This window comes from Sycon ciliatum, chromosome 2 (assembly GCF_964019385.1).
Source record: "Sycon ciliatum chromosome 2, ocSycCili1.1, whole genome shotgun sequence".
In the NCBI taxonomy this organism is placed as follows: Eukaryota; Metazoa; Porifera; class Calcarea; order Leucosolenida; family Sycettidae; genus Sycon; species Sycon ciliatum.
In genome coordinates, this window is record NC_088644.1 from 13,703,905 (window position 1) to 13,818,079 (window position 114,175).

Below are 114,175 nucleotides of genomic sequence, written 5' to 3' on the forward strand. Positions count from 1 at the left end.
TTGGCAAACCTGTCGTAGCATTTGGGCACATTCTGTACTACTTTGTAGTAGATTTGGTACTCGAACCGTATGCGCAACGGATCGGGAGCTGGCTCACCGCCGATGTCTTGCGGCGCCGATTTTGCTTATATGAACCAACCCTACAAGGCCGTCCTTGTATACAACGCCTTCCTCGTATACAAGGCCGGGGCAGGGGCGATTGAAAAAATAAAAGACCGTCTCCGATTAGAAGACCGGGCCTACTAAATGAGTCTCAAACATGTGTTAAAAATAGAAGACCGTGCTCAAACTGTGGGTAAAAGTGGAAGACCGTGCTCAAACTGTGTAGAAGAAAATGGAAGAATGGGGGTAAAACTGTGTGGCGAAAAATAGAAGACCGGGGTCAAACTGCGTTGAAAGCAGGGAGTAGTACAATACTCCCTGGTTGAAAGAATAAAAGACCGTCCTCGAATACAAGACCGTCCTCGATTATAAGGCCGGGTTCGGACGAGGTTGAAAAAATAATAGACCGGGCCTAGTATTAATTTTGTGGAAATACGGTATGTGTACGAATGTATATTCCCCGGAAATAACGGCTGCTGATTGGCTGAATCCATGGTTTACTAGTACGAGTACGAGTTCGAGTACACTGTACGCGATAGGTCTGCGCGAGCTAGCTGCATGCTAGTGCACAAAATGAAAACTACAAAAAATGATGACGTCTTTTGAATGCTTTTTGTTTTGTTTGAATGTGAACATACGTATACATGCATATTCTTGCGCCAGTGGTTAGCATTAATTTTGCATTTGACAAGCCTCGGCTTGCCTGAGCCAAAATACAAAAAGCCAAACACAGAACTCTGTAGTTACTTTTACTTGCCTGTGCAGCTGCGCTGATTCTGACGATTGCTATGTTTCTGAGTGTCTATATTTTGTAGCTCTCTAATCTCGGAGTTATGGAGCAAAGCAGATCCCCGAGACAGAATCTGTGCAGCTGGTTCTGCGCGTACTTATAAGTAGTCTGTTTTGTAGATTCTTAGTCCGAAGTCAGCGAACGAAATTGTTGCTGGCAGAACTTGAAGACAAAAGTAATTATTCCACTCGTTATCTACAATACACGTATTGTTGAATGATCTGATTAGTAGCAATGGCGGATGCGTGGGGACGTATACAGTGCTGTGTAGGACGTTTTACTGCCAACAGTACTGAGAACGAAGCTGTGGAATGCAGCTCCGAGACGTTCACCATCGGACGATCCAAGGACTGCTCTCTGCGCATCACCTGGTCCAAGTGTGTATCAAGCAGGCACTGCGTTCTCACGCGCAAATCATCGTCTGGTCGCGTTGAAGTGAAGGATGTATCCACCAATGGCACACTGCTCAACGGCACCAAGCTAGTAAAAAATAATCCTGTGCAAATCGACTCTGGGGATACAGTGGCATTGGTACAGAAACGTGAGGACCCCAGTCAAAATCTCTCCTTTCAGTTCTTTCTGCTGAACAATGACGATTCAGATGCCACACAAGACTTCGCCATTGAAAGTTGCAACAGTCCTGTCGCCGTTGATGCTGCTGCTTCCAGTGAGCCCCTTGTTGTTACCGGCCAGAAGCGTAAGGCAGGCGATGACAGTGAGCAGGATGGTGGAGTAGCAAAGCGCGCTTTCACAGGCGGTCATATGGCTGACTCTGTCCACTCAAATTCGTCTGCAGGGTCAGGTGCGTTGAACACTGCTCCAGTTGACACTTCCAATCCACCTACGACCGCGTCTTCCACGGCCAAGTCTAGCTCGCCGGCTGGTGATAACGCCTCGAGTTCTGCGACTGCTGCTGCCGATGCAATGTTGGAAAACATGATGTGCGGCATTTGCCAGGACGTTCTCCATGACTGTGTGTCGCTGCAACCGTGTTTGCATGCGTTTTGCGGCGGCTGCTACTCGCCATGGATGCAAAGGGCCAAGAACTGCCCGCAGTGCCGGCAGCGTGTGGTGGCGGTGCGCAAGAACAACATTGTGAACAACCTGGTGCAGCTGTTCCTCCAGCAGAACCCCAGTCGGCGCCGCGACGCAGCCGAGCTAGCCGAGTTAGACAAGGCGAACACGATTAAAGACGAGACAGTGCAGGTGAGCGAGGCCCGAAACAAGAGGGATCGGCACGACGACGACGATGGTGATGATTACGGGGAAGACAGTGACGATGAATATGACTATGATGGCTATTCAGATGACTACGGCTATTCAGATTATGAAGACGATGACGATCCTATGAACCAGCTACCACCAGCAGCAAGAGCAACAGCAGCACTAGAAAACCTTTTCAACCGTGCCAATCCTGTGGGCAATCCATTTGGCCGTGCCGCTGCCGTCTTGCCACACAGTGTGTGTCGCCAGTGTCCTGGCTACATCGGGCCTTTTCGCATGCCTGTGACAAATGCACTGGCTGCTGTCACTGCTCCTACCTCTACAGGCACTGCAGCTAGCAGCGTATCTGGCACCACGACGACTGCAGCAACTACAGCAGGAGCAGCAGCAAGTGGAGCTGAAGATGCGGATTCTCGGAAAGCTAGTGCATCAAGCACACCCACCACAGCTAATCCAGCAGTGGGGAGCACGGCAGCAGCAGCTGTAGGCGCCACGGCAGCAGCAGCTGTAGGCAGTGCTAGCAATGACGGTCCAGGCACAAGCCTACCTGGCATAGTCACCTCGTTCCAGTGCAGCACGTACACACGCCATCTCCTGTGCCAGTGCTGCTTTCAGAGCATGCCGGATCGACGAAACGAGCGCAGTGCTGAGCCAATCCCACCACAGGAGTGTGCTCTGTGCAAGCAGTTTTATTGTCATCAATACTGGACGTGCAAGCGCGTTGGCTGTGCTGGCTGTCTCAACCAATTCCAGCAGATGAAGTTCCCAGATAACGTTCTTTCACAGCTTGTCAACAAGAATGCTGTTGAGTCCAAGGTTTTGACCGATCACCTCAAGGCAGAGGGGAAGACCACGTCCAATCTGCTTCAGGAGTGCGTCAAGAAGCTCGGTGATGGTGTGTATTCAACGCAGGATTCGCAGACCGGCAGGCTGACCGCGGAGGCGGTCCTGTGTTTCCGTTGTGCAGTGCGCAATCTTGGCGAGCTGGCTTTCCAGTATCGGCGAGACATTCCGGCCGCGTCGCTCCCGGAGGCGACTCGCCGTCGTCCTGATTGCCACTGGGGACGCGAGTGCCGCACGCAATGGAACAAACCGCACCATGCGGAGCGCTTCAATCACGTCTGCCTCCGCACTCGCTTTGATTAGCTCTGGTATCGGTGGTAGCAGCAGTGGTGGTATCAGATGGTATTAGCAATGTGTAGTACCCGACACTGTTGCGTGGGCTGCTGGTACTGCTTGGCTGGACTTGTGGAGCAGCACAATTCATTCACTGTGTCATCCGTGCACAATCGCTGGACGATGGTGCATTCTGCTGTTGCTACATTGCTTTTGTTCATGGGTCACGTTTCCTATTATTTGGTAAGTTTTGCAAACGTATGAAAACTGTGCAAGTGTTATTCGTAGTGTTGTTTGTGCTTTACATTGATTTTAACTTTACACTGGTCTTGTTGCGGCTCTCACTGTTGTTGTCATCGTCGTCTTCCACATTGTCGTTGTTCTTCTTGCTGTTGATGCTGTGATTGTGGTGGTGTGGGTCGTACCATGCTAATGGTGGTAGAGGTCGTAGCCATGGTGATGCTTGTATTATAGTTTCCACTTTCTGATGATCTCCTGAAGAAGAAATGATATTACGATGGTCATGGTCATGGTCAATAGTTTCCTTCGTTATTCTTACCACAAGTGTAACTGGGAGAGAGCAGGCCTGCTCGTACATCATGTCAAGTATAACTTATGGTTTAATTACTTTTGTAGCGCATTTGTGCTTGTGCTTGTGTTTCTTGCTAAAGTTACGTGATTGACGGTTTGAGTCTAGTCGAATTTCGCTACAAGGAAGAGAAGTCGGAACATTGAATACCACCAGTGACCTGCAATGTGTTGTGCACATGTGCTTATTCAAGTGTAGACTCCCTGCTCTACAGCTGACCCGGGCGGGCCCCTGCCTGCCACCGTCATCACCATGTTCGTGACTGTGTGCTGAGTGACTGCTCCCAGGTCGTATAGCGCCTGGCACTGACACTAATGATATTCTTGTGCTCTGAAAGGACTCAACACTGTTGTAAGTAAACTACAGTAGAGCTCAGTAAAATCTGCAGGAGGGGTATTGCCTGGTTAGTTCAAGTAGAATCTGGCTCCAAGCATAGGGCAAGGAGCTCTGTGCTGGCCCTTTCGGAGCTGCTTCCAAGTGCATCTCCAGTACTGGGGGGGGGGGGGCTTTGGCTCTCGATGTACATTGTATATGCTGTAGGTGCCGCTGAGTGTGGAGATACTAGTAGGACTAGCACACGTGAGTTGAGTTTAGCGACCCGTATGATTGACGATGTACTGGTAGTGGTACATGTTGTGTTTGTGTTACACCAGTGACTACAAAATGATGATTGTAGTAGTATGGTATTGGTGCCATGCCATGGGGCAGTTTGTGAATAGAAAGTCAGGAAGTACAACTACATGTAGTCTACTTGTAGTACGTTTTGGGCAATGATGTGGAATCATGATGTACATGTATGATTGCTGTGTGTGTGTGGGGGGGGGGGGGGAGGGTGCATGGGTGTTTGTAAACGTGTGCAGGCATGTGTGTGTACTAGCTCTCTATTGGTTTGCCGGGCCAACAGTGCAGCAGCTGTTGGGTCTCGACTCAGAGTGTTATGTGCTCACTTAAACCTGTGAGTTGTGGCTTACTCAGTGGACCAACACATGGCCACTTGACTCACCAAGTGGACCAGTCAGCTGCCAATGCCAGCCCTTGCACACATCCTCCCGGCTACTAGTATGTCAGCCTGTGTCATGTGCACTGCTAGACTATACTCCACTGTAATACATACTAAAAAAGTATGCGATAATCATTATTATTATTGAATCAACATAATCAGTATACAGTAGCCATATGACCCTGTCAGGTGCACTGAAAACAGACAGTCAGTGCTGTTCAATACTGCTGTTGCTGCTGTTGCGGCATACACTGCTCTACCAAACTGGACAGCAGCCTGTACTGTGTCTGTGTACATGTGTGTCTGGCCGCACAGAGACAGCAGGATATCAGGCTTGTCCGTGCATATTGAAAACTAATACTCTGACAGGCACCACACTAGAACACTGCCTTTTCGGGACTATACGAGTACTAGTACATCATTTTTTAGATGATGTCAGTGTTTACTGCAAACTGCCTAATATTCGCGGCGGATTAATGTTCGATATTGTCGCGAGAAGAGCGTAACGCGAATATTAACCAGCGTGAAAATCCAACTTGAACAATGAGCGTATGTAGGTGGCCCCAGTGCTTCGCAAACTTTTGCCATCGCAAACTCGCTGGTTCTAAGTAATCGCGACGCGAAAATTGATTGCGCGAATATTGGGCGGTTTACAGTATCCATAACTTGTGTTATAGATAAGCACTGCCGTTCTAGCTTTACAGTACTGTCGGGCGCCGAAGAACTACGGGGTCAGGGTTCTAGCCTAGCCCGTTCTTATTTTTCGTGAACACAGCTGTTTCGTGCTTATTCGATGATACAGTCAGTCATACACGTACACGTACATGTCATTCTATTTCGACAGCATGTTACAAGGCGAGGACGCACAGACTCAGTGCTCCTGACTACAACCATAACCCGGTTGGCAGAGTCCCGGTCTTCGACTATTTGAGCCGTATGGGGAACAAACCCCAATTCTGTGTAGCTTTACAGCACTATAATTATACTTCAGTAATCATTACCGCAACATAACTCTACAGTTTATATTTGTTACTAACATTTATGTATAGACATTGGTCAAAGGGGCAGCGTCAAAGGAGAGCTGCATATCAAAAGCAGTAGCCGACATGGGGAAATATTCGGCCTTTGGTCTTTACATACATTTGGGCAAATGTTTCCAGATTTCAGCAACATTTGCATTTCCAACAAATCTTATGATGAAAAGAAACAATGTAGACCGGGCCGCAGGAAGAAAGTGACAGTGCCCCCCCCCCCCCTCGACCACATACATACCGTATTTTCCGGAGTATAAACCGCACTTTTTTAAAACACTCGTAATGTACCCAAAAATAGTCAGTGATGCGGCTTTTACTTCGATGGCCCAATGAACCATGGAATACAGGGTAGATGTCTGTGTTTCGTGACAACATCAGGGTCCGGCTTACCGGCGTGACCATTTTTTCTGTCGACGTCAGACCTCGCTTATCCGGTCCTCTTTTATCCGGATCCCTCGCCATCCGGAAGAATATCGTTGGTTACCGATTTACAGCATATGCCTTGCATACATACAGTATGTGTGTTCGATTATCCGGTTCCCTCGCCTATCCGGATATTTATGAAGAAAACGGATGTGTGCGGTTATGCGAGGTCTGACCGTATACGCCAGTGCTGGCATACTCCCGGCCGGCGTGTACTCCGGAGAATACGGTACTTATACAAACACAAAGCAGAGGCATGCTCAGGGAGAACAGTCATATGGGTGGTGAATACACAGCACAAAAACTTGACCCGGTGGCAAAAGGTCCTAACCTGCATGGCACACAGGGTATCTTGCGCAATCGCAGTGGCACTGGTGGGCTGTGGGTGTTGCACATCATCTGCATAGCAAAGCATTGACAACGCATTGGCACAGCACAACGCCGTTGTAGGTGATCTACTGACATCCAGAGCTGTTAGAAATGCAGGAGTGGAGCAATATGACGAAATGGATCTCTTACGTGCCCAAATTAATGATTTTTTTCAATGTTCAGTTGAAAGCAACCTATCGATCGTAACTTGTATTCAGATTTGCAGGGGTTGGCTTAGTAGTCAGACCTACTCAAATTATGAGCACTTCAGAAATACTCGCTCGGCACACACTTGCGTTTGTCAACGTCACATGATAAGATTGCTCCCCCCCCCCCCCACCTCTCTCCCTCTCTTTCGGTCCATGCCACGAGGACACAATCATGTAAGCAACACACAGACACACACACGCACACACACACACCCGGCAAAAGCCAACAACAAACGAATTTAGATTTCCAAAGTTCTCACAGAAGCCCAACAAGCTGTGTAGACCACTCACTCGCACACTGATATCAGGGGAAGCATGAAGACAGTCAGGCTCTGAAAAAAAAAGCAGCGCCAATGAAAGTCACCGACGATGCTTTGCTTCTCCTCCGTTAGTACACTAAGTACCACGTGATCCAGCAATATATGGTAACTGTCAGCCACAAGATATTATAAGAAAGAAATTTATGATCTTTTGGCATGGAGTAAAGGATACAATGCACATGCAGGATGAGACATGCACCATAAAGTAACAAGGCTCCGAGCAAGAACAAACTGCTAGCAGCGATAATGGGTCAAGACAAGTCATGCACTTTTGCAAGGCTTTCAAAAGAACGAAAAAAGGCTCGATATACGCACACAAGACAACGAATAAGCGGATGTGGAACTGCACCGCCGAAAACAAAAATAAAAACAGCAGTAACGAAAATAGGAAATATACACCGTAGCCAAATACGGGACCATGATATAAGGGAGTAGAGTTGATGTACAGTCTGGAGTGGCATGGCCATTCAGCGAAGAGCGAGGAGAACCGCCAGGCAAAGCTTCTTGCAGCCTCTTTATCAAACAGCGCCCACAAACAAAAGATATACGGGAAAATGCAAAGGCCAGAATCAACAAATCTTTGGTCTAAATTTGCAGTGTGCTACTATTTGCACAATGGGCACACAGTGCCGAAGAAGACAGACAAGCATGAGAAGCGGGTGTAATGCATGGCAAAATGGGGAGCGTCAGCCACAAGACGATTCTCTGCCACAACCGCAGGGAGGTGGCAACGGCTAACACATCCACCAGCACCATGAGAAGCGGAAATAGGCACGCACACACAGACACACACATAAACACAATCCGACATACAAACAGACACAGAGACATGACAGGGGGAAAGAAAGTTCAGTGCGGCACATCAAGGACCTGACTGGTTAGGTGCTCGCTGCTAGCTGGCCATCGACGGCATACGAGAAGTCCTCAAAGTGGACGTCCTCGCCTTGTGCACTCTCCGGTGGTGTAAGTCGTGCTGGCTCGTTGGTGAAGTCCTCGTCGAACCACGAGGTGTCCGTTGACGACTTAACCGTGGGCTTGAACGGCGCTTCAATCTTCTTTGCCATCAGGTCGTCCCAGTTGATGCAGCTGGCGAAGAACGCGTGCTCCATGATGTCTTCGGCGTCTCGTTTACCGCCGCCGAGGCGATGCGTTGGGTCCTTGATGAGCAGACCACCCAGCAGACTGCGGGCCAGCTCCGTGATACGCGTTGGGAACTTCACCTCCTCCATCAGAATCAGCTCAAAGAGCACCTCGTGATCGCGGTTGTAGAACGGCAGACGGCCACACATCATCTCGTACATGACCACGCCGAGGCCCCACCAGTCCACCGCCCTGCCATAGTCATTGTCCTCGAGTACTTCAGGCGCTAGATACTCCGGCGTGCCGCAGAACGTCTTGGTTGTAGCGCCGTACGTGATCTCCTCTTTGCACAGGCCAAAGTCAGTGATCTTAATGTGTCCTTCCTTGTCCAGCAGTAGATTTTCCAGCTTCAAATCCCGATAGACAATACCAAGTTCGTGCAGGTACTTGATAGCCAGACTGATCTCAGCACCATAGAAACGGGTACGATCCTCCGTGAACACACGTTCCCTTGACAAGTGAAAGAACAGTTCGCCACCATTTACATATTCCATGACGAAGCACAGGCGCTCCTTGGTTTGGAACGAGTACCGCAGCGACGTTAGGAACGGGTGACGGGCCGACTGTAACACTCGGTTCTCCGTCATCGTATGCTCTACTTCATCTTTGGCAACAATCACCTCCTTCTTCAGGATTTTGATCGCGAACACTTCACCTGTTGCCTTGTCACGGCCCAGCATCACCTTACCGAATGTTCCCTTGCCAAGCACCTTGAGCATTTCGAAATCTTCCAGAACTTTATCCTTCTTGTCATCTTTGCCATCGAGACCGCCACTCTCCGGCAATCCGCCTGCTTGGCCGTTGGGTGCGGGTTCCCTCTTCTCCTTGTCGCTGTCCACGTTCGCTGCGACTTCTTTGATACATTTCATCCATGCATCGCGCTCGTCCGCACTGTCAACGCAGAATGTTCGCTCAACAAACGTGGTCCACTGCAAGCAGCGAATGATGAACGCATTCTTTTTGATCTTGTCTGCTTTCATTAGCTGGCACTTCTCCACAGTGAAGTTGTTCAGCGGATCTGCTCCACTACCAGCACTTGGCTTGTCTTTGTAGCCCAGAAACGAGCCATCGCTCTTCAGCTGAAACCAACGCGCACGCCAATTTTTGATGTATTCTCCGCGCTTATTTAGCCAGCCCTCGCGCACAACGGTCGATGTCATGGCGGACGATAGCGACTAACGCCGGAGCAGCACCACACTAAACAAGGAACGAATAGACCACGATATCCGAACACGTTATTGACAAACGCGACCCCACAGACTGCGAACACAGTTTGCTTCTCGAATGTTTGGGGGAGTCGATGAGGGCAAAACAAAACTCGCTTTCCTGCAGCACTCAGTCAGCATGCATGCATGCTCACAGTCACAGTCGAACCATGCAGTTTTTCTAGCTCCGCACACGATGTACGTGTATGATGTAGACCTACATACTAGTACTTGTACATGATTCGTAGACATACAATGATGTACAGTCATGTACATATCCGTGTACGAAGATCTACGGTCAACACTACATACATGTATGGGTCAGTCACGTCTACATGCGAAAACAGTCATGCACCATCGCAAGTCACTAGCACTTTTTCTTTGTGGTGCAGTGTAAGACTTTACTAAAAAGACTTTAGTTTGAGCATGAGGTGCCATCGACGCATCAATGATCATGGTGCCGCGAAGCAGAAGGCTCCACAAAATAATACCGCTCGTACAGCTAGCTAGTACAGTGGCGCAGTGCAACATGTGTCGGCCTGTTTACTCAAAATTAATAATTACTGTCCTTCGTTGAAACATCTCATCATAAAGTTATCCAGACTTTTCGAGAGGTTGCTGGATCCCACACAAAATCAGCGTGGGTACCGCTAGTCACCTGGTCACTGTTCCAGTTGTTCGGCTGCTTCTGCACACACTTCAAAGGCCAACGCGGCGCAGTGAACCAGTCAATGCAGTGTCATAACTGGCACGGTGAGTGACGCGAAGGACTAAAGGGACCGTCACTTAATTTTTGCCGACTACCCGCCAAAAAAATCTTTTCGTTTCACGTGTCAGACACGTCCGCGAGCGCGCGTACGACTCTCGCGGGCCCGCGCGCGCTACCTTTCACGTCAGGCAATCCAGAATCTGTTCACGCCACATGGCTGGATAGCGCGTACATGCAAACATGATTGAAGACTTGCAAAATCAATTTTTTTCCAAGTCCAGGTGCTAGGCCTAGGCAGTACTAATGCCTAATGCCAAGGCAGCTGACTTTATTTTCGGAGAGACACTACACTACTCATTGAAGTAAAAAGTAACAATGAATAGCGATATCATCTAGGAAGGATCGCTACCCTAACGCGAAGGAAAGGCCTTGCGCGGCTGCTCTACGAAGTGTTGAAGAAAGACTCATCAAAGTTAGTTGGTGGACGAACAACTAATTACTTGCTGGCGCCGGAAAACTTGGCCCCCAACGATGGTGTTTGGTGAATCATCAAGCATAATGTCTTGTAGCAGTGTTCACCGAGGAAGGAGAACGCTCTAGCCGCTGCTGTTGTCCGTTTCATCCACGTTGGGCGTTAGCTGCACCGCGCCTATTGTGTTTTAGTATTCCATGGACACACATTAGCATTCAGAGCGATTGTGGAGCCACAATTTACTTCACACAGCGTTGTATTGTCCACGAGCGCAAACTTCATTATCAGCAGTAACTGTTACTCTTCATCCTACATGTAGATTTGGAGTATACACGGCCTTGTCACGACAGCGACAGCTCTACAGAGTGTTCAAGTGAGAAACATTAATTTCTATTGTTGGTGGACGAATAAATGGCTGGTTCCGAAAAAACACGGCCTGCACCGATGGTGTTTGGTGGATCATCAAACAGGGTGACCAGCAGTGTTCACCGAGGAAGGAGAATGCACTCGCCACCACTGCGATTCATCCAAGTGGGCGTTAGCTGCGCCGCGCCTATTGTGTTTTAGTATTCCATGGATGCACACTAGCGTTCTCAGCGATTGTGGAGCCACAACATATCTTCATGCGGCTTTGCACTGTCCAAGAGCAGAAACGTCAGCAGTGACCCTTCATCATACATGTAGATTTGGAGTATACACACCATGCGCCAATGGGCCTTGGCACAACAGCGGCAGCTCTACGGAGTGTTCAAGTGAGAAACATTTGTTTCGACTTTTGGTGGACGAACAAATCGTCGGTGCCGAAAAACGTGGCCTGCGCCGATGGTGTTTGAACCATCGAGGGCTCCGGAAGCAGCAGCTGAGCCAGATCAGCCAGTCTTTTCCAACTCTCAGTTGCCGGACTCCGTGCTGCAGCTAGCAGCACTGGCACCAGCCGGAAATATTTTTCCGCCGATACCCGTTACTTCCAGTTCTGTCAAGGGCATAACTGGAATCCATTGCCAGGTGATGACTTTTTACTTTATGTGCTATTTTGCTGCCGAGTTGTTCAGAACTTTTCAGCCCCGATCTGTCCATGTCTACATGTCAGCCATCCGCAAACTTCATGTGGAAGTTGGCTTTACCTACCCGTCAGGCCCAATGACTCTCCTCGCAAGGTTCCTGTCGGGCATCAACAGGTCATCATCGACACAGCGTCATCGCCTGCTGATAACCACTCAACTTCTCAGGGAGATTAGCCGGCATGTTGCCTTTCCACGGATGTGGCACCGTCATGACAAGGCCATGCTAAGGGCAAACTGACTGCTTTATTTTAGCTTTACATTACCGCAGTCAGTCCAGCACAATACGCCAATCGTATTTCACTATTACTCGCGTGTCATAATTGGGGATATGGGCTGCTCCGCCCTATATCCCTGATATTCCAACTAGACGAAAAGTGTGTTCTGAGCCTGTATCGCGTATAATAGGCTCATCGTAAAACAAATAATAAGTCTTAAAAATCAGGGTTCACGTGACACTCGGGTTCCAGCCAAGTTTTCCGCATCCGCAGGAACGCTACCCCCCTCTTGAATCATAGCATAGTGGACTCTGCAATGAACAGATTATGAAACTCCCTGCAGATTTACTACGATCATTTCTGGTGACTGGTCTTGGGGCACCGTGGAAGCTGTGACTGGTTGCCAAGTTTTGTTTTGTGACTGAACATGGGGCATTTGTGACTACTTCGAAGCACAGCTCTGATTGATCACAGAGTCTTACTGTTGTGAATATTTATATCGATTGAGAAGTCAAGCAGCCACGGGGCGCTGGCCTTGCAGCTGTGAGTATGCATACGGTACATATTCACATGACTCTATTGTATGCTGGACACTGCTGGTCCATTGTTGCAGTGTGTAAGTGAACTGCAGAACCTATTCCGTGATGAAACACCTACTCTTGAAAGCCTGAATGTTTGAGCTAATAGTCTTTTACTTCACTCTCATGCTGCTCATATAACTATACCATACGCCAGAAGACCCTAAGTTAGTTCTAAGATTTTGTGGACCATGTGACCATGTGGTACTTTCACTCTACAGCCAAGTCAACCTCTTCGTCAACACACAGGGTTTTCCTCAGACACAAGCGAATGGTTTACTCCACTCTGGAGAAGAACACAGTTTGCTTTCTCGAACACCAACCGCAGATAACTACGGAATGTACTTCAGAAGTAGGAAGTGCAACAACTGCTAGAATATTGAACTGTCGTCCACACAAAACAACTTGATAAAGACAACTGAAAACCAAAACACATGCAACTGCCAACATGCATGTAACAGCAACTGCAAGCCAGAACTACAGACTCCGCGCAGGGAGGAACAGGGGAAACAGAGGTAACGCTTCCGACTCCGAGAGCTTCGAATAGCAGCGGACAAAACAATCCATCAACCTTGCGTGTCACCTTGCGCTACCGCAAACGAACACCTATGGATGCACAGTGCAGCACAGACTCAGTGCATGCACGGTGTAATAACTGGAGTACATGTAAACCGACAACGGTCACCTTGCACCCTATGCAGTAAGTTACATAGGCGGTGCCAACAAAAGAGCAGGGTTCCGTGTATCGTGCACACTCCAATGGCACAGCAGAACATTTTCTCACCAATAGCCACTGCTAGCTGTTTTGTCATCTTGCTGTGCCAAATGATGCTGTATAGACGCGCCAAGCAGTGCTGTTCTGAAGTCATTCAGTTTCCATTGTGTCCCTGCATCTGAAAAGCCTCGCGATTCGTCCAGTTGAATCAGCGTTCGGCATGATCCGTATCTTGGTCACAGCACCGTGTGACGATCTGGTGACATCAGACGGATATAATACACAAGAGACAATTGTGATATTTCTACGTTGTGTTAACTTCAGATACATAATCTAAATAAAAGGGGGGTTGTCAACCGACAACCGCTCTATTTAGTTGCTTTTCACTCTTTAGATGAAAATTCTTTTATTAATTATGTCTAAAAATTATGCGGTTGTCAGTTGACAACCACCCTTTAATTTACACTGCAGTTGCGTGATGTCCACCACTTTCTGTACATAATCTAAGAGTACTAAAACAGCCACTGACTTCCAACTACCAAGGGAAAGCAAGCCCAAGCGCAGGAGAACCGTGCGCGCGGGTACGTGACATATAATATCGTAGTAGAGCTGGCAGGCAAGGCATGATCAGGGGTTCAGGCCCTGCCTGTAAACGCTCTGATTGGCTCAAACCCTGGCAACAATCACGTGACATGTCTGAAAATACAAGTAGTTGCGATTTATGCTGAAGTTCAAACTGACGGAACACGTGCAGCGCTACACCATGAACCGTGTGGAAACAAAAATAAGTAGAGGAGACACGGGATAACAGACATGAACTCAGGGTCAAACTGATAACTGTGAAACGTGAATGCATGCAGTATATGGAGCCAAAACAAAGTCACAGAATTCAGTACGTAACAAGTACTACACACTAACCTCGTACATGAGAATGTCACGACACCATTTGAATTAGCTCTTACACCCCACTTATGTTTCAGTCAGTAAGAGTACACATGCGTACTTACGTTGACTCTATTTTATCTGACTTGTCCAACACCATCGTTGTGAGCCTTCGGCACTTGGGAATACACAGGACAGATAAGATAGCAGCAAGAGCATCTCCCCGCTCTGTGAACACAGCTCAGACGCCATGCTTCATGATTGTGTGCCCATGGAATACAAGGACACAATAGGCTTGGTGCAGCTAACGAAATGGATGAACGGTCGACGGCCTGAGTGTTCTCCTTCCTCGATCAACACTGACAGTCACCACATACCATGCTTGATGTTTCAAGCACCATCGGCGCAGGCCACGTTTTTCGGCACCGACGATTTGTTCGTCCACCAAAAGTCGAAACAAATGTTTCTCACTTGAACACTCCGTAGAGCTGCCGCTGTTGTGCCGAGGCCCATTGGCGCATGGTGTGTATACTCCAAATCTACATGTATGATGATGGGTCACTGCTGACGTTTCTGCTCTTGGACAGTGCAACGCCGCATGAAGATATGTTGTGGCTCCACAATCGCTGAGAACGCTAGTGTGCGTCCATGGAATACTAAAACACAATAGGCGCGGCGCAGCTAACGCCCACTTGGATGAATCGGAGTGGTGGCGAGTGCATTCTCCTTCCTCGGTGAACACTGCTGGTCACCCTGTTTGATGATCCACCAAACACCATCGGTGCAGGCCGCGTTTTTTCGGAACCAGCCATTTATTCGTCCACCAACAATAGAAATTAATGTTTCTCACTTGAACACTCTGCATGATCTGTAGAGCTGTCGCTGTCGTGACAAGGCCGTGTATACTCCAAGTCTACATGTAGGATGAAGAGTAACAGTTACTGCTGATAATTAAGTTTGCGCTCGTGGACAATACAACGCTGTGTGAAGTAAAGTGTGGCTCCACAATCGCTCTGAATGCTAATGTGTGTCCATGGAATACTAAAACACAATAGGCGCGGTGCAGCTAACGCCCAACGTGGATGAAACGGACAACAGCAGCGACTAGTCTAGAGCGTTCTCCTTCCTCGGTGAACACTGCTACAAGACATTATGCTTGATGATTCACCAAACACCATCGTTGGGGGCCAAGTTTTCCGGCGCCAGCGAGTTGTTCGTCCACCAACTAAATTTGATGAGTCTTTCTTCAACACTTCGTAGAGCAGCCGCGCAAGGCCTTTCCTTCGCGTTAGGGTAGCGATCCTTCCTAGATGATATCGCTATTCATTGTTACTTTTTACTACAAGGAGTAGTGTTTCTCCGAAAATAAAGTCAGCTGCCTGGGCATTGATTAGGCATTAGTACTGCCTATACTAGGCCTAGCGCCTGGACTTGGAAAAAAATTGATTTTGCAAGTCTTCAATCATGTTTACGCGCTATCCAGCCATGTGGCGTGAACAGATTGCTTGACGTGAAAGGTAGCGCGAGTACGAGTCGTACCTGATCGTACGCGCTCGCAGTCCGCGGACGTACGTGTCAGTGACACGTGAAACGAAAAGATTTTTTTGGCGGGTAGTCGGCAAAAATTAAGTGACGGTCCCTTTAGTCCTTCGCGTGAGTGACAGGACTGCAGGGGTCACCATGGTCACCATGGCCACAATCTGTGACATGTGCCACATCTGAACCAGCCACTGATCTATGCCTGGTAGACTATGCTCCTCTCCACTGTACTCCACTCCAGTCTCCAGTGCAGTCTAGACTAGTAATATTCATTCATTTCACATTTTCAGTAGCATTTCAGTATCTCAATCCCACATTATAATACAATGTAAATACCGGTAGTACCAGGTCAGAAGAGCTCAGACCTTTTGTTAGTGTTTACGCTTGTTACGGTACTTGCGCTGTTCTTACATGACTCAGTGAGGTCGCTGAGAGCTGGGATCCCAGTCCTACATGTACTGTATATAGGCATAATGCATAGGGAGTAAGGTCGTCCTGGGGTAAGGGAGGTGTGGTGCCCGGGGAAAGACTGAACAACTAGCAACTTTTGCAAGTGCGGCAATAGTGCTGGGGGCGCAGCCAAGACTGGTCGTGTACTAGTTAGCTACATAACGTCATAAGGCATAGAATGATACAATGTGTCATGTAGATACTCATACTATAGAACAGGTCAACTCTTTACACCATCATGTACAGACGAAGATTTATGTACAGACGAAGCATGTCTACAGCGCACTGGCGACGTAAATGCAGACAGTTCCAGCTCGTAGACGTCGACGTAGTCGTTTCATGCAACTCCACGGATAGGTGCTAGCAGTAAGACACACTGGATCGACTGAACGACGTCGCCGACGGAGGCGTGCTGCGCATGCGTGGCTGGGTTGTTGACGTAAAAGAATAGGTGGCACGATACGATGGACGTCTGGAGAGCCGGAGTGTTGGAGAGGTCTGTCATCGATATGTCATCGTGGTCACTATCATCAAGGGCGCATAACTCCACCATGGTGCCACTAGTACTAGTACTGAGGCACTAGTGCTGTCAACGCCTGTCCACAGTCATGTACATGTACATGACTGTACATGCAACAGCGTGAGATGGCTAGGACTGTACAAGCCATGTAGCCATGTAGGAGTCCATCACTGGCCATGATGTAGGAGTCCATCACTGGCCATGGTGTATTTTTAAAACGGTATGGCTTTGTTGTGAACTACGGAAGGGATCACGAGTAAGAGGCACGATCGTACAAAGACTGTCAATGAGCAGAGACATGTTTCATATTGCATGGCAAAAGCAACAGTTACTGGCTACACAACTAATACTTGGCTACAAGTACAACATGTTGATTATCTATGTACAACATGTTGTTTATCTACATCTATGTACAACATGTTGTTTATCTACATCTATGTACAACATGTTGTTTATCTACATGTACATGTATGTACAACATGTAACGTTACAAAAGACTAGTTTAAAAGTCATGTACATGTACATGTACGTAATGTCGTTGCATTTCTTTGTTTGATTCTTTGACGCTTCACTGACCAACCAGCATAAGACTTAGGCATTGGCGGATAATGCTGGAAAAGGTGGCAGATTCTGCTCGAAAAGCAGTGAAATTGGCAGAACCATACAAACCTTATGGCGGGCAATTCCTCGAATTATGCTCCATTTCTTTATCCACATACCAAACATGCATGAAACTTACCAGAAAAAGTACCGAATTCTGCCGGCATTATCCGCAAAGGCCTAATAAGACTACGTGCAGCCACACTTTGCACGAAGTGCAGTAGCTGAGGTCTCTGTTGACTGTTGTGCTACTCAATAGCGGCGAGAGCACACAGGACCAGTCTCTGTCAGGAACAGGAAGACTGTCTTTGCTGACCTAATGGATAGAGTCGCTCTGCTGTAAATTACTGTACTAGTTTTAGGCTTTATAGCAGTTGGAATCCATTCACGAAACGTATCCATTTACTTCTCAAGATCGTATACCTGTACATGTCCCGGTATATGATTGTACTTGTTAGATTTTAACCAGTGTTAGGTTATTATCATGATTGTACTTCTGGCTAACAGGTCCCTTGACAACAGGTCAGAGTGTTCATTGTGGGTGCTGACTGGTCAGCACTTCAAAGCTTTCATACATACATGTACATGTACACAAGGTTCAGCGGAAGAATTTTTGTAAAGAGAAACAGTCTTTAATCCGAGTTCCTTGCTCAGTCTACGCAATCATCAGGAGACAGTCTCCTGATGATTGCGTAGAGCAAGGAACTCGGATTAAAGACTGTTTCTCTTCCACTGATCCGTGTGTGTGTGTTCTCATGGCGTATGCAAGACGGTCCCAGTTCGCCATGATTGCTAAGTACATCCTCGGAGAGCTAACTCTAACATACCCTCAGCCAGAGTCAGGTTCGAATTCAACTACAGAATATAATAATTATATCCTGGCTCTCTCTCTCTCTCTCTCTCTCTCTCTCTCTCTCTCTCTCTCTCTCTCTCTCTCTCTCTCTCTCTCTCTCTCTCTCTCTCTCTCTCTCTCTCTCTCTCTCTCTCTCTCTCTCTCTCTCTCTCTCTCTCTCTCTCTCTCTCTCTCTCTCTCTCTCTCTCTCTCTCTCTCTCTCTCTCTCTCTCTCTCTCTCTCTCTCTCTCTGTGTGTGTGTGTGTGTGTGTGTGTGTGTGTGTGTGTGTGTCTCTCTCTCTCTCTCTCTGTCGCTCTGTGTGTGTCTCTCTCTCTGTCTCTCTCTCTGGCTCTCTCTCTCTCTCTCTCTCTCTCTCTCTCTCTCTCTCTCTCTCTCTCTCTCTCTCTCTCTGTCTCTGTCTGTCTGTCTCTGTCTGTCTGTCTGTCTCTGTCTGTTTGTCTGTCTCTGTCTGTCTGTCTGTCCCTCTCTCTCTCTCTCTCTCTCTCTCTCTCTCTCTCTCTCTCTCTCTCTCTCTCTCTCTCTCTCTTTCTCCCGCTGTCGTTGATATGTAACAACAACGACGACAACAACAACAACAACAACAACAACAGCAACAACAACAACAACAACAACAACAACAGGCAGGAGTGCCTCAGGGCTCAGTCCTTGGACCACTGCTGTTTCTGGTGTACACCATCGACTTGCCTGCCAGCACCAGGTGCGGCCAGTTTGCCGACAACACAGCCCTGGTAGTCCTCACCTTCTACAACGGAAATCGCACCTCCCCCTACCCCTCATCATCTCACACGCATAGAGCTACTAGTAAACAATGCATACTCTCAGAAATGTCCTGCAACATCGCCACCTCGGCATCATCTTTCAGCATGACCTAAGATGGACAGCCCAACTTGACTTTGTGCTGCAGAAAGCTGTAAAATCATTAATTTTACAAGTAACACCCCGCTCTCAATCCCAGCCCTTGACCGCCTTGAGCCAATCCAGCACAAGGCGGCCAGAATTTGCCTCCGTCTCCCCCTCTTCACTCCTCTCGATCATTCAGCACTGCTCCATCGGCTCAAATGGCCGACAATGTTCTCTCGCCGAAAGTAAAGCTCGCCCTTCTTGCACATTCCATAAAATACCAATATGCAACATAACACATATGCATACATGTACTAGTACTATGATGTAGATATAATTATGCCTACCGCAATCAGGCAGGTAACTGGTTATTTTCGTTGTGTAACTACCAACAATGAACACAAATTGTATTATATATTCGTAGTGCGTCTCTTCTGAGCTCTCTACAATGGTCCACGCATTGAACCTTCCGACCAGCTGTGGAGTATGCTCTAACTGCGCACGCCAACATGGGGAACGGAACAAGCGATGGAGCACGCCACATTGAAAACCTATTGCGGGCTACAATACACATGAAAATAACACGTAAGATTCCGAACTTCGGAAGATAGAACGCCACAAAGGACTTAGGTGTGGAATGGACCCCATGCCAGCCATAGACCAACACTGTCACAGGCATTCCAGTCATGACTTCTTGCATGGACGGTTTGAACGACTTCCTCAGTCAGACTCAGAGCAACACCAAACCCTTGCAGTCGCGAGCAGGCATTGGACGCTGGGGCACACCTCCACGGATGCTGCGCGAGAAACACCTGTTTGCATCGGACAGGGAATGGTGTCGATCATGTCCGGACAGGACTGCTGCTTTCCAAGAGCCCCATACTACTGTATAGACCCTAGGCATAGGGTTAGGTTGTTATTACGAGTCCATTCAGTGTCCGTCTCTATCAGTGAATCAGTCACGACAGTGTGGCCGGGTGTTCTGCCTCCTGGTAATCATACGTCAACAGTTGTGTCTGCAAACACCCTCACTTCGCTGACTGTGGGTTTCCATCAGATCCGGGAGGTTTAGTATTGTTACGTAGCTAAGGACTCGGAGCACAGTACAGCAGTAGTGTTGATACAGTTACCTAACCAGGTACAGGTACACCCAATACAACTCCTTGGCTTGTATGCGACTGAGCAACAGCGTTACTAGTATTCACCAGTCGGTACTGCATGCCTGCTGCTTTCTACTTCGCGGTGTCTGGGGACGGGTGTGGCGGTGGTGTCCATGACTGCAGACCAGGGGGTCGGCTTGCATCACACTTCACAGAAATAAGCAATATTGCCAAAGAGAAGCACAGTCCACGGAAGTGTCTACATAAACATACCGTTTTGTGCAACAGAATCTTGATCCAACTATTACTTTAATACTAGTACCTGGTATCAAGTTATGTGTACATCACAATAACAATCATTACGAAATACGTGTACAGTACCAGTAGATCGTGCGACATTGACGATGAATTGTGTGTTATTGCCTACAAAGGAGGCTGGGAGCTCACGCTTTTCCTGTTGACTTAATTAAAACTTGACTGACTCACGACCGCCATCCAGAGCACACGAGAAGTCCATCGAACCTTCCACTCGGCAAACCTGCAAGAAAGCATCACTACCTGCTCACGAAGGTTCGGTCGGAGAATTCCCTCATCAGTTGAGGCTGAGTAGGCTGATGAAATTGTGCTGCAGGAGCACGTGCACGCACTTATAGTATCATGGTATTATAAGTTGTATTGCTCCAGCAGCCCCAATACATATGTATCACTAGGGAGTACGATGTCGCTTCGTTTCCGACGCGACTAACACCATGAACACCTCGCGAACTCCAGACAGTAGCGTGATATACATATATGAGTCAGTGTCGCACATTAAGATAAAGGTGCAGAACAGAACAAACGCTGAGCCGCTTGATAATGAGGAGGACCGTTGGGGCGTTGACCATTCACAATACTGTTGCTTCCAAACCAGCTACACCATGTAAGTCTGTAAGTCGCAAGCCCGCGCTAGCGCTGTGGGGACAACATACTCCAAACAGGTTACTGGTAGTGACTTGAGCGATATGTTGCTACCGACGTGGGAATTCGTGCCTTTCCCGCCGACTTTACACTTGTGACTTGACTGACTCACGACCGGACCGCCGTCCAGATCAACAGAACACACAAAAGTCATGTACATTGTACTAGTACAGTATAATATGTCCACGGCACGAGATGATATCCCTCGCGCGAGAAATTAGTATCAGTTGGTAATACGTATCCTTGGGGACCATGCCATTCAGACCATGGTGATGTTTGGGGCTGCTAGAGGCGTGGAGTCCACTCTTGCAGCACATTGGCCAACGCTCGATGAGTGTGTGTGTGTGTGTTATTGGAGGCAGGAAGTGGTGGTGCTACCTCGCAGCTTTGCCGACTGGAAGATTCGATGGTGTTCTGAACGGCAGCCGTGAAGCTAGTGCAAGTGTCCAGTCAAGTCAGCAGGGAAAGCGCGAGCTTTCACGTAGGGAGCAACACACAATCCATAACATTTACGATGATGTAGTCTATATGCTTCATGTTGATTTCAATACTACTGTAGTAGTCTCACCAGGCAAAGCTAGGAGAAAAACGAAGCGAGGGAGAGTGATGAGAAATGGCAATCTTCATTATTGAATGAAGTGTCTGCAACACATTTATTGAATACTCGTAGCAGAACAATGGCTGTTTGAGCAATGGCTTTGGAGGCGAAACGTTGTACATGTAGTTTCTAAAGACGGTGTTAGTGTGCAGCAGACATGTGGCTGTACACTCTGTCATCATTCTGGTTATGTCTTGGTGCAATTTCTCAGCCTTTATCCTAGTACTGAGCGACAAGAAGAGATCTCCATGGATACAAGTAAGCGTTAGAATGCCACACCTACAACGTGCATGTACAATACTAGTACAATACTACATGACGGATTTTGGTCAAGTTCTTTGGGTACCCTGATGCGTCCCGCCAAATCCAGCATAACCAAGGCTGGACTATACAGGCATGTAGTAGAAACGGTGTCACCAAGAGTATAAGGAGCACCCTTGGTGTCACTAATTCTTCCAAAAAGTAAGCTTTGGTGAGCGAAGGAACAAGGAAATGGTGGGGTAGGGGTGGAGCCCGCAGGCAGGCAAGGCTATACATGTACGTAGTAGATGTGGCCTTATCGCCAAGTTGTTTGTACTGAGTTGCGTTTTCCTGCAGCACTCACGCGTGTTTAGCTAAACAATGTAATTTCCGGCTACATGTATCTCACTTAATTGGCTGAGCTTTGTTTTCCTCCCTGTTCCTTTCTTGGCTGAGCTTTGTTTTCCTCCCTGTTCCTTTCTTGGCTGAGCTTTGTTTTCCTCCCTGTTCCTTTCTTGGCTGAGCTTTGTTTTCCTCCCTGTTCCTTTCTTGGCTGAGCTTTGTTTTCCTCCCTGTTCCTTTCTTGGCTGAGCTTTGGTTTCCTCCCTGTTCCTTTCTTGGCTGAGCTTTGTTTTCCTCCCTGTTCCTTTCTTGGCTGAGCTTTGTTTTCCTCCCTGTTCCTTTCTTGGCTGAGCTTTGTTTTCCTCCCTGTTCCTTTCTTGGCTGAGCTTTGTTTTCCTCCCTGTTCCTTTCTTTCCACTGTTTTCTTGTTTTCTTTTGTACTTTTACCATGGCTGGTTATCGCCCTCATCTCTGGGGTTGCTCCCCACATTCGAGCAATGCGTGCACATGCTACGAGATTGAGTTTAATAATAATAATAGCCATTCTTGTAGGATGCATCACGCAGGATCGAGTTTCCATGGGAGGAAACTGTAGTAATCTTCATTACGATGGATGCACTATGCTGCAGGATCAGCCCGGCTTGGGGCGGTCACGAATGCAGCGGCCGTCAAGGACGCCGCATTTGCCTTGGGTTGTGGAAGTGACACAGCTGGCATGCTAGACGCGTCTCTCGTATCCCCGGGCCAGGGAGGCTTTTGGGGTTCGGGTGGCCCGCAAGTATACCAAAATATGTGCACATCTGCTTCACTGCAGGGCAAGATGGGGTGGGGAGGTTTGCCGGGGGCCCGCTCTTATCTGGCTAACCTCGTGGTTGTAGTGAGTGGTCTCTGACTCAGACAACCATCATTTGCCAGTTTGTAGATTGCAAAGACGCCAGGTTTTTCTCCCTGACCTTTGTTTCCGTCCTACCGGCATGCACGGATTCATGCTAGAGCAGGAAGTACAGTGTACTTGTGCTAAGATAGTAGTTAGGGACTCAGCAGACTCAGCAGAGTCTAGCAAGACACAACACGTCTGGGTTGAAGTTCAGCCATATACAAGAAGCATGTGCACGCTAAACAGTTTGGTGGTTGTTGTGTGAGTGGACATGTGAGTGGCCACGATCATGTGGTGGTGGTGGGGCAATTGTGGTAACCACCACGAAACCTGACCAAATAGGGTTGTTGCACATCAATCACAGATTCACAATACCTTACCAGGGCAATAGCCAGAACAAAAGTGAAGGAGGGCGGGGATCAACGGACCCAATATTTTGCGATTTTACCGCCATTTTTGTGACGCCATGTTATGCTGTGCTACTACATGATATGTACATATAAAAAGGTGTTTGCTAGCACTCTGAAGGGTGGTGCATTCGTTTTGAAAGGGGGCGGTCAAAAAGTGAAGGAGGGTGCAGCGCCCCGCCATGTCGCTTTGGCGAGAACCCTGCTTACATAGCAGCCACGTTCCAACCCCACTCAACCCCTGAAAGTACATGAAGTTGGTTTCTCCCACGTGTACATGTGTACGTGGAACACATGCCTCCTGCTGAACTTGACACTTAACTGACTGACTCGCGACCGCCGAAGTCGCTACTTCTAAGGAAGTACATTGTGCACGGCCATAATTATACTTCAGTAATGTGTTTATGGATTTACTTCAGTAATGTGTTTATGGATTTACTTCAGTAATGTTATACCTGTACAAATGTATGGGCAGCACTATCAAGTGAGGAGCAGCCGGGTGGTGTCAAGAAAACTCTCGCCAAGAAAACCTTAGTCCGAAATTTGCGAGAAGAGCTTCAGTCTACTGACCATAATGGCGACAATCAGAGTTGTCTGCTAGTTAAATGGCTGATACAAACCGTAACCACCTGTAATATGGTCCTGGTTGGAAATGTTAGTGATCCAGAACATGTAACATAAGAAAGGACGCATGGGTTACGAGTTAGGAGTAACTACCCACTACTGTAGCAAGATAATAAGCAGTCAGAACGTGCGATAACTACGCACAACACTGACAGACTACTGAGACATTCAACGACCTGCCACCTAGTTCTAACACTGTGACATCATCACAGTAGAGTAGTGTTTCGCACTGGATACGTGCTAGAGCTAGGTGTCAGGTTGTTGAATGTCTCAGTAGCCTGTCAGTGTTGTGCTTAGCTATCGCACTTTCTGACTGCTTATTATCTTGCTACAGTACTGGGCAGTTTAATACTCATAACTCGTAACCCATGTGTCCTTTCTTATTCTTACATTCTACTTTTGGCTCAGTACCCAAGTTCGATCCAGAACACGGCATCAATTTGGGCCCGGGAGCTATTTCGGATAAGTGAAATCACTGACTTATTTTCATATCATGCCGTACTACTACATATTGTGTGTGTGTGTGTGTGTATAAGGCTAGCACAGTGTACAGTGCACACTAACTTACAGTAGAGTGCCAATTGTCCGCACCCCTCCAGGCGCGGGGCTGTCGCCAAGAGGCAAGGTGTTTGGATGAGGAGTATGTTTGGATAAGGGAGTGGGCACACATCAATCTAAACCATGCACATTCCCTCATATCATTTCTCATCATCATCATAGTCTCTTCGGCAGTTCCACAGGAATTGGACATACTCCAGCTCCTCAAAATTACATCATGGGGACTAAATTTGACGCCAACCTGTTGCTATACATCCTGTGCACCATTTTCAATGGTAATTTGGGTGGGGGAATCAGTAACTTGAACTCATTTTTGCCCTTTACTTTCAGTGCAAACAGGCATTTCAGATAATCGACTGCTCGGATGGTTGACATTCGGATAATCGGCATTACTGTCATGATACTACGGTATTGTACATGCACATGGAGCTGAGCGTGTACTGCACTGTGTGCTGGGACCGTGCTTTCTCCCATGGGCGTTTACACGAAAGTGGGCTAGAAGAGTGTTGACACCGCGTAGGGTGTTACATGTAAACTGGGTGGGCTCTGATACGCCGGGCTTTCACGGCTTTTACGGTCGCTATGGTGTACTAGCTCAGTCTAGCGGCACCTGGGACTGGCGTGGAGTGAACTGATTATGTGATCATGCACCATGCGGCATGGTCACTCTCTGCCACCACACTGTCAAGAACAGGATTGTGCCAGGCATCAAAAAACAAAATTCACGGTTCGCGTTGAGACGCGGCCAGAGGCCAAGTTTTCCGCACCCGCAGGAACGCCACCACCCTCTTGGATCAAGGCGCAGATGCAGCTCCTAAAGCAGTGGGAGGTGAGTAGATCAGACCTACCACAAAAGGCTCAAAGTGGTCAAAGACCAAAAATCCCATTCACTGCATCCATGTTTCTCTCGTGCCAGGCCACGAGTTCTCAATAATTATTAACTGTGGGTCACAGCACGGCTGGAAAAATCCTTCCGCTTCCAAACAGGACCTGAACCTGGTACCCTCTGTTTCTCAATCATGGTCTTACTCTTAGACCATCCCACTATGCCTGCCTGCCTGCCAGGCATCAAGGGAGTTTTAGAAAGAAGTGTAACTATTATTACTAATACTAAGTAATAGTACTTCAGTAATAGTAATATTAGTATGAGTTTCAGTATGACTGTGACTGAGTATGAGTATGAGCAGTCCATAAAAGTCGACTTTAGTGTGGTGGGACCAGGGTATGACTAGGACTAGGGGGTAGTAGTCCTACATGTACAAAAATCCTCGACTTGAGATAAGACCGCATGCCAACTAGCACGTTGTTGACATGACATATGTACATAGGCATGCTAGCTAGCTACACCGTCTTATCTACACAGACTACAGTCGAGTCATCATCGTCAGTACTGAGACTGTATTACAACTAGTGCTTCCGATGAGTACTCAAACTGAGTCAAAGCTTGAACAAACAGAATACTGGTACTGTAGATCTACCATTCATTCAAATCAGCGAAAGTGCTTCAGTTTTCATGTTCGTCTTTCCACTTCCAGGCGTGTTGCAACGAAGCTCAGCATTTTCCGCCTCCCTCTACACGACTATCAACGTAAAATAAACTGTTGAGAAGCTGTTCTGTCAACGGGAAATATTGAATCGATCTGCTACTACCAGTACTGGCGTGCTTTATCGACTAGTAGTAGTATAATAACACTAGCCCAAGCTGCGTTAGAAAGATAGGAGTTCCCAATGAATGGTTGGGGTAGTACTAGTACGACAGTACTTACGCCAACAAGAAGATCCTGTGCCCCTTGCAAACTGACTTGCCCTTGCATCAGATCGTCGCAGCACTGACTACCAGCAGGAAATAGCGGTATCAGTTGTGTTCCTGTAATGTAAGGCTAAGCGGGAAGGACAAGAGCGAGGCACAGTACGAGTCAGTGATGGAGGTTGAGCCCTGTTTGGCCACCAGCAGGCAGGACAGCGATAGCCTCAGCCGCGGCGACTCACCCTTTTCCATGCTGTCGGTGGAGGGCGCTAGCGGCGACTTCAGGGATAGTGGCGTACTGGTGAGCCACGACGGCCAGTCCCTCGGCAACCTACTACGACGTCGCAGCAAGGACAGCCACGAAGACGCAGAGCAGGCGTTCCTGGAACGAGGATCCCCGCTGCCTCCAGATGCGGACATGGCTACAACCCTGGATTGGCTGCGGAAGGAAATGGTATTGCTAAACAATAAAACTGTATTTTTAGACCGACCATTCTGCTGGTACGTAGACCGTACCAGTCTACCTGAGTAAAATGTCATTTGCACAGTCAGAAGTGTAAAAGAAAGTAGGGGTTTCCCATGTAGGATCGAGTTTGCGTAGTGTACTGGTATCCAAACTGATCATGGCCTTTGCGTTGCTGGCGCAGAGGACTTCATTGAGAAGGAAAGCAAAATCAACAGGCTACGTTTTTAGAGGAAATGTTTCCTTGGTGGGAGGAGGAGGTTGACTAGTGTCATGTTGAAATATTACAGCACTGACCGTGTAAAACGGACATGACAAGCCCAGGAGTGTGATTCTTGTTACATGTACTTGATATCAACCAGCAGTAGTACAACAGTCAATACGTTTTGTGTTTATAATTATAGATGAAGAAGAGGGCATGTATGGAGTACGATGTTGCCTGCTAAAGTGCTAATTTTTACTTATACTAGATGGCGACTTGGATAATAGCCACACCGGCATTACGAGAACATGCCTACTGGGTTCAACACTCATGCAGGGTCAAGGTCATTGTTTTGACGGGGTTCAGCATCGGGAGCACAGTGGCAGGTGGACAAGGGACAGAGACAGGAAACTACTTGTGGTTGTAGTTTCGAATCTCTCCAGTATGTTTTCTTTACAAAACTCCCAGAATTTGCTGGTAAACACACTGCAATGTTTACGATGAACTGGGATGTCACCGAGGAGTGACAAATAATGTTATACGGTATTTGACTGCTATGTTGTGGAATATTGCCGGCTGAGGAAAGGCACCGATTGTCTGTAGACCTAGCAACAGTCAGGTGTCGTGTAAAATATCTTGCGGTGTCTCCGATCAAACAGCATTCTATGTACAGTAATCATGTTAGAAGCAGAGTCACTACAGGTTTCTGTATTTGCTAGAGCACAGTGCACACTGGAGCACATGGCCAGTGGCCGTGCGGAGATCATGTGGAGTGCGAGTGACGTCGCGGTGCTCCAGCCGTATGTTTGAGTATTACTGTACATAATCATAATAATAACACAGATACGCGTACAACATGCACAGCAGTGCTATACATGCTTCCGCTGCTGTTCTCTAGCTCTGTCCAATATATGTATGCCAATATCCGGCAGTTGTGGCGACTCCTTCAGATTATCTGCCGCCATCCATTGCGAAGATTACTGTACATGGCTGCTGTTAATGGTTCGTGACCTGCTTCTGCCGTCTTGGTTGTTTGTTTACAGGCTACCATGCGCAGTCAAGACCAGCAGCTGCTTCGAGAGTTCATGCGCATACGTGCCGGCATACAGCATCTGAAGCAGCAGCAGGACGCACTGTCCCCAGCGTGGTCACGATCCTCTACGCCGGACAGCACCATGCTACCGGAGATGGAGCGTGACTTGTCACCGGCGCCGAAGCCCAAACGAACAGTGGCGTTCCGCGTACGTAGCACAACCCTGCCTGGAAGCGTTCTCCAGAACTTGACCAAGGCGGACAAGCTACGCAGCCCAATGCTAAGCCCAATTCAACGACTGCACTCTGGCTCATTCTCAGCAGCAGATAGTTCTAGCAGCTACAAGAAACCCACAGCGGCGCGCAATCCAAGCACGTCCAGTTCGGCGTCAGTAAACGACTGGGAGTTTATCTCATCCAGCACCAGGAGGGATGCGGATAGCTTCATGAGCGAGTTGAACCGCAGCTTAGGTAGCATTAGTAAGCAGAAGGGAAGAATGGATGGCACTGTCACACTGCCTCCTCAGCAGTCGCCAACCAAGCAGAGCACGCCGAAACACAATGTAACTTTCTACTCAGCACCTCCTGCTAAAGGCCAGGATATTGATCAACAACAGCAGCAGCAGCAGCAGGCAGCACCGCGTGAAGACCCGGACAAGATCCCAGCAGTTACTGTGATTGTTGATGCCAACGAAGAGAGCAGTGAATGTTAACGCTAGCTACAGCGACAGCAGTAGCATCACCACTCAGTCTCGGTATGCATGTATTACTGTGACTGCTGTTACACTGAACCGTGACTAGACTAATGTGTAGGGCATACTAGTAAACGTGCCCGGTGATGGTTATAATACCTTGCCCAATAATCATCACTGATGCATCCAGCAATATTCCTTGATCACACAGCTCTATTAAATCAAGACACACATTTTAACAAGAGGGACTCCGGCAGACCGTTTATTTCAATTCGCTTCCAGCAGCAGGTTTAACAGTCGTATTTCCATTTGATCTTGTCTTTGACTTGACTCGTGACAAAGGCATTGTAATATTAGACAAGTGAACAATGAATATGCATGGCTGTGGTGCTTGCACCAGGGAGTAATTTATGACTCGCTGGCTAGCGCCTTAGCGTGTAAACTGCCAATTTTTTCAATCCTCTTCCTACTATGCTCTATTCTTTGAATCACTTTTTCAACCAAAAAAGATGTTGGTAGCTGTATGATGTAGGTATGCGCTTCTTGTCGTCCCTGGGAGTGGGTACACACACAGGCGAAGAATAATGTGCAATTGAAAAATCCCATCGATTGATGTAATTCTACATTATAGTCGGAGACAAGAAGTCAATTATTGAAATGAAGCACAACCAACAGACACTTGCAGAAACGATTTTCTCCTGAATTCATCAGTGACTACAGTCAACTTCGCCAATAACGACATTCGGCGGGGCATCAGAAAAGTGTCCTTATTCGCGAAGTGTCCTTATAACCGAAGTCCCATTTGAATGTATGTCAACCCATATTTTGTATAGTATGATATGCATATCAAAATCAAGCTCTTGTCTTGCTCTATGTCAATGTGTACTTTATTTTCATATTGCAGTTGCAAGGAACTAAAAATTCAATATGCAAGGGAAATGAATTGAAAAATATGCCTTTTTGAGCCATCTACAGGGCCAGAGACATGTACATGTACATGTATGATGATTACTGTCAATCATGTACAACTACATGTACATTGTATACATAATATAGGTGTGCTGGTAAATCCAACAATTTTGAAGCCAACATTATAAAAGGAAAAAAAGCCCCCCCCCCCCTTGGCTGCATTTTCTTGCATGTGTGCCTTTTATCACCATAGGTTCTCTCTTTGTTTATTAAAAAATAAAAAATCCGATCTGAAGGGCAATGTCAATAAAGCCGCTCATAACGCTAAAAATCAAATCAATTCAGGAAAATTCAATTCAATTCAAAGTCGTGACACATCCGGTAAAAAACAGCAAGAAATAATATCTCGGTGCAAAAGAAGAAAAAAGGAAATAAAAAGCCGCTTCATTTTAAAGGACCAAATGATGAAAAGCAAAGAAATACCCACATCAGCGCTAAATTGCACCTTAAATTATAAACAAAAACATGACGCGTCCATTAGCATTGAGGACACTGCCATTACTTTGCATTAGCGAGGTTATACACACCACTGTTACATCCGTCCCTCAGCCATGGCTAGTGGGCGCAATGCATTTACCGGTCGATGGTATGCAGAGCGAGCCCCTCTGATGCACATAACTGCAGCTCGGAGGAGTGCAAACGACAGACGGCATCTGACATACATGTACAGTGTTGGCCAGAAGTTTGGGCCTACCTATAAATTTTTGGGGTTTGGCACAATACAGTGGTGCTGCCAAGTTGTGTATCTTCAAACCTGCTGCAAGCCCGATGAAAACGCGTGAGATAAGTTTTCTACAGCGCACGTGCGCTTCAAAACAAATTTTCAGGTGAAAATCATGAAAAAGCTAGGCCCAAATTTTTGGCCAAAATATTTGAATTTGTACAGTACCATACGGTACAAAAATGTGTGATGCAAAACCAGCGGGAAATTCAACTGCACAACACGTGGTGGTCCTCACGACACGAACAACAAATTTTAGTTGCTGTTTTTGACATTTTTCCTTCACCATGGGTCGATCCAAGCACCTTTGGCTCTGACGTGAGGGAGTTGACAGTGAAGATGAATAATGATGGCCTCTCTTCGAATGATATCGCCAATTTGACCCGCGTTTGTGCGCGCACGGTGAGAAAACTGTCACCAGGTTCGCAGTGATGCAAAGCTGCAAGAATTAGGCTCGTTCTGGTCATCCAAGGCTGACGTCTGCTCGTGACGACAGGTACCTCAAGGTGATAACTCTGGCTAGCAGAAGGACTTTGTCGTGGGAGCTCAAGACAGACTGGTGCAAAACCGTGGCAAACATGTCCCGAGCCGTACGGAACGTCCCAGACTGCTGAAAGCTGGCCTGAGAGGCTGCAGGACCACAAAAAACCCGTATATCAACCAGAAAATTGAAGAAACAACTGGTCTTTGCCAGGGCCCACCAAGGATGTACTGTGGACCAGTGGAGCAACGTACTGTGGCCCCACGAGTTTAAATTTAATATGAGAGCATCAGATTGTGTGGTGTATTTCAGTTGTTGACCTGGTGAACAACTTACTTGTGCCAGAGTGTACTGTTGGCACAGTCAAGCACAGTGGTGGCTGCATCATGATACGGGACCGCGTCGCCGGCAACGGGGTCGGGCGGCTCTACAACATTAACGGAGCGATGAAAGCAGACCAATACCAAGGAATACTGCAGAACAGTATGCAGCCGTCCATGGTGGATGTGTTGCGCGGTCTGGATGATGTATTTGCGCGCGCACACGCGATAAAGGCGTAATCGGCGGACCGCCCATATCGCGCACTGGGGCGGCCGACGCAGTCGCCGGACCTATATCCGACTGAGGATTTGTGGGAAATGCTGAATTGTCTCTGCCATGATGTTCCCCAAGTCCCATCAACAGAAACACAGCCTGGGGAAGTGTGCAAGACAGCATGGCGGAAGATCAGCAGGGACAAGTACGCGAAACCCGTCTCGACCATCCCGGCGCGCATGGAGGCTGTCGTCAAGGCAAAGAGAGGACCTACTAAGTGGTAAAATTGGGCAAACAGTTCACTGATAGGTTCTTAGCATGGAAACAAATCATTTCGATTAGATTTAGTTGATATCTATTAGCTAGTCACCTGGATTTTGCTGTTTTTTAATTTTGGCCGTAAGTTTGGGCCTACGCTTTTTCGATTAAATTGACTTTATTTTATTTTACAACTATCTAGCCTTCGAAAGATGGATCAGAGTATGATCTCTTCGGTAGATAGCCAACTTCAGTAGTTTTGTTCGTTCATTATACAAAGATTCTCTCTAGAAACCTGTTTTCTCTTGGGTAGGCCCAAACATTTGGCCAACACTGTAGGCCATAACCTCGCCGTAGGGCTTGCCATCATGCTGTGCCAGCATAGCGCATAATCGCTTCAAAAACCGCAAGCATTCTGGGGATGCACTGCCAGCCGTGGTGAAGACAAGCGCACCATAGGTTCTGGTACTTCTGCATGAGAGGTACATGTACTTGACTGACAGGTACTTGAAATAGCTGTCAAAAGCCCAGAAAGTCGTTATTCAAGCAGTGAATATGACCACGGGGCACTAAAAGCATGTCGCTATACGCGAATTGTCGTTATTCAGATAGTCGTTATATCCGAAGTTAAATGTATACAGTTAGATGGGACTTTGCTCTGGGCATGGAAATTCGGTCGTTATTCGCGAATTGTCGTTATATCCGCAGTCGTTATTAGCGAAGTTGACTGTATGTGTACTTCTGATGGACAAGTAGAGCAAGAGAGATAACGGTAGCAGAAGATACAGCTATTACTATATGTGTCAAAACAGCTGATGATTGCTTCGCCATTGTGTCACGTGGTTGTTCTGAGCATCATTAAATTTTGACAGGGTTAGAGGCGGTGTACATGTATGTTCACACTCACCAGCCTATTATATAATTAAAAAAATAGTGGCTGGGATCTGCTATAACACTACCTTACTGCGAGTGGCGCGGGGCTCTAGACACCTCACTGGTGGTGTGAGACTGGAACTGGGCTGTTATCACTGCTGTAGCGCAGTATCTACTTTCCTCGCCGTTTGTGCTTGTGTTGTCATGTATATGTAGTAATGCACACCCGCCATGACGTGCTTTGCACTTCTCTACGCGCGCTGTCACTATGTACCGCGCTTTGCTTGCTTGCCTCCTTCTTTTATACTGCTGTTCTTTCCATGTCCACTTCATTCCTGATGATGGTCATAAAGACCGAAACGTTGTAACGATACCAATGGATTTGTGTGAAATGCAGTGCTCTCTTGAGTGTAGGCAGGTTGCCTGCAAACAATTCAAGTATAAAAAAATATAATAATTCTAACTTCTGCAGGAAGTTGCAGAACATTGCCCGCCTTGCTGTGCTGCTGCTTCGACACCTGGTCCGTTGGTTGTGGATTGATTGGGACTTGTGTTCCTTTCATTCAACAACTGATGTAGTATTGTAATACGCAGTTTTGGGCTTTGGCCCATACGGTGTACTGCTGAGTCAGCGCTCAGCTTCCCTGGTGCTCAGTCGGGCACCTTTGACACTGCTGTCCCAGAACAAGGGTGAACAGCTGGAACATCTGGAGAAGCCCGAGCAGGGCAAGTAACAACGTTAGTTGAACGAAGGTGACCACTCGGAACGTTAACATCACACGGCTTATACACTGCAATACACCATCCTATTTCAAGTACTATTTTTTAATATACCAGTGGCAAGGGCTGCTGGTCTTCACACTGATCTCACAATCAAAAGAACTGTACAACTTGCAAAAATCCTGTATGAGAACAGCTGGTCAAAATGGCACAGGATTCAAGATAATAATTATGTCAAATTTCATACTACATGTACTGCAAATAGATATTGTTCAGCGGGGAGTTGGCAAAAATATGTACAAACAGCGGAGTCGTCTTGACAAGCAGATGGCCCGCATCAGCACATCGGACTCAAATGGCCAAGCTTGACGCGCAGGGTTACGTGTTTTCGTTGCACCTCGCGGAGCGCATGTTCGTGCTTCGTGTCTCTGTCGTAGAGAGTACTGCCATCGAGGATACGGTCCTCCAACTGCAAACGCCAGCCACACACAGGGAAAACACACAAGAACAGGGTCTCCACAAGAGAAACAGAAAGAAAAAATGAAATGCAGGAGTGAGGCGAACATGCAGCTCTCAATGAATTATGTGACTAGTACTGTCAGGTCAATTCTGCTGCCGACACGACAACACCCAAGATTGTCATATTCAGTACGGGCAGACGTATTCACTTACCAAAATACCGTTAGAAATCGATTTGCGACACTTCATTCGGAATTGTATTTCGCTAGGCTAAGAAACGATAAGAATTTGTAGCACTTCTCACCTACTCCTACTGGTATAGTATAATATAATACGAACTCTTGTGTAGGTACACAGGTTTTGACGTTGTTTTTGACAGGCACTACATGTAGAGAGCGCCGCAGTCACTTTCTGGTTTGGCCACGCAACCAATGCACACCCGGGGAAATGCTGCAAAGAGGCCGAGTTGCCAACAAACCTAGTATTCGGAGTCCCACGCTATCTGGGTTTGCAACCAAAGTCGCATCATCTAGTTACCAGTCGTAAGCTTGCACCCTACCTGAGTGGGAATTATGACACACACAGAAGTATGCACACCTGAACCTTTGATCATAAGGGTTTTTGAATCTCAGTCTACCACCAATAGACTGAGAAAGCGAAAGTCCTGAATGACCAGGTCTAGCCATCTTCTCATCCAACCTCTCCCCTCAAGAAACAAAAAATCTTTCTTTTTTTTGACATTTTCTGTTTACCAGAGAGCACATGGATCACAACCAAACAGCACATAGTTGTACAAGAGCGACATTGCTGACTCATGGAGTGGTGTGGATGCAAATAAAGTAGATGTAGCTACTTCCACTAACTGGAGTATGTGTGTCACAGCTCTTTCCTTGTGTTTCTTATTTCTTATATCTAACTTTCCACACTCACTTTGCGTACTTTCTCTCTTCTTCTTTACTATGTTTAAATAGGCCAAGTGAAAATAATTGATTGTTGATCGTCAGCGCCCGCCCCGATTTTTCAGTCCGTCCCGGGATTTATTTTATTTTTTTATTTTCGTGATCAACGGTAGAAAACTCGTGTGTTTAGCGAAATCCGAACTTTTTTTTAGCAGTACAAGCGTATGCGAGCTCTCATGTACAACTTCAACGTGCTTTTACCGTAGCGACATCACGCAGTGCAGTGTGATTCCAGTGTACTTGTGTGAAATCTGGCAACTACAATACATGGCACTGTAGTCTGTACAGTGTACCACCTGATATCTACGCCTGCATCCATGGAAACTGCGCAGCCACCGCGTATCACAGAGTCATCTGCACATGTTCAAAGTGTGCCCAGGCAGACTGGTAGCAGTCACAACCAACAATGGTAGTACACCCATATCCCCATAGATATATGTAATACATGTACAGCCTAAGATTTCAAGATGTCCGGTCGATGTCGATATAAAAAAAGTTATAAAATAAAAATAAAACCCTCCCGTCCGCCCCGATTTTTGGAAAATTCTGACGATCAACAATCTTTCACTTGGCCTTTACTAGTACATACACAAATAGGAGATCCCCCGGATAGGAATTAGCCTTTGGGTAATCCTGAAATAATGATTATTACTAGTAACACCTGTTGCTACAGGTCACCCTCAAACCATACGACCGGACGCCAAAGTCATGGAAGTTGGAGCACAGAGGCCTATATTGGATTCTTGAAGTGGTTTCAGTAAAGCATATGCCCTACCACTGACTGACTGACTGATGGGTTATGGCATGCTTACCGCTGTCAGGAATGTGGGCCGCTCTAAAAGCGCCAGTGAGTTAGCCTCAATCTGCTTCCTTCCTTCCCAGTTCCTCCATTGCTGAATGCTGATTGAGCGTTGCCGCTTATCAGGCCTATATATCAGAGCAACCAGAAAACACACACACACACACATACACGCACGCACACGCACACACACACACAGACATACAAACACACACACATACACACCACACCACACAGACACACACATACACAGACACACACATACAAACACACACATACAAACACACACACATACACACCACACAGACACACACACAAAAGAGCACCAGGGAATTGGACACATGCATGCACAGGTGTAGAAGAACTACAGGTGGTAGAATTAAACACCCTCAGTATGCAGGAAATGCACTGTACAGGACTACAACTGCTAAACTCCATGGAACGTAGAATCAGTACTTTATACGGCCTGACACCTAGCTCCAACACATCTCCAATGCACAAACCAACAGCTTTCCAACTTGGAAGGTTCATGGGCAAGGCAAGAGCAAAGAGGGAAATATAAGCCCAACGAAGACCAATACAAGCTTTGTCTCACAGCACGAAAGAATGCCGACTGTTACTGGATGATGAGACCAGAAATACACTGTACTTGACAATACGATCTAACTACAACTCATAGCAGCGAAGCAGAACGCCACCCAACTTACTTGGGTGGCTCAGAATTATTGAAGATAAATAACTCGTATCCATGTGCCCCTTTCCTCTCTATAATTAGTATATGACCCTATTTTTTTTCACTACCCGATGTCACCTTTCTCTTTTTCTCACTGAAGATTTTCTTTTATCTAACAATGCTGCTTGCAGACTCATCAACTCCATTGTCTACTTGTTGTTTCTGTCACATTTACTTGTCTTCTATGTTCATTTTCGCTTGGCTATATATTTTTAAGCATTTTCCCTTCTTTGCTGCATTGCGCTAGCCATAATCCACATAGGAGCCATGTTAGCGTCATGACATCAAGGATCCGCTGACCAAGCATTCTGTCCCCACAGGATACCGCGGACGCGCAATTTCCCGCGTTATTGGCTGTCATCTGCGTTTCGAGAGATATTGCATAAAACCCGCGTTATTCATGGAAATGTACAAGAAAATAGCACATGATGTTGAAAATGTACTACAAAGTCGTACCGTTGCATGAGTTTGTACGACCAAGTAGTATACTTGCATGAAACTGCATGCTAAACGTGTACAAATAACAGAGAACTCGTGCATAATGACCGCATTATACCGCATATTTGCTGCATAATGGCCTGTTTTCGCCCGCATGATTATGCGCATAATTTTAGGATTTCGTCCGTATTATTCTGTGGGGACAGAGCATTCTCTGCGCAGCTCCACGAAACGGGATGCGTGCATGCCGTGATTTATTCACTTGCGCTCCTTCAATACGCTGGCACTGCTTGCACACCCCGGTGTACGCACATTGGAATTTTCAGAGTTCTCTTTGAACGTCTTGTGCTACGCTTTCATTTTTCTATTTCAGAATGGACGGTGTCAAATTCATTGAATTGACGACGGTGGATTGTTGACTGCAGTGCGTGCATACGGTGGGGACAGTTGTAGCTAGTCGTATCAAAGACACCAAGACTCTTAACTGAGTAAAATAAATAAAACAAGCTTAGGAAGGTTCGCTTGTGCCAGCAGCCCCCACCATGCCTGCAGGACTCGCACCCTATTATACACGTACATGTACCATCCTGAATCCCAGTCAATTTAATATATCTTCAAATCCATAGAAACCAAACTGAACAAGGCTCTCATCATTAATACTGAATATTATTGTTTCGTGTCCCATCAGCCCGGCTCTATCCATAAGCCATCATTTACATAACAGTCATATCACAAAAAAGGAGCGTGCACCCATTGGGCTGAAGCATATTTCTTCACGAATACTATGAAGATATGTGCGTGTTACTGTAAGGCCCTTGCACCATGGACTGAATGCAAACACTCACCCAATCCAGTTTCGCCCTTTCACACCGATCGATGTGGGTCCGCGAGCTTTTCGCCTCGCCAACAGAGCTAAAGTCAAACGCATCGCAATATATCTACTGAATACTCCCAGTGAGTGAGTAAAGTAACAAGTAAGGTAAGCCCAACATGGACGTTGGAGAAGAAAGTTCGTCAGTAAACAATAATGCACGGCTGGTCACACTCATGGATTCCTCTTCAAAAAATCACCTTTTTCGTCAAGATCATAATAATGTAGCTTTCCCTTCTTTTCACAAAAAAAATGTATGTCATGTCAGATCAGCAGAGCGTACACGTGCCACTATACTAGTGCACTGCGCTGCACGCGGCCGCGCGCCGTCGACCGATCGTCGACGTCGGCGCGATAACGAGTCCGCGATCCGCGGCCTGGCCTAGCGCGAGCTATAGCGCCTGCCGGCCGGCTGCGCTGCCGCGCCATCTGCGCCCCCTAGCGGCGTAGCGCAGTGACGTGACCAAAGTAGGCTTGTCCACATAATAATTATAGCAATAAAAACTGCTTTTATGGCAGTTTTCTAAAAAAAGTTATTGTGTTCTACAGTACAGTAGAGTCGCGCGCTGAAGAACGCGGAGCCCAAGAACGTCCAGCCTGAAATTCTAAGAACACCACAGCCTACAGTCCATTCATAAAAAGATGGGTCCTGGCTCTGGCGAGCTCCCGTATTTTGGCGATTTTTCGTGATTTCATCGTACACAGTGGCAGTGCTGCGAACTTTGAAATTTGAAAAAGGGTCCAAAAAGGGTGCCTGAACTGGGGTTCGAACCGCAGAATGCACTGTTGCAGGCGGGGTCAAACGGCCTGGATTTTGATGGTTTTTCCCAATTCAGTGCTTTTGGGGCAAAACCTGGCCGAAATCCTATTCTTCCTATGGCTTGCTTTTTGGACAAAAAAACTTCAATAACATAATTGGAAGAGGATTCCATATGGGATTGCAGAAAAAATTCTAAAAAAACTCAATGTTTGACCCATTTATGGCCAAAAGCTAGAAGTTCATTTTTTTCTGAATGGACTGTAAAGCTAAGAACGGCGGTGTTGGTTTTCTGGCAGCTTGTGGAATACATATGATCCAGTACGGATTGTTTCTAAGAACGTGCTATAAGAACGCAGCCAGATTGCAGAAAAATAAAAACGTCCCAGGCTAACCCCTTGGAAACAACGTTCTTGGGCGCGCGACTCCACTGTAGTCCATGGTCATATGGACCGGACCCCGTCTAAAAAGTAAGAAATTAACGAAATGTGATAGCCGAAAATTAAAATTTCACACAAAACCTCACAGTAATCACAACACTTGAAATGCTGCTTTCAACACTAAACTTGTACTGCACCAACAATTGGCAACATGCATGCATAGGAAAGAGGATCACGAGGGGAAAAGGTCTTCTACGAGTACATGTAGCTTTTCATTCTGTGTGTGATTATTGTGAGGTTTTGTGTGAAATTATAATTTTCGGCTATCACATTTCGTTAATTTCTTACTTTTTAGACGGGGTCCATGGACTAGAACACAATAACTTTTTTTAGAAAACTGCCATAAAGCAGTTTTTATTGCTATAATTTCTTTTGTTTTTTTCTGCCACCAATCAATGGAATGCCCTATTGTCAATATGTAAATGATGGCCTTCACATCATATCAATACCGTATTATGCATTGATGTGCAAGCCTTTTCTTGCAGAAAAAGGCACTAGCATGTTCTTCTGCGGGGAAACATGTGAGTAGTGGTGGACCGTGGTGATACTTTTTTTTATACGGAGGTCATTCTGTGCATGTTGCTGTAGCAGAATTTCATGACTCTGTCATAAAATTGTCTTGCCTTTCAGATATTTCAGATTTCCCCACCCTCGATCAGATTTACTGAAGTAGTTGAGATATGTAACCAGGTGCGTGTCGCAGATGTTTTTGTTGATTCTGTGTTTATAATGGTTTATAATCATGGGTTATCGTGATAAGGTCATATCCTGCATCATATTGCACTGAAATCGTAATCCTGTTGATGTCGATACAACTTTTGGAAGTAGTTCAATGACTTCAAACTGTTAGTCCACGATTTTCTAAAACAACACAGCAAAGGAGGAACAATAAACATGTATTAAAATGTAAACAAATACATTGCTGAGTCCGACACCGCGTTCCAACAACTACACTGATCCCGAGGATAAAAGGAGCAAGGCTATGGTTGGAGGTACTGAGAGATAAACAAGGCACTCCATAATAATAAAATCGTACACATCTTTTGGTGAGTATGAATCATGGAGTGGATGTGAAGTCGAGGGCAATATGGTGCTCGACTAGGGAGTTGGCACCGAGAATAAGTGACTCTGTCGTCCCCTCAACAACCAACGCAGTAATAGGCAGGGGTGTACGATCTGGTAAGTGGGTTTTCAGAACTAGCTGGCCTCGGACTGGGATTGGGGCACCCGTAGCCGATACCAGACGGACTGCTGACGAAAGAGACTTCATGGTGTCCATAGGGAAGTGAATGGATTTGAGAAATGAGAGGGAAACGATAGAGACTGAAGCACCAGTATCAATGAAGGCAGTGACCGGCACTTGCTCGTGTGCAGGAGTAGATGGAGGCCACGTGAGGTGTAATGGAATGTAAAATGCTGTATGGGTAGTGCATGTAGCAATGGGAAGTACTTGTGTAGGGGGTGTTTGCTGTAGAGCGGGTGTGTGGAGGGGGGTGGACTGAGCCAGCGGAGGATCGTGTAGCGGTGGTGGATCAGTGTGTGGGGTTGTTGCCATTGGGTCAATGGTGGGTGTGCGTGTATACCGGGTACATGTATTGAAACAATCACTAACAAGCATAATTAGGTTGGTGAAGAACAAGATCAGACTGAGAACAACTACTTGAGACACTACACTGAGGCTCGTAACAATGGTCGTGCACACAAGGAGGCCCGCGAAAACTACGAAAATGTGCAGAACGCAAAATTCGTACACACTTTCGCAAGGACTGTGGCGAAACTTCGTTCGAATTTTCGTTTTGCAGAACCTCTCTACTGAACGTTTCTTTAGCCACATGATGCCAAATGAAACAGCAACAGAGAAAGTACGATACATGTAGAGCACATTCTTGCAGGTACTACAAACAGATTGCAGATCGTAATTCTTGCTTTGGCGGCACGAAACTTTATTTGGGGCAGTGCAATCTCGGCGGTACTCACAAATAATAAATCAAACAGTCCAGACTCGAGTAAACAAATCCAATCATACAAGTACGAGATCTTTACGAGACGAGACTGCACCCATTGGCTTGTTTCGTATGAAGCAAACAAGTTTACTGAACCTCTCCACAATGGAGATTTTCCCTGATATGCGAATTTATTTTGCAAACTCGGTCAATGGGTCCTTGAACCTTTCCCTCCAGATTGGGAACTACCAACGATAGTATGCCACTGACCAGTGCCTTACTTGTAACGTACCAATGTACAATGAATACGAGTATTTCGACAACACATCTAACATAAGCCTTACCGTCAAGAAGGTGAACTCGCGTTCTTCGCACACTGTACAAAAAGGACAAAAAGATAAAAATGGATCGAAATCCGAATAAAATCAGCACACGTTTCCGTAAATGAAAGGGTGAGCATAAGCAAATGAATCGAAGGAAACCGGTCAACTCAGAGATCACCTGTCATCGAGTATTCCGTAAAAGGAGGCCTCGGAAGCGGAAAAGCTAAATTTAGAAAAGAGATCTGTTTATTGCATTCCGCCCAAAATCAGCACACTTTTCGTAAATGAAAGAGTCAACACAAGCAAATGAATCAAAGGGAACTGGTCAACTCACCTGTCATTGAGTAATATTCCGCGAAAGGAGGTCTCAGCAGCGCCGAAACGAAATAAGCCAGGCCAGGAGACGAAATAATCCGAAACAGCTCATACAAGAAGCAGTTCCAAAGGAGGAAGTTCCCCGCGCATGCACATCCGAACACGGACTGCACTCAGTGCACTGCATGCAACACAATGTCTGCCGTGCACGTGCACAGCACGCGGCTACCACCCGTTGGTAGATCTAATACCGAGCACCTTACGTAGAGACTTACGTAGCCTAAGTGAAATACCGAGCACCTTACGTAGAAAGTTACGTAGCATAGCGGTGTCGTTTTTCTTGCCATGTGAACACAATAATAGAAAAGCTGACAGGATCGCTTTTCTAAATTACCCATATAAAAACCGCTCTCTGAGCGGTTCTGAAAAACCTCTACTGGTGCGGCCCCGTCGTAAAAGTAAGAAATTAGAACTGGCGCATTGTCCTCCCAAATGTGAACTGATCCACCTGAATCGCGATTGACGGGACCCGAACGCACCAGTAGCACGAGGTTCCTACCTGTGGATGCAGCTGGGGACGCTGGTCCATAGCCAAAGTCCGGGCAAAGGTGGGCTTCGGGGTACTGTAAGTGTTGTATGGTATCTTGATCAGCGAGACATCATCTGGTTCAATCCTCCGTATAGCGCCAATGTCAGGACAAACATCGGAGGCCAGTTTCTCGCACTAGTAAGCAAGCATTTCCCCAAGAACGCCAAACTGCGAAAGCTCTTCAACAGAAACACCTTGAAAGTCGGCTATAGCTGCATGCCTAATATGGAAACGCGGATCAAAGGCCACAACAAGAAAATGATGCAACCAAAGCACGAGAGAGTCCCCTGCAACTGCCGAGTCGCCGCATCTTGTCCACTGAAAGGTGAATGCAAGTCGACCAATGTGGTGTATGAGGCGGACGTAACGTCGGACAGTGCCCTGAAGACATACACTGGAATGTCGGCACCGGATTTCAAGTCCAGGTATGGAAATCACATGACGTCGCTTCGCCACGAGCGATATGAAGCAAGTACGGAGCTGGCAAAGTATGTCTGGAGCCTAAAACGCCAGAACAAGGCCTATGAGATTGGCTGGTCCATCAAGGAACGTGCACGGGCTTACACCAATGTCACCAAGCGTTGCAACCTATGTATCGCAGAGAAATATCACATCAGCATATCCGATCGCAGCACCTCCCTCAACAAGCGAACGGAGCTCGTATCAAAGTGCAGGCACTCTGCCAAGTTCCTGCTTGGTGGGTACGGAGTCACGTGACTTGCAGCTACATGACGCGCGACAGCCATTTGCAAACGTCTGCAGCCCTTCTAATTATGGGTGTGGAATCTTGCATATGGTCTCGCTTGACGTCGCGTCATCGTGGTCATTTCTTTTCATGTTCCTCGCCCATTCTAAGCACCTATAGCCATCACAGCGCGTGGAAATTTCCATCTTGCACCTGTTTTGTTGGTGCATTGAAGAGCAAGTATCTCCCCTCCTCCAACTTATTTTAAGCGCTTACCAAAGTGTGTGGCATCTTGCACCTGTATGATTGTGATTACAGGCAAGCCACATTATCATTATCATCCTTTCACACAGCCTTGCTTGCCTTCCTGCCATATCACATTTCTTTTCTCACTCACGGACCATGTGAGTTTGGCACATTTTCCATCCAGGACTTTTTGCACCCACCAGACCTCAAACCTTCACAGATTCCTTCCTATGCTGCTGTATAAATACCATACTAGCTGTGCATCACCGTAATCAGTTGTCTGAAGATTGCTATATGGCATGAAACTTTAAGTTACGACAATCAAGACGCGTGGTTTTCCTGTGACTTGTGTGTTACTGCTCTGCTTCCGCATTGAGCACTCTATCGATCCGGAGGACTCCGCTATTTGTATCCAACAGATAGAGAAATGAACAGCATCTGGTACAGCCCACACAAAACCAAGCTGACCTGATACTCGTCCGAAGATCGTAAGTGGCAGATCCTTTTCAACGATAGCATGCAGGTGTACGTTACACGCATGGACAAAATCTGACCGTGTCACCGGCATACATTGTCATCACATGCATGTAGACATCTATTCAGTCCCTCACAAGACAGCCATTGTGCTAAACAGATCTTCTTTAGTTCTCTATCAGAAGTGCGCCATGTCATCTCTCTCGTGCTATACATAAAGCGGTACAAGCACGTGCATGCCTGCACGTGCGTACATAGTACTACAATACAACTGCATGTACGATATCTACATTACCCGGTACCCCCCTTCCCTCAAAAAGAAAAAAAGAAGAAAGAGAAAAAAGGAAAACAAAAACAAAACAAAAACACTTGCATCCGTATCCTGCAGCTTGCAGAGGAATGTACGTGCATGTGTTGGAGTAAAAGAGAGACGGGAAGTGTTGCAACTATTAGAAATAATCTGACTCAAAACTTGAGGCAAAAACACCATGAGTTTGAGTTACCGGCAATGCAAACTCGACCAATAAGGGGAAAAAAATAAAGAAAAATCTAAATATTCACAAGGTCGTTAGAAGATTCTAAACAACGCCAATCTGGTAGCGATTGAAGCCACTCATTTGGTAATGCATGACTCGACGACTCAGATGTCAGCTTCACGTGCTTTCTCTGTAACTTTGTAAGCTTGATCTGACGGCCAGCTCTGGTCTGTACGCCCTCGCGGAATACACTTGGACGAGATGTTGGCGGTGACAGTGACATACAGGCCGGTGTTGCAGGTGGTGCTGTCGTCTCCGGTGAAGCTGCAGGAGACAACGGCAATGTGAGCGCAGTTACCGGAGCTTCGGGCCTGGATGCTGCGCTGCTCGCTGACGGAAGGCTTGTTGGGTCGGACACTGGCAGTGCTGGAGCACACACTGGCTCTGGCACATGCTCCCTCTCTGACTGTGCCGGAGGTTCACTCATGGGTGCTTTCTCCGCTGCTGCTGCTGCTGCTGCTGGTGCTACAAACTCGGTGACATGCTGACGGTTCCGGAGCAGTATGCGTGACCCATCAGTGACCCCAACCTGACGACCATACTGCTCTACTACCTTCCATTCTTTTCGAGGGTCGCTATACCCATCATGGAGCACTACCCGCGTACCTGATGGCAAATGGGGTAACTTGCGGACACCTCGGCGCGAGTCATGACCTTCAACCATTGCTGCTTTCGCCTTGATCTGCTCAGATGGGTTGACGATCTGTGGGGTGATGGATGCTGAAACCCGTGTCCGAATGACTCTGCTGAACAACGCTTCGCTCGGCGATGTACCTAGCATCCGGTGCCGCGAATTGCGAATGTCGAACAAGACTTGAGTGATGCGGCGGTGTAGCGGTAGATGAGGTCTCAGACTGGCAACTCGTTCTTTCACCAGACGATGTAGTCGCTCCACCATACCGTTAGAGCGGGCATACCGGGGGCTAGACTTGCAATGCTCAACACTCAACTGAGCGAGAAACTTGGACATCTCAGTGGATGTAAACTGTGGGCCCCAATCCGAGACGAGTGTTGAAGGCAGACCAAACCGTGCGAACAACTCCATCAGCTTGTCGATCACACCCGTTGTCGTAGTATTGGACAGTGGTAGAAGCTCTGGCCAGCGGGAACCATAATCAATAGCAGACAGGAACGTGGCTCCCTCAATGGTAACAAGATCAATGGCCAGTTTCTGCCAGACACCTTCTATCTCTGTAGGGAGGAGCTGTTGCGCTGGATTGGAGCGTTTACGCCAGCATTCAGAGCATTTCTCTGCAAACAGATTGGCATCCTTCATGAGACCTGGCCACCAAACCCGTTCGCGAAGGGTATCCCGGAATGCATCGAATGCCTGGATGACCTTCATGTGCTAGTCGCAGCACCGCTGGGCGGAGCTCTTCTGGAATGACGTAGCGATTGTCTAGCATGACAATCCCGTCAATGACTGTCAGCTGATGGCGTAGCAGGAAGTAAGGCTCTTCCGTTTGGATGCACCCTGACCAAACTGATGTGCCCACTCTTTGTCGGACGCTGCTCAGTGTCGGATCAGAGTCCGTGGCCTGGCGAATATCCTTGGAACGAACCGGACAAGCCTCGAGAATGAGACTAACGAATTCCGCCATTGAACGTGCCTCTGCAGGTGAAGCTGTGCGATCAGGTAGAGGAGCTCGAGAGAGGGTGTCAGCACAAACCATCTGCTGACCAGGGACGAACACCAAGCTGTAGCGATAGGGCATCAATGCGACCAGCCATCTCTGAAGCCTCGGTGGCACTTCGTCGAACGGCTTCTGGACGATAGAAATAAGCGGCTTGTGATCCGTAAACACTTGCACTTCTCGGCCTAGTACATACTGCCGAAAGCGAGTCAGGCCGAATACCACTCCCAGCATCTCTCGTTCCAGCTGAGAATAGCGTGACTCAACATCTGATAGAGAGCGACTGGCACATGTCACTGGTACCCAACAGCCACTGGTATTCTTCTGCCACAGGACTGCTCCCAAACCGTCTGGCGATGCATCACAGCTGATAGCAGTAGGGACGTCCAATGCTGGTTGAAAGAATGCCAACGCTTGCAAAGCTGACGCTATACCAGCCTTTGCTGAGGTGAATGCCTGCAGGACTTCATCATCCACACTGAAGGGATCACGCTTTGCTAGCCTGCGCAGAGAAGCCGTGATCTGGGCCAAGTTCGGAATGAACTTTCCAAGGTACGTAGCCATCCCCAGGAACCGTCGCACATCAGAGATAGATTTCGGAGGGGCCAGCTCCTGGATGGCTTGTAACTTGTCATCATCTGGGGACAAGCCGGTCGCACTTAGCCAATGTCCCAGATACTTCACACGGTCCTGGTTCAGTCGGCACTTGGTCCAGTTGAGTTGGAGGTTAGCTGCTCGCAGTCGCTGCTTGACTGCTTCTAGCCGTGCATCGTGTTCTGCTTGAATGGAGCCAAACACTAGGATGTCGTCGATGTAGACGATGACTCCTGGCAGGCCTTCCAGAATGTCGGACACCACTCGCTGGAAAATCTCAGGCGCACATGCAATACCGAAAGGTAAACGCTTGAAACGGAACAGGCCACAGTGCGATGAGAAAGTCGTTAGAGGCCTTGCTTCTTCTGACAAGAGTAGCTGATGGAATCCAGATTCCGCATCCAGAACTGAGAAGACCCCTGCGCCATCAAGCTGAGCTGTGATCTCGTCAACGGTTGGAAGAACGTTGCGCTCACGTGTAACTCTCTTATTCAGTTCTCTGTAGTCCACGCATAGTCGCAATGCTCCATTCGGTTTGCGGACTGGAACAAGTGGTGACACCCACGGCGTGGCTTCCTTGACGGGTTCAATGATATCCAACTTGGTCAGCCGTTTCAGCTCGGTCTCGCTGTCAGCCCGGATACTGAAAGCTGGGCGTCGTGGTGGCTGGGCTAGAGGCTTTGAACCGTCTTCCAGAGAGATTTCGATGGGTGACACGTTCACCACGTTTGCTTGTGACAGGAGGTTCAGCTCCTTGATGACATCCTGTCCGAAGAGAACGGAGTGCTGACTGGCTGCTACCACGAAACAACTGCACTTCACGTTCTTGCCACCATGTGAAATGTGGACGTCAGCCATGCCCAAAGTCTCTACGACACCGCCATTGTACGCTTTCAGCAAGCGGTCACTCTTGCGCGTGGGCTTGATCACATCATCAGTGAGGATCGTCCGAGTTGCACCTGTGTCTAACAGTCCAGTGCACAGCTCACCATTGACTTTGAGTGTAGTCTGGAATGTCTTGTCGCCTGCGAGTGCCGAGCTACTGACGGCGAAAGCGGAGTCGTACATGCGACTTGCATGCTCATACTCATCAGGCTCATCCTCTACTGGCCGGGCTCTTTCTTCGTGTCTTTCCACTTTGTTTGACATGCAGACCGCTGCAAAATGCCCTCGCTTGCCACACTTGTTGCAGGTGACGTTGGCCGCAGGACAGTTACGCATGCCTGGTTTGTGACTACGTCCGCAGTATTTGCACTTCTTTCCCTCTGATCCAGAACCAGCTGCAGAGACAGCTTGCACACGCTGGATGGGCACGGGGAACACAGGCGGTGCGTCACTAGCTCTGGTACTATCGTACAGTTTACTGTCAGTAATCGACGCTTCCAACGCCACTGACTTGATGACGGCGTCGTTCAGGGTCAGCTTCGACTGTTTCAGCAGCTCCTTTCGAAGCTCAACAGAACGCAGGCCCACGATCAGCTGGTCTCGAATTTGGCAGTTGACAACGGTATCCACAGAAGTGGAGCTGAACTCGCAAACATCTGCCTTTTCTCTCAGCCGCCCAACGAACGAAGTCACCGACTCGCCCTCCATTTGGCGGAGTTGGCGGAATTTGTGACGTTCAGACGTGACATTTGTTGACGGTCGAAAATGTGCCAACAATGCGTCCGTCAAGGCTTGGTACTCATCTCCAGGTGAGCCATCTTGTGTCTGCTCCACCGTGACAACCAGACCTTTCACAATGCGCCTCACTGCTAAACCAGCCAGATTCAAGAACAAGCGTTTCTTGTCAGCTGCTGCCGTCACTTCACTGATTGAAAGGAAATCATTTATGTCCTCGAGCCAGAGTTCAAAATCAGCACCGACGTTGCTCGCAGCATAGTCAGGAATAAATTCCTTGGGCGTCCTGCCCTTTGTCATTTTCGTTCACTGCGCCAATGTAGACATCTATTCAGTCCCTCACAAGACAGCCATTGTGCTAAACAGATCTTCTTTACTTCTCTATCAGAAGTGCGCCATGTCATCTCTCTCGTGCTATACATAAAGCGGTACAAGCACGTGCATGCCTGCACGTGCGTACATAGTACTACATACAACTGCATGTACGATATCTACAATGCATACCCCACAAGTTACACACATGCACAGTAGAAGCACAATAAAAGCAATGGAAAAATATGAAGGGGTTGCTGAAGCATCTTCGCACTTCAAATTCAGACTTCGATGTGGTCGTCACGGGATGATGTACCTGCAAGATACAAGTGATGCAGAAATAAAGCATAAGGTCGTGAGGTAGGCTATGAGACACCACAAATGGGTCACCTACATGTATGTTCAGGGCTGGTGTACACACACACACGCAGAATTGTCATCATCGAGAATTTCCCAAACTGAGAAGAGCAGTGAAATCCACTTGCATGCACAGGAGCAATTTTGCAGTATGATGCGCAGCTTGGGAATACACCTGTTGAAAATCATCGGGGTTACATTCCCATTGGAATTCCCATTCATGTGGGATTCACAGAAGCAATTTGGCAGTGTGCTGCGCAATGCGACACGACCTGCGATTCTGCGTGCGATGCAAACTCGCACAAAATACCATTCACAGAATCACGACAAGACGTCAGCGATGCAACAGCGCCTGCTGACGTGCCTCAAGTCAAAGCTCAATGAGAATGCGTTTGTCGGTTACAACTGGTACAAATGTACAAGCAATTTCTGAAAATGCTCCTGTGAATCCTCCTTTAATTTAAGCAGTGCAGGAATGTCCCTCCTCCGCTCTCTCCCCCCCCCCCCCTCCACACCCTCAGGGAACTTGGCAAGGAACGGTGGTCTTCGCGGTTCCCAACATCTATTTGCAGTTTCTGGTCTCCACTATGTCTTTTCAATGGGATTTGTACGTACCATAAACGCAAGTCTAAAATGAACAGCACATTTGCCGTTCCCCCACTGGGGAGGATGCGTTCCACAGCTATCCTGACAAGATATTCCGAGAAGCGGTGCTGAGTGCAATGCATTAGGGAGGTTCTGCTCTACGTTTTCGGAACGCGACGCAAAGAATCACGCGAACTTTCTTCGCGTTCCCGTAACGTAAAGAAATTGTCATGACTGCGCAGTCATGAACTTACTATTTCCCACTTTTCCCACGTCGTGCATTATTGTACACATTTCGCGTATGCATGCTTTGACCCCTACTATCTCTTACACTTAGTTACAGCCATATCTGTTGTAAGTTCAAACGGGAGTTCAAACTCTCGCTCCTTTTGGACGCCTTACGTCATAATCGTTTACCGTGTTTTTAGAGCGGAGAACAGTATTTCTTCTTGGTCTAGTTTTCTGGTTTTTTGGTATGGAAGTTGTGTCCGGTTAGACCTTCTTCTCGTTACAGTGTTTTCGATAATAGCACTTGATAGGATGAGATTTTCAATGTTCTGGACGACTTAGAAAGATGTAGTGTACACGACGAAGAAGAGGAGTGGGAGCGTAAATTTAATGTGTCTTGGCGCATTTTTGAAGATGCCCAGATAGCTGTCGACCAAGTCGTATTTGAAGAGGAGAAATTGAAGCGTCAGTCCCAATCCGCCATTCTGGCTGCTCAGCAACAGCACCAGAAAGCCTCAGTGACTTCAGTGGATGCCACCACCAATAGTGCCAGTGCCACTGAGGACATACCAGTAGTTGACGAGGAGGCGCATCAACAAACAGCAGTGCAGCTGGAAGAAGATTCTAGAGACCAGAACGAGTCTCCAGCTATGATCAGTGTAGATGGCATCCGACGAGCATCGTCAAGTCTCAGTATCCACAGTGCACCAACAACGCTGTCCACCATTGAGGTGGCGGCACAGGCAGCAGTAGCAGCCATGCAAGCTGCACGCTCCAGTCCAGTGGTGAAACTTCCTCAGCTGAAACTGTCTCAGTTCAATGGAGACATCATGGACTGACCAGAATTCTGGCAGACATTTGAGTCCTCTGTTGGTCTTCGTCAATCGTTGCCAGACGTATCAAAATTCACGTACCTCAAAAGCGTCCTGACGGGTGTCGCCGCAGCAGCCATCGAAGGCATTCCAATAACAGCAGCTAACTATCCTATCGCAGTTACGATGCTGAAGGACAAATTTGGACAGCCTGAGCTGATAGTGGCAACACTGTATCGTAAACTGGCACAGCTGCCACAATGTAACAACAGGTTTACTGAAGTGAAGGCTACCATTGACCAAATGGAGAAACTCCTTCGTCAATTGGAAGCTCAGGGAGAGAACCTTGATACTCAGCGCGTCCTCATTCAGCAACTCTTCTCGAAGTTCCCGTTCCAGCTCGTCAGCAAACTGGAGGAGCAGAGATCCGACCATACTGTGCCATGGACGGTCAAAACAGTACGGGAGATGCTAGCGAAGTATGTAGCAATGCAGAACACAGTTCGTCAGTTCACCGACAACATCAGCCAGACACCTCAGCCTAAGATACATGGACACCAGCAACAACACCATCGTCCACCAACAATGGGATTCGTATCCAGCCAGGCAAGCCCCAGAAGAGAACCGTCCTGCGTCTTCTGTCGGTCAAGCCATTTCAGTGATGAGTGTACCAACTACTCAACACTGGATTCCAGGAAGGATCAACTGTTGTCCCTACGTAGGTGCTTTGTGTGCCTCAAAGAAGGCCATATCGCAAGGAATTGTGCACACCGTAGTAGAAATTGCTACCACTGTAGCGGAACAGGCCACAGTCGTGCTATTTGTCCCAAGAAGGGTCAACAATATAATCCAGCAGTCGAAGTTCCGAAACACCAGCAAACAAATTCACTGGCCAATGGCAGTCCACAGACAGCAGCAATCGCAGCTTTGTCACCGGCAGAGATGCCAAGCCAAGAGCCGGCGGCAATTCCAGATGAAACCACGGAACTAGCCACCACGAGCGTCTCAACACTGAAAGCAGTTATTCAGTCAGCCATGCTGCAAACCGCTAAGTGTAACGTGACTGACCATTGTGGGAAGAAGGTCATGGTCAACGCACTACTGGACAGTGGCAGCCAACGATCGTTCATCACTGCAGCTCTAGCTAAACGACTCCAGCTACCAGTCGAGAATGAAGAGAGGCTCTACCTGAACACCATGGCAGCAACTAAGTCCAAGAGCTTCAATTCGCAATCGTTCCAACTCGCTGTCAACCTCCGAGACGGTAACATGGCACAGATAATGGTGAATACTCTGCCTACCATAACCAACCCAATTGTGAAACAAGCCGTGCAACAGACCGACTTGGCGTTTCTTGAACAGCTGTCTCCAACAGCGCTAGCAGATTCTGTGCCTCACGCAATGGAAACTGTCAACATCGACTTTCTAATTGGTGCTGGCTACTTTTGGCAACTGGTGGGCAATAATGTTATCACACTGCCATCAGGACTCAAGCTAGTCTCCTCCGAATTTGGATACCTGCTCACCGGCTGCAGTTCACTACCGGATGAATGCAGCAATGATGACACGACCTCCCTGGTGGTTACCAGCAGCGGTTCGATTTTCTCAGGAGCTGCAAGCGTCTCCAACCGTAACACAGAGGACAGTGTACTGTCTCAATTCTGGCAACTGGAGAATATCGGAATCAAGGATTCACCCTACGCGAATGATGACGAAATCGCACTGGCGCAATTTCGCAAGACAACGGAATATTCCGATGGCAGGTATTCCATCCAATGGCCATGGAAGCCTGATGACACCAAAGATCAACTTCCTAGCAACTACGGCTTAGCCCTTGGCCGAATGAAATCACTGGCCAAACGACTCGCTACAGACGGACAGCTGCTCGAGAGTTATGACAAGGTGATCCGACAGCAGCTAGCTAAGGGAATCATTGAAGAAGTTCAACTTTCCGGAACCAGTGGTAAACAACACTATTTGCCACACCACCCCGTTGTGACACCAGCGAAGTCAACAAAGGTCAGGATAGTGTATGATGCATCAGCCAAAGCGAGTGCAACATCTCCAAGCCTGAACGACTGCCTCTACCGTGGCCCAGTGCTACTCCCTGACCTCTGCGGCCTGCTAATGCGTTTCCGTCTCAAGCCAATTGTGATTAGCGCTGACGTAGAGAAAGCATTTCTTCAAATTTCTATTCAGCCAAGTGACAGGGACGTCACCCGATTCATCTGGTACAAGGACTGTACCACACCTGAGAAGGTTAACGGCAATGTCACAGCGTACCGTTTCTGTCGAGTGCCGTTCGGTGTAGTCTCGAGCCCATTTCTGCTCGCTGCTACCATTCAGCTGCACCTCACACAGGCCCAGACCGATGTGTCTGGTGCTATTGCACGTGATCTGTATGTGGACAACCTAATAACCACGGTCTACTCCCCAGAAGAAGGTATTCATCTCTACAAGGAAGCCAAGCAGCTGTTCTCAGATGCATCCATGAATCTACGGGACTGGACCTCCAACTCCGACAAAGTGTTGGACAAGATTCAGGAAATCGACCGATTGCCATCAGCATCTACCAAAGTCCTTGGGCTCAAGTGGGATAGCAAAGCAGATAACATCGCCGTGTCCAACAGCATCAATGAGAAATCAGTCGGTCCAGTCACAAAGCGCAGCGTGCTGAACAAAGTGGCAAGCGTGTTTGACCCACTCGGATTGATGACACCATCTACACTGCAAGGGAAGCGGTACCTTCGTCGGCTATGGGAGGAAGGTCTGGAGTGGGATGCCCCATTGTCCGCACCAATGCTCCTGGAGTGGGACAACATCCAATCAGCACTCCGGCAGACGACGACCGTCACCATTCCAAGGTTCATTGGTCCTGCGAGTGCAAGTCAACCGATGAGTCTACATATCTTCACAGATGCATCCAAGGATGCATATGCAGCAGCAGCTTACCTCCAAGTGCAGATTCCGGATTCCAACAAGTACACGGTGAATCTCATCTTCTCCAGATCCCGACTGACCCCGTCAGCCAACAAACCGTCCAAGAAGCAATCAGTCACCATTCCTCGTATGGAACTGCTCGGCGTGGTCATCGGATTCAGGATGGTCAAGTTCATCCAATCCCAGCTTCAATTTCAGAACAACATCCCAACATACCTCTGGACTGATGCCAAGTGTGTTCTCCACTGGCTCACAACGCCCCATCATCTCTCAACATTTGTTGCCAATCGTGTGAAGGAAGTGAAATCCAATCAGCAGCTACAGTTTCGTCACGTTCAGTCCCAGGACAACCCTGCAGACATAGCAACACGCGGTCTTCAGCCAGAGGAGTTGAAGGAGTCTTCTCTCTGGTGGCAGGGTCCTGCATGGCTAGCAGGAGACAAAGAGGACTGGCCAACAGGAAAACTGATCGTCACGCAAGAAGACATTGCAGAAGCAGACAAAGAGAGACGCTCCCCTCTCATTACAATTGGGAACACAGCTGCCGTCATCAACGACAGCACAGAAACGTATTCGCTTCAGGCAGCAGAACAACGTGTTTCATCCCTCAGATCGCTCTTGAGGACTACAGCAATCTGCCTCCGTTTCATTGGCAAAAAGATCTGGAGCAAGGTCAGTAGCAGCACACGAGAGAAGCTACGGCCAAAGATTCCCCTCGCAGCAGTGGTCTTTGATGATGCTTCGCGCACCAAGTACGTAGCAGCCAGTGATCTCAGCATCGCAGAGAAGATCATCATCAGACAACACCAACGACAGAACTTCACAGATGCGTTCAAAGCTATAGACAGCGGTACTCGTCACCCCCTTCAAGACCAGCTCGGACTTCGCCTGGATGCTGAAGGACTGCTAAGATGCCATGGAAGGCTAGACAATGCTCAGCTACCTGAAGATGCGACTCGCCCTATGCTGATATCCCGACACAGTAAGCTAAGTAGTCTGATCATCCGGGAAGTTCATGCGCGTCTCATTCATGCCGGAGTGTCTCACACACTTGCCCAGATTCGACAGAAGTACTGGCTTCCACAAGGGCGAGCAGCTGTGAAAGCCGTTCTGAGTAAATGTGTCATTTGCCAGAAACACGAAGGGCAACCGTTCCGTCTACCCCAGATGCCACAGCTACCAGCAGAACGAGTACAGCAGTCTCATCCATTTCAGTACATCGGCCTCGACTATCTCGGCCCATTCAGCGTCAACATCAGCAGTACAACACAGAAGGTATGGGTGTGCCTCTTCACCTGTATGGCAACCCGTGCGGTTCATTTGGAAGTAGTGATGGGATTAACAACGGCCCAGTTCGTCAACTGTTTGAAACGATTCATTGCCAGGCGAGGACGACCTGACAAGATCATCTCAGACAATGCGCCACAGTTCAAGTTGGCACAGACGTACCTCGATCAGAAGTGGAAAAAGATCCTAACCTGCCCTGAGCTGGCCTGCTACCTTGCAGAACACAAGGTAACCTGGGTTTTCACCACTGAGTTTGCACCGTGGCAAGGCGGTTTCTATGAGCGACTAGTTGGTCTGGTGAAGCGAGCTTTCCACAAAGCCATTGGCCGCAGTCGATTCACCTACGAGCAGTTCAACACAATCACAACGGAAGTTGAGGCAATGCTCAACACACGCCCATTGACGTATGTACCGTCAGAGTCGACAGATGGAATCATCACGCCAAACCACTTCATTGCCCCAACTCGCTCACTGGGACTTCCTGACGATATCCAGTCAGATGACTACATGCCCCAACGAGATCCAGTCGCTACTATTACGTCGCTGCAGAAGAAGCAGCAAGCTGCACTGGGCACGTTCTGGAAGTTGTGGAGAGATGACTATATCCTTGCACTTCGCAGCCGACAGCCAATCAACCATCGTCTCAGGAGGAGCCGAACCACTGATCCCAAGATTGGCGACATGGTCATGATCAAGAACGACCAGCTACCACGTGGAATGTGGAAGATGGGAAAAATCAGAGAACTGCATGACAGCGCGCAGGACGGCAAGACTCGTTCGGCGACAGTACAGACGACCAACTCCATCCTGAACCGACCGATCAACCACCTCTACCCGCTAGAAGTGACCGCAACGGAGGAGAAGGAGAACACTGATGTCATCGACAACGGCAGCACTGATGTTGCTAGCAGCAGGCCTCAGCGCGTGGCCGCCCAGAAGGCAAAGGAAAGGCTCAATGCACAAATGCAGGCTGAGCTGGTGTCTGTAGCTTTCACCTTTGTTTCTACGTATGTATGTATGTAGACAGTATATATTCCATTGTCTTTTAATATTCAATGTCACAGTAAAATAGTTTGTTTCTTTTGTTCCTCGGGAGTGTCATGACTGCGCAGTCATGAACTTACTATTTCCCACTTTTCCCACGTCGTGCATTATTGTACACATTTCGCGTATGCATGCTTTGACCCCTACTATCTCTTACACTTAGTTACAGCCATATCTGTTGTAAGTTCAAACGGGAGTTCAAACTCTCGCTCCTTTTGGACGCCTTACGTCATAATCATTTACCGTGTTTTTAGAGCGGAGAACAGTATTTCTTCTTGGTCTAGTTTTCTGGTTTTTTGGTATGGAAGTTGTGTCCGGTTAGACCTTCTTCTCGTTACAGTGTTTTCGATAATAGCACTTGATATGATGAGTTTTTGATGTTCTCACGACGGAGACGAGGGACTGTGATCACAGCCACCGTTGAACTGCCCTGGAGTGCAGTAGTAATAGTATTTTAGACCCCCTTATTTTCCCTCGTTTATGTCCGTTCGTGACAGAAATGCTGTTCTGCTCTACGTTTCACCTAGAGAAGTCACGTGGAATGTGTACTGGGGATTTCCCCTTCCATATTTGGCAGTTTTCTGCATGCAGTTGATCGATACCCAGCAAATCCATACGCATTTTCTCTGCGTGTGCCAGAGCGTAGAGAACCCCATCTCCGCATAGAAATCTGGAGCCAAAACACGCGAAGCCGTAGACTTTAACCCAGACACCTGCTCTCTACGTGATTTCTCTACGTTTCACATAGCAGAACCTCTCTATTATTGTGAAACTGAAAAAGCTGACCAAGCGCATCTAACGTCTAAACCTCTAGTTCGCCAGCTGACTACTTTCAGACTCCATGGCATGTAGGTCCGAGTACATCTGGCTTAAAAGTTGACAACAACGGCGCACGCACATAAGCAACGGCCATCTTACCTGTACTGTAGCAGTACTTCCGAGTTCCCGTATGGGAGTTCCCTCACTGTGTGTGCAATAGCAGCCTCATCAGACCAGTTCAATGCGACGCGGACAGTCCGACACTGAGGAAGACATTGAAGAAGTCAGAGACAGGAAGAATGGTTGATTTACAACTCAACTAGCAAGGCTGCACACCCACGAAGTTCCACTCACCATTGTGCCGTCCTTCTTGGAATGCAGAAATAACGCTTCTTCTCGAGAACACAGCCTGTGACAGAGAAAAAGGAAGGAGCATCGCCATCGGCATTGGTCCTCTGCTATTGCCGAGTTGCACAGTTCACTTTAACCAGACTGAGGACGTTCAAGAACTCCCCATCCATACCACCATCATTGGAGTAAGGGGAAAGGTCAGATTGCCTATAATTCCACCCAGCATTCCTGGATGCCAGGATGTGCTGCCCCCCCCCCCCCGCAACTCCCTTCTACTGCCTGGAAAGGGCAACATATGTGACAGCGTTCACCAGTACAGTCGGAGGAGAACATGGGAGAAGGCAAAGAAGGGCAACACACATGAATCCCTTATAAACAAGCAGTGGCAACTCTAGCACCAGTAATGTTGGACTTACATCCCAGCCATTGCCGCCGGATTCAGCGGCTTCTTCTTCTTCGTCTCCCACCTTGGAAGCACTCCTTCGAGCTTCCCGTAAGTTCAGTCCTGGGAGTACAGTCGGAGGAGGACGTCAGAAAAGCCAAAAAGGCAACACACATAATCGATTCCCTTATAAGCAAGCAGTGGCAACTCTAGCACCAGCGATGTTGGACTTACATCCGAGCCATTGCCGCCGGATTCCCACGCTTCTTCTTCGTCGTCTTCCAGTTCCCAGGTTCCATCTTGCAAATACTCCTTCCCGTAAGTAAGTGCAGTCCTGGCCTGGGTGGATGCGCAGTACATTGACGATGGCGGAGATGGAGCAGGTCAGGGAGCCCTATAGGGGTCCCGAGAGCAGATTGCGGCCAAATTCGGGACGATGCCGGACGCCAGTCAGTATGAAGTAGCGAATTGCGGACCGCCACGTAGATTGGGGTCGCGGGGTCATAATCCACGGGCACTACTCGTACGTTGCTCCAAAAAGGGCACTGCACTGTTCCACAGTTGCTGTTAGCGGTCGCCAAAGGCACTTGGTAGGCCGGTAATTGGGTCACGGGTCAACAAAGTGTCAACAACGTGTCAACAACGTGTCGACCACGTGTCTTTAGCGGTACACTAATTTTGGTGTCCCCAAACTGAAAACATCGAGCACCAGAGGCTTTAGACAGAAAGCCTTTCCAATTATGTTTTGCATCTTTTTTGCAACTTGTGGGTAAAAATGCATCCCCGGGGAAAAATTGCAACTTGGGGTATATTTTGCCCTTTTCCATGCCCAAAGCAGGAATTCACTCCTCACGACCCCAGTCGAAAACATGAGGGTGTCAAACAGCCAGACCTCACAACTACCAAGTAGTTCAGGCGCCGAAGATTCACTGATTTTATAGTGGAACTACAAGTTACTTCAGGACAATGTTTATGTGTCCTTGAACACACTATCAATGTTACATGCTTTATAAACCAATACCACAGGTGTCTAAGAATAGTTTTTGGTTTCGATAACTTTACCAGTGCCTCTCATATTCTTAGCCTATACAATCTCTCTCACATTTCTGTCAATTTGAAGCTTTTTATTCTTGTATTTCGCTCTGTCCATAGCGGCACATGTAGCTCTCTCCTAAAAGAAATTTTCCATACCCGCTCCTCCAGTGCACATACTACTGCCGTCACTAGGTCCCAAATCTCTTTTTCTCTGGCCTTGCCTTCTGCCCACACTAAAGCTGGTTTTTCTCGTCTTGGCTACATACATGTAGGTTCTGATCGGTGGAATATGCTGCCTTCCACTGTTCGCTCTTGTACAGATTATCGCCCATTTGTTCGTTCATGCTTAACCTTTCAAGGGGCTCCCGTAAGAAGACCATAGGTCTGTGGGAAACACCCTAGTAAAATAAATAAAATATTAATAATAATAATAATTTCAGAACTAAATATTGCGACAGAGCTTTCGGCCATATTTTCAATTCATTGCATTCCCAACTCATCCCGCTGTCGATCCTGTTGACGGGCGGACAGGTCGGTGTGAATCCTGAACGGCAACCGAGCCTGTCGCGTTGGGGGATCTCGGCGGTGAGTCTCGCCTCGCCTGCATACATGGACATTGCAACATCATAATAATAAACAACATACATGTACTTTCCATTGGCATCAGTATTCCGCGTCAGGTTTTCGTCGCTTGTGTGGTGTGTTTCTCCACCAATGAGCGCGTACTATGATTATTTATCGCTGTTCTCACACTTTACCATTTTAGCAGCTTGCATATGCCATTGATATATGTGGAAAGCGCGCATTTGCGCCATTTCTGGTGTATAAGAATGATCATTCCTCCTTTATCATCATTATTATCCTCTACTGATGAGCTCCGACAGGGAGCGAAACAGCTGTCTAGAGGCGTGGAGCAATATTATCTCTCAACGGAAGTGTCCTTGCTGGTGTATGTATGGTTCGGCTGAAGAGCGCGTGGTTGTGATGAGTTGGGAATGCAATAATAATAATAATAATAATACGTCGAAGTAATAATAATAATAATAATAATAATAAATGTACTAAGACCCAAAGGCAAGTGCATACAGGTGTGATGATCTAAACTAGCAAAGATATGTAGTATGCAATCCAGCAAGCGCAAGGGACACAAGTGGTGAGAAGTGATATACAGGCTTGTCAGCAAAGAGTCATGCAGTGCGTGTACGTGTACATGTGACATGATTAGAGGTCAGCATGGCATATAATAATAATAATAATTCGCGGGATTCGCGTTGGCATCGCTTGAATGTTCAGAAACACACAAACTAGCCTTCGCTTCCGCAGGCCACCACTATGCCTATGCCTTGCACACCTTAGTGGCGAATGCAGACCTCCAGCCTCACCAACTTCTTTGGATCGGTCGTCTCTGACCCAGAGCGACCTCCTTCCCTGCAAATCCCCCAAGGCCCCCGACAGCTCACCAGTTTCGCAAATTTCACCCCTGTCACTACCACTGAAGTCTGCAAGCTCCTCAAGAAGATCTCCCCTTTCAAATCCACCGGATCCGACGAACTCCCACCCCTTCCTCTGAAGATCTGTGCAGAAGAACTAGCCGGTCCCCTCTGTCTCATTTTCAACGAATCACTCTCCCTCGGTTCCTTTCCAGACATATATAAAGTAGCGTCTGTATTCCCCCTCTTCAAGAAAGGCAATCCAGAATGTCCCTCTAACTATCGCCCCATATCTCTACTCCCCATCGTATCCAAGCTTCTAGAAAAGATCGTCCTTCATCAACTGCAGCGCTATATCAACACCCACCCAGAGCTCAACATTCTTCCTCCCCAACAGTTCGCCTACCGCTCTGATCATTCCACAGAGGATGCACTTTCACTGGCTATATCAAAGTGGCAACAACGCTTGGATGACGGTCAGAACACCGGAGTGTTATTCTTGGACATGAGCAAGGCGTTCGACCGGGTCAAGCACCAGCCACTCATCAACGAGCTCTACTCCTGCGGTATTTGTGGCACAGCACTGTCTTGGTTCGCCTCCTATCTAAGCGCTCGTCGACAGACAGTGACGAACCCCTCCACAAAAACATCCGGCGACTCCGTGACCTGTAGTCGAGGGGTACCTCAAGGGCTCTGTCCTGGGCCCCGTTCTTTTCACAATCTACACAAGACACGTAACAGACGTCACACCAACTCACACATCTAACATACTCTACGCCGACGATATAGGACTCTACACATCGAGCAGCTGCATCAACACGATACAGGACCGACTATCAGAGAGCTTCGATGCGGTTAAATCACACCTCACGGAACTGGGCCTCCTACTGAACCCCGACAAAACTCAACTTTTAATCGTCCGCCGGAAGACAACCCCATTTCCACCTACCTTCACTGTCATCTGTGGTAACTTCCCAGTATCCCCTTCCCAGTGTGTCCGTTACCTTGGAGTGCTAGTCGACCAGCACCTTGCCTTCAAGGAGCAGGTCGGGAAAGTTGTTGCTGACGTCAACCGTAAGCTGGCCGCATTCCGCAGAATACGACATCACATCACCACCCAGGCACAACGTTCCTTTTACCTAAGCATTATCCAATCCACCATGGAGTACGCCAGCAACTGCTACGTTCACACGATATCAGCAACCCTATACAACACACTCATTCGATGCTTCAAACGTAGCCTCAGGATAACATTCGGCTACCCACCATGCCACCCAACCGCCACCATTTGTCAACGCCACAAAATTATTCCTGTCGCCATCCGTTATAACCTAAAGATATTTTGCCTTGTCTATAAATGTGTGCATGGCCGCCGCAGCCCTCTACTTGCCGAGATTTTTGTACTTAGATCAAAATAGCAACCATACGGTTACCAATGCCTTGACCAGGGGACAGTCCGCCCTGGCTTTAGCCCTGCCTAATGCTTCGTCACGGTACGGTTTCTATGCTTTGCCTTACCTGGCTGCTGACAGGTGGAATTCGCTTCCAGCAGCATGCCGTCAGGCAGCCTCCTTTGCAATGTTCAACAGTACTCTTCGCAGCCTCTTTTGCAACACATAATGGCACAGCATGCAGCCACCGTTTTCTTTTTTCTTTACTCTATTTCACGCACTTACGGCTTTCTTCATTCAGCTCTATTTCACGCACTTACCTAGGGTACCCTGTAAAAAGACTCACAGTCTGTGGGGATTGCCCTAGTATTATAATAAAACTACTACTACTACCTCACAAGTGAGTCAGGGGAGAGTAGGTGAGTCTCTCAACCAATCGGGCGTGTAACGGCCCATAACCCTGTAAACTGCATCCTTGTTACCCTCACTCCGAGCTGTGAGTACCCAGTTGACCGTGGGTGTCGGCGCAGTTCACCACGCATAAAAAGTCTTTACTCACGTAAAAAGTCTTTACACGCTCCCTGCTACCAGCGCGGGTCTCGAACTCGGGACCTCATGATTCGCAGGCAAGCCTGCAAACCAATCGGCCATATGCGTTGGCATAATGGTAGCTGTCAAAAGGTACATGTAAAAAGCCACTATGGATGCAGCACGAGGAAAATGGAATTATTTTCCAGCGATAGACTACATACACGTGTGTAGTCGACTCTCACGTGAGTCACGGTAACATGTACACACAGAGGCGACCATTTTTTGTTGGTTGCCATGACAACGGTCGCATCATTTTCGCGAATTGGGTTGATTTTTTTCAATTTTAGCCTGCTGCATTTATGGAATGCATACCGGCAAGAGTACATAACCCCCCGGGTTATGTACTCTTGATACCGGTTAAGCGGGATTCACAGAAGCTTTTTTGCGATGCGACACGCGATGCGACGCGATCTGCGATGGATGCGTGCGATGCGAACTCGCGAAATACCATTCACAGAAGAAGTCAGCGATGCGACAAAGTTTTGCTGATTTGGGTAGGTCACCATGATATTCGCGCGGTTTGACACAACTTGTAAAAATTTCAAGGCAACTCTTGCACCTTTGTACAACTTTGCTGTAGAAAAGGTCAAAATCGTACACCAAATCGCTTGTCGCATCGCATCGCATCGCAAAAGTTGAGCCAAGCTCAACTTCTGCGATGGCCTGCGATGGCCCTGTTGCGGCAGTTGCGTGGGGTCCGCGATGGTTGCGATTTGGGGATTTCCCGGTTTCGCGGCTGTCGCATCGCGTGTCGCATCGCAAAAAAGCTTCTGTGAATCCCGCTTAATGCCCCAACAAGACTGCATTTTGCATCCGCAACTTGGCAAAAATATTTCGAAAAATATGGACAACCCTACCAAGCTTGCAAGGTGACCTAGCACGACTCGTACCTGGTGACTGTAGACTGTACAGGTACTGACGTCATGACAAAATTAATCAAAATCAGTCAACTGTTTTGCCAAGGCAGCAAAGCATGGAGTCGTCAAATACGGTATTTGACGACTCCCTGCAGCAAAGGCGTACCTGCAGTCAGCACACTCCGCGTTTACGAGATCCCTCTCGTGCGAGTGGACCTACGTACATGTATACATGTACATGTACCTCCAGCGTGTGTGTTGGAAGGCAACGAGACCGAGTATACCCCCTTGCGGGACACTATCCGGCACGTATTCGCCCCCAGCTTGCTCGGTCGTGAGGTGCTTGACGTTGAGCAAGATCTGTTGGCCCTTCCAGCCAAAGTGGGAGGTCTCGGCCTGGCCAATCCTGTTGCTCATCACGGTCACTTCGAAGCGCGCCACTGAGATTCTGCACTGCAGGCCGCCGTTTGCACCGGTGCACCGGTCGACATGGCTCACCACATCAGCCAGTGCCGTCAAGTCACCAGCGAGGTCAGCCGTACTCGAGACCTGCAGATAACGGAACGTAGTAAAGTCCTCCGAGCTGCGCTTCCGCGTCGCCAACAGCGGACCCTCAACCGGATCGTTGATGGCAACGCTTCCGGCTGGTTGACCGTGCTTCCTCTCAAGCAGGAAGGTTATGACATGTCGGCGGTCCAGTTCCGCGATCAGTTGGCCATTCGCTATGGCCAGGAGCCGAACGCTCTCCCGTCGCGTTGCGATGGCTGTGGAGCTGCTTTCTCCCTACAGATGGTCTGGATTGCATGAAGGGTGGGCTCATCAAGCGCGGGCACAACGATGTCCGCGACTTCGATGCCCGGCTGGCAGACGTTGCATGGGGAGGTGTGGCTGTCGAGCCGGTGATGGTACCTGTGCAGGATGGCAACAACCGTCCCACACTGCAGGCGGATTGGCTGGTCCGGGGAGTTTGGGAAGGAGACAGGGTGGCGTACTTTGACAACCGCATCGTGGATGCCGACGCACCCTGCTACGTCCGCTCGAACCTCTCTTGGAACGCCGTATCCAACAGTGCTGCCTCTTCCAAGAAGAGAAAGTACAAGGCGGCCGCAGAGGAGCTGCGAGCATCCTTCACCCCGCTGGTCTGCTCAACTGATGGTGCATTGCACACAGAGTACCGTGCGTATCAACGGCGACTTGCTATGCACCTTGCCTCCAGGTGGGACAAGTCCTACAGCAACGTCATGTCCTGGGTGCGGATCCACCATCCGTTTGCTGTTTTCCGGGCTGTCGACCTTCGTCTCCGGGGTTCACGTCGTCATCTCGGTGGGCTGGCAATTTGCGATGGTGTCGGCCTTGGCGTTGGCCGTTAACATTCATGCGTATGGCACAACTTGTTGTTGTTGTTGTTGTTGTGTGTGTGTGTGTGTGTGTGTTTGTTTTCTTTCCTTTTCTTTTCAACCTTTTCAGCTGTCATTTGCCCTGATCGTGCCTCATGCGTGCTTCACAGCATAGTACGTTTCCGCTTATTTTCTTCTGCAACACACGCTGGCTGTATTACTTTGTTCTTGCCCGTACAAGAGGCTATACTATAATTTTTTTTTAATGGTAATCAACAAAAAAATAGTTTTCCTTCAGCGTGTCTTTTCCTGTTCCGTTGTTGTTGAATCCCGGCCGGCCGTTCCACTTCCACTTCCATGATCCAGTGACTAGTGGTGGGGCGGTGGTTTGGTCACAGTAGATCTACAGACTCTACTCAGTAGAAAGAGTTGGTGGACGAGCCATTGATTCGCCACTCTCATTTACTAATTTGTAATATCAAAAAAGTATTCTTTCTACAAATTGTAGTAGGCCAAAGAGTGGTACACTGTATATACATGTACAAAGTACATGTCATGTTCTGAACAACGAAACGTCTGGAAAAGTATCGTAAAATTAATACCAGGTAATAATGTACATTGTACATATATGTGTAAAATGTTGTACGATTATTGCACACAGCGAAATGGAAAGCGAGGATTCGTTCAGAACTGTTTTTTTGTTACAATCATCATCAAGGAATCTACATGTACATGTACGTAACAAATGGAATGGTTTTACACATACATGTACATGTACATGTCGACATATACAGTCCGTATCGCCTATAAGGTTGGCGGCTATAGTAATATACCGGATATAGTGATCAATTTCTCAAATTCATTTTCATTTGCCATAACTAAGTATACACAGTTATCGCGTATAGTAATAATCGTCTATAGTAATATATCGCCTATAGTGATCAAATTCATATTTCAAAAGACCTTTATTACATTATTTTTGCATCGGTTATAGTGATTGATGTAAAATCAAGTGATGTCAGAGGAGAACGGGGTGTTACTTCTTCGTGAAGAACTTGTCCAGTGAGTGTTGTTTGGTGAGTTCAGCACGTACAAGTTGCCAAAATATGCCTCCATCGTGAGGAAATGCTGATTTTGTGTGTCAGGAGCTACAGCCAGCAACATGACATTGTACATGTATGTAGTGCGTATGTGCACGGCGCGCTGAGTCGTTTGACACCCCACTCGCATACATTTCATGCAGTATCGGTCATAGTAATATATCGCTTATAGTGATAAAATGCTCAAAATCAAACACCAACGCTATAGGCGATACTGACTGTACATGTACATGTATCATGGAAATGCTTACTGTGCAATTAGTTGTCTTTGTAGCTCCTTCAAAGTACATGTATATTAAAACTGCTGTCTCCGAAACGCTTGTTCACTTCTATCTTTATTTATCATACATGACATTGTACAGATACCACTCTCTGGTCTAGAAAGAATACTTTTTTGATCTACTCAGTACTGTGCCAGTAGATCTTCTCGTGTGCAGAGATTTAATATGCACATGTAGATCTACATGACTGTACATGTTAGTATGATGTTACTAATTATTAAGAATGGGTTTGGGTTTGCTCCCCACACCGGAGCTCGCGCTATTCCGCCGACTTTGCTTGACACTTGACTGACTCACGACTGCCATCCAGAACACACGAGAAGTCCATCGAACCTTCGACTCGGCAAACCTGCAAGCCTTGAAAGCACCACTCCCTGCTCAATACACAGTGTTTCGGGGAATTCACCCCTCATCAGTTGAGCTTGAGTAGGCCGAGGAAGATTGTGCCTGAAGAGCACCACTTATATAGTGCTCTCCAGTCACAAACATCACCAGGGATACAAACTTACAGAGACGCTCCATTTCCAGCGCGACAAACACCTCGTGAAGACCAGATAGCAGATTACTAATTATTGTACATGTACATTTTTGTACATGTATATGCAAGCCTTGCCTGGTTAACATCAATAGTACATACATGTAAGCACCGTTGCCTGATGATCGTAGTAATACGTGAAACTCAGAGTTGTGACAAAGCTTCCAATCTCTCTCTTGTGTAACCTCTTCACTACTCCGGCGCAGGTGAGGTGCTGCTCACTGTTCTTCTTCTTCTTGCCTCCCTCAGAAGAGCATGTGGTTGCATGAGCCTAGGCCTGAAGTGTAATTTTCATAATTACACTATCAGCCCGGATCATTAATTCACACTACTGTATTGTCGTCGGGGGGGGGGTAGGCCTTGGCGGATAATGCTCGAAAAGGTGGCAGATTCTGCTTTTTTTGCACCGAAATTGGCAGAACCATACAAACCTTATGGCGGGCAATTCCTCGAATTCTGCTCCATTTCTTTATCCACATACCAAACATGCATGAAACTTACCAGAAAAAGTACCGAATTCTGCCAATTTTTCTGCCGGCATTATCCGCCAAGGCCTAGGGGGGGGGGGGGAGGTATTGTCGTCGGGGGGGGGGGGGGGGAGGAGGTAGGCATTGGCGGATAATGCTCGAAAAGGTGGCAGATTCTGCTCGAAAAGCAGTGAAATTGGCAGAACCATACAAACCTTATGGCGGGCAATTCCTTGAATTCTGCTCCATTTTTTTATCCACATCCCAAATGCTAAAATTATGGTGGTAGTCAGGGGCACTCGGTTTTCCATACAGTGCGTCCTCGCATTGTTCACGCTGTCACCGTGAAAACATGACTTGTTACCAAGATCAAAGTCTATTTACAGCACCGTGAAGAATGTGCATGACTTTGTACATCTACTAGGTAAGTACGGTATTAAAGGGAAACTGAACGCCAAAAATAAGTATGGCTTATCCGAAGAGGAATTGGGCACTGATTCCGATGAGCTATGTCTCGAGCCGATCAGAGAAGAGGAACTGTGTCAAATTCCATAAATAACACCTCCCATATTTGGAAATTGGCCTTGATGACGTGCGTACTGCTTAGCTGTCACCATGCTGTGCATGTTCAGCAGTGTAATTGAATGAAAGAAAACAATTACTTTGGTGTTTTGCAGCTCTGTTTCGTTCCCTGACGGTAACCAAATCTAGATGTAGGAATCTGTTGAGCAGGAGAGTGACACATGTCTTCCCGAAGGCTGTCCAGGCTGCAGTGGTGATGAAGAAGACACGATCATCACCCCGAGATCGATCGTAGCGAATTGGAAAACTCATGGTGAATTTGCTTCCACTCCAAGGCAATGTCGAGGTATGAAGGGTGCTTGTACTGCCTTCCAAAGTGAAGAGGAGATGAACATGGCTTTGCATAGCTGTTGTTCTATGCCAACTAACTTACCTACTCTTGCTGGTACCGTAGTGGCATATTGCAAATTTCGTGGACGAACAACTCTAGTCACTAGTGGCTAGTGAGCAACACTAACAGGTGAGATTTTTCAATTCGACAAAAATTGTTTTTGTTTGAGAACTGACAGTGGCAGTCATTAGACTCAGTAGGTGTCTTTGCTGCTTCTTTCCCTTCATTGGTAGGGTTGTGCTTGAATAGTACAAGTGCTTGAAGTAAAATAAAATAAATAGAACATGTGGAACATAAATCTAATCAAGCATCAGTACATGTATTGCGAAGTTCAACTTCAAAGCACATGAAATCACAATGATCACGAAGTTTATGTAATCAGGAGTACACCCTGTGTTCAACGAACACATACACACATGCTGTATTGCGCACACACATGTACACATGTGCGTGCACCCCCACCCCATCCCACAGACACACGCATGCAGCGCGCACATCCATACACATGTGCGTGTACCCCCCCCCCCCCCCACACACACACACATTCCTACCCATACACATGTGCGTCCCCCCCCCCCCCCACACACACGTGTGCACATACAGATACACAAACACACACGCACGAACACACACACACAAGATACGTGTAAGTGTACATGGTCTTCCTGGTGCAGATGCTGAGCCAGCACAATGGAAAATACCTCCATCAAGATGCTTGATCAAGTGTTGTGATAATGGCACTGTTTGTTCGTTTTACAAAGAAGTTTGGGAAAGATTACAATGCATTATAATTCATAATTGTTCTTTGCCTTGTACTGTGCAGACCAGAATGCTTCGCTATCAACTCCTGGCTTTCCATCGGCATAGTGTTCAGGTGCAGCGGCATCTGGTCCGGGGAGTTCAAGTTGCTGGATGGCTGCACTGACACAGGATGGGTTTGCGTTGGCAATGCGATACGGCAGTCATCCCACATCACGAGCTACATGTTTATGTAATTTATATTGTCGCTCGTCCAGCAACGTCAAGGCTCTGCATGTAAACACAGGAGAACACCATAATACTACTCAGGAGATAATAATTTTGGATATCAATTTCGTGACAATTATTAGATTCACACAATATTTACAACGTATGCAACACGATGCTGTCTATTGACACTACTTCAAATTGAAGTGCTCACTACTCCTCTCCCGTTTTTATCTCCCTCTACCTTATGAATACTCTGCATTACTGGTTTCATTTCTACCCTTTCCATTGCTGCCAGCTCCCAGTCTTTTTCAATGCACAGCACCACCTTGACAGTCATTTTTGTGATTTGATGTACACATACTTTGAAGTTCAAATTCGAATTACATGATCAGATTTTTGTTCCACATTTTCTATTTATTTTTACTTCAAGCACAACCCTACCGATGAAGGGAAAGAAGCAGCAGAGAGACACGTACTGAGTCTAATGACTGCCACTGTCAGTTCTCAAACAAAAACAATTTTTGTCGAATTGAAAAATCTCACCTGTTAGTGTTGCTCACTAGCCACTAGTGACTAGAGTTGTTCGTCCACGAAATTTGCAATATGCCACTACGGTACCAGCAAGAGTAGGTAAGTTGGCATAGAACAACAGCTATGCAAAGCCATGTTCATCTCCTCTTCACTTTGGAAGGCAGTACAAGCACCCTTCATACCTCGACATTGCCTTGGAGTGGAAGCAAATTCACCATGAGTTTTCCAATTCGCTACGATCGATCTCGGGGTGATGATCGTGTCTTCTTCATCACCACTGCAGCCTGGACAGCCTTCGGGAAGACATGTGTCACTCTCCTGCTCAACAGATTCCTACATCTAGATTTGGTTACCGTCAGGGAACGAAACAGAGCTGCAAAACACCAAAGTAATTGTTTTCTTCCATTCAATTACACTGCTGAACATGCACAGCATGGTGACAGCTAAGCAGTACGCACGTCATCAAGGCCAATTTCCAAATATGGGAGGTGTTATTTATGAAATTTGACACAGTTACTCTTCTCTGATCGGCTCGAGACATAGCTCATCGGAATCAGTGCCCAATTCTCCTTCGGATAAGCCATACTTATTTTTGGCGTTCAGTTTCCCTTTAACCCTTTGGAGTCCGTAACTTTTTGCTTCCGCAGAATTTGTGACAGTCACGAAAATGCGCACTCCATTTCCAACATAACTTTGGTTCTACTTCACCGATTTTGAAGATCTTGGGCTCGTTGGAAAGCTCTTGATGAGGGAAATACAATGAGCCTAAACTCGCCAAGAGCACTGTTCATTGTCCGCCACAACTTGCCCCAAACGCGAGTCCAGCTCCAGATCTGAGACGAAATCGGTCTCCTGTAGCCATTTCACTGAATCTAGCTCGGAACTGTTCAAATTTTTTCGAGTAGAAGCTTACCTTGCCGTGACTTTGCGCCGTGCCGGTCCTGGCATGTGCCGCTTGTCATGAAGCTGGGAAAATCCCTTTTTTTCACGCACTGGTGACTCGCAGCAAACAGCGCAAAAAATTGGAAATGTTTGATCGCTCGCCGCTCACTCAAACTTCACCACAGAGACTTCGGACCAGTTTGAGGCAACAGCTGAGAGTTTTCTCTACCATTTAGACCCTTCGATTGTTGAATTTGGTCAGGATTTGGCCGAGAACCGAAAGTTTGACTGCGCCCACATGCATACAAAATGCCCATGGTTCGAAATCGAACCATGGACTCCAAAGGGTTAACTGTACAAGAACAAGAACTACATTTAGAGAACGGAAGTCTAGTTTCTGTCTGGTCTGGACCAAACTGTCATCAAGGACAGGTCACTCAGATCTTGGTTGGGAAATGTGGTCACACATGTCTTTTTCCAGGGATACTGAAAAGGAGAGTGAGCGTGATCGCGCGATCGGGCCATGTCCGATGGTGTTCGGTCGTTGACTCCGCAGACTTGTACATGTCGATACAGTATGTCGTGGGTTCTGGGCCTTCTGGCTACGTTATCTCTAACACCGAACTGGGGAGTCCGGGCGGTAGATCTACGCACGTTACAGCGTCAAACTCGCGCTAGTTAGATCTACTCCAGACTGAATCAAGGACTACTACATGTAGTAGCAGGTATTTCGTCACACTAGTACCGTACTAGTAGCCAATCGTCCAACTATTGAACTACAAGTAATACATTGAATACCTAGTAGTAGGTCTAGTACATCTACTACTTAGTACTACTACTAGCTGCATGCAAGCACTCATTTCTGGATCAGTGTGACAGTGAAAGCCTGCAGCTGCAGTGCTGCTGGTAAATCGTCGTTGCTGCACTAGCACTGCTTGCGGGACGGACAGCCAGTGAGTTCAGTCATGTACTATGTAGGCTAGCTCTACGCGGATCACCGCCACTTGCCTTCAACATTCAAATGACGTGTTGGTCTTTTGGAGCTAATGTCCCTCCGACTCGGATGCTTGTCTTTGTAGCCGAGGTCGTGAGTTCGCCACTAACCACGTTACCACATCGACACGTCGCCGATCGGCTGATGGTACAGCCGATGATCGTTTTGATGTTCACGGTTGTGTAATCTAGTCAACTGCAAGCCTACATCAAAGCCATGCCAATAGTGAAGGTGAGAGGCAAACGACAGCGCGAATCGGCATCGCTGAATCTATGTGACGCCCTGCGAGAAGAGCGACTCCAGGCTAACTGGCCACTGGCCTTTTACCTACAGCCTCGTGCAGGCCCAGCAGCGTCAAGTAGGGTGGCGCTCACGAAGTCCCCGGCGCTCGGCAAAGATGCGGCCGCTGTCCTGTTTGTGCATGGAGTTGTTCAGTGTCCCGCCGTGTGTCTGCGCAATCCGGTTGATCGGCCTCTTCCGGCGTCGGCCACAGAGATGCTCAGACCAACCAGCGGCGGTTCGGAAATCACAACGTGCAGTGTTGTCGCGGGCACTGCTGCTAGTATTAGTAGTAGTAGATGTACATGTAGTGCCGACTACTCAGGACCCACTGCACTGATCAGCGGGACAGATGGGACGGTGTTGTTCGAACGAGTGTTGACTGGAACGGGCAGTTTTGCAGCTTCCGGGCGGAAACGATCCTCCGGCCACAGCCCGCTGCAAACCCTGATGAGCAGAGAGAGTTTAGAGGATCTGTCCAGCCCGTATTGCTACGACTCAACTGTCCATTCGACTTTGCGACACCTTCTTGCCTCACTGGACGGCGATTTAGCACGTCATGCTGTGAGATTCCAGGCCCAAGGCCAAGGCCAAGGGTCCGCAACTGCCCGGCCTCACGTCACCGTTTCAAGCAGCTCAAACAGGGCGCATAGTGCGCATAGTGCGCATGCTGCATGTCGCAACGTGGAAGAGTACATTGTGATGGCGAGCTGCGGTTCAGCGTATGCATCACCATGGCCAGGTGTGGCGGCAGACAGGAGCACGGAGCGTGTTGCAGCATGGCACGTGAAGCTTGCTTCAGGCCACCTATGTCTGGAGAAAGTTAGTCTGGAGCTGGACGGTTGCCTGGGTACCCTGCATGTTGCTTGCAATGTATCCTATCACACAGGCCAGGACCTCATAGGCATCATGACCACGTTAGCAAACAGTGGCATGTCGTCGAAGCTGCGAGTCAGAGCGATCCCAGCCGAGCAGAATGTCAACCTACCTCTCCTCCACGAGCCTGATCAGCACGAGGATGGCGAAGGTCACCTACGGAAGTTCTTGCCACTGGAGGCGTTTGGTGTGTGCAAGAAACCAATGTTCCTGGCATCGCTGGACTACCACTGTGTTCTGTTGGGAGAGGACGTATCACTGGCGGTGACGAGAGTAGCTGAGTCTGAGCTGGATATGGCGTCACCGTACTGTGCCGCCAGTAGAGCCTTGTCACTGCTGCTCCTGCGCAGCCCTGGGCTTTTGACATCCTCCAGGGATTTGTATGTCTGTGACACAGCCATCACGAAGCAGCTGAGTGCAAGGTTAGCGCCGAGAACAGAGACTACAAGTTCAAACAGTGGTAGCGTTGACAGAACTAGCTCTAACTTATCTGCAGAGGCAGTAGCTTCAGAGTCCACAGTGCAGAGATGTTCCTCTCCTGCTGCTCCCAATATTGGCATGATTACTTCTAGGCCGGTACCACCTGTGCCCAACTCTTCGGACTCCGCAGTATGGAGAACATGCTCTCCTGCTGTTTCTGATGTTGGTGCGCCCATATCTGGGCCAGTGCTCCACGTCTCCATTCCTGATCAAAATCTGTCATGTAGTGAGCCAATGAATACTGGCTCTTTTGAAGCACCAGCATTGCCGCTCAAACGTGCAGCAAACGATAGTCTGAATGCCTCTAAGCTGCACGGATCCAACTCAGGCAGCTTCACAAACCTTTCTACAGTCGGCCAGCAAACACCACCACCGCCGCTGCCACGAAAGGAATATCACGTGATTGCGCAGCCAAGAATGGATCGTATGCAGTCGTTGCCTCAGGGTACAGGGGAATCCCCCGGCACGTGCAGGTCAGAGTTAAAGCGTTTCAGCGAGCCGGCGTTGTCAGCAACGATCATTGAGGGGAGGCTTGCTTCCACTGATAGGGATAATGAGAACCGCAGGCTGCAGCGGGGAAATAATAGCGCTGGCGATGAGCCTGCCGACCGTGTGTATGTTCAGCCAAGTGGCAGAGAACCACAATACGCTGAGATTGCCGAGGACAGAGCGGGTGAACCGCAACGGCAGCCTCCGAGTCTGTCTAGTTGGATAAGACCTGCAGCAGGCCGGCAGCAGCCTACATATCTGGATCTTGCCGTCGGTGAACCAACGTCCAATGCCAGCACATCAGCATACATACCCCATACCCACCATGTGATTGATCAGATGGCTGGCCGTATGACCAGACCAGTCGTCGACCACTTGCCTGAGAATCACGGTGTGACTGCTGGGGAGGCGCCGCGACAGTATCCAGCAAGTAAGGGCAGGCACATAGATAACATGGATAAGCGGCCAGCATACCTGGAAATTGTCGAAAATCCGATCAGTACCTCGAGATCGCTGGACTCGCTGGCCACTGCTCAGGCTTTGGACGGTAGCAACCAGGTCTCTGTGCCCGGAGTGTGCCGGATGAAAGATGGACTTCCAGCAAGCATTGCTAGCACATCACACACACCCGGCACCAGTCCTCGTGTGACCAACCACTGGCCTCAGAATAGGGCTACTTTTGGCGAGGACAAACGACACCGTGTGCCCGCACAGCAGCACCCAACAAGGAGCGGGCAAGTAGCTCGGCATCCAGCATACCTGGATCTTGTTGACACGTGATCGACTGAGTGCCTGGGAATGGTGCCTGGGTGCTTGTCCAGTCCCTTGAACCGGCTTGAATCCTTGCTACATTGTACTAGTATACCATACAGTCCAGAGCAGTATGACTGTTCACTGGGCTTGAGTTTCTTGAAGTAATAACAATTCTTATTATTATTATTGAGTGTGACCAAGATCGCAAGAGTACAATCATGCATCCACACATGCAGTTCGACAACACACCCCAAATAAAAACAGCAGTCTTGCCACCTTTGAAACCCAACTGCTGAAAACAGGCTGTTGAAAATTCACACTGGCTGTACTGTCAACATCTTCACAAGACACTATCATGCTACAGTAGCTACATGCAGTGTCTGCTCTAGGATTGTAGGACAGCCGGGGACATGTGTACCTGGCGCAACCATTTCAACCGGGCCGGAGACGGGTACACATGTACCTGGCGCTGTCTCACCAGCCGAGTCACATGCTTTAACACTGGTTGGTTGGTTTATTTTAATTCGGACAAGAAACGGGAACTAGGCCCAATGATATAAAGGCGAATGGATAAGCCGCATTTAGAAAAGAGAGGACAGGAATTAGAAAATTACGAAAGAAGAAGAAGTATCTGACACATACAAGGCATGTAGTCTAGTCAGTCCTTTCAAAGTTCGAAAGTGTAAAGTACCAACCGGGTCACAGGTGACCCGGTACTATATTTTCAACCGGGTCCAAGCGCCACCCAACCCGGTGGATTACCCGGCTCACCCACTCACCCGGCGCTGGAGCAGACACTGACATGTACATTGCAAGTACATTTTGGCCCAGCATATGCATACACGAGACACACCAGTGACCTCTGCATGCACAATACACAGTGCTCTTCACAAAAGGGACACGATTCTTAGAAGGTACAGCATACGGCGTTATCATGGTTATCACGGCTTCATAATGATTAGAGTATGCTTACTCTGTATTTGCTGCACGTCATTGTTCATAGGGCATTGCTAATAAGGCGATCGCATTGGGTAAGAGCTGGCTCAAAGATCAAGAAAAATAGCTTTGGAAAAAAGATGACAACAGATACAGTATATTATAGCAGGAATCACCAACTAATTGGCTGTCTGGGCATCATCGGAGTAAACGGTTACTACTAAAAAAAGCCACTGCGTGATAATCTGAGGAGCTCTTCCAGTTCATTCCGTGCCACTGTGAGCATGGAAATACAATTATACGTTCTCCTAAGTGTCCAAAGCGGTTACACGATGTTGACCAACAAGTCACTATTAGAAAACACCGGGCCTAAACCCGGGCCGGGCCGGGCACAGCTAAACCCGGGCCGGGCCGGGCACAGCTAAACCCGGGCCGGGCCGGGCACATTGTTGCTAGCCTGCGGTTACTCAAACACTGACAACGAGTACAAACAACCTGCGTACATCTATAAATATATATCAGCTGGTTGACTGCCGAGCGCATGTCAGCTGGCACTGGGACTGAAGTATTTAAAAATATTGGCTAGTTCAAAGTGAAGCTTGCAAAGAAATATAAGCGTAAAACTGCAAAGTCGTAGATTGTGATCAATGTGGAACATATTGTCCTCATATCAAAAATTAGTATCCTTCCCAGAATACGCAAATTCTATATATTTACCAGCACACACCTGTGCAAATTTCATACCTAATGATTATTGAATTTAGAAAATATGAATACAAAGCAACATTGTAACATGATGCTAGGCCAAGTGACTGCACCAACGCATGGCCAAATTGGTTGATACGTGATTTAGTAGGTAGCAGTACCACCGTGAATCAGAATGTCCTGCAATCTGGCAGGTGGAGAGTGCTACTACTCTCGATGGACACCAGCGCAGTGCTGTCTCGCACTGCGTTATGGAGGTTGCACTTGCAGCCAGCCAAGCATTGGTCCCAGCAGCATTGCTACGTCTTGGCTGCAAGTTGCTGCCCGATGATGTGCAGCGCCCAGTTAGCCTGCACACTGTCACTGTTGGCGCGGCACTCCTCAATGAGACTGGAGAACCATCGCTCAGCCTCAGTGTCAGTCGATTCCGGTCGAAGTACTTGATGAAGATAGGAGAGGTCCTCTGTACCTCGCAGTTCTGGTATACCGGTGAGCTTCATCTGAAGCAGGAGAGAGAGAGAGAGGGAGAGGGAGAGAGAGAGAGAGAGAGAGAGAGAGAGAGAGAGTCAAAGAGAGTCAGATACATGTACATGTAGACAGAAGATTGAGAAAAGGAGAAAGAGGGAGAGAGAAAATCAGCGTGTCACAAATGCAATGTATCCTACAGCGCCCCGACGACAGCTGGAGCTATTTAATTAAAAACGTATGTCACAGACCCAAAAGAAGGAGGTATGCAGCAATGACCACACATGTGATTGGTAAAGTGACCCAGGACTAACTGACTGATCTACGCAGCACACAGACTGAGAATCCCGATGCACTGATAGCATCTCTTCATTGGTTCATAGACGGCAAGCGCCTATAACCGGTTTAAAGGAGATCAGGCAAGCTCACTCACCATGGCAAACAAGTTGATCAGCACGTTGGCGTGCCGTCGAAGGATGTTAAATGCACGGGCACATGTCCTCTGGAACAATGGGAACAGTTCATTTTCCTGCACAAAACAAAGATAGTGTTGCACAATCGCACAATCGTGTCAATATCAGAGCAATTCAATGCAATCGATGTGAGTTGATGCCCTTCCTGTTTCTACAGTGCACAGGTACCCAGTAGTCTTAGCGATAGGAGTAGCTTCCTGCATGTGCTTCCTACGGAATTGGTAAGGGCTTACGAATCCCAGCCATGTTTGCTGCATCCAACGCCGGCGCATGCTGAGTGCCTCGAGTCTTTCAGTGACCGTAGCACCTAGTAGCATGTTTAGGTTTACACAAGGCAATCTTCCTTCATTCTCCGCATAAGCACAGGATCAGGGGTAACATCACGCCTATCTGCAGGGCTCTTAGTCATAATGCTATCTGTCTTTCAATATCTGCCTCCTTAGCGCAGTAGGCAGCGCGTCAGTCTCATAATCTGAAGGTCGTGAGTTCGATCCTCACAGGGGGCACGCTTCTTTTTTCTTCTCTTTTTGCGTTCCTCACAGATTCACGCTTCTTTCTCCTTGGGTTGTGGCAGTATTTTGTTGTTGTCGTCCCTGAAACAAACACCGTCCATTTGAGGGGGGGGGGGGGGGGGGGGAATACGTAAGTCAATCGACAATGTACGTGTACATATGTGACTTTGTGACTTGTGTCATCTAGCAAAGTAAACTGCGTTCATTTCCGAACCAGGGGGGGGGGGGGGGAGGTCAGAGTACATTTCTGAAACGACAAAAAAAGGCTGTTACGACCCCTTATGTTGGCCCGCCCGTATTGCTAGGCATTTGAGGATGGTCCGAAAAGCTTGACCGCAAGATCACTCTAATATCGTAGACTCCTCAGTCAGACAAATCCTGTTCATCACACACAGGCACACACGGCACAGTGCTGTTGCTGCTCAGATGTGTCATACCTTATTGCTGTTCATCACGTAGATGAAGTCGGGAGTGAGAATGAACGGCAGTCGCTCTCTTTTCACTTTCTTGCCGAGCTGAAAAAGAAATGAGCCAGCAGAACCAAGCAAACCATGACCAACATCTCAGTCTCCAATATTAATCGCACATCAGACCGAGCAGATTACTTGCCAATGGCCTTCTTCTAACTTACTATACTGTGTACCCAGCTTACTGTGTACTACACCTACACTGTGTACCCAGCCGCTTTCCGTCGCCATAGTAATCACTGGGCAAAACCTGATTTCAGCAAACAGTCATACTAGGCTGCTGGTCTGGGGTGGTCTTGCCGATGTAGGGAGTCTCTGAAAACAAGGTGACCATCGCACATTCCACACACTTGTTACCACAGACTATGTTTGATAGCGATCTTACAGACCAGATGGTTGTTGAAAGCAGCTGGCCTCTTGACCAGGTTTGATCTGTACATCAAAAATGTGCGTCAGTTCTTGAATGCAGAACTGAATGTGGGTATTACAGTTGTCCCATTGTACTAGAGGTGCATGTTCCAGCAGTTCAGCTCTTACCACATTGAAGTACTTGATGTTGCCCAGGAAGTGGCCAAAGTCAATGTGGAACAGGTTGCCGTCCCTGGTCAGCATGATGTTGTCGTTGTGCCGATCGCCGATGCCCTGAAGCACCACAGTATCAGAGAGATAGCCCAGAAGGTTCACCTTAATGGTTTTCAAGCAAAAGTAACGCAACTGCAAGCACTAGCAGTCGGAAACAATTGTACCAACCGTACATAAGCAGCAGAAAGGTGCCGTATTTTCCGGAGTAAAAGCCGCACTATAAACACCAGTAATCCCCCCCCCCCCAAAAAAAGGTCAATGCGGCTTATACTACGATGGTCAAATGAACAATGATAGACAGAGTAGTGACAATGATAGACAGAGTAGTGACAATGATAGACAGAGTAGATGTCTGTATTTCGTGACAAAAAATCTGGGTGCGGCTTGTACTCTAAGTTAGCCGTGGCTTATTCTCCAGAAAATACAGTACCCAATAGCATCCCCCAGGCAAGTACAATCAACGGTGTATGGATGGCTGCTTCCACTTACCAGTACGTAGGTAGCAACGCAATAGCCAGCGCAGGATAGTGTGAACTTCTCCACGGCTTTGTCCAGGTCTTCTTGGCTGAAGCGAATAAAAGCAAGTCGCAAGGTGAACAGTATGGTCACGCAAATCCGACATTCAGCCTCACGTAAAAAGAGAGTACATTTTAGTCTTTGTTCCCCATGGGAACTCACAACGACCGCTGACACCCGGAATGACCCAGTGGCAGATGGGGCGAGGGATAAGTCTTGCGACCAGTGGCACACATGCCGAAAGCCCCATCAGCCGCATCCATGTACCCCTTGTGTCTGGCCGCAAGTTCGCAGTTGACCGTGGGTGGCAGCACGGCTGGAAAAACAGTTCCCAGGAAGGACTCGAAACAGGATCACGTGGATGACAAACATTTGTTTGCAGATATCTTAAACTCTCACTAAGCGGAAAGCATCAGCACAACTGTGAAATCACTTCAGCGAGTAGGCCTCTTACCTTGGGTTCATCTTCTTCAGCCAGTTGAAGACGGTTTCCTTCTTGAACGGAGCGAAGCCTTTGGGCAAGAGAATGCCACCACCTTCCTCTTGTTGAATCTACAGTGAAGGCCGGCATGGTAAACACACAGCACACAACACACAGCATATCCATGGTCAGCACACAGCACACAGCACACAGCATATCAATGGTCAACATACAATAGTGGTCACAAATGCAGGTTAGGAAATGATTTCATACTGACTTGATACGAAAACACCAAGGAGCTGAGTTCTTCGCAGGTACATGCTAGATGCCACTGCTGTCAGTCCGGTGGGGTGCGGGACTAGTGGACTGATGTCAGTCCGGGGTGCACTACTAGTACCGGGTACTAGTGCTTGCATCAATGACGGGGGGGGGGGGGGGGAGGTGTACATATACTTCAATCATGTACATAAATATGCACCCTGTCCTGGCTCATATGTACATGGCTAGGAAAAACAACGGAAAACACAGACAACAGCAAGGGCCAGTACCGTCAACCCAACACGCACGTAGGTGTGCATGCACGCAAGAACACAGGCACAAGCACACACAGATACACAGACACACATATATGCCCCCTCCCCCACCCCCAAACACACACGTCTGTGTAAGAGATTGTCCATGTAATGCATACCGGCATAACTGCAAGACAACTAACCTTGGCTATAGTCTGTGCATTGCCAACGACTTCAATCATACCACTGTTCAGACCTGTGGCTACACACCCATAAGGGATCATGTAAAGGTCCAGGCCGTCATTCTGCCATAGCTGTGGCAATACACGTGTGCATGTACACACAGAAACGCATACACACACACACACAGTCTCATTAGTGGGTGGTCACATAGTGGCATGGTCTAACACCATGACTAAGAAACAGAGGGTGCCCTCAGATGGTTAAAGTTTTGTAGAAGCGATACAGACTGCACTAGGTTTCACCTCTTTACCGGGTGGGTCTGATCTGCTCACCTCCCACCGCTTTAGGTGCTGCATCTGTGCCTTGATCCTTGGGGGGTGGTGGCATTCCTACGGATGTGTAAAACTCTGTCTAAAGACTAAGTCTCACACGAACCGAGAACTTTTCGGATTCAAGTCCTCCTCTTCCTATCTTCGGCCTCAACCTATCGGAGAAATATTGATATGATTCCAGACAGCACCAGGGCACATGCCCTAGCTTCCTTACCAAGTCCATTAGACGCAACACTTGCAGTGTCAGCATATCCTGACGTAGATCATCACCTTGCTTGAAGATGACCTGCTTGATCTGGCGACAGCCCCTGGCAGCTTCTTCCGTCAAGAACTCCAGCCAAAGAGGTTTCTGCAGGCACACAGTATACACAATCATCAACATCACCAACCAACTACATGTGTACTGGCTAGTGGAACAATTCACACACATAAATGACAAAAGTGCTAGGCAAAAACCACTCTATGCACCCAAAACTATTATTAACTATTATGCTGAAGTCTTGGCAGACCCGCCGCTCCGGCTACTTTCTCCACAGACTTCTGTACTCACTAAGATCATCATCTCGAGTACAAAGTACAGATTGCTATGGTCCCCAGAGGTACATTAAAACAACGGTTCCGCAGTCTGCTTTGTGATAATAGTGCAGCTGGTCTGAGGGACAACTGGAGGTTTTCAACACGCTGTGGTGCATTTAAGTACCAGCTCTTTCCGTGTCCTCATGGTACATTAGTAACATTAGTTAGATAATAATCACCACAAGTGATTGTGGGCAAGGCAACAACACACCTGTGGGGTCCCAAGTCTTATCCACTATACAACATGGCACAGCACTATCCATCACGATTATTCATTGTTTTTTTCACTCACAACTTCCTATAATCTGAATGTTGGCTACATTACACGAATACACATCCTACAATCAAACACTACCTAGTGCTGCACTCGTCACCATACCTTCTTGGAACTCATCACCTTGCACGCATCCACGTCAAGCTTGCCAAGTATAATGCTGGATGGGGACAAATGGGTTCACAAAACACGGATATATCAGAAACACATGACTTACATGGGCATCACAGGGCAGTGGTACAACCGGGGTTCGGGGGGGGGGGGGTCCCCTGGGGGAAATTGGATTTTGTGGCCACATTTTAGCGCTCTACAGGCGCTCTGGGTGGACCATACTGGACGGAAAGTGGTACGACTATGGTTGCACTGGTCGTACGGTGTGTGACACCCCTGTACAGTGTGTACACTATTCTCTCAGCATGCTGTATTGCACAGCCAGTAATCCACAGCACAGCACACAACCATACTAAATGCATGGTGATTTGCCAGCAGCTACAGGACACTTCACACTGGTTGATACAGAGCATCACGTCAAAGCACTGCGTGTCACTGCATTTACAACTTTGTGCAGCCACGAAGTAATGATCAATTCATCAATATTTATCCCAGGTCTGATCAAATTGGCTCCATCACATTTTGCTGGTGTCGTGGCTGCTTTCAGTCACCATTTCCCGCTTCTCCCTGCAGCTGCTTTTGGTGGAGATCCAGCCAAAACAAATGTGCTATATTTCAACTAAGTGCTTGGCGCTAACCTGCAGTTGAAAGCTGGTGCAAACCCTCTTGGCAGGTCGGCTTCAGTGAGAAGCTGGCTGAGCGGTGGACCATGCTCGTTACGACTTTCTGCAAACTTCACCTGCGAGAGTGGAGCAGTCGAAGAGCCAGACAAACATGTGCACACAACTTGAAACGTAAGCCAGCATTATTGGCATTATAAGTGGGGGGGGGGGGGGGGGTAGATACAATTCTCTCTATTCATGCAGATGGCTTGTAGATGTGGCGCAAGGTCTGTGCTGTATAAACTTAGCTATGTAGAGGAAAGGCTAAGATGGTGATTGCGACTCAGATCAAAACTCATTGGGGCTGTAGACAGAAATGGTGTGCAGGGTCAGGAAAAGCCATATCTTATTCTTCCAACCGCCCTTGCAGTACAGGGTCATGGTGAAACCAGGACCACCCCCCCCCCCTCCCCCCTCCACACACGCACGCACCCACGCACGCACGCACGCACGCACGCACGCACCCACACACACACACACACACACACACACACACACACACACACACACACACACACACACACACACCGACATCCACCAATGGTATCCCATGAAAGGCATTCCCAGTTCCAACCAAACACTAACAACATGAAAATGGTTCCGAGCACAATAGAACTTACACGACGAGCAACCTCATTCAGGCCAATCATGGCAGCATTCTGCTTCTGGAACTGTGCCTGTAATAGCGCAACATTGCATGTGCAAAGCAGCACACACGCACACATACCACCGTAATATGCACAGGCACAGCACACATGAGACATACACACATCAGTGTCAAATTCAACAGCAAGCCTCCCGACCAGGTGCCACACTACATTTGAGAGCACACGGTGACACACAGACCATGGTAAGGTAGGGTGCAATTCCTGCTGCTCTTACCAACATAGACTTGCCACAGCCTCTGAGGTAGGCCTCGAGCAGCAAGCTGTAGCGCTGCCGAAAGTCAGGCCTGTCCATTTCAGCACGAAGGTACCTGCAGCAGGAAATACAGGTACATGTACATCAATCAAGGATAAAACTGTACTTCTCGCGAGCGCATAGCGTGCACTTTCTAACAAGCGCGTAATCACACAGCGAAAACTTTCCTCAATCTGAATCCAAAAAATCCGACTGGCAGTCACAAGTTCCTTACCAGAAGAAGAAGTGGCCAATATGTTTGCTGCTGAGTGCTCTCTTCAGCAGAAACCGAGCCAGAGCATTGTCATGGTAAGCTTCAAACTTCAACACCTGCACCAACAGGAACCGAAGCAAGTCAAAACGAAGGGCCATAGACCATCAGTCAGATACCAACTTTCATCACACACTGCTCCACTGTATGGGCTGATTTTGCACATACCGTGGCGATGCAGTGTATGAAATATACACAAACCTGCGGTGCAACAGCAGCACAGTCTGGCCATTACCGGCCCAGCCTAGCTCTAAAAGACCAGCTCATCAGCTCGAGATGGGCACCGTACACTGCATGGTATGGTGGTCAGTTTTTTCAATGCAATACGCACCATTGGCTCTTCAACTCTTAGTGGTTTCCTCAATGTCTAGACCTAGTATTGAAGGCAAGATGATCTGTCGCCTAAGCATGGCCTACCTAAGGTCCTTGTCAGCACAGCCGGATAGCCTCTACTAACCTACTTGTTGCTTGTCCTCTTCTTTGAAATTTTGTAGGTTTGTGCATCTCAGTAACAATGTTAAAGATACAATGATAACTTTCCAGTTGAAGCAAGTCCAATACCTGAACAAGTCCAATACCTGAACAAGTCCAATACCTGAACAAGTCAAATACCTGAACAAGTCCAATACCTGAACAAGTCCAATACCTGAACAAGTCCAATACCTGAACAAGTCCAATACCTGAACAAGTCCAATACCTGAACAAGTCCAATACCTGAACAAGTTGTAGGAGATACGCCACAAGCTGCATGTTGGACAGAGACTCCAAGCAAGACACGGCCACTGTGCGCACAACCTTGTCTGCAAATTGGAAATCCAACAGCTCCAATGCGTCCTGCAGCACAACAAGAGAATGTAACGTAAGTTAATAGCACACAATTAATATGTTAGGTTTGTAACGTCAACCAAGATAGCCTGTAGGGAACCTCTGACAAAGTTAACAAAGTCCAAGCCAACTCCAATCAAGAAGACATGTATGGCAACTGGCACTGAGATCATTTTTCATAATTGTCGGAAGCGCATTAATGCATAATTGCCAGTGCACAGATCGTCCATCTACTAGCACATCAGCTCCATGGGTACCTGAGCCCAAGACTGAGTCCTGGGCTCATGCACACTGTTGGCATCACTGTGTTGATTACGGATAGAACACATCATCGTGCCTGTGGATAGAGCATAGCAAGCCATTCAGGGTGTAAATCAGAATAGCTGATAGTTGGGACTTATCACGAGCACTTGTCGGCACCCGGGGTATACCAGCACAGACCATTACTAGTAAACCTAGCCAGCGGGAAGTGTATACAGACCTCTGGTGAAATCTTGGTCCACTTGGCAATGAGGCGATGCGCTTCCTGCACTTGCTGCAGGTCAGCCCAGTCGATAGACCCTAGGAACTTGACTAGTGCCTGCAACACAGCAGATAGCACCATGTCATTGATTCGAACTGAACACAAATTATACTTCACACCAGTGTATTGGACAGGTTTGCAACATATCTATAAAGGTTATGTGAAAGATCTCGGGGGGGGGGGGGGGGAGGGTCAGCGTCAGTGGATGCTAAGTTTACAGTGAAGCCACCCGTGGCTGCTAGGTATACACTGGAACCATTTATGGGCGCTATGTATGGAGCGTGAGTCGCTAGTGCAGCGCTGTACCCGACTTTGCCAACGCATCTCAACTGATGATGCACTCACATAACCACCATAGGGAACAGTAATGATGTAATCACATAACCACCATAGGGAACAGGAGATGATGTACTCACATAACCACCATAGGGAACATGAGATGATGTAATCACATAACCACCATAGGGAACAGTAATGATGTAATCACATAACCACCATAGGGAACAGGAGATTGAGCAAAATGTTCATACTAGATGTATCCACCGCCTGTTACTAAAAGTAGCTGAGGACCTCCAGTTGTGATCCTTTGCAGATTCTAAACAGCTACACTCACCTTTGGATTCTTGGAGAGGAACTCGCGATGATGAAACACTAGTTTCTTCTCTTCATCACTCATCTGCCAGGCATAAACAAGAATATAAAAAGACCAGAGTTGTAATTGCTTGTCGGAGAAATGTCGCATTAATCTTCACTTCCAGGGTTCACCATCTCGTACCATGATCTGTATAAGGCTGCCAACAACCATTTTGAAAAGGGAGGAGCTCTGCTACTTTGATGCAAGCAGCATTCTGCAGACTTTCCAAAATCGATCCGCCTCCTTTCGTGTATCGCAAGTTGATTACTCTCTTCCTGAACCTCTACTAGTCGACCAACTAGAATACAGATGCTGTGACGGAGTTAGGCAATACTGCATGATCTCTTTATACCCTCACCAGCACTTCGGACACTCAGCTCCAACAAAGAGGTTGCATGGGAACAGGAGATACCTCCCCCCCTCTATAATTATGCCTATGCAGCATGCACATTAGCTCGGGAGGCTGTTGGAGAATGCCACGTGTGGACATGGAGAGCATAGGACAGACGGGTAGGATTTCAAGATTATCTGCTTATAGGAGTAGTTGTGGACATACAAACATAGGATATGGTTAACAGACTCGGGATGACACATTCACATTGCGGTGCTGTCCAGTTAGAGCCAAGCAAGGTCACTTACTTCAACGAATGTACTGCTTGAGGTGACTTTCTCTAACTGTTCAATAGAGCCAGGCGGTGGTTCACTGGGTGACTGGGGCAACGTACTACAAATTTCATTATACAGAAAACAAAGAAAGAATACTTAGTGAGGTAGCACTTCAAACTTTCATCCACAATTGAATTCAATGCCTAGTTTGTTGGAACATAGGCAGTCTTTGGCATATTTACCCCATCTCCCGCACTACAAAGTCTTCCGCACTTAAGATGAATTCGGTCCTTAACTATCGACTTGCAATGGAAAGAAATACTGGACGGATCCACAATCTATTCCAGCTTGCAGCAATGGTTGAGACTAAAGGCATAACACGCATGCACATCATAACAAGTACATGTAGCAGTCTTGCCCAGAGCCATACCAAACTATAACAGTCATATCCTATAGCATTGCACTGCATCCTAGACTTTGGCATCTATCACCCACTTCACACGCCTGGGCACCGACAACGAGTATGTACGGAACAATATCCAAGCACCCAGTAGGCACTGGTAGATGTAGAACAGTGCAAAATCACTGAGTGTTGACTACCCAGCACTGCTTACCAAGGCCATCCAGAGTTGGGACAAGCCACCGGGTGTGCATAACTATCCAGCTCCACGGTCAGGGTTGGACAGTCAAACGACTGTGAGTTGACAGCACTGGAACCGGCTGGTTGCATGCCACACACACTGGCCTCACTGCCATCAATTGCCATGATGCTATTGCGATTGCTCTCCTCCAGCTCACCAGGCGCTCCGCCGTCAGTGAATGTGTCGGCTGACAGGATAGAGCTCTCGCGTGAAGTACTGGAACACGGCCACATGGACAGCGCCACGTTACCCTGCTGTAGTAGAGACCTGAGAAACCGGCGGGGCACATCCATACACACGCACACCAACACTCCTTCAGCCCACACCATTACATCCACCCACCTCCCAGGCTCCCCGGCTCTCTCTCTTTCTCTGTCTCTATCTGTCCTTCTCTGTCTGGCTCTGTCTCTGTCTGGCTCTGTCTGTCTGTCTCTCTCTCTCTCTCTCTCTCTCTCTCTCTCTCTCTCTCTCTCTCTCTCTCTCTCTCTCTCTCTCTCTCTCTCTCTCCTCTCGTGCAAGCGCTTGCTCATCCTGCCTTAGTCACGGGAGTGAAGCAAAAAGTGGTTATGCATCACACTCATGCAAGAGTCACTGTAGGATATGTAAGACTCAGAGCCATACGGCCTGGTCTCGGATGTGCCAAACACTTCAAGCACAGCATGGGTAGACCAGGTGCAAGGGGAAATGGCTGTAGGCAAGGGGCAGTAATACGTCATAGCTTTCTTTGGTTGTGCACATGCATAGCGCCACTAACCTGTGATTGATGACGTTCATGTTCACCCAGTACATTGGAACAGGACCACGAACTTGACGACCACGATTCGACACAACCGTCATCATTACGGAAAAGCAAATGCGAGCAGCCTGAAAGTGAACAAAAACATCAGGCGAACCATCCTGTCACACTCCAATTGCATACAATTTGCAATGCTTGGCTTGGATCACATCAGTAGAATAGTGAATAGTGGGTAAGATATCAATGGTAGTAAGTACTATTCAATCTACAGACAGAACTGCTTCGTCCTTTGTGGACTCGTCAGGGCAGCACAGGGAAAATGAAGTCGCATCAGATAGCAATGAAAATGATCAAAGCCAGACTTAACCATGTCTGGACGTGCCTTGCCAGAGTGCTCAAACTGACAAGTCAGTGAGCTTTGCGTAACACAAACAGCAATGACACTGCCCCACATGAGAGTACAAGAGCAGGAGCGAACTACCAGTCAATATTATTCAACGGATGCAGCAGCAATTTGGGCATACACTGGAGTCGTATTGATACAGTACTGGGGTGGTGGCGGCGGCTGCTGCGATGGTGGACAAGGAATTATAGCAAATTAATCTAAGATAGCTAGCTAGCTTGGTTGGGCCTGGGCAACATACCTTTGGCAGATGTCGCGTGGGCAGATCAAACTCCACCCACTGGTACCAGTTGGGATTGGTGCGGTACGGTAGCTCACTGGTGCGCTGGTGTGCGACCAATGATCTGCCACCATGATAGATGCCAGCCTCCACATACACAGAGCCGATGCGCTCACCACGACCGAGTACGCCGGGAGTGAGCCGACTCAGGCCCAGAACGCGTATTCTGCACGCAACAGTCACCAAAACAAGGCATAGAGCAATTGAGACACAAGGTCGCAATGCAAGGGACACACACATTAATGCAATGTGCTCATAAGTCATCATGAACGCTCGGAGTGGACACAGGTTTTTATTGATATTTCCGATTTAGGAAGAAGGCACCTCAACATGATAGAGCACTGCGAGGTACTTCGAGTACAAGCAGAAAAGTTGAGAAACACACATGACTGTGTTGTAGTGAGATTATTAGTGATATCTAAACCCTCTCCTCAAGTTGCATCACACTTTGTTGAAGGCATAAAATGCCTGCACATGTTTGGTGAAGTAAAATAAATATCAACAAACAACACTCTAAGATATATTAGACCCTCTGTAGTCATGGTAGTGCTTATAAGTTGAACCCTGGGTACATACTGTTGTATTCCAGCTGCACTTCAAGGTTATGTTGTGTCATACTTACATTGTGACTTCCATGTGATAGGCGTACATTTCCTAGAATTGCTAGAAACCGCCCTTACTTTAATATACATAGACCCCTCCCCATTATTATGCAGGCACCAGATTATGTATAAAGAGGCCATTCGGAGTTCGATAAAGTCATTCCATTCGGTTCCGTTCTATCGTTCAATTTGATTCCATTTGGATCTATTCGGTTCAATTCCATTGTATCGCTCCATTCCGTTCCATTCCGTTCTGTCGTTTCATTTCGGTTCCATTCAGTTCTATTGATTCATTCTATTCTTTAATAAAGCATTCTCTATTCTTCACTCAACTAAATTAAGTGTGCAACCGGTGCGGCAAAAGGCAGCCTAGAGGGTGACAGACAACACATGCACCCAATATGAATATACAGATCATGTGAGTTGAGCTCAACTATGCAGATGTCAAAGCAACAAGCATTGCAGTACTGACGCCACTGTGGATGGAGAGAACACACTAGAAGATGGAAGACTGAGTGTACGTATAGAGCTGTTTCACATCTTCACAATGTGACTTAATTTTCGTAGAAAGTAATCATGGCACGTGGGCAGTGGAACCAACGAAACCACTCTATAAGAGGCCACACACCAATGTTTGCTTTATTCAATACATTATCAACTGCCACCATTTAATAATTATAATAGCCTCAAGGGCCAGCCAACGTTGAAAAGAGACAATGGAGCAAACACAATTATCACAGCTAACCTGAAGTTCTGTCCAATGTCCCACATGGACATATTGAAGACTTCTCCGTGCGGCTTGTTCAGCATGGTCAATTGGTAGTGGTTGGCGGAGACACCACACATCTCATCCACGAATTCCTCCTGGACACACACACACACACACCCAAACACACACGCCCAAACAGGAAGGAAGGATCAGATGTGCAAATCAGAACCCAGCAGTCTTGAAGTCATATACTGCCGAGGGATGATCATGACCAGGAGGCACGTAGAAGCTAGATAGTACATACCTAGGAACCATGTCGAATACACCCTGGCCTTAGCTAAAACAGACCGAGCGGCACTGACTTTGGCTGCATGCTTGTGCTGAAGGAGCCGGTACTGCTGGGCTGCATTCACACAGTACCTGTGTCTAGTATCATGATTGAGTTTTGCAGTGTGACAGGGAATAGGGCTTGAAAGTGCTACGTCACAGCATAGCAACAATTTCAAAAATTCAAAAACTGGATCCACTTGGATCCAGTTTTTGTATGGATCCAAGCACATTTCAAGCGGTCTTACCCACAGAATGGTGATGTAGCCAGTGAAACTGACTGATTTGGCTACTGGGGGCGGGGTTACAACTGGTGGCGAAATAAAAGTCACACCTGCATGCGACATGAGTGGGTTGCTATGCACCCACATACTTAGGCAATAGCAAAGTCACACCTTAGTGGATCCAAAAATAGAAATCTGATGTCAACTTAGTACTCCCTGGCCGTTTTTGACGTCATCACTTTCAAGCCCTATTATAGCAGAGTCGCACAGATATACCAGTGCACCAGCACATAGCCATGGTACGCAAACTGTATACAGTGTACCAGAGCAGAGTTTGAGCAGGAAAAGAGGCACAACAGTGTACCCGCAGCAAGGCAGAGGATAAAATTGTAACATATTGCAGCAGCATGCACACTTACGTCGCCAAAGCTCTCCGGCTCGTCATTTTCGGCATCCAACACAGGCACCAGTGCCAGCTTGATTGGCAAATGCTTGGACAGACACCTGCAGCAGAAATACACCCAGCAGATATGTTATGTTAGGTTGTCTTTAGAATTATCACTTCACCATAGGTGCAGGCATTGCTGCCTTCTTGCTGTGGATCGTGAATGATGCCACCGCTCCAAGGCCGCTATGATGAAGATACTATATCAGCAGGTAATAACAATCCGTGCACAGTTGACTGTGTAACCCGGATGAAGCAGCAACCCTTGTCACAAGGCACATAATTACCCAAACACCCAGGTCACTGGCTATGACCACTGTTAGCAAGACAAGTGTTAACAATATAACACGTCCATGAACAATCCATTGTGGCGGCGTGTTGAAATATACACAGCCTTAACAAATGCATGCAGCTTCATAGCTCTCTAATAGAAGCAATAGTGCCTCTCATAGCTCTCTACCACTGCCTCATAGCTCTCTACCACTGCCTCATAGCTCTCTACCACTGCCTCATAGCTCTCTACCACTGCCTCACAGCTAGCATCTAACAAACCAGAAGGACTCTGAGCTGAGTGCCTGGCGATAGAGTGTACACTACTGTGTCATGCTGCACATGCATTGTACGAGCATCAGTGATCCCTGCGGCAGTACTCACTCTCGCACATGCATTGTACGAGCATCAGTGATCCCTGCGCCAGTACTCACTCTCGCACATAGATGAAGTTGACAAAGAGGTGGTCACCGTGGATGAACACCCGTTGACCGCACACACGCAGAACGTAATCACTTGCGGAGCTGCCAGTTCATCACATGAGCAAAGAGCACACAATGAATAGTGAATTGCTTTCGTGTACGTAACCAGTATGTACATAAGTCACCACTAAGGCTGTGTTTCATGAGAGTTTTCAACCCGGGATGAGCCCATCATACATAGTAGATTGACTGGAGCGTTAAACGCATGGTGCTAAACCCGGGTTAATTTCACCCCTGCCCCCCCCCCCCCCCGCACAAACAAGTAATAAAAGGAGTCTGCTGGCGCTTTAAAAAAGTCTTCACACGTAAATGCCAAACTTATTCCTCAAACTTGGATTGCAAACTCTTATGTAAGCATAAGTAAACACGGCCTTGATTCATGAGATCCAGTAAAAGTCATGGTCTGTAGCTACTTCAACTGCAGCAACATTACCCTGAATCCAAGTGAGTGAAACTAAGCATGAGAATTCCTTTACCACAGATCACCTGCCAGCCTGGTAGAAAGTTGATAATAAAATGCTTTCAAGGGTCGTAACTGACACACACACGCACGCGCGCGCGCACGCACGCACGCACGCACGCACGCACGCACGCACGCACGCACGCACGCACGCACACACACACACACACACACACACACACACAATTAACACAAGAATACAACACAGTTTACTGAAGAAACACTGTACCTGGATGCATCATGTGCTGCAGCTTCCGTCTTGAAATAATGGAAGATATCATTCATGATCTCAGTTGGCTTGAAAGAGATAGGAACTGCCAAAGAAGCACGAGAAACACATGCATCACCCAGCAGGGAATCTATGAATTCGCAAAATCTAACCCTTTAATTAATAAGTCTTGGTTGTGCTAACAGTCGATTTGCAAGACGCTTCTATTTTCCCTGGAGACAGATACTGAAGATTTACACAAGACAGCCTCTTCCTTCAAACTATATATTGTTTTAACCGACTAGAGACTACTAATGCCAATCCGACTAACATTACTTTTTACTGGAGGCTCCATTATGAGTTGAGGGTTGTTTTTGTCAGTCAGCCCTGGGTTGACTTGCACTTTACTCACACCCAGAGTGTGAGTTGCATAGATAACGTCATCGCATAGCGTAAAGTTTCACCGCTACGTACGGCGTGTGCATAAAGGTATGCTGCACATGTCTGAGGTGACTAACCAACGGTGAAGCAAAGTAATTTTATCGACCAAGGTGTTACGACTGCCGTTCATCTTTGATACGTGGCACGCTGTGCACAAAGTAGCACGGCTTGTTGGAAAGTTGCAACTCTGCCAATGCCAAGGGCTGATCACATGAGGGTGTGAAATGAGTGATGGAAGTGGAATCACCCACTTCACGGCACTAGTATGAACAGAGAACAAGTTTCCTACCCTCACCTTCAATCGTCTTTGACCCGGGCTCCTGCATGAAGAAGACTTCAAGGTTCAGCATTCCTGAGCCACTGGCAAACTAAATTGAAAAACACACCACACACAGTCCGGCAATGCATATGCGTTAATTTCCACACACCACACACCACACACACAGTCCATGCATATGTTACATTTCACATCACGCACAGTCCAGCAATGCATATGGGACATTTCACACCACACACAGTTAAAATGCATATGTGACATTTTGCTACAATGAAGAACCGTACATGTACATGTCTCGAATACCACTACAGTATCCAACTTTAGAACGAGGTCTGTCTCGTTGTCCAGGAAACGACCAATCGGCGACATTCCCGCCAAGGGCCTTATCAGAGTTTAAAGCCCGCTCAATCGTAATTTTACTACTCTTGATGACGCGTCGAGGGCCTTGGATTAGTTTAAAGCCCGCTGAATATACTCTAAACTGGTGCGTACACCTCCCTGTATGCATTATATAGTACGGTGCAGGTAATGAACTCTGCATAAAATGTACGGTGTACTACTAAAAGCTACGCATTTCAGAAGTGTGTATGGTTTTTGCCTCCCGTATTCTTTCACCTGTACGAATTTCCTTTGTCAACAGCTTGTGGAAACCTATAAAAACCGAAGATCAAAGTCATTAGAGGTATCGACAAGGGGCCCTCAAAGCCCCTAAATAGCTCCACAAGCTATGAATAAGAATGAAGCTCGCAATAAGAGCCCAGCATTTCATTTGCTGCTATTCTACTTTTAGTAGTCCTAAGTGGTGCTGAGTTACTATAACTAAACAGAAGAAAATATTCTTTCATACCACACCAAGTCTCTCTGCACACAAACAACAAAACTACCCAATATAATGGTACACAAGCATAATGGAAGTGAGATAATGCATGTAACCTCGTTCTAAAATAGTTAGTGCATGGCAGGGAGGGTCTTATGGCTTGTTTGTGCCCTTCAGGGTAGCCCTCGGGCCTTCGGCCCTCAGGCTAACCTGTCGGGCACTAACAAGCCATAAGGCCCTCCCTGCCATGCACTAACCTATAATTAGTAATGTTACATGTGACTCTCTTCGAAAACAAGACAGAACTGCAAATTTATGGCGAATACTACGATAATATTATGGTATACATGAGCATGCCTGCACACACGTTCACACATACATAAATGCCAACAAACAACTAACAAACAAACCACCACACACACACACACACACACACACACACACACACACACACACACACACACACGCGCGCATTTAAAACCGTGAAGAACACACATTGCCTCCGTGGAGTAGATGGTGTGCGGTTGACGTAGTTTTCTGCATTTTCCAGGAGCAAGTGCGTGCATTGCTGGCTAGAGCTGAGATGCAGTCAACCTGAGAAATGGAGATGCCCGTTAACACAATGATACGCTTACAAAAAGGGACTTACAATCTCTTTGATGTGGCTCGGGATGGGATTGGTCGTAACCTCTGCTTCCATGCTGTACTCTCGCTTGTCTCGTTGCCTAACTGCCGCTAACCGTACACTGTACAAGGACATTAGCAAACACGTTTACAGCACAGGGTAGGGATTTGAGAGGCTAGATGGCAACCAGCTGTATGTACATACGGGCATGTTCTAAGACCTCTCCATTAGCCGACATAGCAGGTTGCTATCACAATACAGTGATGCAGTGACACACCAACACTGAACGGGGATGCCGCATGGGCAAGTCATACACCAACACTGAACGGGGATGCCGCATGGGCAAGTCATACACCAACACTGAACGGGGATGCCGCATGGGCAAGTCATACACCAACACTGAACGGGGATGCCGCATGGGCAAGTCAAACACCAACACTGAACGGGGATGCCGCCGCATGGGCAAGTCATACACCAACACTGAACAGGGATGCCGCATGGGCAAGTCATACAATATCCTACCCAACAAGGCTTCTCCGTGTCCAGTCGATTTCCGGTGTGCTCCTCTGTAGATACTGAGTCAAGCCGCCGCCAATCAGGTGACTTATGGTGTGAACCAAGCGCTTCTCCTACACAGACAGACAGACAGACAGACATTTGCAGAGGCTTGATTCTCACATGCTGACATACCAGTACAGGTCAAGATAGCAGAACCATAAAAAAATTCTGCACGGCTAGAAATAGCGGAAGCACACAACAGGACCAAGGCTTGTCCAAACAGCAAATATATCAGTATGTGCCTCGAGCCCTGCTCCTGTTGTGTGATTCCGCAGGTATAGACAGGCTGACTGACGGACGGATGGACAGATGGACTGACGGACGGATGGACAGACAGACACACTGATGGACGGGCGGACAGGCACATACACACACCTAAGGCTTCATGGCTAGTTTGCAACAGGGAATAGTACATGCACTACATTCTTGTGTATACCTGAGCTGTACAAGTACCGGTAATGCACGTTGCATCATCACCACATGCGTTTAATACTGATGAGCTCACTGTACATGTACTGTCACTACATTGTGTTAGTTAGTTAGTTAGTTAGTTATGATGCAGCAGCCACTGCAGCAATACCTTGGCTTTCGGTTCACGCCGTAGCTCCACAATGAGGGTGCCCACTCGCATGCCGTGCTTCTTCCAAGTCTGCCAGATGTGTAGAGTTTGCCTGAACTCTTGTAGTGAAGGAAAACACTCAAACTTTTCAACTCAAGGTTGGGGAAAAGTGCGCATACTGCAGGGCTATTCTTAACCAGCTACGGACATGCTCGCAGGCTGATCTAACATGCATGCTTGAATATGTCAACCAAAGAAGCAGTGGACCCTGACGGGGCAAGGGTTGTTTTGGCTGGCATCCGTGATAAGCCCCAAAACCTGCGTGCAGGGATGTACAGGATGCATCATACAGATATGAAACCACTAACACATTGGTACAGCAACATTACCATGCCTTTGCCATTCTGAATCACCCCCCCCCCCCACACACATGCACCCTTCATTCCAGGTTTGGTGATGCATTGTATAGCTGGCTGCGAATGCACACCCCGTACATTAGCATGCCATCCATGCAGTAGAAAGTCACTTATCACCGTGAATCCCTGTAACCAGCCCCTATTCATTGCTGCCTGCATGGCAGAACCAGGGCAGCTAGTCATGAGCATTTCACAACACAGTGGTAAAAGGTGGAGGAGGATACATCATCTGCAGCTCATCAAACAGCTCGTACTTGTCATTGTTGTAGTAGTACTTGAACGAATAGTGGGACATGTCCTTCAGGTTCTGGTAGCTGATCAGAAGACCTTCATCACTGAAGACAACAAACGCAAAAAGGGAACAAGACCACAGCGGCGTTCACTACTTGCAAAACAGCACCTCTCAGAGGTACCTAGGCATAGCATGGTTATCCCAAAATGTAATGGCTAGCAGAAGCTACAACGGCTTTGTGCAGAAAAGCAAAGGATGTAGGATGATGCGGCACTGCCCCAGACACCCAAGGGAGACAACATCTGCAGACGACCACGGAAGACTACATGCACAGAGTCACAGCTCACCTCATCTTTGACCACAGCATTGACTTCACCTGAGAGATGGACTTTCCACCTGAGCAGAAAGACAAGTACAAGAGCCAGTATTCAACCAATAATGCCTTGGGCAAGCTCTGCAAGAGAATTATTAGTATATCCACCAGAACCTGTCAACAAGTGATTCTGGAGTAAAACAAAAAACAGTTCATGACAAGCAGTCAGGCTTGTTAGTTTCATTGGCCAAGCTGTGAAACAACACTGTGACTACGGCTGCAGATGATGGCCAGCAGTGCACAGAGATACAGGAGAAATATTAAAACGTTGAGCACTTTGACTTGCTGTCGAGGTTACTCTTTGGCCGTCACAAGAAATATACACACTAAACAGTTCAGAACATCATGTAAATCAACGGCATCCTTACCTGAGACTGGCATCCGTATTAACGACTTGATGGGTAAGACAAATTCAATGTCGCGTTTCTACATGCACAACATACACAATACAAGTGAGTACAACTTACAAGAGATATTGTGGGGTCAGTAGTAGACTCATTATGATGGCATGTGTGTGTGTGTGTGGGTGTGTGTGTGGGTGTGACTGTGTGTGTGTGTGTGTGTGTGTGTGTGTGTGTGTGTGTGTGTGTGTGTGCGTGCGTGTGTGTGCTGATGCCTCCACTGCACAACTGCTTGCCAGCCGCAATTATCACTGCACTAAGTAAATAATTGCCTCCACTTCCTTCAACCATACTGAACAATAGCATCACAAGCTGTAGTTGACATTCAAAGTGGAAATGATATTGGAAGAGTAATGGTACCGGCGGTAGGACCCTATACTATGTGGTGCATTCTTTACCACCACTTTAAGTACTGCACTACTCTGAATACATTGTAATGCAATGGTACTTCCAAATTACATACACCCTGGTAGTCAGATAAAACTGCCTTGTGTCCCCCCCCCCCCCCCAGGGATCAGACCCATATGCACTCAGGCAGGTGTCCTGACTACAGAACAAGTGACAAGGGACCGATTGGGGCTTGGGGCTGTAAGCGGTATCCTGAATGTAGAGCTTCACTTGGGCAAGAGGTGTCCGAACAGGGCAGGCTCTACCATGCAGATAAGCTATTGTTAACGTCACTCACCTCGACGCTGAATTCGAGAGTCCAAAATGTTGGACTGAACGGCTCCACGTGGATGCTGCTCGAGCGGGTGCTTGGGTTCAGCACAAACTTTGACTGGGGACTAGGCGAGAGGAGAGGACTGAATGGCGATGTGGGGACACTGCATCGATTACGTGGCCGAGCAGGCACAGAGGCATCCGAACCATCACCGGCCAAATTCATCTTCGTCATTGATTTAACGCGCACATGGCCACCGCGTTTGACGATATTTCCGTACGACATGGGTGCTGACCGTCCAGCTGTGCGCGTTGCAGCACTGTCACTGATCGATACCTCCAGCTTTGTCTTGAAGCCAGTGGTCTGTGATCGTGCCCGGAATGGCGACCCCGATCCTGCATCTGACCCGAGGCTGGCAATATCAGACGTGGACACCCTCCGCTGTGCAATGCTGCCCGAGAGCCGTGCGACCGGTCGATGACCGTTGGTATACCGGCTTGGAGTGAGCTCGACACTTTCCACGCTGCCTATACTTGCCGCAGAGCTAGCTGATGACAGCGAGCCAGTAGACAGGTGGTGGTTAGGCCCCAGTAGATGTGGTCTGCTGTGCACCGACCGACCCATCCTGCCATGCCGTGGCGAGTTGAGGCTTTGCCGCCGCCGCTGCATCAGTGAGGGTGAGTTGGGTGCTGACAAGCTTACATTCTGCGCGAGATGATCATAACTCTTTCTCTGGTGCTGAGTAGCATCCTCTGCCTGCTCCGCTATCGATTGGCATGGCAGGCTAGCGTGGGGCGAGAGAACCTGCGGTGATCCATGCTCTTCTTCGCTGTCAACCGGGGTAGCAGAAGGACTGCGGCACAAACCTGACAAGCGCTTAGCGTCACGGTAGTTGTTGATGACTTTGTTGTCGGCAAGTTCACTGTGCTGCTGCAGCGGGGAGCCGTATTCCGAGCTCAGCGGGGACCGCTCGTCGGCCGTCAGCTCACCTACGGACGACACCTCTCCCTCGGACATCACTGGTTCCGGGTGAGGACTCGGTGCCTCCAGATCATCCACGAATTTGGGCATGCAGACGTTGAGCGGATCTTCCATGCTCCACGCACTCTGGACAGCACTCTTCACAAATAGATGCCTCTCGTACTCAATGAATGACGAATTGTTTACTAAATCCTGGGTGGGTGTGATACTATCGCCGGAATCACCCTGCTCTGCATCCAGTACTCCTGGCGGTGGCGAGAAAAGAACAGTGGAGTGTGATCCAACTTGACTAGAGCCATCACTGCCTGGCGATGACGCTATGGATGATGTGTCCAACATTGAATGTGATAATGACACTGACGAGGAGGGACGTGGTAGAAAGGAGCGGCGTGGTGACCGGTCACCCGGCTTGAACACATCCGCATCACGCCGTGGAACCAGCCTCTGTGGCAGCGCTGCTCCACTGACAACAGCGTACTTGAGGTCTGGCTGAGAAGAATCTCGAAGGGTGAGCGGCGACTCCTCGCCAGACACAGATGCTTTGGATTCCGGTTTGCCTTCATGGCCATTCTCCCTGTAGTCACACTCAAAATCATCCATTGCCAGCTTGTTGATAGCGAAGTTGTCTTCTTCATTCTTTTGTTCCTCGGTCACAAACTGACTTGGAATGGGCTGCCGATTGGCCTTCTTCTTGCGGAAGCTACTGAAGAGACCACCTTTCTTCTTTTCGCTACCGGCTCGATTGCGGAAGTTCCTGGGCAGGGACTCTGTACCGTTAACCATGGCGGCCATTTGCCTGATCACCTTCCAGCACCACCCACTGTACACAATCATAGACACAAGATCAGTCACCAATCAGTCCACGACACTCACTCATTAGAATGTAACTAGTTGTGCATGCTGACTAGATTGCCATACAACCGCATACACTGTACTTCGTAAGTGTTGCCTTATGTTCCATTCATGGTAAGAATTGGTTCAGTTCGGAACAGTTCTTTGGGAATGGGTGTGTCCACCCAATTACTTTTCTACAGATGAAGCTGCAAGATGCCTCGAAATTACTTCTCACAGTGCTCTTCTATTCAGCCAGTTATTTTCGGGGAAAGCAGAGCAGAAAATACAGGAAGGCGGACAGTAAGATTCAAAAAGACTCAGCCGGGATCTTATACGCATGCAGCACAGGACCTGTTTGACCACAGTACAGTACTAATACACAGACACAAAATAATCAAAACACGGCCCGGCAACCAACATGATGATAGAATGCTCCCATCAAGCAAAACTTTTCCAACTGAATCAGGCTGCAGTTTCAAGTTACAACACCCGGCGATGAATGGGGAACTAGAAGTTCGCTAGTCCAGTATAAGTGCGCATTTGAAGTGTACCGAACGTAACAAGAGGTGGTCCAACTCCAAACGGTTGTAACATTCACAAGTACACTAACCACCCACATTGTGTCCTACTGCCAGCTGCTTTGAATACATGCCACTGTCCAGGGCAACGACAGGTGTCTAAATTTCACAGTATCATACCACCTGTCAGACACCCGACCCGTCAATGTGTCAACCCTGCATGTGCTTCAGGCCACACCACCGCTATCAAGCATGTCTAGTAACATTGCGGCATTGCAGATTGCACAAAATTAGCACCCAACGTTAATCGCACGGACCTGACATGTCCCTCGCCTGTCAACAACAGGGACTGCTGCATGTGGTTGGTACAGTGATAAGAACCTGTCCTATATCCAGTGTACGCACACACTGACTAAGCCCGCGGGCACACTCAGTTTAGAAATGCAGCAGTAGCGTCCAAAAGGGGATTTCCCAGGCAACCCAAGAACGGCAGGGAACTTTAAAAAGGACCATCGAACATTGCGGTGTCAATGGTGAAAATTCTGATGTAGTGAGACGAAGGCCTACATGTACATATTGGTATCCTTCAGCCGTACATGGTGCCCACCAGTCACATCCCAAGGAACAACATACCAATGGTTGTGTGTTGTTCTTACAATACCCTAGCGACCATTTTACCACTGCGGCAACACCACGTACCATGGCCATTCACAGACTTGAAGTAGCAACAAAAGACATGGCACTCCCACGCACTAATAAACACGCCAGCAAAACCCATGACAAGCACATTGCTGAGGCTCCTTATTTAACCCAGGTACTCCTTATTCAATGAGTCCAGATCGAAGAAGCATCTCTTTCAGGTCAGGCCCATCGCGTGATGTAGGCCGCCTGCTTGCATGCGTAACATCAATTGAAACGCTCCGGGCAGTAAACATGATTTCCTCGCAACTCTGGCCACAGGTACATCAAAGACCAACCCAGTTTTCACAGATTAACGTGTTAGACGGGGCCCAAAACATGCCAAATTTACTTTCAGACAATCCAAGAGAACGGGCATTCAGGCCTGGCAAGTAGGAATAGCATCTCTGGTGCACCACTGAACCCAAGTACATGTCCTTGAAAACTGAACTTCTCATTCCTACATTTCCGAAGATCTGCCTTTACCACACAAGTACGTGACCAGAGGAAAACCTCTCTCGATTTACTAACTACACAAAACACGAATGTGGACAGTATGGGCGGGTGGGGGCAGATTATGCTCCGACAGAAATATTCTGCCACTGCACGAAAACCCCAGATCAAATCATACACACAGCTCATTTACAACAGGAACTCAGCACATCCGCTCAAAACTCCACACTCGGGCCATGCTATGCCTACTGCATTGTAAATTTTAATAATGTGGCGACTACATGTATGTTTGCACACACAAACTGAACTGGTGAACCGGAAGAAGAGTGGGATTGGCAAGTAGAGCGCAGAGATGACCTATTCGGACATGATCACGTTCCCCGACACACCACATGCATGTGTCGGATCCAGCCAGGCAACTTCCTTCTCATGCCAGGAAGCCAGGTCACACACCATGAACATTGAGATCACATATACATAGAAGATGCTTCCTTTTATCGACATCACCGGGAAGTTCAATAGCCTCCGCATTCCAGCATTCCAGCACCACACTTCATGATCCTACAAGCTTCTGGCAAGTGTCATTCAATTGACACATGAACTTTGCTCATGCGTAATTTCCCCAATTGTGCATTATACTCCGTAACAATGCGTAGGAGGTGCAACCCTATGCTGATGTCCATTTTCCTTATGACTATGCCCGAAACACAAATGCTGCTATAATGGCTGATCATCATGCCCTACAAAATGCTGCAGACTTCCATGGCCACCATTGCATGGTTTTAACTGGCTTGCGAATACGCAACCATGCCGGCTGACAGCTTTTCCCAGCGCGACGGCTCACATTCCTTCCCAACCACCTCATTTTGATCAGCGTGTGTGGGCTGATAACCACTGGGGCACCAGTTATTGCATATGGACATGGATTTGGTCCGGGCAGCCACACAACGCCAAAGTACATGCACATACCGAGAGATCAGATGTGCTCTTCATGGCAGAGACAGACAGCACTACACAGCTACGCTCAAGGAAGGTGATCATGGTGACGCAGCAGGGGCATGTCTAGCCTTAGCTAAATAGCTAAACTTATGTGCACTACGATTACATTCGGCAGTCAGGTGGTTTCCACAGGGCACAAAGCCCACATGACCACAGCCTGAGCACAGAACAGCCAGTAATGGCACAACTCACATCAGATCGGATGATTGCTGTTCCCCAGGCATCACTGTAGTGCTATACATGTATATGGGAATTGTTTCTTTCTGTCGTGTTTATGAACACCCCCCCCCCCCCCCCATACACACACTCACACATACTCTCTCTCTCTCTCTCTCTCTCTCTCTCTCTCACACACACACACACACACGCACACACACACACACACACACACACACACACACACACACACTCTCTCTCTCACACACACACACACACACACACACACTACACCATTGGCATGGTTACGTACAGTCCTGCTCAGTGATGTCCAATTGCTTGAATAAAGTATTAAATTATTTGCGCTCAGCACCAGTGCACAGCCCGGTCATGATTCGCAGGTCTGGGTCTGGACAGTGTCCAGCATGACATTGACTCACATGACCAGATTTCATTGAGCAAGACTGATCAGAAAGATTGGATTTGTCATGCAGACTGTGCTAGTCTGGCATGGTCTTCACACACCAGACCTTTGCAGCTTTCCCTGACCACTGCTATCACAAGGTTTACAACAAACACGCACACACACGCACACACGCACACACGCACACACGCACACACGCACACACACACACACACACACACACACACACACACACACACACACACACACACACACACACACACACACACACACACATGTACAATAGCATGCCATAAAAACTACACAATGAGCTAGGCAATAAAGGGGCAGCACTGCCAGCAGGTGTTGCATAGAGCCTTTAGAGGACAGCATTCCGCTACTTCAGACCAGTGGCAGTACTGAAGAATACAGTCAACCGCCCACAACTGCCATTTATTTTAGAATCATTTGTCTGGAGTGTGCTGTCCTTGTACCAGTGACCAGGTGACAGTGTAACATTGCCAAATTCCTAAAATAATGCTAGAATGTAATGGATACTAGTATTCGTCACCACAGGAGGGACTAAGCAGTAAGGAGTATGGTTGACCTACACGTGGACAAGAGCACACGTGGTAGATTGACACATACACAAGTCATTCTGTAGTACAAACAGTTAGTACTGGTACAATTGCCACTTACACAAGACATGCACATTCGATTCGATGCTGTAAAAGCCGTCAAGCCTCAATGTCACTGTATCCAATCTCTAGACGCAGCACGGGACCCAGCAGAGTAACGTCTTCCCTACGCTCCAACACTGCTCCACCATCTGCTTTGCAGTAGCGATTCACAGAAACTGAGTAAATCCGACACGACGGGAAATAATCGTCTGCCCAGCGGACGCCCAATCACATACGACGAGCGGTATTTTGACAAGACTCCACACACTAGATATGACCCAGGCTAGGAACGCTCACACAGCCTACTGCATTGACTTCCACACCAAGTCGAATCTATTTCCAAAATGCAAATAATCGCTACCCATTTTTGAAACGATACAATGTGGAGAATGAAGAAAGGTTCTGCCATCTTCAGCTCGAGATGCGTTCTTCGTTCTAGATCCGGCATCAGATTTTCCAACATTGAAATACACGAAAGTCACAGGGGGTCAAGTAAGGGCGATCCCGGTGCGCAGCATGTCTGGTGGGCGAAGCCAGAAAGCAAACAACACCCACAACGGACAAGAGTCATTGAATTCCCTGATGCTCCACAAAGGACTTCAGTATGTTTTACTTTTACTTGCAAGACAGCCGATGCACAAGCACTGCCGTTGCATTAGCTTATTGTTTGCCTTCTCCAAAACAAAACAGTCCCATACAGACATCGATACTAGGCTAATCCAAAGAACAGCCGCCGGGCCACGGAATAACACAGCATGTCAACGATTTGGCTGTGATCATACCATTGTGTTTCCTCGGGGTGCAAAGAAGAGTTCATGTTATGTATTTTTAGTCTGCAGCAACAAGACCATCAAAGTATCATTCTTCTAACTACAACATTACTATTACTTAGCAACGAGACATTTCAATACCCTGCTGTGTAATTACTCAGAATTCCCAAAACATCTATTGTCCTTACCAGCGTCTGGACACAAGCGCATCAGCTCCACTCCAGGCTCTCCAAATACACGGTCAGGGACACACTGCAACCGCTAGGTTCCTAGCGCACTATTCTAGAAATCCAATGACTAGATTAGGGAAAACAGCTTCACAAACAATCCATTCTTGGTAGCAAAACTGCATTGTAGGGCTCGTTTCGCTTGACAGTTCTCGCACGGGCTGAGCGTGAAAGGGCACTTGTGACTCGTGCCATGTGCACCATGGTCCATGGAACACTGGACTTGCCAGGCCTGACCCGTGACCGGGTCGACTTGACTGCATACACTCCGCACTCCTTACAAGTAACATTAGTTACATAATTAGTACAAGTCATGCATGATCGTAGACCTACACATATCATGTGCACAGGAGATCTACACTCTGACTGAGTCTGAGTCTGACACAAACGGCCACAACCAGTGAAACCGCTCTGCAAGTCTGCATGCCTGACAGTAGACCATGGACCTTGGTAGACCATGGTAGATCATGGTAGACCATGGTAGATCTACTACTACACCATGTACACTGTAGTAATACTAGTACTAGTAGAAGAGCTCCCTACTTATATAATTTATATAAAGTCATATAAAGTCATGTAGAATCATTAGAATGTTCAATGTCATCATATTCATAGAGTAGCTTGCCATTCTTGGTCATTTCCTACTCCTAACGAGTCCTCAAAGCTTTTCTGGCCTTGTCTCGGACGGAGATTTCAAGGTTTTAGGCTGTAGTACTGTAGTTCAGTTCAGTTGATGCACTACGGTAACGTTTAACGACACGTGAATCACAGCGTTTCACCAAGACAGCACATGGGTTATGTACTCTTGCCAAGAGTACGAGTCTTGGTTTATTTGGTCTTATCTGGTCGAGTGCAACCGCGTGGGCTGCAGACCAGTGCGCACAATGATTTTGTTGTATGCACTGCTACTAGTACTCAGTAAGTAGTAGCACGGTGTAGTCGTCTTATCTACTTGTCTTTAGTTTAGCGGCTTGAATGCCGAGTATTTTATGAATAACGACACCTAGTGCAGTGACCAGACACAAATCGATCAATCTACAGCGGGGAAGACTCGGGCAGTCGGGGTCCATGATCCAGTACAGTAAAACCTGTCAAGGCGACCACTCGGATAAGGCGACCACCTGTCCCAGAAGACCACTGCAGCCAGCGCCAGGACACAAGCCCGTTGAATGAAGGGATGCTATTTCTAGTCAAGATCAGGAGACCACCTGGTTACAGAGACCACACTTTGAAGGTCCCTTGACTTGAGCAGACAGGTTTCACTGTATGTACAATGATTATTTCTGATATGTCACATGACAATCGACATGGCAACAGCGAATCCTAGCGCGACTTGCCGTGCTTTGAATCAGCCACTGAAGACCTGTGAGCGCTTGCAGGTCTCCGATTTTCCAATCGGAGCACGCCCAGGCGTGCTCCGGAGCACGCCTAGGCGTGCTCCGATTCAGCCATCAGAGGCCGCTTTTTTTTCTGGATGGAGAGTCTCCAACTGCAACCAATGCTGCTACCCGTGCTCTTACAGCGCCAACAACGAGCGTTCAGCGATCACAGCAGCAGACTGAGTTCCACGATCCCGACATTGATGAGTACATCGCAACTTGTGACCCAACAGTGCAATCCCCAACTCACCAACGGTCTCTGATGCAGAAAGCTACGAAGACCATCAACTTTTCCGGAGCTCAGTTTGGTGCAAACTGCAATGTTCACCTGCACCTGTAGGCTGTAGGCTGTAGTCACTGCGAAGAAGAGAAGCTGAACTGACCTGGTTTTTAGCTGACTAGACCGCCCTTGTTTTATCTCTGTGTTGTGACTGTGTACATTAGTCATTATGTAACATGTCTGAAGTACTAAACTGGCGACTAGTTGTGTTCCTTGTCTGGTCTAGTGTGCGTGCCTTGAGTAGGTAGATCTACTAGGTATGTGTGAAGTACTACATGTAGTAGTACTAGTACCGGTAGTAGTAGACCTACGAAGTAGTTCGTGCAATGCATGTCAGAAATGGTATCAAAGCATTCGTACTCGGACTCAAGTGCTAGAATCGGAGCCCTCCGCGCTAGCGCGCTTCGGGCTCCGATTCCGCACTTTCGTCCTCGTACTCATGCTCGATTCCATACGTACATGACTGTACAACTGGTACAATGTACAGTCAGATGATCAGATCTACAGTCATGTATGATGTACATGAAGAGTCGAAGACCCATCATTGCCACTTACATGACTGTATGGCACTACATGTATATCCAGTGGCAGTGGCTGGTTTCGGGTGCTTCTGCTAGCTACAAAGTCATGATTGTAATCATGAATTCATGATACATGTATACATGTAGACCTACCACTAGTGAGAGAGTAGAACATTGAGTGTTCTACATAATACAGTCATGTACAAGTCATGTAGATCTATCATCCTTGCTACGGGCTTAGGGGGTGTTCGTCTTCATCAACTTTTCAAACAATTAAAAAAACAGATTTATGATTGTAGTTGAAGTGTCCCAATAGAACGGTTTCTATCATAGAGTTTTTCAGTGGAATTGTCATGGCGATAATGACGTCCGATCAGATCGACCATCTCGACGTAGCTATTCCAAACTCTTCGGAACTAATCCACCTCTCTCATCGGATGAGGTTGTGGAGTTTCGAGGAGTTCCGCTTTTCTGAAGGGGCCAATTAGGCCACCTCTTCAGAAAAACGAAACTCCTCGAAAAGTCAAAGAGTGACAATTCGAACGCGCCCTTACTATCACAGCATCGTGCCGTGACTCAGTACTGCACTGTCTCTTAGGCAACACTGGGCCTTGGCAAGAGTGAGAAATCGAGCGCAAAGGTCATCAGACTAGAGTTCAGAACTGAATTGAAGATTCCGCAAGGACTGCTTGCAGTCTGATGTGGAATCTGAGTTACACGAGGAGTGCGGAGAATGTGACACTGTCACATTCGAAGCCGGAGCTCCGAAGTGTAATCGGATGTGAATCCTTTCAACCTAGCCACGTAGTACAGTGGTTCAGTGGCACCGGTACGTAGACTACGATTACGAAGCAACCTTCCAGCCACAGCAGATCAATGGAAAACCGAAAGCCACAGCAGGTCTAACCCTGTGTGGGATCTACATGATATATATCGATATTGTACGTGACTGTATGGTTTTATTAGATAAATAATTATTACGTCTACACGTACATGTACATGTCTTGTAGTACTAGTAATTACAGTCATGTACTTCATAAGCTGGGAGCTTACAAACAAAAGGGCACGCGGGAGGTTTCTAGAGTTTTTTGCAATTCCGAGTTTCTCATGCAATGCCACTTGTAAGTTGTAAGATGGGAGCTTACAAAGTATTTACGCTGGATACAATATCATCCATACTCAGTACTGCACGTCTGCACCTCAGAACACGTGTACATGTACATGATTATAGTCTACTATAGTATAGAGGTTCTGCGAAAGAAGTCATAAACCGACACATAATTCCAGAAACGCTGATGGGTGCTAACCAGGGTTAGAGCCTGAACAAAAATGAAGAAGGGCGGGGATCATTGGACCCAAAATGTTGTGATTTTACCGCCATTTTTTGTGACGCCAATTTATGCTGTGGTACTACATGATGCGTACTTATCATAAAAGGTGCTAGCACTCTGAAGGGTGGTGCATTCATTTTGAAAGGGAGCGGTCAAACAAAAAGTGAAGGAGGGTGCAGCGCCCAGCTATGTCGCTTTAAAGTTTTGGCGAGAACCTTGCTAATTATTACAGTGGAACCGCTTATGGGCGCTATGTACTAGCCCAAACAGGGCCAAAGTCAAAGAGCTAGTCGCTAGTGCATCGCTGTGCCGCGACTTTGCCAATGCATCTCAACTGCATGATAATGAAATTCGCATAACGGTGGAATACACCTCACGTACATGTACTGTACTCTGTAGATCTACAGTCATGGAATTCAGTAGTGCTCGACTGCTTGTAGCAGCTACAACATTCCTATAATTATTGTAAAGTTAGTTTGTACAATGTACTATTGTAGTATCCATTGTCTGACTCTGAGCACTACTACAAGTACTAGTACTTGAGAACGGATAAACCCCTCAAAGTAGTTACTTGCGACAAGAAACCGTTCGGTTCCCCAAATGGCCTGCTGCCATGGAAAAGCGAACGCACACCTCTGCCCCAAGTCAACACAGCCGGCGGCAATATGCTGGAAAGGGATTCCAGGTAGACTAAAGTCCAGAATGCAGCGGATGTACAGTGTATAATGCACAATGATTATGTTATGTACATGCACGGTAGATCTACAGTACAGACTCAGTGCACATGTAAGAGGCCCTGCACTGGCTGCAGAGCTAGAGACTACAGCCTAGAGTACAGGGCAGTGACTGCCCATTGCCATTGGCATGGCTAGCATTGACTTGTAGCAGTCAAAACGGAAGTCGGAAACCCGGGTCCGTAGCTTACCCATCACCATGATCACGGCAGAATACAGTACACCAACCAAGTCCTGGTTTTCGCCAACAACCAAACTTCCCAAACAAAGGGCCAACGCACCGTCACTGAGTGTCAGCGACTTTAGAAATACATGATTAGTGGTTTCCTTGCCGGCACGCCACACCGGGCCGGGCCGAAGTCGAAAACACCAGTGGGGTGAATGATCATCGCGGCTCTCTCCCCCTCTCGTATTATATTTATAATATACTACTACTACTACTAGTAAAAAAAAAGTAAAGTTTGCACGTCCGCGTTACCACCGGCTATACAATTGCGTTGAGAAACACAACCAGTAGTACAGAGGCAATATGCTTTGGTTCTGCAAGAGTGCTCAATGCCTGATTCAGGCAGAGCGGCGTACACAAAGGCACACAATGAAAACCTTGACAACGGAATTAATTTGCCAAGGTTTTCATTGTGTGCCTTTGTGTACTAGTACTGGTAGTAGGGCGGCAGTAGTAGCAAGAGTACATAAGTTCATAACCCCCGAGAAGGTGCTCTCGACGTAACCATGGTAACGGGGTTGGTGGGGACATCACCAACCCCGTCTATAGATATAGAGAGCACTTTCTCGCAACAGTGTCATGGTGATGACAAAAAAACTGTTGACAGTTGACGAGCTGAGAGAAGGACGCGCGCCATGGGCAGACGTTGGAAAGAAAAGAAAAAGAAGTTTTTATACAAGTTAAAGGGGAAGTTAAAGGGGCACTCCGGCTTCATTTTCGACGCCGAGTTTTCGATGCCAAGAAGAAGGTTGGTGAAAGAGAAGACCCCTCGAACAAGAACGAGTCTCCAGAAGCGATCGAGTCGAGCAGGAAGACGACTTTTGAATTTCGGCCGAGCGAGCGCTGATGACGTAATGAGGGATTAGCTTGCCAGTGGAAATGCATCTGCGCACATACATTTCACACACTTTTTGGCCAATTTTCAATCGAAGAGGAGGTTGTTTTCAATGTTCTCTCAACATCGTGAGCGATCCCGTCTTCTATACCCTTCCAGGTACCCTGAAGGTCCTCCAGAGGAGAATTTATCTCCAGCAAAGCGTTGTTGATCCGCTAAATTCGTCTCGAGACATATTCACCCAGTGCAGTGCTGACAAATGTAGAATGTTGAATCTGTGATAATTGTCGACGATGGACAGAACGGTTGATAGCCGCTGTCGCAGGGAAAGTGAAGCTGCTGGAAGTAACAACGGGGAGTACTGACTATTTGTCTCGCCCTCAGTTTAGTGAATTTTATGATCAGAGAATTATTCGATCAGGATCCCTTCTACAAGATGTGTAGTACAGGTGATTTCTGAACTTGACAATACGGAGACCGACCAGTAGACCTACCAACAACGTGCACCTGCAGGAAATTCACCCAAGGCTATTGCTAATGCTATCCTCTTCAGTGGCTGTTGTTTTTTTAGTAAAAATATGTTCACTTCTCTCAACATATTCCTGCATGGCAGCAAGAAGGTGCGCTATGGAATTCAACGCCACAATCTTCGCCCAGCTGTGGATGAAGCATGGTCAAGTCATGGCAGTACATATACTTGAACCAGATGAGAAATTGAAGTTCATTTGTGATGTGAAGTTTGACAGCCCCAGTGACCGAGTCAAGCGTTGTCTTTTGCCGTGGCACAAATTGTTGAAGAATCCGAGATGTTCTTGGAATTATGCACATGGATACTACCAGAAATAATGGTGGCATGAACCATTGTGGAATGGGACAGCTCACGGAGAATACTGGAAAAGCTCAAGTATCTCTAGGCGATGGTAAATCCTGTTCTGGCTTATAGCTTCGGCCTGCTGCGCCCGTCCATGTACAATGATGGGAACATGCATTTCTGTTTTCTACATATTTGCTATCTACTGTACTGTGGTATTACAGTTGCAGGTCCCTTATATAGAAATATGTTCACCCCCCCCCCCCCACATACCCGCATACATATGAACTAACAATTTCACTGTTGGACTCACCGGTGGCTAGAGAGCAGAGGATTAATTTATAGCAAAGAAAAGGACCAGGGAACTACAAGTTACGCTATAAGGGGCCCTCCGTAAATATCGAACATTTTTCACAAAACGAAATAATTTCGTTATGGGGTGGGAGGGGGTTGACCAATTTCGTTTCAGAAAACATTGATTCATGTACATGGCTGTTGTATATGCATGTATGTCAACATTTTTTACGTTCTGAGGGGGAGGGAGGGAGGGGTTGAGTCTAAACTAAAATAATTCGTTTGGTGAAAAAAGTTCGATATTTACGGACGGCCCCTAATGTCCACGAACTATTTCACTGTATTTGAAATAATTTTGTTTGATACCCTGAGAACTCTGAAACTTTGCAGCACTGTGGATTATATGTGGATACAACATTTATGGAAGGAACACATAGTTCAAATAATTATAGCACTGGATTGTTGAGATTGTGAGCACATTCCAATCAGTACTCTACATATTTATAAGCGGTGGCAATCGTTAGGAATAGGTCGTGAGTTGTCAGAGTGCTCTAGTATATGAGAGAATGTTTTGTTTGTCTAATCGACGGCTCGTTTGAAGCCAGAGTTGTTTGAACTTGCTTCAGTCGACTTGATTCTAGGCAGTAGTCGAAGGAGTACTATGAAGTATACACCAGGCGTAGTCTGTAAGGTATCTCGTGAGAATTCTGTCGGTACACATCAGGTATCAGCTTGCAAAGATGGCTCCTCTCTGTTTCTTGAAAGCCTGTATAGTTGGACTGTGGCTCCAGCGATTCCCTTCTCAGAGCAGGTACCATACCCAATACGGTCAATGCATATTGGACAAACCTGTGTGCACAACAGAAATAGTGGAGAGAAATCTCTCAGCTCATGAACACATCAGTGAAGTTTGAACTGCCGTTGTTTGTGGCCATCAGTATAAATCTATCGACTATAAGAATAATGTGCAAAAAACCCTCTATAACTACAGCTGGGGCCATGGAATTATAAAGCATCTAACTTAGGGAACTGCCAATTCTGGTAGGAGTTGCGTTCGAGGCCTGCAATTCATGATGGCTATTGTATGTTGCATTGACCAGAGATCATATAAAACTTCCATGCCACATTGAAACACGCACTACTTTCGAGTACAGTCAAATCTGTCGTAAGCGACCGCCCCTTGGTGCAAGAAAAAGCGGTCGCTTACGGCAGATGGTCTCTTACGGCAGATGTATGGTAAATCCGGCATACCAGGTATATGCTTCCATGTACTCAAATCGACGAGAATAATGTGATTTTTTATATCATTTTATTGGATATTCAACGACGACCATACCCGTATAGCATGATAGTATGCGTGTGCGACACGGCAGTAGATCGACACTGCCTGGACTTGAGTCGGTTGAGAGCTACAGCACAGCCTCAGTACAAGCCAGGCGCCAGTCGATCGCACTTGCAAGACAGCGCATTTTCACACTTTGCAGTTGACAGCGCACTGGCAAGTACAGTTTCGCACCTTACTGAACCTGGGTCGCGGTCGCTTACAGCAGATTTGAATGCAGCCACCGTGCATGAAATCGCGGTCGCTGGTCGCGCACAGCAGATGGTCGCTCTGGACAGATCAGTTTGTATGTGAAACCGTCGGTGCACGGAAAATCGGTCGCTAACGGTAGATGGTCGCCTACAGCAGAGGTCGCTAACGGCAGATTTGACTGTACTTTGGTATCCCCCACCAAATGGGCATTCGTTCCCGGGGTGGCAGGCGTCACCATTCGTTATGCCTGGATCAGATTTCATTGACCCCAACTGTCATGAAGAATCATTTTTACTTCGACTGGATTTCAGTACAAGTTAGTTGTAGAACTGCAGAATAAATTTTGTTGTATTTGGGCAACCATTTCTCTACAAACGCTCTATTTGGAAAAGAATTTTTTTAATAAAATACATGTCCAAATCCACATCTACCCAAATCGGAATACTTGATCACGTATTCAGTCCTACACGGAATGTTTAGAAAACGCCAGGGAATAGGAATTTGCTAACGAGAACTCCAGGCCAGGGTACTAGCATACGAACAGAAACAAGATAAAAACTCACCAGTATACTTGTAGTAATTCATGCCGGTGTAATATTCACGATAAGCAACGAGGCACCCTCCGATTTGGTCAAGCTGCTTTGAAGTCTGGTTGTTCAGGTGATACAAACGGGCTCCCTGTTGTTACTTCCAGCAGCTTCACTCTCCCTGCGACAGCGGCTATCAGCCTCTCTCTCCATCGTCGACAATTATCACAGATTCAACATTCTACATTTATCAGCACTGCACTGGGTGAATATGTCTCGAGACGAATTTAGCGGATCAACAACGCTTTGATGGAGATAAATTCTCCTCTGGAGGACCTTCAGGGTACCTGGAAGGGTATAGAAGACGGGATCGCTCACGGCGTTGGGAGAACATAGCAAACAACCTCTTCTTCGATTGAAAATTGGCCAAAAAGTGTGTGAAATGTATGTGCGCAGATGCATTTCCACTGGCAAGCTAATCCCTCATTACGTCATCAGCGCTCGCTCGGCCGAAATTCAAAAGTCGTCTTCCTGCTCGACTCGATCGCTTCTGGAGACTCGTTCTTGTTCGAGGTGTCTTCTCTTTCACCTACCTTCGTCTTGGCATCGAAAACTCGGCGTCGAAAATGAAGCCGGAGTGCCCCTTTAAGGCAAAAATCAAAATTTCACCAGTTGTAGTCTTCGGGGTGCTGAGTCGAATGGTCTTGGTCCGAGAAAGCTGAGACGCTCCCTTCCTACTTGAATCCCAATCGAACTCGCGCACTTCCACCGAAACTGGGTGACTGCGCCCTACTAGATGGGGATTTGTATGCAAAATGTCACTAAAAGCGCCATTTCGTTCTTATAAAAGCACGGATGACCGCGATTGGCCCATATGTTGTAGTTTTTTGGACGCTGAGTCGACTGGTTTTGGTCCGAAAAGGCTGCGATGCAGCGTTCCTCCTTTATTCCCAATCGAACATGGTTGAAGAAGCGGTCACGTGCTCCTGGGTGCCAAAATCACCTGGTCACCACGCCAGCAGGCGACAACTTTCACACCAAGGTTCAACTCGAGTGACACAGGACTGCACCCAAAAAACAAAAGAAAGGTCAAAACAGGCTGTAAGTTGTACCCTGCAGGCACGGTGACCAGGTGACTGGTGTACATGTACGCAGGAGCACGTGACCGCTTGTTCAACCATGTTCGATTGGGAATTAGGGGCGAACGCTGCATCGCAGCCTTTTCGGACCCAAACCAGTGGACTCAGCGTCCAAAAGACTACAACATATGGGCCAATCGCGGTCATCCGTGCTTTTATAAGAACGAAATGGCGCTTTTAGTGACATTTTGCATACAAATCCCCATCTCGTAGGGCGCAGTCACCCAGTTTCGGTGGAAGTGCGCGAGTTCGATTGGGATTCAAGTAGGAAGGGAGCGTCTCAGCTTTCTCGGACCAAGACCATTCGACTCAGCACCCCGAAGACTACAACTGGTGAAATTTTAATTTTTGCCTTAACTTCCCCTTTAAAGAAAAGAGCGAAGAAAACAAGACGACATCAGGAGTAGTCTCCTAACCCCCTAGCATAATGAGGGTCAGAACCGGGTGCGATACCCATATGGTTCAAATGGTCCGCAGGGACCGGGGCTCTGCCAACCGCGGAAGGTTGTAGTAAGGTCACTGTTTGTGTTTCCGAACACAGTGTCCTCCACCTTGTTTCATGCTGTCAATCCAACAATTGCGTGAACTATAACAAGGTTTATCTACGTGTAATACTGGTTTTTAACCAGTGTTAGGTTATAATAATGTACATGTACATGTACATGGTCCGCTGGTCAGTGGTAGCGCCTGATGAATGCTTGCCTACTCGTACGTACTCCACAAACAAGGACATCGGTCAAAAAACCCTATACTTTTTACTACTAGGGCCTTACTGCCTTATTTAGCAAAGCCTGTGACCATGGTGACAAAGCATTCTTGCATAACCTTGTTAACATGTTACATTTGCCTGAGTTTCTTTTGATTTGATAATAGACTTTCTTCAAATTCTCATTTTGATTTCATCGTCGAGTTTCATCCCTTGTATCTTTGGTTTTCTTCCTTCTTTCCATGTCGTATTGTTTGAATAAACCCGTTTTGATACTTCTTGCACTGCAACAATGGTTTTTAGTTAGTTACACATACATGTACATGTACTTGTACAAGCACCAAGACTCCATGAACACAGTCACTAGTCTTCTTGATGGACTCTTGCCTCTTGGGGGGGGGGGAGTCTTGCATTATACCAAGAGTACATAACCCCGGGGGTTATGTACTCTTGATTATACTGACAGTGATTAGGCCAGCAAATACTGTGACTCTGGCATAGTCCTCAGACTCCTGGCACAGGGCTAGACATGAGCAACTACTGACACACTGTAGACCATGTACTAGTACACAATCATGTACATGTACTTGTATGAGTCAAGCTCAGAGTCTTAATTCCGATCTGCAGGTTTGTGTATAATTATGTTTAAAAAAAAAGAAGAAAAAATGGTTTATCGGGTGTTAACATGTTAGCGGCCGTCGTGAGTTCCCTTCGGGAACGGACACGATAATTTACCCTTTTTTTTAACAGTACTGGCACTGCTTTGAGCAACTGAGAGTGAACTGCACTACTTTCCTATCGTTGAACTAATAATAATTATCCCGGCGTTATTCCGTTCCAGTGCTTGCCTTGACAATGGCAGAAGACTTGATTATGAGAACCAAGAGTACATAACCTCTTCGTTGGGGGGTGATCATGGTGATCGCAATCATGACTCAGAAGTCAAAACCCATGTGACAAAAGGCGTTCTCAGGGTTGGGAGCGGTCTTGGCCCACATTTCGTGTAGATCCACTGTATGTATTACACTCTTTCCTATGGATGAGTAAATATGGCCTTTGGAAATCATTCTTTATGTGAAATAAAAACAAAGATCACCAGCGAACAATTAATTTCCTTGGAGACAAGAATGTAATGATGAGAGAAGTAGGACACACGTCAGGCTTTCGAACATTTTGAAAGTTTTCACCAGTATACTTTCATGCCTTATATTCATAAGAAGAGCCAAAACAACAGCGCCAAATGCGTGACCCATACCGTGACATAGAAAGTAATGCCTACTAATGGGGAAAAGGTGCAAGTGTGGGTAAACCCAAGAAGCGTAAAGTACTTTCTACTTTAAAAGTATGTGTATGGGTCTCGCATGTGACGCTGTTGTTTTGGCTCTTCTTCCTTGCTGGCTGTTTCTATCACCTCTCTGCTGTATTCAAAAAACCATTGTCCGTGTTCATTTGATTTTGCCTATTTCACCTGATGATAAGACATGAAAGTATACTAGTGAAAACTTTCAAA

The 114,175-nt window shown here is 47.5% G+C and overlaps 5 protein-coding genes, 4 long non-coding RNA genes and 1 other non-coding gene across 12 annotated transcripts; 4 read left to right on the plus strand and 6 right to left on the minus strand.

Annotated features, from left to right (window-relative positions):
- The first annotated feature begins 785 nt into the window (after positions 1–785).
- On the plus strand, positions 786–3,968 carry LOC135808834 (E3 ubiquitin-protein ligase CHFR-like). The gene has a single exon (XM_065322064.1). It carries the CDS (start codon positions 1,127–1,129, stop codon positions 3,260–3,262), a length of 2,136 nt encoding a protein of 711 aa, XP_065178136.1. The 5' UTR covers positions 786–1,126; the 3' UTR covers positions 3,263–3,968.
- Positions 3,969–7,186: 3,218 nt separating this feature from the next.
- On the minus strand, positions 7,187–9,654 carry LOC135808835 (RAC-gamma serine/threonine-protein kinase-like). The gene has a single exon (XM_065322065.1). The coding sequence runs from the start codon at positions 9,474–9,476 to the stop codon at positions 8,055–8,057; it is 1,422 nt and encodes a 473-aa protein (XP_065178137.1). The 5' UTR covers positions 9,477–9,654; the 3' UTR covers positions 7,187–8,054.
- A 2,335-nt stretch (positions 9,655–11,989) lies between these two features.
- On the minus strand, positions 11,990–15,548 carry LOC135808837 (uncharacterized). Its single transcript, XR_010552132.1, has 2 exons — positions 14,282–15,548; positions 11,990–13,530 (listed from the first exon to the last, which is right to left on the minus strand). It is a non-coding gene; the product is annotated as an uncharacterized LOC135808837 (long non-coding RNA).
- A 10,527-nt stretch (positions 15,549–26,075) lies between these two features.
- Positions 26,076–29,322, plus strand: LOC135808839 (uncharacterized). The gene is made up of 2 exons (XM_065322067.1): positions 26,076–26,863; positions 28,118–29,322. Exons 1-2 carry the CDS (start codon positions 26,585–26,587, stop codon positions 28,817–28,819), a joined length of 981 nt encoding a protein of 326 aa, XP_065178139.1. The 5' UTR covers positions 26,076–26,584; the 3' UTR covers positions 28,820–29,322.
- A 4,018-nt stretch (positions 29,323–33,340) lies between these two features.
- Positions 33,341–37,805, minus strand: LOC135808840 (uncharacterized). Its single transcript, XM_065322069.1, has 3 exons — positions 37,588–37,805; positions 35,585–35,699; positions 33,341–33,823 (listed from the first exon to the last, which is right to left on the minus strand). Exons 1-3 carry the CDS (start codon positions 37,668–37,670, stop codon positions 33,692–33,694), a joined length of 330 nt encoding a protein of 109 aa, XP_065178141.1. The 5' UTR covers positions 37,671–37,805; the 3' UTR covers positions 33,341–33,691.
- Positions 37,806–47,930: 10,125 nt separating this feature from the next.
- LOC135808841 (uncharacterized) lies at positions 47,931–57,427 on the minus strand. The gene is made up of 5 exons (XR_010552133.1): positions 57,061–57,427; positions 56,861–56,949; positions 56,448–56,502; positions 56,253–56,356; positions 47,931–48,397 (listed from the first exon to the last, which is right to left on the minus strand). It is a non-coding gene; the product is annotated as an uncharacterized LOC135808841 (long non-coding RNA).
- Positions 57,428–66,442: 9,015 nt separating this feature from the next.
- LOC135810743 (uncharacterized) lies at positions 66,443–68,201 on the plus strand. The gene is made up of 2 exons (XR_010552360.1): positions 66,443–66,892; positions 67,587–68,201. It is a non-coding gene; the product is annotated as an uncharacterized LOC135810743 (long non-coding RNA).
- Positions 67,405–68,435, minus strand: LOC135810742 (uncharacterized). The gene is made up of 2 exons (XR_010552359.1): positions 68,276–68,435; positions 67,405–67,792 (listed from the first exon to the last, which is right to left on the minus strand). It is a non-coding gene; the product is annotated as an uncharacterized LOC135810742 (long non-coding RNA).
- A 5,467-nt stretch (positions 68,436–73,902) lies between these two features.
- On the minus strand, positions 73,903–102,595 carry LOC135808842 (phosphatidylinositol 4,5-bisphosphate 3-kinase catalytic subunit gamma isoform-like). 3 transcript variants are annotated; one of them, XM_065322071.1, is made up of 34 exons: positions 102,310–102,595; positions 101,371–101,527; positions 95,674–97,450; positions 94,956–95,013; positions 94,562–94,610; positions 94,207–94,317; positions 93,588–93,678; positions 92,972–93,078; positions 92,474–92,570; positions 91,026–91,098; positions 90,311–90,395; positions 89,574–89,663; positions 88,844–88,928; positions 87,910–88,028; positions 86,524–86,728; positions 85,898–86,007; positions 85,117–85,410; positions 84,536–84,620; positions 83,876–83,938; positions 83,221–83,319; positions 82,629–82,748; positions 81,879–81,973; positions 81,626–81,719; positions 81,364–81,420; positions 80,720–80,820; positions 80,076–80,130; positions 79,335–79,469; positions 78,809–78,919; positions 78,127–78,224; positions 77,646–77,721; positions 77,112–77,216; positions 76,545–76,622; positions 75,556–75,651; positions 73,903–75,157 (listed from the first exon to the last, which is right to left on the minus strand). In XM_065322071.1, the coding sequence occupies exons 3-34, from the start codon at positions 97,420–97,422 to the stop codon at positions 74,957–74,959; spliced, it is 4,992 nt and encodes a 1,663-aa protein (XP_065178143.1). In that variant the 5' UTR covers positions 97,423–97,450; positions 101,371–101,527; positions 102,310–102,595; the 3' UTR covers positions 73,903–74,956. The 3 variants fall into 3 exon arrangements, with proteins under 3 accessions (XP_065178143.1, XP_065178142.1, XP_065178144.1); XM_065322070.1 differs by lacking the exon at positions 101,371–101,527; XM_065322072.1 differs by lacking the exons at positions 101,371–101,527; positions 102,310–102,595 and adding an exon at positions 100,582–100,684.
- On the plus strand, positions 76,029–76,101 carry Trnam-cau (transfer RNA methionine (anticodon CAU)). Its single transcript has one exon. It is a non-coding gene; the product is annotated as a tRNA-Met (tRNA).
- Positions 102,596–114,175: the final 11,580 nt, after the last annotated feature.

Bases quoted from the DNA above. Each gene is read 5' to 3' on its own strand.
- LOC135808842 (XM_065322070.1), bottom strand. From the start codon at position 97,422: ATGGCCGCCATGGTTAACGGTACAGAGTCCCTGCCCAGGAACTTCCGC. The intron at 85,411-85,897 runs GTTAGTGGCGCT...CCGGTTTCTCAG, and splicing joins ATGAACGTCATCAATCACAG to GTCTCTACTACAGCAGGGTA. The intron at 78,920-79,334 runs GTAAGGAAGCTA...GTATTGCCACAG, and splicing joins TGTTGCGTCTAATGGACTTG to CTATGGCAGAATGACGGCCT.
- LOC135808840 (XM_065322069.1), bottom strand. From the start codon at position 37,670: ATGCGTTTGACTTTAGCTCTGTTGGCGAGGCGAAAAGCTCGCGGACCC. The intron at 35,700-37,587 runs GTGAGTGTTTGC...TCTGATATATAG, and splicing joins AAAGGGCGAAACTGGATTGG to GCCTGATAAGCGGCAACGCT. The intron at 33,824-35,584 runs GTAAGCATGCCA...TGGCGTTTGCAG, and splicing joins GGCCCACATTCCTGACAGCG to TTGGAGGACCGTATCCTCGA.
- LOC135808834 (XM_065322064.1), top strand. From the start codon at position 1,127: ATGGCGGATGCGTGGGGACGTATACAGTGCTGTGTAGGACGTTTTACT.
- LOC135808839 (XM_065322067.1), top strand. From the start codon at position 26,585: ATGGAGGTTGAGCCCTGTTTGGCCACCAGCAGGCAGGACAGCGATAGC. The intron at 26,864-28,117 runs GTATTGCTAAAC...GTTTGTTTACAG, and splicing joins ATTGGCTGCGGAAGGAAATG to GCTACCATGCGCAGTCAAGA.
- LOC135808835 (XM_065322065.1), bottom strand. From the start codon at position 9,476: ATGACATCGACCGTTGTGCGCGAGGGCTGGCTAAATAAGCGCGGAGAA.